The sequence below is a fragment of the Furipterus horrens genome, unplaced genomic scaffold, assembly GCF_987537825.1.
Source record: "Furipterus horrens unplaced genomic scaffold, mFurHor1.1.pri manual_scaffold_4, whole genome shotgun sequence".
In the NCBI taxonomy this organism is placed as follows: Eukaryota; Metazoa; Chordata; class Mammalia; order Chiroptera; family Furipteridae; genus Furipterus; species Furipterus horrens.
The window spans coordinates 123,973,322-124,085,526 of NW_028327174.1; the positions used below are offsets into that span (position 1 = coordinate 123,973,322).

Consider the following 112,205-nt stretch of genomic DNA (forward strand, 5'->3'; position numbering starts at 1 on the left):
TGTAACAGCTCCTTGAGAGAGATACTCTGTGGGATAATCTGATATTGAGACTTCTTAACTTGAAGAAGATATGAGGAAGGAAAGAGATTATTGATAGCTTCATATTTATATATATTTCATATTTATATATAAAATATATTATACTGAGAGATAGAATTTAAAAGGAAAGACTGACACATAGATAGTATGGCCATCTAAGCCTGAGTTCTTTCTGCTATGAAGACCTAGTAAAGACAATTATTTTGGGAAGTGGCTCTAATGAACAGGAGGTAGGTTGGCACTGGGAGATTGAACAGGGAAAGACAAGATGGAAAGACACACCTGGTCATTACTGTGGGCAACTGAGATTTCATCCTGCTGGGAAGCCTCTGAGAAACTGTAGAATGCACCTCAGGCTCTTCTGACTTAAGTATAGAGGCAGCATGTGTTTATCTACTGTCTCCTGTGCCCACTGATCAGGTCTGCCCCATGGGGTATTTTCTCCCTTATCCCCAGGTTTGCTCATATGTCAGATGACTGGTGAGTTCCTGTGGGTGAAGAGGATGCCAAGAGAGGAAAGTGAGAGATACCAGTGTTTAAAAAAATCAACTGAGTAAATTAAAGATCTAGTTGGCTTTATTCAACTATTCATGCATCGGGCATCATCACATCTAGCAGATAGAAAGGAGCCCAAAGAGCTCTACAAAATGAAAGGCTTTTATAGGCAGAAGGGCGCAAGCAAAGGAAGTTTCTAGCAAAGGTTGGATTGTTTCAGGCAAGGTCATCTACCGATGGGAGACAGAAGATTCCATCGCATTGATTACGTCGCTGGTACTGATCGGGCAATTGCAGATTAACTAGTTAAAGATTACATTCCCAAGAGAGGCTCAAACTACAGTTAGGTTAGGTATGAAGTCTTAATTTGCTGCCCCAGGGCTTAGCACGGTGACTCCATTTGGGGCCTAGAGTCTCCTTTAACCGCCCCCACTTTGATCAGACTCTCTGCCTAACTGAGAGATATGACCTAAATTTAAGGGATTAGTGCCACTCTCAGCTATGGCTCTGTAGTTCCCATAGCTTTTGTATGCTCTGTGCAGTACTCACAGGTTATGATGTTTTTTGCTGTCTCTGTGGTAGTCACAGGTTATAACTGCAGGCTCACAATTTTTTAGTTAGTCACATTCTTCATTCTTTTTCTGGTGTGCCAGTCTTAGGGAAATCATCTGCTTGGTGGTCAGCAGCTGTGAACATGCATTTAAAGCTTTTGGGAGCATACAGAACATCATGGAGACTATTATGATTATTATAAGCAAGATAATTCCCAAAGTTTGGGGTGCACTTCAGAGCCATAGTCCCCAGACCCAAACCATTCAAAATCAAATAGGTAGAAGAAATGCCCCTTTGAGGGAGTCACCCTTTTAAGCCAAGTGGCTTGCTCAGTGATTTTATATCACGGAGTTTCAACTTCCCCAGGTGTAGCAGGTGTGGTTGGCTGTAGCCCAGGCAGTTCCTTGTTCAGCTAAAAGATAACTAAAGGCTATTTTATTATCAAGAACAACTTTATCCAGAGAGGCTAAGGATATTTTTTGTTGGGCAGCTGCTCTTAGCAGTGGATTCTGCAACATGTTCAAGTGTTAAGGAGAGGTCCCTGATCATAACCTCATTTACATTTACTCCCAACCAGGGAAGTAGGGCCCTGCCAAAGGCAGCACATCCTGAATCATGAATGCCTCCTGGTAGGTCTTTTTTAACTCCATGATGTAAATTCAGGGGAATCAACCAACAAAGTACCTCAGTTCATTTGCGAACAGTTTAGGGCACAGATAAATAACCTAAGAGGCATTGTTTGGTTTTGCTCCAGCCATCTATGTACTCACAGGCCCAAGGAGAATGACAATGACCAAAACAAAGATAACCCTGCTGGGGCACAAGCCATCCCCCTTAAGGTGGCGCTGTTAATAAATTCATTAGCAGAAATTGTTGCATTTGCCCATTCAAGCCAAGGATCAGTTAAGTTTTCAACACATTTGGGAAGTAAATCTAGCCTGAAATAAAGAGCTGATCTAAATCCCTTGCAAAGATGGGTGCTGCTGGTGAAATCTTTTTGTGACTGGGGGCAGATCTGATTTAGATAATCGTGAGAACATGGGGCTGCAAATGTACTGAGACTTACATAGGTATTTATGTCTCACTGGGCAAGTACAGTTGTAATCAGAGAAAGCTGAGAATAAGGCACTGGATGTTCTGGCCATAAAGGTTGAACTTGCTAAGAGACTTGGAGATGGGGGAGGGGAGGTCATAGTGTGCGGTGACATTGGGACAGAAGAGAAATTGGCCACAGGGAGTAACCAGGTTTCTTTAGCATCATGGATAGATCAGAATCTCTAAAGACTAATCTAGTAGTCTGAAAGGTTATTCCACTTAGCAATGGCCTGGAAGATGTGGATAAGGACACTATATTTCCAAGCCAATGCCAGAGCAAAGGAAGGAAAGAGAAAAATAAAGGGTCCCATGGTTAGTTAAACTATGAATTCTTGATCCAGTATCTTGAGTTGATGTCAGCTAGTCTCTTCCTTGCCGATTTGATTCGAAGGTTTCCAGCACCTGTACAGGACCAGATGTCAGAGGCAGCATCCTTTAGCTGTGAGATGTAGATCCAAGGCTAAAAGCCTTTTAATTGTGCAGCAGTGTCAGTGGTTGGGAGCACTCAGTGAGGTTCCCTCCAGTGGGGTCCAGGGTTGTCTTCCTCTAGTGACATTTCCACAATACCCAGTCACCAGGTCCCAGACCATGACCAACAGAATCCTTTGAAAAATTTGGAAAAGCTTTTTTTAACCTGTTGATGATAAGCTTTAGTACAACACTTTAAAGACGTACTAGTATGAGATAACAAGGGATCAGCAGAAAGTGTAGACCAGTAAACACTGGTCTGCTGGTGACTATCTCACATGGAGTAACTTGGTTTCCCAGTTTACTGTGAACAGTCAGCAAGACCAGAGGCAACACCTTAGACTAAGAGAGCCCAGTCATTTCGGCAAGTTTAGAGATTTTAAGCCTGAGGATCCCATTAGTTTCCTCAACCTTGTCTAGTGATTGAGGGCGATAGGGACACTGATAATTCTAAGAAGTTTGTAATGTTTTTATTAAAGCTCCTAGGATTTTCCCAGTGAAGTGGGTGCCTCGATCTCTGGAGATTGTGGAAGGTATACCCCAAGTGGGAAGCACATTTTCCAAGTTTCTATGCCACTGTGAGGGCATCAGCCTTGCAGAAAGGGAAGGCTTCCACCCACCCAGAAAACATACATGCAGTAACAGTACACATTGATGACATATACTGAGTAGCAGTCCAGCTGCAGGTGTTCAAAGTGTCCAGAGGGAAGAGGTTTGAGACTTTCAGGACAAAAAGATTTTCCAGGATTATGGACCTAGCAAGTCAGGCATTGGTGGAAAACTGTCTTTGCAATTTTATAGAAGACTCCCCGTCAATGTTTCTTTATAATTTGAGTCATCTTAATTGCACCATCATGGGTGAAGGAATGCATAAATTAAAAAAAGGGGGTTTGCCAGGGAGTCTGAAAGATCCAAGCGGTCATCTAAATTTCCCATAGCCTGGACTGTTTATTTAATTTACAACCATATTTCCTCATCCTGATTTCCCTGATTCATGTGGCAAGGACATCATCATGGCAGAAGTCTGTGTCTATTTTTGCAGAAGCAGCATAGACTTTATTCACATGTGTCCCAACCTTTCTAGATTCTGTTGCTGCTGCTTTTGCATGAAAGTTAGCTAGGGCATTTCTCTGACACTCAGGTTCAGTCCTGTTAGCATGAGCCTCAGTTTTGGTGACAGTAATTTCAGAAGATAAGAGAATAGCTGTAAGAAGATTGTTTACTTGTTTCCCATTTTGTATTGTCCTTGTAAAATAAGAAAGCCCCTTTGTTTCCGTAACAGCCCAAAATCATGGATGACCTCAGAGGTGCATGGCACTCAGTATAAATATTAACAATGTGTCCTTTTGGTATCTGGCATGCTCTGGTGAGAGAATGGAGCTCTTTGTGTTGGGCCAATTGAGCTTGTGGGAGGTTTCCCCTTCCAAGTAACTCATATTGGGTAGAAACAGCATAACCAGCTTGAAAATCCCCTTTTTCATTTTTACAGTGTGAACCATCAATAAACAAAGTTAGATTTGGATTAGTAAAGGGGTGTATTGAAAATCAGGGCACAGTGGCACAAAATGGGACATTATTACCTCTGAATTATGGGGCTCACCTTAGTCAAGGGTAGTAACATAGCATGAGTAAAAAACATTGCAAAATGCAGATGTAGGTTAGGTGAGGACAGCAGATCTCATAGGGGGTTAGTCTGCAAGCAGAGAAATCCTGAGTCAATTCAGAGTTAAGACTTTTGACAGCCTGTGGAGTTTGTAAATAAATGTTATGACCTCAAGATAAATCCCGTGAGGCTTCTACTCACTTTGCAGCTGCAGCTGTACCCGCAGGCAGTTAGGAGGGCACCATCAACTGAATGTGGCTGTCTGCTATGACAGGCCATAGACCCATGCTCACTGCCATGTTCTCGTGTGAGCATTCCCAGAGCTTGGTCATCTCTTTCAGGCACAAATATGGTGAAAGGTTCTGAAGAGTTAGGTAACCGTAGCACAGGTGGTTCAGACAGTGCTTGTTTCAGTCTTACAAAGGCCTGCTCAGGTTTATCTTCCCAAGAAAGGGTTCAGAGACTGAAATTTTAGAAAATTCATAGAGTGGGGAAGCCAAGCTAGACCTAAAAATCCATGAAACTATTGCTTAGTTGTGGCTCTAGGGAATTCTTAGATTAGCTTCTTTTTGGAGATAGCTGAATATCGACTTTCAATGCTTAGATTACAATCAAGATAATGAGCAGTGCCTAGAGATAATTGTAATTTCTCTTTAGAGATTTTATATCCCTTTCAGGTAGGTGTTGTAGCAAAAAAATGGAATCCTTGATGGACACCTTTGGTAACTGAGCTCAGGAAGAGATTGTCTACCTACTGTAAAAGGGTCCATTTCCCAGGGAAATGGAGAAAGTTTAAATCTTGGTGGAGTACATAGGAGAAATAAGAAGGAGGCTCAGTGGACCCTTGAGGTGTGACTGTCCCAGTATATTGTTGGTTGTTCCAAGTACAGAAATAGAGTCCCCTTGGTGTGGAGCGGAGAAGGAACCATTCTGCTTGACTGCACTCTAGCCTGATGCCTGTTCCAGGTTCCCCTCTGGTTACAGGGGAACCACTGTGGGAAACACAGTGTGGGTAGGCCATGCTAGCAAATATGAGGTGCCCTGGTCCCCACTCTGGCTCCCACAGCGCCAGGTCTCCTTGGTGCAGAGTGACTGGATTGTGGACCTCATTGAATCACATGGTGTGTGAAGTCCTTACTGAGTTAGAGGCAAGTCTGAATGAGGCAATACTCGTTGCCTAGTAGAAGTCACATGTATTATTGAACAGATTATGAAATCAGTATCATTTGTGGGAGCATCCTGCCCCCAGCTACCCAAGCTGGAAAAATTAGTCATTTTTAAATTTCTCCCTTTCCTAGATAGAAGCAGTCACCAAAATCAACATTAGAAACAATTCCTCTCAGAATCTGTTTCCTTTTCATGTTCTGTCATCTCCATGGCTCAGCTCATCTGGAAGCAGCTGAGATGCGGGTGAGGACAGGCTCTGGAGAAAAACAGTCCGATGTGCATTGGGCTCTGCCATCCTGTCACACAGCTTGGACAAGCTAACCGTCTGTCCCTCAAGTCATTCTTACAAAATGGGATTCAGAATTACTCTTACTTTGCAGGCCTAGTGTGAGGATTAATAACATTACATCTATAACAAGGCAGGTGACCGAACAGTGTTGTCCCAATTGTTCTTCTAAATGTGGTGATTAGTAGAAATAAGTTTATGTAAGGATATGAACCAAAATTTTTTTTAACTTACATCTTTGTCCTTTTTTATATTTTAAAATTTCACAATGAGCATGTATTACTTGGGTAACTAAAAATCATAAGTATCTCAAGGCTCAGCTGAGGAAAGATGCATTCCAAGCTCACACGTTTGTTGCCAAGATGACGTCTCCCACACATGGGTGTTCCACCACATGGACCTCTTCATAAAGCAGCTCACAACATGGACTCTCGCTGGCTTATCAGCTAGGGCAAGTAAGAAGAGTCAGAGAGATAAGAAAGACCAAAGCCATACTCCTTTGTAACCTAATTGTGGAAGGAACATCCCATCATTTTTGTTTGTTCCATGCATGAGAAGCAAGCCCACATTCAAGGGGAGGTTACACAGGATGTGCATATAAAGGGACGGGGATCATTGAGATTCATTTTAGATGCTATCTACCACAGGTACATACTATTTATATGAAGTTTCCTTGTTTCCCTGGGGAGTGGGTTCACAGAGCCCCTCATGCTGTCATCCCACTTGGATAGTCTTTTAACATTACACTCCAGGTAAGCAGTCACAGAATTTGAAGAATAAAGTTCTGTACAGTGACTTTGAGGATCCACATCTCTGTTCTGATCTTTGAATGAGGAGGATGTGGCAGTGAAACCTAGCTGTCCTGTCCCACTTCCTCTTTCTCTTTCTCTCTCTTGTCTCTCTCTCTCTCAAAACAGTAAACATATCCTCGGGTGATGATCTTTTTAAAAAAATTATAAACAGCAGAAAAAATCCAAATTAACAAATAAATTGCTGTTATTTGCAGTACAATAGCCAGAAGTAAGCACAATCTCAAAGGCAGTTTTATTTGTCCCATCAAGAGTGATTTTTGTGATTTTTAGTAAGAGAAAAGAATCTGGGGATCTAAGGCATTTGGGTTACATTTCTTTAGCCTCCTTGGAGCTCATGGATCCCTTCTGCACCACCTCCCCGCATCAAGCACCCTCAACTAGCCTTAATTCAAAAGTCGGATTGGAACTGCCATCAACCCCACACCTCCAGAGCCTGGCTCTTGAGCGCTATAGCAGAAATTGCCAAGTTTCAACCCAGCTACAAGGGCTGCTGGACTGCTCTTAGGGTGCCCTCTGCTGGCCACATATGGAAGCAGGAGTAGACGTCTCCACACAGGTAAGAAGAAAGGGTCATTTAAGAAAAGGGGAAGGTATCTGGGTGATTGCAAAAGAAAAACATTCCAGTTAAGAACTCCCACCCCCAGGAATTCTAGCTATGAAAACAAGACTGACCATATTTAAAGTTTATAAAAACACAAATGCGATTTCCTTTACGATTCCTAAGAATAAAAATCAGAAAAAAATTTTGGAAGAAAGCAAAAGATTGTTTTGTTTTTTGTCACTGAAAAAAATAAGAAATTTATATTTACATTTTCCAAATATTAGAATTTTTGGTCTCTGGTTTTTAGAAGTGATGTTGAGGATGCAACAGACAGTGGTTACACGGTTTGGGATTCCCAAGGGACACACTCCACAAGCCTTTTAAAAAGTAAAAATACTATATGATATCACCTAATACAGGAAACTAATGAACAACACAAACAAACGAGCAAAACTGAACTAGAGACAACTGGGACAACTCTAATAGAAAAACAATAACATAAAAATAAAAAGTTAACAGAAACAATAAATAACTCCTACAACTCAACAACAACAAAACAATCCAATTCAAAATTGGGCAAAGGATTTGAACAGACATTTCTCTGAAGAAGACATATAAATGGTCAATAAGCACTTGAAAAGATGCTCAACATCACTAATTATCAGGGAAATGCACATCAAAACTACATGAGATACCACCTCACAGACATTAGGATGGCTACTACAAAAAAAAATTAACAAGTGCTAAATAGAATGTGAAGAAATCCGAACCCTTGTGTACTGTTGTACAAGGAAAGTAAAATCGTGCATCTGTGGTCCGTGTTACTGCGGCTAAGGGTGATGTAACCTAAAGAGAGAGTGGGGATTTTCTAGTGGGTGAACACATGGATGTGCTGGGAGAAAAGCGGGCCCAGAGAGCACATGGGAGCTCCAAACCATTTCCCACACACCTTGTCCTCTGCATCTCTTCTTTGGCTGTTCCTGAGTTGTATCCGTCATGATAAATTGGTAATAGAAAGCAGAACACTTCTCTGAGTTCTGTGAGCCAATCTAGCAAATTATTGCACCCAAGGGGAAACCCCTGATCCATGGCTGGTTAATCAGAGCACTGGTCACAATCTGGGACTTGGGATTGGCATCTGTATTGGAGGAAGCTTTTTTTGTGTGTGTGTGTGGTTGCCTCTCACTCGCACCCCCAACTGGGGACCCGACTTGCAACCCAGTAATGTGCCCTGACTGGGAATCAAACCAGCGACACCTAGCTCGCAGGCCGACGCTCAATCCACTGAGCCACAGCAGCCAGGCAGAGGAAGCACTCTTTGAGGGACTGAGCTCTTAACTGTGTGTGTGGGGGGGGGGGGGGGGCGGGGGGTGCTGACTGCAGGTAGTATCAGAATTAAATTGTAGGACACCCAGGTGGTTTCCAGAGAGTTAGAGAACTGCTTAATGTGAAAAAAAGACCCTGCGTATTTGCTGTCAGAAGTGCTCTCTGTGTGTAGAAGAAACAAGTTTTATTTTAATATCCAAAAAGAATTAAAAGCATGGCCTCAAAGACATATTTGTACACCCATGTTTATAGCAGCATTATTCACATAAGGGCTAGAAGTGGAAGGAACCCAAATATCCAACGACAGGATGTCCACTCAATGGGTCAACATAGTGGGGTATATCCATATGATGGCATATTGTAAGTGAAATGATAAGTGATACCACTTACCTGAGTTGCCTCAAATAGTCCAATTCATACAGACGAAAATTAGAATGGTGGTTGCCATGGGGAATGAGGAGTTACTGTTTAATGGGTACACAGTGTCAGTTTGCAAGATGAAAAAGTTCTGGAGATTGGTTGTTCAACAATGTGAATATATTTACCACCACTGAACTGTACATTCAGAAATGGTTAAGAGGATAAATTTTATGTATATTTTACAATTAAGATTTTTAAATGTTTTTTAAAAATTAAAATAACACATCAGCACAATTATTTCTTCATTTGCTGCCCTCCCCACATCTGGCTCAGCTTCTAGAAACTTAGAAAGTTAGAGCTGGAAGGGATTTAAAGATCTAGTTCAATTTTATAGGTAAAAATAATGGAGGCCATAATGCAAGGTGACCTGTGAAGGTCTTGGTGGCCTGGCAGTGAAGACAAGGCTAGAAGGCAGGGTTGTTGTCTCCCAGACTGAGATCCTCCCCTGCACCACAACCCCGTGGGGACAGCCCAGGTCTTGATGGAGAGAGGAACGGTACCTCTCAGCCACTCAGGGCTCCTTCCCACACACCACGGGTCTGGGAGGTCAGGCAGGCCTGGAGGAATATATAACTTTGGCTAAAGTCCACATGATCTGAATTTCATACCCCCTGAACAAACTTGAAGGGAGATGAGGAGAGAAATATGACCTACTTAAATGTTGACAGGGCACACCAAGTCTTGTAGTATGTCCCACTGAGTTATTTTATAATCTTTCCCAACACAAACATTAAGAGGAGTATCACTCTTGAAGGCAGAGTGAAGAAGTGACTTTCAGTTTCTCTGCCTGTCTACCATAATATTACACACAGTAGGGAGGCATGCATATAAATTATTTTTTAATTTTACTTTGGTGATTGGGAAAAAATACCAACATGTAAGATCAAATCAAAGCTAACAGATAACTCTACTGGCAATTAATTGGCTAATTCAGTAAAAATAAAAATAGATCTGTTTAAACTGAAAAATGCTCTCACTATCCCTTTGCTTTGGCTAGGACCTTCGAAATTAAGGCAAAGGTGCTGGTAAGAAAATAATCACCTTCACAGTGTCGACCTTGTACCTCCTCTTAAGCACAGGGAACAGAGGAGTGATCGACCACACAGGACCCCCTGAAACAATCCCTTTAACCAGTGGCTTATTTTGAGAAGATTCACTTTCGGATGGTAAGGCCTTGCCCGGACACATTTCTCAAGGCGATGATGGCTCATTGTGCAGGCATTGTGAGGTAGATTCTCTGCATTTTGCAGACATGTCTTTTCTTGCTTTCACCAGGTCTCAAGCATCTGGCTTCACTTTCCCACATCTGGTAACAACCCCCCTCGTAGCCGCCAGACTGGAGGTCCGTTTACAATTTTGCCCCAATGTCTAACTCTTCAAATCTGGAGGGATGTTTTCTTCATCCACAGGTTGTTTAGGTTTTAACTGGCTGCTCAGAGTTAAAAAGGAGTATCTCAAGCCCCCTGCCATGCTGAAAGAAGGGGGAAAAAAAAGTAAAAGTAAAGAAAAGCCCCAGCAGTCACTGCCACCTTCATAAACACAGTCAGCTAAACCTGAGGGAATTATCGAGTCCCCAGGTTTTCTTCATTTGTACATTACTTTATTGGAATTCCCCCTCTTTATTTTACAAATATTTTGGGGCAGAAAAAAAAGTGGATCAAACCTAATGCAGAACCTTGTTGAGAAAATAAGCTCTTGGTTATTACTGAAAAAACTATACATTATTATCCTAAAATAGCATCCCATGTCTGTGACCCCAAAAGACCTTTTACAAGTATCTCAGTCACTCTTCTCAGTCCACTTAGCATATGGTGCTTTGAGAGAGCACAAGCTTAACGAGGTCCACTTCACAAGAGGAAGACAGATAATGCAGGGAGCTTTTCTGTGAGGAGGACACATGAATTAAATTCATATCTCAGCCTCTAGAATGTTAACTACTGATGACCCCATGATCTACATGAGGGAGTATGTCATAAAAACAGATGAACTGAGTGGTTCAGATAAAAGTATCTTAGAAATTGTCATGTCAAAATACCTATTCTTTCACTTATAACATATTCATCAGACTTTTAAAAATTCATATTTTGCTAAAATGAATTCATTTAAAAATCCCACTTACCAAATATTTAACCCTACAAAATTTGACACAGAGAAAATGTAGTCTCCTCCAACTAACATCCCAATGTAGGCAATGGATACATTCTGCAGGAAAAGAGAGCAAGAATTTAGGAGAAAAATATGATGAAATCTGAAACTAAAAAATTTAATTACTCTGCACATAGTAAGTGTTCACGGAATGTTGGATGAATGAATAAAAATCCATTACAAAGGCCTTATTTAAAAAATGAAGCAAACTATGGCAGAGCAAACACAAGAAAACTTCATGCCCCCTTCCAGTTCTTGCACAGCAAAAGGATGTTAAGAGTTGGGTTTTAATCAGCTTTCCAGATCTCATCTCTCTATAATCATTGGATAGTAAATTTTAATTATATTGAACAGATTAGAGACATTTCATAAATTCCAAGGGGTAGTCTGTCCAGTGTTTTCTAGGAGGCTTCTGGGCAGCCAACAGACAAGCTTACTGTGGAAGCAGGCAGATTTCCTCACTGTAGGGGTTCGTGTGAAGAGAAAAACAAAGCAACTGTAGGTGAGAGCTCAGAGCACCCCTATCCTCTATTGGTTTGTGATTCTATTCAAATGCACGTACACATGCATGAGATAACCCACACCAATCTATGAGTTTTATTAGCCTATAATTGAGCATATATTTACAGAAACTGCTCTTCACAAGGATTCCCTTTCTTAGTTGGCAGATTCTCTCAGAAAACCAAACTGTAGATAACAAGGTATCTTGGTGAGTGCAGAAAATTGGCGATTTTTCAGTTTTATTTCACGTTCCCTTTTATCCTTTCCCTCTAATTTAATAATCATAATTAGTCTCTCCTTTTTAAATGAACTAATCCTCCTTCTGTTTTATGCAGTTAGGAGATTAGAAAACAAAAGAAAGGATCATTCAGGCACAGCTGAAAAAGTTCCAAGCCTCCATTCTTACTACCACTGATAGCAAAATAAAATCAAATTCAGCTTCTATCATATAGATTGGATTCACAGTCAAGTTCTCAATTTGATTACACATCCCAAGGCTTCACCCGGTTACCTTGATGGCTCCAACCACCGCTGTCGTCAGGGCCGAGTTGTAGTAGCTGCACAGCACCGTGGAGTACATCAACAGAAACCTGGGCGAGGGAGAAAACACCTGAGTGTGTGCCTTATGGTGCAGGGTAATGACAACAGGTTTCTTAAGGAGAGTCAGTGAGCGACCCACACACAGGTGCTTTAATACCATAAAGATTTTAGGACGCACATTGTAAAACATCTTTTTAACTCTGATCTTTTATAGGAAAATGGTCTAGTCATGGGTTTGCCAAACTTTCTACCTTGTGTCCTTTTCATTTTGTCCGTCTTTTTCCCATTAATGTTTTCTTGAAAGGAGGTAGGAGCAATGAGATTTTTAAAATGATCTGACGGCTATCTTACAATACTGTTTTTTAACCCTCTGTGCATCAGAATCACCGAGTGCACTTTTAGCACACAATGACGCCTGGATGAGGTTCTCTTTCAAGTGGTTTGAGGTGAGCCCAATGTGCAGTCTCAAAGCTCCACAGATGAACCCTCACCACAGGTGTTAGAAAGAAAACAGCCCTGGCTGGTATGGTCAGTGGATAGAGCACCAGCCTGCAAACCAAAAGGTCACTGGTTTAATACCCAGTGAGGGCATGATGCCTGGGTTGTGGGCCAGGTTCCCTGTTTGGGGTGTGTGAGGTAACCGATTTCTCACACAACAATGTTTCTCTGTCTCCCTCCCTTCCCTGCTCTCTAAAAATAAATAAATAAATTTAAAAAAAAAAAAAAAAAGGGCAAATCAGCTAAACAGTTGCTGGCTTGGACCAAGGAGATTGAAATAAATGAATTCCCCATGTCAGTGATACTCCTGTTCTCATCACCAAAGTTAATTCAACAGGCATTCGACACTGTCCAGTATTTTGACACTCACTTGTCAATAAAATGACTACAGAATTGTGACTAAGCACCAGACAAGAATATATATGTGTCCAGGAAAGAATCCACAGTCCAATTACAGGTAAAGAAATAGATTCATTTCAATTAAGCAGTGAAGAAAATCAGCTTCTACTTACATGGGTTACAAAATATCATCCACCTGAATCAGATGATTAAATGCTGAAAGATACTGCAATCAAAACTGGTTGAGAATGAAAATGGAAAAATAGAGAGGGAGCAGAAGATGTGTTGGATTTTAAAGCTAAATCCCAGTGAGAAGGCAAGGACTTGGACTCCCAATTGGCAGGCAGAGGGGACCAGACTCTAAGAAAGGACTCAGTCTGTGAACTGGTAAGGAAACCCTGCAGGAATTTAGCACTCGGTCCCCAGGCCCAAATCTCACTCATTGTTAGAAACAGAATCAGAATCATAAATCAACACAGGAACCACTTTTGGCCTAAGATGTATATTAACAGGTGAGGTGGAGAAAAAATTAGAGCTCAAGTATAATATATCTTTACCATAAAGTTGAAAAATAAACTCAATTATAATCTTAAAATTTGTAATTCTCAGAAAAATGTGTCTTTGTTATTAAGAAAACTACAATAATTTGACAACTTAGAGAAGCCAGCATCTCGGCCTTTGTGGTTTTAATTTGCAATGTGCAATTGATTTTAGACTTGCAATTTTCACTTGAAAGAAGTAAGAGTCTGAGTAAATCGGTACTGAGTACTTGAATGTTGAAAAGAAGTTGATTTACTACATTTTCAACTTTGGTTTATTAGATTTCAAAGAGTTGCTTGGGTGTGTAAAGCAACCTGGTTCATTAGCTTTGCTAGGGCCTCATTAGGGCTAGAAATTACTAGGAAAAAAAAACAGGTAAATCACATTTGTAAATGCAGTTTAAAAAGATTAAAAACCTTTAGGTCACTAAGTTGTAAATGGGACTAATTTACAGTAAATTGTTTAGGAAATTTTAATCAGTTAAACTTGAAATAACAAATCACTAATCAAATAATGAAAGTAAAATTATTATATTTATACAAGAATTACTAGCTTTATAAATAGAGCAACAGTATATATTAAAGGCTTAACGAAATCTAAAGTTTTTTTTTAATGTTTACATTCTTAATGAATTCTACATTAATTTAGAGTCCTGCAGAACTATAAATAATCCTACTCATGCATAAAATGAAAAGATTAAAAAACTCAGCCTGATGTTATTGAGTGCCTGACCTGCTGGGCCTGGGTAGTAAAAGCACAGTACCCATAGCATCCACTCTGGAGTTGCTCAGAGTCTACTAAAATCACAGAGTACAGCTCAGGGGAGGGGATCAACCCAATTTAGAGAACACAGCAAAGCTCCCAGCAGGCTTCCTCAACTGCAGTGCAGCCTTAAACCCAGGACAAATATGAAGGTCCTTTATATTTATCTTTGCTTCAACATTCCTATTCCAGGGTTCCAATCGCGCAGCATTTTGTCCATCCTACATTTTAGTGAAACCATCTTCATCTGCACTCAGAATCACAGACACCTTGGATCAAAGGTTCCAATACCCACAGGTGTGGGCAACTAGAACACTCACCAGCTGGGGCGAGCAGAAGAAGAGCACCCCTCTCTAACATCCTGGGGGAGTTTAAATTAGCAAGCAGTTCTTGGCAACAGACGGCAACTACACAGAACGGTTGTATTTCTTAGTTCAACCACTAGGTGTCCCCAAGAGGATGAATATGAAACCACTAAGATCAAAGTAGTGTATTAATTTTTTCCTAAGAAACATAATGTATTTCTATATGTAAGTACTTATGCAGTCCTTTGGCAAAGACAGAGGTTCTAAACTAAATGTAACTCTATGATCTCAATCCAAAGGAAACCACACCACTTTTAACACCAAAAAGTCAACTTTCACATTACATTAGTTTTGATTTTAGCACCTGTGGATGAATAAAATGCGAAGATATTTAAAAGCACTGCAAATGCTCAGCAGCTTTTTGCCACTCTATTTTAAAAATCATATATCATCTGCGTACATTTGAAAACTGTGTGATATACATTTATTCAGATAGCAGATGCCAGCTGCATGTTTTGGCTGATAGGGCCCCAGGCATAGAGGTGCCCATGTGGACAGGTGACCAGTCCTGGGCTGGAACCCCTGCTCAAGGATTTCTTCTTGTTTCTGTAAATGACACACCCACAAATTAAAAATTAAATAAATAAAACGACCATTTACCTAAGCCTGTCTGGCACACTTGTGCCAGTCAGAACAGAACTGAAATGACCTCATTTACAACCTGTTGCTGGTTACCATTCCATGCACAAACATATACAGAAATTCAAAACAAATGTTCAAGTAATAAACAGCCACTTTAACACTCCTTGCACTAACCAAAATAGTACTCTGGAATATTACTCTTTCCATAATTCCAGCTTTCAAAGAATTCCAAGAAATCTCATCTTGCCCATGGTAGGCACTCACTCCAACCCTAGACCTCCATCATGTGCAATGATGCTGAAGTCATGGAATAAATCCAGCCCTAGAAGCTTCCTTCTAGAGCAGTTTCAGAATTAAAACTTGACTGCTGAAGGTAAAGTATACATAACAGAAGAAATACTCTTGAATCCATTGCTATAGGAAGAACCAAATGTGCGTGGAGTCAAAAAAAAAAAAAAGGACAGTCAAACTGAACAGGTTTCCCTCAAGAAACAGAAATATTTTTAAATGTTTTTAATGTAATTTTTTCCATTTCCATTTAACCCTGTTATAGTCTCTCCCCCCTGCAATCACCCCACTGTTGACAATGTCCATGAGTCCTTTTTCCTTTTTGCTCGATCCTTCCACACCATAATGCCCCCATAACTATCATCCTGCTTTCTATCTATGAGTAAGAAACAGAAATATTGGCAATACTATTTAATAGTTACTGAGCATTTTCTATGTCTTGCATGGTTCTAAGTGCTCTTTCCTCAATCAATTCCCAGAACTCCACCTTATAAATCAGATACTTTAGCTCATCGCTCTCATTTTAAGAAAATTGAGGCTCAAAAGGTTAAAGAACTTATCCAAGGACCCAGAGCTAATAAGTAGCAAAGCCAGGACTGAAACCCAGACCTCTGATTCCAGAGCTCAGGCACTTCACTGTCGGAATGGTGTGATAATTTTAGTGGCCTCAAAAACCCACTTAAAAAACTGAGACCTACCACATTTTCATCCTAAAAGTTGGGTGAAATCTGAAATGTTAATGATTTCATCATTTTTACTGATTGATTTATAATTACTATACTTTTAGGACATTTTCATTTGCAAAGTGACCACTGATAATATATTAAGAACTTTGAATAAGAGTACCTTTTTTCTGAGAAGCACATTTTTAAATGGGAAAAAATATATATATGGAATTGTATACAGATGGGGTCAATCATGCCTTGCATAGGCAAGCCCCAGAGTGACAGCTCACTTCCAGGCACTGCTGACCACATCTCTCATGAAATGGTTAAATAGTCAAGTACAAGTATTTCATAAAGTTGATAATAACATTTAAAAAGACTGAAACTTGGCTCTGCTGTTCACAGGTGAATGGGCTGAGGCAGAGAAAGCTGCTGATCTGAATTTCTGTGATATGGGGTTGATTTTTTTTTTTTTTTAATTGGAAAGGAAAAAATAGATGGTTTGACAAAGGGTAACTAATTCACAGCTTAGTAGATTTTTTTTTTTTTTAGTTGAAATGTTCTCAATCAACAACTGGGAGAACTACAAATATCTTACTAAATTTAGGCTTCTAACAATGGCTGCCTAAGTACTTAGAGTACTTAATACTCTCCCATTGCAGAACAACCAGTAACTGGAAAGGACACATTATTTGAGAGACTGCTGGTCTTGAAAGAGGTACTAGAGGTCATTCAATATCACCCCTGTGGAAGAAGGGAACTGGGTACATAGTAGTAAGGAATTATGGCCAGGCAACAGTCAGAGCAGCAAACAGTGGGGCAGGATCAGGTTGGCTCAGGGCAGAGGCATAGCAGAACAGTCTGGAAACTGAGCTCTGGGCCAAACTCCACGTGGGAAGGATGGGTCACTGTAGTGCACTGAACCCAGTCCCTCAAAAAGGCCTGCAGTGGTTTAGGTCAGGGACAACACCTGGCTACCAGCTGGAGCAAAATCAGATTGTCCCTGTAGAAAAGTTTCTCAAATTCCCAATTTTAGACAACAGGACTGATTAATATTAAGCAACATGCTCACTATCACAAGTCACCCAACACACTAGAAAGTAAACTGTAAAGACAATCACAAACTACACAGTCAACAAATTGCATCTTTAGATTCTTAAGAACTACAGATATTGGAATCATAACTTACAGAATATAGAATAGTTATGCATATAATATTTAAAGAAATAAAAGCAATAGTCACAAAGATCACCAATGAAAGAATTTTAAGGATAAGCAGATAAGTTTGAAAAAAAGCTGTGAAATATTGACAAATAAAATATAAAATATTAAAATCAAAAATTCCATCATCAGCTTAAACATTAAATCAGACACAGCTAAACAGAGGATTACTGAACTGGAGGATATACATAAATATTATTACTGCAATTAAAACCCAGTTTGATAATTTGAGTGTTGATAAAAGAGATCATGAGTTGTCTTAATTCATTTATACATAATTAAAATTGTAGTATTCATGGTGTAAAAAATAAGTGGGAAATTCATCTTTCTTCACAGAAAAAGCCTTTTGAGAAGTGATTCCCTGAGTCATTCAAAGACCCTTCCAAATGCGATAAGACACAGGTGCTTGTGTACACATAGAGTCCAGCCCAGTAAGGATACTCCAAAGTCTTCAAACAATGACTCCCTCTGGAAAGGAAAACTGCAGTGCTACAGGCAGGGAGAAAGGGGAAGTGAATGAATGAATGAAGGAGATTGAGGGATGGAGGGGGTGGCTTGTGTTCCTTCTGCATTCCTTTACAGTTTTTGGATTATTTACTAGCTGCATTATTATTTATTCATGAAAATTTTCAAGTCTGGGAACATAAAAAAAAAAAAAGAAAGAAAAGACACAGCTGCATGGCTTCTGACAGGAAGACAGACCTAAGGAAAATTTGAAAAACAAAAGGCTAAAATTATTGCACAACACAATGGTTTCAATATCGTTCAGAAATTTCCCTGCATATAGTAGGTACAGCACTACAGAAAATGGGGACCTTGGGACATTGTGACAAAAACAAACACAGTACTGAATTTGACATGTCAGCTAACTTCATTTCAAACTAACTTTCAGAAATCAATAGGCAACATCATATTTGTAGTAGAACACGGTATGTAATATGGGTCCCAGTCCACTCTTCTGCTACAGGGGTACTTTACCTAGAGAAAACTGGAGGACAAACAAAAGAACTTTGAGATTTTTGGCCAAGATAGAGGCCTAGACAGACACGCTGTGTCTCCCTCCACAGCTAAGAAGGAATACAACTACCTCAAAACCAGAGACAACCAGAAGTTCCAGAAAACTGAGCTGCACGAAAGTCCAACAAACAAAGATATAAAGAAGAAATACTCATGCAGACAGGTAGGAGGAGACAGGTAGGGAGCCAGGGTGGAGAGAACATGGTGTGGTGGCGGCAGCAGTGGTGGCAGCGGCAGGCCGGTGGAAAGCACAGTCATACATTTTTAACAGTCTGGAGGGACACTTGGAGAGCACTCCCATCACCAGACCAGACCACACAGCTCATGGTTCCAACTCCAGGGAAAATAAAACCCCATTGCTTCTGACTGTGAAAAACAGTGGGGATTGGGGCGGGGGAAGAAACTGCCAATCTCTCAACAGAGACCACTTGTTTAAAGAGCCCCCACAGTCCTAGAACATCTGCAAACCCATCTACTCTGGGAACCACAGCCAGGGCAACAGCTAGAGAGGCAGCAGTCCCATATGGAATGAGAAAAGTGCCTGGAAAAGGGGCAAGTGCTGAGCAAGCAGCATTGTTCCCTCCCAGACTCCTCCCACACACACAGTGTGACAACGTGGTGAAACAGGTCGCCTTATACTGATGAATACCTAAGGCTCCTCCCCATAAATGTAACAGGTGCAACAGCTCTACCTAAGACACAGAGGCAAACAAACACAGGAGCCTGTCAAGATGAGGATACAGAGAAGTATGACCCAAAAGAGGGAACGGATCAAGGTTTCAGTGGGAGAACTAAGCGATAAGAAGATAGCCAACCTAACAAACGAGGAGATAGCCAACCTAACAGACACAGAGTTCAAAACACTGATGATAAAGATGCTCACAGATTTGACAGATATGCTTAAGTATGGCAAACACATAAGGGAAGAAGTGAAGGATATGCTAAATGAAACGAAGGAAAATCCACACAAAACCAATGGTGAAGGGAAGGAAACCGGGGTTCAAATCAATAATTTGAAACATAAGGAAGAAAAAAACAATCAACCAGTACAGAATGAAGAAAGGAGAATTGAAAGAAATGAGGAGAGGTTTAGGAACTCTGGGACAACTTTAAACGTGCCAACATCTGAATCATAGGGGTGCCAGGAGGAAAAGAGGAAGAGCAAGAAATTGAAAGCTTCTGTGAAAAAATAATGAAGGGAAACTTCCTAAATTTGCCAAAGGAAATAGACATACAAGTCCAAGAAGCACAGAGAGTCCCAAAGAAGCTAGACCCAAAGAAGACCACACCAAGATACATCATAATTAAAATACCAAAGATTCAAGATAAAGAGAGAATCTTAAAAGCAGCAAGAGAAAAGCAGAGAGTTACCTACAAAGGGGTGCCTATAAGACTACCAGCTGATTTCTCAAAAGAAACTTTGCAGACAAGAAGGGACTGGTGAGAAGTATTCAATGTGATGAAAAGCAAGCACCTACAACCAAGACTACTCTGTCCAGCAAAGCTATCATTTAGAATGGAAGGACAGATAAAGTGCTTCCCAGACCAGGTAAAGCTAAAGGAGTTCATCATCACCAAGCCTTTATTATTTGAAATGTTAAAGGGAATTATTAAGAAAAGGAAGATCAAAACTATGAACATTAAAATAACAACAAACTCACAACTATCAACAACAATCTAAAAAATAAAAACGAAATCCAACTAACTAAACCAGAAAAGGAACAGAATCATAGGTATGGGGATCATTTGGAGGGTTCTCAGCTGGGAGGGGGAAGGGGGAGAAATGGGGAAATGGTACAGGGATTAAGAAGCATAATTTGTTGGTACAAAATAGACAGGGGGGAGTTAAGAATAATATAGGAAAGGGTGAAGCCAAAGAACTAATATTGCACAACCCAGGACTGAACTAAGGGGGGGGGGGGATTGCTGGAGGGAAAGAGGGTATTGGGAAGAGGGAAGCAAAGGGGAAAGAAATTGGGAGTACTGTAACAACATAATCAATAAAATATACTGAAAAAAAATAATTTTGACAGAACAGACAAACTGTATATTTTGATTTGACTTGTCAAGAGACACCAGAGACCAAAGCTTGTATTTATCGATGGTTTCTTACCCCAAAAAACAGGAAAGAAGAAACTGTATGATAAATAGAATATTCTTCCATTGGCTGAATTCAGTAGCCTAGTATCAAAAAGAGAGAAAACTAATGATTAGATTAATAATATTACAGTTTAAATCTACTGGTTTTACCAAACTGTGCATTTTATTTAGTACAGGAGCCAATTTCCTAAAGAGAAAAACGTTATTTTAAAAATCCTAAGTAGGACCAGTTATGTGACTTTGGGCAAATTACTTTTCTTCCCTAAACCTGAGGTCCATTTTACAAAATGAGGATTATTTTTTTAAAACTTTATCCAAAGATCAATGTGAGGATTTAATGAAACTGTTTAGAACCTTGCAGGTGGCAGGGACAAAATGATAGCTATTATTGCTGTGGCTATAATTAAATCTTTACTATAATTATAGTCACAAAATCAGGTTAGGTTTACTTTCTATAAAAGTAACCTTAGAACAAATGTTATTATAAAATTAATAATGTTGGCATTATTCTGTTTTCAAGAATAAGCAAATGCTTAGGAAGTATCATTAACAAATACATAATTATTTGCTATTTACAAAGTAATAAAGTAATTTGGTGGAGGCGCTGACAGACAGGAAAGTTTAAGACTCAGTTTCTGCTCTTAGTTTCTAGCTGAGAAAATAAAATTAACCCTCTTGAAATGACAGGTGACAATAAAAAGCATTTTATTCTTGATTTGTCCCTTGCCTGCCTCCAAAAATGATTTTAAAGGGACACAAGATTTCCCCTGACTGGTGTGCTCTGCAGGTTGGGTGTTATCCTGCAAAACAAAAGGTCACTGGTTCAATTCCCTGTCAGAGCACAGGCCTGGTTGTGGGTTCTGTCCTTGGTCAGGGCATGTACAAGAGGCAACTGATCATCGATGTTCCTCTCCCTCTCCTTTTCCCTCTCCTCCCCTTTCTCTAAAAATAAATAAAATCTTTTTAAAAAAGACTATGCATTAATATTGCTGAATAATATGATTAAATATAAGTTCTACCCACTTCCTGTTAAGCAATACTTTGCTGGCCAAGTTTTATTAGCTTCATATGTTTAAAATTATTCAAATCCTTCTGAAGTTTATAATTCAAATTGTTTAAACCAAATAAAATGGAATTCTCTTTTCTAATTACTACAACCGTGTCATATTTTACTGACATTGTTTCATTAGTAATACTTTGCCCGCCTCTCTCATCAAAAAGATACACATTCAGTGGTGATAACTGCTGAGAATAGTTCCTGGGTACATGGCATTTGTTATACTATTCTCTCTCCTTCTGCAGAGGTTTGAAATTTTCCATCTTAAAGCATTTTTAAAAAAATCCTTACTTGTGAAAGACAAAATATAATGAGTATAATAAACCTGTCATACTGGCAAGCGCCATGCAAAAGGGGCAGAAACACCTGAGAGCTGATGCCAAGGCCAAAGGGCAAAACCAGACAAAAGCTATGCGAAACACTTTGTGTCTGAAAGTCAAACAGAAGTGGGAATAAAAGAAAACCATACACCACGAACTTAAACCAGGTAAACAGTAAATCAAAGTTATATATTCCTGATGCCACATGAACCATAGAGGGTGATGGAGTAATTTTCATAAAAACATTTGGATTCTTTGCCAACCTAAAGTTTGACAGATTTTAGCTTTATTTTGTTTCTCTAATAACGATGAGGCTATACAGGTAGTATTTTAAAAAATAAGGTAGTATGATATTTATTTTAAAACAAATTAATTCAAGATGAATAACAATAAAAGTACTTCTTCCTTTAGACTTCTTATTGCTGTAAAGATATGTTGGCATGTGAATCATTTTCATTTTGCATTTATGGATTTTTGATCAGAAAAAGTCATATTTATCCCTATTCATCAACTGTAATACACAAAGTGTACTTCGACAAATTGCCAGTTATAAATACAGTGATGGGAATGTAAAGCACAGCACAGGGAATACAGTCAATAATATTTAAAAACTACGTATGGTGTCAGGTGGATGCATACTAGACTTGTCAAGTGAGAACTTCTTAAGTTATATAAACATCTAATCACTATGTTGTACACCTGAAGCTAATACAGTATGTATGTCAACTATAAATGAAAATTTAAAAATAAATTTTTAATTAAAAAATGTACCTTGATTCAATAACTCAATCATTCAAATGACTTTAGTTCACCCACTGAATGTTTTCCAGAGGCCTAATTTGTTAACAATCACTGACTGATAATCAGAGATAGAATCAAGGTGCTATTAGAGCCACTAACTGTGTAAGTCCAAGGTCCGGGGGTGAACCCCCAGTGCAGTGACTCACACCAAGTCCTAGCACAATCTCTGACCCTCTCCTGCCAACCAGGAAAACTAACTCATCGAAGTGCTCCTTTCCCTAACAAGAGAAGTTAACATTTAGTTTAATTTATCAATCAACTTCTGGTATGATCAAACCAAACTTGGCAAGTAAAATGCAATTTTATATTGCAGACTAACACATCTATGTACAGTAGTTTGCTTCTTTATTGCATCTAGTTAACAATCTACCATGGGGACAGCCATGGTTAAAAGTGACCAATTGGAAGAAGTTTTTCCTAAATCAATTGTGGGGGATGAACAAATTTTCCTTTACCCTCAAGGTTTCTTTTGGCTGGCCTCAAAATCAAAAAGACATGGCACAGATAAGCAAGAGTAAATAACCACACTTAATACATACATACATACTATTTAGTCTAATTTGCTCAGGCACCTAAAGTTAATTTCTGGTCACCATGCCATTCTTAATATTGTTCCTATGGGGAAATATGCTTTTAGTTACAGTCAAGTGTTCAAAGAGTTTCTAGGAATTTCTAGATTTCTATTTTCAGACATAAATATATACCTGAAAAAGCTCTAAGACATCAAGATTTCAGAATAGAAAACCTCATTTCTATGATAATGAAATGAGACAAACTGTTAGGATGACTTCACTGAGGATTCATAACTTCCTTTCGATTCCCAGTCAGGGCACATATCTAGGCGGTGGGTTCAATCCATGGTCCAGGCACACAGGGGAGGCAACCAATTGGTGTGTCTCTCTTACATCGCTGTTTGTCTCTCTTGCTCTCTCCCTTCCTATCTCTCTAAAATCAATACGTATCCTCGGATAAGGATTAAAAATAAATAAAAAATTAAATTAAAAGCCCCAAGGGCATTTTAAAATCAACTGTCGGTGGCTGAAAAGTAAATACTGTGTTTTCAAATATCTTGCCCTATACAGTATTACTAGAGAGGGGTGGGTGCTAGCTCTACCGTCCAACACTGAACTACAGTGAGGCCTCAACTCGCACAAGAAAAGTCGTTTGTCGAAACTGGAGTTTCTGCGTGGTTTTCAACAGAAACACGTGGAAATGGGTGTTTACCCAGGGATGCTGCTGCTAAGCCCTTCTTCTATTGTCTGTCCCCAGCTTTTCGGAGAGGAAATGTACAAGTGAGAAAGTACAGTTCTGCGAGAAGACAATAGGCCTTGACATTCACCCCGGGAGTCCCCAGAAGCCCGCAGCCTTCAAACCCCTAAAAGGGCTACAGATGGGACTGAATCTCAGCCTGTGGGCACCACACAGCCACACTGATGGTTAAACACAGAAATGCTGTCCTGCAGGAGAAAAACGGCTGCTGCACAGGGCCTCTCTGACCCTCACCCTAGGCCAGCCGGGCTCTGGTTCTGTGGGTTGAGGCCACACCCTAGCCTTTCACTTGACCTTAAACATCTCCTTAAGACACAGGCAACATTCCTAGAAGTGGTGTGGCTGGCAACGTCCTGAAGAACCAGGAAGGGCAAGGATGGCACGCTTCCAGGTGGCTGCTGTCAGTGTCCTGGGGTACACACCTGCCCCTCCTAAGAGACTGGCCTCCACTCTCTTTAGCTGGGCCACCTGTATTTCTACTAACCCACCACTTTATTTGTGCCTCACTGGTGTGCCCACATAAGGGAGCAGGACAGATACCAGAAGAAAAATACCTTCTCAAATTTCAAACACAGATCCTGTAATATTTAGAGACAAAATGGCAAAATGTCTGGAACTTGCTTTAAAATATTTCAGTGGGAGAAGAAGTGAGAGCACAGGGTAGAGAAGAAATATCAATGGCAAAACACCAAAAAGTGTGGAAGCTGGGTGGGTACATGAGTTCATTAAATTACTCTCTACTTTGCATATGTTTTAAAATGTCCATAATAGAGGTGATAAATAAATAAATTTACTTGTTAGTGTCAAAATCCCCTTCTAAGTCAAGCACCTTTCCCAGGTTCCCCACATCACCAAAGGGCAGTGAGACTCTTAACTCAGATTTTCATGGTTGCTTTTCCAAAACGCTTCCAGTCCAGAGTTCTTGGGACCACTTTCTGCCACTTCCCAGATGTCTAAAGGTAAATACCAATGAAAGAATAGTGCCAAAGGTTTTACTGGGATATCATACATCTTGCTTTCACGGAATCCTAGTAACATTTACAATTCATACTTCAGTGAGTACTGAAGGTTAAATATTAAGACTGTGAAAGACTGCTGAGTAAGAATGCAATGACTGTCACCAGCTCACCTGTTGGAGGTCTCCCGTGGAGACACTAAGAATAAGGGTTGGGATAATCATGAAGCAAGCATTGTAAAAAAGCACTCCATATTTTCCTAGCTCCTGCAAAAACAAAGAAAACTCCACTTGAGTTGGGAAACATAAAGTATCAAATTTCCATTTATAAACTATGGATTTATGCAGTTACAAAATGCATCCTGACCAACTCTGTATTGGAATAATTTCAGCACATTTCTGATATAAAATGCTTCTTTCAGGCACACTGTAATCGTAGAAAAAACATTTGTTTAACACAAAAATAACCGATAAAATGAATGGAGATAAATGATCTCCTAAGTTCCACCCTTCTCTGACATTCTAATATTTTTTAAAGCATGCTTTAAAATCTGGAACAAAAAAAGAAAAAATTAAAAATTTTAATATGAACAGAACTCCTTAAAAACATCTGCTCTTTCTATTAATGAACAGCAGGGTTAAATCACTAGTTATCTCATTTTCCAATCTTCCATAAATTTACTTTTCATTAAAACGGCTAAACCACTTCTCCACCACTTTCCATAAAAGGTGACATATTGTGATTCTCAAAAGACAACAAACTTGTTTTTGTAAAATTGCCACCATTAAAAAACAAATGGCTGAGCAGAAAAAAAGAAACAGCTCATAGAAATAAGCCTGTCCATCAGAGCAAACCCTTAGCTCCACACAAAGGACTTGGTACAAAGAAACATATGTCTGGCTCATCCTTTGGTGCTTCCAGAACAGCTGGGGTGGGGGTGAGGGCTGAGGGCAGCATCTCAACAGAAAAGCTCATCTGCCCACCACCCCTCAGGACCATGAGAGGTGGTTACTGCTGGACAGGGCCTTATAAAGTACCCACTCTATTAATCTCATTCCACAGATGAGGAAACTGAGGTTTGAAGAAGTTCAAGTTCAAAGTCACAATGACTACCACTAGTAAGCAGCAAAACTTGAAACTGGAAGGTTTCAAGCTGGAGTTGCTCTCAGACTTCAACTTGGTCACTGATGATGATGGTAAAAAAAAAAAAACAAAAAAAAAACAACTTCTTTTAATTTGCCTTCCTAATATTCTTTTATATAATCTGATTTTGCATCAAAAACAGTGGCATCTTCTCCCATACTATAATTTTCAACTACAACTTTGCATGACAAGGAGTAACAAGAAACTCTACAGACAAGATCACTGAAAAGATATGTGACATTATATAAATTAAATTACATGCTAACTTTACAAATTCATTTCTTCATGTAATTTCAGGGTCCAGATGACAAAGCCTAAAAGACATAGAAGTGAAGATAGGGTACCTTTGGGTCCATTTTCTGTTTGGTATAAACTCCATTCGCTGCTGTGAAGATATCATTCAGGAATACAAAAATATAGCCTTCCAGGTTAAAGGCAAGGTCGGAACTGGAAGGGAGAACACAAGAGAGGAGGATTATTCAGAAACTCACATCTTGGCCTCAAAGTCTCCCTATTTCATCTTTCCCCAATCAAATTCATTTGTGACGCTAGAAACTACCTTCCTCTGGCAGTTTCCCCCTCAGTGGTGGTAAATGGCTAATTCCTCTGTTTTGCCTCCAGACAAAAACAACTCTAGGCCAACAGGTGGCTTCAACTTAATCATGAATGGCTTAAAACCAGAGGACATTAACCATCTTCTTTTTATAGCACAACCCTTTCTTTTGCTAACTGATAAATCAGCATAATAATTGGTGAGCTCTGCCTTTTTATTCAACATACCCAGTGGCAGTTGCTTATTGTAGTAAATAGGGCGATCCCCAGGGTACAGCCCTGTGGAGACAGCTGGGCATTGACTGAGGCAAGAGGGGTCATTTGAGAAACTGACACTTCCATCTGGTGCCCAAACAGCCATATCGTCTAACAGCAACCCCAATACCCTGTCCATCAAAAAGGTAAAGCAGGGATACATTCCATCTATGCAACTCCTCTAAGGCTCCCTTCTCCCCATTCTTTTGAAACACTCTTCAACTTTTACTTTAAATAAATAATACTAGGATAAAAATATTGGGGCAGAGGCATAGGGAGGAAACAGAACAGCTCAGCCATGATGTGATTCATCCATCTGCACTTGGCCTTGCAGACAGTATCAGACTCATGTCATAATTCATAAATATTGCCAAGGTGTCCCTACCCTCTTAGGTTCAATGAATAGGGGCCTGCGAATTTAACAATAGACAGGTAAACATTAAAAAAAAATTAAAAAAAAAAGGACACACATTGTAGTATTTTATGCATACAGGAGCTCACAGGACACATATTGTTGTTAAGTATTTTATGCATACAGGAGTTCACAGAGAAGTGAAACTCAAAGAAGCTGTTAGACTCCAGGGCTTATATACCACTAACAAAGAAGAAGGTTTAGGTTTTAAGGAACAAATAAATTATGGGGAAGGGACTAGGAAATATACGGGGGAAACTAATGGAAGATAAGGGTTATTTTAGTAAGATCTGTTTATGCTAACTCTCACTGTCAAGTGACAAAAATTGCTTTCCTATTTTCTGGTCTGGGAGAGGTGACACCTTCACAAAGAGAAATTTATCATCTGCTTTTAGGCAGAAAAGGCAAGGCAGAGAATTCCTACTTCTGTTGATTCTCAACTGCCTTCAGATCAAAACAATGCTTATGCCAAAGCAGTGTATTTTGGAGCAGCATGTCCTGATCCCCTTCAATTTCAAAATAAGATTATTTCTAACCAAAGAGAAGTAGAGAGGCAAAAATTGCATCAAGATCTGAACACAAATTAAACCAGACTTTGCTTGAAGCTTCCACTAGCACTATTATCTACAAATGTATTTGTGAGAATGTAAGTTAATTTTAGATCACAAAGCAGAATTCTTTGGCTCACTCACATAAATAGAGTCTCTTAAGGGTTCAAACCTCCCGCCCACTCATGTTAGGCTCAGTGACTGAAAGTTGGCCTTTCCCTTAACTGGCAAAGAACTGAATGAGCAAACAGCCAGGTTTCTAGAGGAATGAAGGGAGGTGTTGCTCACTTCCTCAGAGAGCCTGAGGGAATTTCCAGAGTTCTCAGGTCTCTCTCTGGGGATTAGAGGATGAGGCAGTTTCAAACATCATTTGTTTAGGCCAGTAGTGAAAGCACAGAAGTTTGAGAAGAATTTACGTGTTTATAAATGAGCGGATTCATGGTTCCACTTTGTGGCTGTCATTTAGGACTGTTCAGACATTCTATTTCAACTTTTTCTGGACACATGACTTGCTTTGGCAAATAAAATGTAAGAGGAATTAACACCTCACTTTTCACTTCAGGGCCAAAGCTTGCAGAGAGAGTGCACAATTCCCCACATGCCCACTTCCAGCCTGGATGAGTGAGACGCCCCCTTTGAGGCAGGGTCCCATCAACCTGGATCCCAGAGCAGCTACACTGACTGAGCAGAGCACACACACAGCTTTAACTGGTATTGGTTTGTTTGAATGGTGTGAGCAGAATACATTTGATATGTTAAACAATCAAGATGAAATGTGGGAGCTGTTTGTTACAGCAACATTAACTGGCTGATCCAACTGAGTCCATTCTAGGATTACTTGCATTTGGATGAGTTAATTTCAGTGAGAGGAGAGAAGGGTGGGGTCTCAGCTGGCCTGAAGCTAAGAACTGTACTTGTCACCCACCAGTATGTTCTCCATTCTGTGGGTGCTGAGAAAGGGGAAAGTCAAGAATTACTATTCCAAGCTGGCTCTTAAGTAATACCAGCTGCCCTTCCAGCTCATTAGAGTATCACGTATGTTAAGTATGAGCTGAATTTCTACTAACTGGTTCTGGAATGTGCTTCCTCACACACACAGCTACTGAAGTGCCACTTTTCATTAAAAACTTACAGACATGTTTATAAACCTTTTTTTTTTTTTAAGTCTTCCAACTGGCTCTAAGTCAATGGTTTTCAAATTGAGCTTGAAGAAACCGAAGAGAGAGAGGCTGCCCAGGGTAGATAACTGGGGTGCTGTGGGAAGAGGGAGCTTACAACAGAGCACCCCCCTTTTTTAGGTACTTTTCTCATCTGATTTTGTTAGAGCAAAAGTCTTCATGACTAAAGCAGGCTCTGAGTGCTACTGCTTAACGTCTGTACTGGCATATACCACAGGGATGAAACAGTGCCGACACCAGGGCCAGCTTTCAAGGGGTTGCACTAAGCCTCAGCCGGGACTGGGGAGGAGCAAGAGACACATGAAAACATAAATAATAAACTTTGGTCTCTACACTTATAATAGTAAGACTTATTATTGTCTGTCACCATTTGGTGTGCTATATTTGGGGGGAGAGGAGTAGTATATTTTATTGATTATGCTGTTACAGTTGTCCGAATTTTTTTCCCTTTGTTTCCCTCCACCCAGTACCTCCCTTCCCTCGAGCAGTCCCCTTCCCCCTTAGTTCATCTCCATGGGCTGTGCATATTAAGTTCTTTGGCTTCACCCTTTCCTATATTATTCTTAATTTCCCCTTATTTTGTACCAACCAATTATGCTTCTTAATCCTTGCACCTTTTCCCCATTTCTCCCCCTTCCCCCTCCCAGCTGATACCTCTCCAAATGCTCCTCATACCTATGATTCTGTTCCTTTTCTGGTTGTTTGCTCAGTTTGTTTTTATTTTTTCGATTCTGTTGTTGATAATTGTGTTTGTTGTCATTTTAATGTTCACAGTTTTGATCCTCTTTTTCATAAATAAGTCCCTTTAACATTTCAGATAATAATGGCTTCATGACAATGTACTCCTTTAGCTTTACCTTGTGTGGGAAGCACTTCATCTGCCCTTCCATTCTAAATGATAGTTTTGCTGGATAGAGTAGTCTTCGTTGTAGGTCCTTGCTCTTCGCTCTTCATGAGTTTGAATACTTCTTGCCAGCCCCTTCTTGCTTGCAAAGTTTCTTTTGAGAAATCAGCTGGTAGTCTTATAGGCACCACTTCATAGGTAACTCTCTCTTCTTTTCTCCTGCTGCTTTTAAGATTCTCTTTATCTTGAACCTTTGGCATTTTAATTATGATGTGTTTTGGTGTGGTCCTCTTTGGGTCTAGCTTTTTTGGGACTCTCTGTGCTTCCTAGACTTGTATGTCTATTTCCTTTGCCAATTTTGGGAAGTTTTCATCATTTTTTCACATAAGTTTTCAATTTCTTGCTCTTCCTCTTCTCCTCCTGGCACTCCTATGATTCAGATGTTGGTAGATTTAAAGATGTCCCAGAGATTCCTAAGCCTCTCCTCATTTTGTTCAATTCTTATTTCTTCATTCTGTATTCGTTGACTGTTTATTTCTTCCTTTTGTTCCAAAGCATTTATTTGAACCCTAGCTTCCTTCTTGTCACCATTGGTTTCATGTGGATTTTTCTTCATTTCACTTAGTATAGCCTTTACTTCTTCCTTTATGTGTTTGCCATACTCAATCATGTCTGTCAAGGCTCTGAGCATCATTATCACCAGTGTTTTGAACTCTGTGTCTGTTGGGTTGGCTACCTCCTCATCACTTAGTTCTCCCCTAGAACCTTGACCTGTTCCCTCTTTTGGGCCATACTTCCATGTCTCCTCAACGTGGCAGCCTCCTCTGTTTGCCTCTGTGCCTTAGGTAGAGCTGTCACACCTGTTACATTGTAAGGGGTGGAGCCTTAGGTATTCATCAGTGCAAAGCAACCCATTTCACCATGTTGTCATGCTGTATGCGGGGACGGGGTCTGAGAGGGAACAATGCCACTTGCTCAGCACTCGCCCCTTTTCCAGGCACTTCACCCACTTCCCATATGGGACTGCTGCCCCTCCAGCTGTTGCCCTGGTTGTGGTCCTCAGACTGGGTGTGTTTGAGAATGTTCTAGGACCATTGGGTCCCTCTAAACAAACAGTCTCTGCTGAGAGACTGGCAGTTACTTCTGCTGTCCCAACCCCCACTGATTTTCACAGGAGAAGCAATGAGGCTCTATTTTTCCCGGCGCTGGAACTGTGAGCTACGCAGTCAGTCTGGGACTGGGATCACTTCCCAGGTGTCCCTCCCATCTTTTATAATGTGTGACTGTACTTTCTGCCTGCCAGCCACAGCCACTGCCTAGCTGCCACTGCTGCAGCCAACACTGCCACCACCACCATACTGCATCCTCTCCACCTCAGCTCTGCCCCTCCTACCTGTCTGGGTATTTCTTCTTTAAATCTTTGTTTGTTGGACTTCCATACAGTTCAGTTTCCTGGTAGTTCTGTTTATTTTGAGGTAGAAATAATCCTTATGGCTGTGGAGGGAGGTGAAGCATACCTACCTATGCCTCCATCTTGACCAGAAGTCTTGGTGCACTATATTTTTAAGTCTATTTCTTTGAGTTATTGTCTGTCCACCAACTAGAATGGAAGCTCCATGAAGGCAAGAATTCCTATCTGTTTTGTTAACTGCTGGATTCCCCAGCACCCAGAATGATGCCTGGCATACAGTAAACAATCAATACATTTTTGTTGACCTGGCCACGCACTAGTGTAAACCCTAGTTTATTATTACCTCATTTACTTCTCATGAGGAACCTATTAGGTGTATGCTATTCTAATCCCTACTTTACAGTTGAAATAACTGGGGTACAGGGAGGCTAAATAGCTTGTCCTTGCCTATATAGATAGTAACTGAGGCAGCTAGAATAAGATCCCAGACATCTGGGCACTGTAAACCATACCCTTATTTATTTTGCAAGTAATGATCCAGAACTCTTATTTCTAAATGAGTTAAGGACACTAGTTTAATTGGAATTCCTCTAACCTTTTCTTTCTTTCCTTCATTCAGGTGGGGTTTTTTCTATTATAATCTTTACTTTATAGATGAGGAAACTGAGGCACAGGGAGGCTGAGAAAAAGCTGACAGAGGCAGGACTAAATTTTAAATCCAGGGAATAACTGCCCACATGCTGTAACCACCATGCTATAAAAGACAGGAGTCTGGGTGCCTGCTTGCAAATGCAAACTTGGAGTTCTCATTCCTGGTCTTGCATATTAGTGAGCAAGGTAGTAGTCATGCACTGGTATTGCTGGCTCATATCCCAGACATTACAAGACATTTCATGAGAGTATTCCACCTTGGAAATACTGACTTCTAAGGCATCACAGAATGAGAAAATGAATCAGCATTCAAGGTCTTAATAAATCTGCTATTCTTCTTAATCAAATGCCTAAGGAGTTTTCAGGTAAAATTTTTATATTGAAGACAAACATTCAGTAATAAAAGTAAACAGTTCACTCCTTTTTATGAAGAAATGCTGTATTAATATCTTATAATGCTCTCTTTATATATTCTCAGAAATGTTTTGGCCAACATGGAATCCAGTTTGACTTTCACAGGAACATATGGAGGTTCCTATAACATGGACAGATTTGTCTCTTGGCTGCTCAATTCAATGGCAGCCAGATGGAAAATAAAAAATGAGAATGGTGTTGGGCCTATTGTCAAAGACACAAAGAAGTTATTGAGCAGAAACTGTCCAAAGTCTTACCCAGCTGCTATGAAGGCACCGAGAATGATGGCAAAGACACTGACAACGATGTTCAGGGAATACTGTTTCCTGTAATAAATACACAGATGGGTAGGTAGAGAGACAGATCAAAGAAAGGAGGAGGAGAAGAGTAAAATAATATAGAACATATTTTTGAAACAAACTGAATATAAATATTGTTCACAGTTTTATAGCTAAAATCAAATGAATAATGCTTTACCTAGAAAAAACATTAAAAGTATCTGTAAGTAGATTAGTAAATCACACCAGATTTACTACATTACTTAAGAACCATCTTAATCTAATTATAAACGTATTTCTCTGTTCTCACTAGAGAGATGCTGAGACAAAATGCAGAACAGCTCCTGCTGGTGGGTCTAGTTGGTTTGTACTTATATCAAGCATCCAAAGATTAAGATAAAATTGGGCCATCATCCAAATTTCATTGCTAAGTAATCTTCACAGCAAAATCAGGAATTACCTTTTTGGATGTCAGTTTGAGTATTCTTATGAAAAACTTCTAACCCAATATTATAAAAATAAACTCATTCTGATATTACATCATTATCACTGCATCAGAACGAATGTCCCTGATTGTCTCCCCTCCTGATCTATACATGGACAATTTTTCCTCTGTATTCCAAAATCATCTGGCTCAGAAAACAGATTTACATCTGTTTAGGGGTTGTTGGGTTTTTAAAAAAATAAATTTCTACCACAAGCATGTATTATTTGTCTAAATGTAAAATTATGATTAAAATATCACTCATTACAGGAGACTGCTTTTAAGTTAACACACTATTTGTCCTTAAATTATTGCTACTAACAATTCAAATCAACTATTTGGAAAGAGGACTAGATGTTGAGAATTTGCTAGGTAAAAATACTGCAGGGAAGGGGAAAGAGGGCATCAGAGGAACAGAGGAAAATCAAAAATCACCCAAGTATGATGGTTTCCAGGAGTAAAGTGAGTGGAATGGTAAATTTCCTGAGCACGGTGAACATCGGCAAGCTGTCAGGAAAAGATTTAAGTAGAATAAGACTGGGTGCCAAAAAAATTTTAACATGTTTTACATTTTTAATTAAGGCACTAATTTTCCAAATTAAATATGAAGAATTAACCTAATTCTCATGTATACTACTAAAAATATCACAATAAATAATTTTAAAACTGGAGATTAAATAATTTCATGTCACTTTCACCTGTTAGCTATGTAAAACAATATAATATCCAACTACTACAAAATTGTGCTAAAATTAGTACACTGTGAGAACCAAAACACTCTTTGGCAAAACAAATTGGGACTATGTATCAAGAATCATTAAATGGGCCTAACCCTGGACCTAATTACTTCTTTTTGGGGAACTTATCCTAAGTAACAATTCAAATAAAAGAAAAAAACCATGTGCCCAAAAGTGTTCACTGCAGTAGTAGTATCTTTGGGAAAAACATCAGAAACAACAAAGTGTCAGACAACAAAGCAACGATTAAATAAATTATGATAAATACACTAAGAAAACATTATATATGATAATTTTACCACTACTAGAAAATAAGTATTAAATAAAATAAAGAAGATACAAAATTATGTAGAGTCTACAATTGCAACAAGGTACATTCTGTATATTAAAAAAAAAATAAAAGAGGAAAAGTGAATATTTAAAGTAGTGTGTTAGCAGATAGAATTACTTGTGATTTTTCTTCCAAAACTTTATGTAATGAGGTTATATTCTATGCTTTAAAAAAATACTTAAGAAACTTTCACCGACTCTTAAAACCCAGAGATTTTAGGACACAGTTCAATGAACAGCCAACAGACCGCCAGGGCTAGAAGGGCCCTCTCCACTTGCTTCCAAATGTGACCCACAGAAGGTGGTGAGCTTGGAGAAAGTCAGAGCCACAATCCAGAGGGGGAGTGGCCAGCCCCTCCTGACCCGACCTGAGGAGAGATTTCACATCAACTGCAGCACAATAACCAGAGACCAAGTGTGGGAAGGATTTTCAGGAATTTTATGTCCACACTTAAATATATTTTGATAGATTAATCCCTTGGGCAGGAAAGGGGGTAGGGTCAAAAGTTCTGAGTCTTTTGTTTCTTAATAAACAGCTTGAAGAAAAAAAGATAAGAGACTAGTTTGAACTACCTTTGTCAAAGCAATCAAATAAAAGTCTTGTTATTTTCAATTAATTTCAAAAATATTTTTAGATAATGCCTTTTAAAAGCAGGTAAGGTGTAGTTAACAATCAAAAGTTAAATGTTTTCCTCCTTATATCAAGAATAGGACGGGAGGTTCTCTCTCACCATTAAGTCTATTCACCATTTTCCTTGAGGTTCTAGACAAGGCAATTAGGCAAGAGGGAAAAAAAGGATAGTTTGGAAAGGAAGAAATAAAGTTACCTTTATTTGCAGATGATATATATAGAAAAGACTAAGGAAGTCATTTAAAAATTATTATAGCCCTGATCAGTGTGGCTCAGTAGGTTGGGCATCATCCCGCAAAGTGAAGGGTTGCTGGTTCAATTCCTGGTCAGGGCATATGCCTGGGTTTTGGGTTCAGTCCCAGTCAAAAGCATGCCAGAGGCAACCAATCGATGTTTCTCCATCACATTGATGTTTGTCTCTCACATCGATGCTTCCCTCCCTCTCTTTCTCCCTCCCTCCCCATCTCTCTAAAAAATAAATTGTATTAAAAATTTTATTAACATTTACTACAACTAATGAGAGTTAAGGCAGTATGCAGGAAACAAAATGAAAATACAAAAATAAGTTGTATTTATGTAACAGGGTGCAGAGTAGGGGTTCCCTGAAAATAGAGCATATTCCTCACAACCCTTGGTTGGAGGAAGGGGGAAGTGGATGTTACAATGTTCAAGATACTTTGCATAACAATGGCAAGTTAACAGTCATACCTTTCTTGAAGGAAGAGGACTGCTGCCCAGGGCAGAAGGTATATGGAACTTTAAGAGCATATAGTGACTCACGATATAGCCAGGGGAGGCGGATGCCCATGTCACAGGGAGCTCTTGCCCTGACTAAAGAGGGCAGCTGAAAGAAGGTAAAAGATACAGGGGAACTGGAAAAAGTAGCACATCACAGGAAGGGCCAGATATGAGGTCACATAGGAAGTTCCAGGTCAAGCATTTAAAATAAGGGCTGGCTGAGAGAGAAGGAGGTAAAAGCCACATGGGCTAAAGGTGGTAGATGGGAGTCGACTATGAGGTCTTGTGTAAGGGCATAACTACAGGGTTTGAAGTAAGAGCACACCATGAGGTTTGGAGTCAGAAGACAATGGCAGAGCTGATGGAGCTGTGCAGGGACCTGCCTAACCAAGCACAGATTCGTGGGAGATGCTTGGAGCTAAACTGTGTGCAGGGATGCTGAACTGCAGACTTCAGCTTCTCTGAAGGACAAACAGAGAAGCCACTCTCTTGGGACATGTGCCTCCCTGGACTCCACCATGATCCAGTGTAACACGGCACATGTTTTCCTGAACCACTACGTGGAGGCTGAGAACAACATACCCCAGATCCTGAAGGAGAGAGCTGCGACAAGAGGATGGAGACTCTGAAACCCACAAGGGCACTTTCCAGACAGGCTGAAGATCTGTTTGTGCAGCTGACTTAAGAAAATATAAGGATATGGGGAACTTCAGGACATGGTTTTGGCTTATAGCCTTTTGGGGAGCAAGGAAAGTGCTAGGTCCCATAGGAGAGAAGGGCTCTGAGCAGGTGTGCTCCTAGCCCCCACTCCCAAGGTTAGAACCCTGTTAATAAAAACCTGTTTCCTTCAACACTAATTGTTGGGTCATGTATCAAGCCCCGGTTTGCCCAGTTACATTTATATTCACTAGCAATGAGCAGTCTGAAACGAAATTAAGACAATTCCACTTACGATAGCATCAAAAAGAATAACATTCTTAGGAATAAGTTTAACAACAGAAATGTAAGACTCATACACTAAAAGCAACAAAATATTGTCAAAAGAGTAAAGACGAATAAATGAAAAGACATTCCTATATTTATGGATCAGAAGGTTTAATGTCATTAAAATAGAAATGCTCTCCAAAACGAACCAATAGATTCACACAATCCCTATCAAAATCTCTGCTGGCTTTTCCCCCCTAGAAATTGACAGGCTGATTCTAAAATTAATATGAAAATGCAAGGAAAATAGAAAGCCAAAACAATAATTAGAAAGAAGAACAAAGACGGTGGACCCAATTTCAAAATTTAATACAAAGCTACAATAATCAGTACTGGTTTAAGGACAGACATATTCGTATAATCATTGGAATAGGATCGATAATCAAGAAATAAATCCTAGCCCTGGCTGCTATGGCTCCGTGGATTGAGCGTCGGCCTGAGAGCCAAGTGTTGCTGGTTCAACTCCCAGTCAGGGCACATGACTAGATTGCACGTCAGGTCCCCAGTTGGGGGCACAAGTGAAAGGCAACCGCACAGTGATGTTTCTCTCCCCCTCTTTCTCCTTTCCCCTCTCTCTAAAAATAAATAAACAAACAAACAAACAAACAAAAATAAAATAAATAAATAAAAATCAAAATAAATAAATCCTTACAATAATGGTCAATTATTTTCAACAAGGGTGCCAAGACAATACAACAGGGAAAAAGCAGTCTTTTGAAAAAATGATGCTTGGACAAGTGAACATCAATTTTTCACCTAATGGGTTTAGTATCCATTGATGATTATTAGTTAGACCCATTATTTCACTACAAATTGCAAAATGGTGATTTTCTAACTATATTACCTCTTCTATATTTATTGTGTAAACTTCTTCAATAAAAACAAATTTTCACCATTTCACACAGAAAAGGCAGGATAAAAACATCATTTATAAATGTTCAGAGAAATATCAGTGTTCTGTCATTTTCATTGGTAACCAATGAGAATTGTTTTTATTTGTTTTTTTGCATCAAGAACTCATACATTTTCATTTGCTTGATACAAGTCCTTTATCAGATAAGTGTTTACAAATATTTTCTCTCAGTCTGTTGCTTGTCTTTTTGTTCTCTTAACACAGTCTTTCAGAACAGATGCTTTAAATTTTAATGAAGTTCTGCTTTCATTTTTTTTTTCACAGATTGTGCTTTTGGTGTTGTATCTAAAAACTCATTGCCAAATCCAAGGTCATCTATATTTTCTCCTAAGTTTCCTTCTAGAAGTTTTATAGTTTACTTTTTACGTTTAGGTGTGTGATCATTTTCAAGTTAATTTTTGTGAAAGGTATAAGGCCTGTGTCTAGATTCCATTTTTTGTGTTTTGTCCAATTGTTTGAGCACCATTTGTTGAAACGACTCTTTTCTGCTAGTAGGAATGTAAACTGGTATGGTACGGAGGTTCCTCAAAAAATTAAAAATAGAGCTACCATGTGACCCAACAGTCTCTCTTCAGGATATCTACTGAAAGAAATTGAAAACCCTTATTTATATATATAAAGAGTATGTATGTATATGTATATATACACATACACACTCTTATGTTTATTGCAGCATTATTTTCAATAGCCAAAACATGGATACAATCTAAATGTCCTTCTACAGATGACCGGATAAGAATATGTGGTACATATACACAATGAAATAATACCAAGCCACAAAAAAAGATAAAACACTGCCATTTGCAACAACATGGAGAAATCTTAAGTGAAATAAGTCAGATGGAAAAGTACAAGAACCATATGGCTTCACTCATATACATAATATAAAACAAAAAAGCAACAAATGAAGAAACAAAACAAAACAAACAAAAAACTCATAAAAGAAGCCCTGATCAGTGTGGCTCAGTCGGTTGGGCGTCATTCCGCAAAGTGAGAGTAGCCCCTTTGATTCTAGGTCAGGGTACATGTCTAGGTTGCGGGCCAGGTCCCCAGTTGGGGGCATGTGAGAGGCAACCATTCAATGTTTCTCTCCTCTCTTTCTTGTCCCCTTCCTCTCTCCCTAAAAATAAATAAATAAAATCTTAAAAAAAAAAAAAAAAAAAAAGCTCACAGATACAGACAGCAAAATGGTGGTTACCAGAAGGGAAGGGGGCTGAGGGGAGGACAAAGAGGGTAAAGGTTGTCACATATATAGTGAAGGAAGGAGACTAGACATCAGCTGGTAAGTGCACAATAGGGTATAGAGATGTTGTATTATAAAGTTGTACATCCTATAATATTATTAACCAATGTTACCCCAACAAATTTAAAAAATTTTAAAGCTGTTTCCACTAGGATCACTAAAAAAAGAGAAGCCCTCATATGGGAGGCAGAGACACACAATGTGAGAGGTGGCCGGCTGTCATTGTTAGCTGACGGCACCACCCAGAACTCAGGTGAACTCATAGAAAGGCCAAGAGGATACATGATAATGTCTATCACAGGAAGCCTTAAAACAAATTTGAGGTAATTAAGAAAAAAATTATTGCCCTGATCCCAGAAGAAAACAACAAACCAACGAAAATGTATAACTGAAAACAGTATTTCACATTTTTTTCATAACCACACCTGTCCTTTCCTTTCAAAACAAGAGAAAGGCAACAGGCCAAATTTCACACTTCTCCATTTTGTATGTCCTTCTCCTTCTGGTCTACCTCCTACCTGCCTCTTTTCCACTCTCACTACACAAGCAGGTTTTTCTCTATTTTTGTCACCCTTTGCACAAACTTCATTATTTATATCTCTGTCCCAACATTAGTGATTCCGATGTGTGTTCATTAGGCTACATATTTCACACCAAGTTTCCTGATCTATAGGATGGCTGGGTCTTTCCACACTTCCATTTTTATTTTTACGGTTACTTTTAACAAACAATTAAAGGATGCTGAAATAAATTTAAATGCAAATTTCAGAAGTATATAGCACACACTTGAAAATAATGTCTGTTAATTTTTTTTTCCTGTAACAAATCTGAAAGAATATTTCTGCTTTTATAAAACTGTGATGAAACCAAAAGTTACACAGAACCATACTTATATAAATGGTTCTTCCTGAATAAATAACCCCCTCTGTATCTTAATTCTGGAGATCTCTTTCTATTGTCAGACTGGAACATAACCCCCCCCCCAAAAAAAAAGAAAAAGAAAAAAATCAGTTTTAAGATTTCTAAAAGCATTAACAAATTAAACTCAAAACTCTACCTTATTTTATGAATTATTAAATATTATTATGTTTATATGTAACGCAAGCAATATCTTGAAAAATCAAACGTGGCCTTTGTACCATTAGAAGCAAACAAGTGAAGAACCCCCCATCGGCCATTATCCTGCACTCTACCTTAATTTACTTGTGCTTGATAATCCACTTATGTGGTTTCCAACGTAGAGGAGAGGCAGGGGAAACAGCTTCAATGAAAAAGAAAGAATATTTGGTTAGAATTCCAGTAACGTATTTTCCTTCATATATAAAAATGGTGACATTCACTCCCCAGCAGTAAGCAAATGCTTCTGAGTTCTTTTCTCTGTAATGAATGTGAATTCCGCAGAATCCAAAACACATTCACAAGTTTCTACACATGATCCAGATAGTTAGGTGGGCATTGATATCCATATTCATGGGGGAGCTGGACAGAAACAGAAATCTTGACCTTGCCCATATTAATAGACTATGTTCCTAAAGGAAGGCTCTGGACAAGGACCTCTCTTAGTGAGTTAAGGTTGTTTATAGTTTATGCATGAAGTTCAAAAGGCTGTAAAAAAGGTGTGCAAACTTCTGTATTCTGTGCACATCTTCTGGACAAAGGCAAAGTTGGTTCACATCTCTCACTGGAATGTCACAAGATTGGTGACCCCTTCCAAAAGACCTACACACCAGCCACATTACTTTCAAGTTACTTTGTTTTAAAAGCCAGAAATAATTATCTGCGTAAGTCAAACAATGCACATCCACACCCTGTACTTGAATTAGATTTACTGTGAGCTCTGAGTTCCTGAATTATTTTCTGATTGCCAAGAGATATATTGTTCAGAACATACTGAAGAAACAAAATGTAAGACCTAGTATTCCTTAAGTGAAAAAAAAAAAAATCCTTCCACATATGATAATTTTTAAGAACTTTTTTCACTTTTCATGTTTTTTAATTAATTTATTATTGTTCTGTTACAGTTGTCCCATTTTTCCCCCATTGCTCTCCCCTGCCCCACCCACCCCATTCCTTCTCCCACAGTCAATCCCCACCCTGTTGTTCATGACCATGGGTCATTCATTTGAGTTCCTTGACTAAACCCTTCCCTTTCTTTCCCTCCTTCTTCCCCTCCACCCTCCCCTCTGGTCACTGTCAGTCTGTTCCTTGTTTCCATGCCTAAGAACTTTTTAACTGATGTAATAGTCCATAGCAATCAAGGTGATTCTAACATTTCATTTTCCACTAAAAAGGCAGTAAGCATGTAACTCAGATAAGGCATCTTTTGAAGGGTTCTGAAATACTAAGTGTCATGTGCCTAAAAAGTTACAGAACTCTGTTATGAGGAGATATGCACAAGGAAGAAGATTTGAGAAAGAGAGGCTAATGGATCCAGGACCCTCCCATTGATTCATCAACATTCTGGTTAACAGCCTACAACTGACTCAACAATAACGCAACTGGTGATATCACAACTTTAAAGGGTCTTAGGCATTGAAAAGAATCAGCTGCCTTCATTTCCAAAATAAAACAACACTCATAGTTCTGGTGACTGGGCCAAATTATTTATACTAATCCCACTGCTGAAAACAATTAAAAATGCTAGATAAAATAACTTACAACACCTTCATAAAAGCATAAAATAACGGGAAAAATAGGAATTCTCAGGTCAAAACTTAAAGGGAGAACAGAAACCCACAGAGAAACAATAGAAGTTCACCTTCAAAATTCTGCCAACAAAACTACCTTTCAACAACAAAGGAAAAATTTAGACTCGTTCAGACAAATGAAAACTAGGGGGCTTCACCACCAGCAGTAAATTCTTAAGTAGGTGCTTCAATCAGGAGGAAAATGTGAAGTGTGAGGTAAAATAGCAAAGAAAAGCAAAGGAAGAAGTAAATACCCGGGTAAACATTGTGGAAGAAAAGGGGCCAAATACTAAACCTGACAAGCTTGGGAGGCCTGTGTGGTGGTCTTACAAACTGAGAGACTTAAAGTAACCACACAGGATGATCTGAAATTAAAAACTTTCCAACTAAAAGCAGGTCATGGTGAGAAGTCATGTCCTAGGCTGGTATTTTTTTCCTAACAAATGTCAACTTTATCTTAATTGAGCCTGTCTGTCATCTTTTGGCATCTACAATAACATACCGATACCATACCTTTGGAATGTCAAATTTCCTTTTTCCAGACCCCTCAAAGCACAGGCATTGCACCAGGGGGAGACCACCGATCCCCTCATTGTTACTGTTATGTTAATTTTTGACTGTTACTATCATGTACACACCTATGTAAAAGATGTGTCTATTATTTTACTTTTTATCCAGTCCCAGAGGTTTCCCCACTTTGCTTATTCCCACCTACCTAATCTATCACCAATGGTTTTCATGTAACCCACTTATGCCTCCTCTTTTGATAGTAATGTATAAAATAAGGTGCAAAACTGCCATTCTCCAGAGCATTACCACAAGTGGTTGAGGTTTTGCTTCCTGGCAATTGTTGTCAGTTTGGCTCAAATAAACTCACAGAAATTCTCTACAGGTTTGACTGTTTCTTATGTTGACAATATTAAGAAACACTGATAGTTTTTAAAAATAAAATGTATTGTGAAATTTAAATAAAGGTATAGTATATATTAAAGTATCCGCTGGCAAAAGCATATAAATTGTGAGGAGAGATAAATGGGTAAAAGTCCTGGCATTGTTGGGGGTGGGGGGTACAGTTATTAATCAACTTTAGAATTTGATAAGTTAGTTGTACCTCTTGTAATTTCCAGAGTAATACTAGAACTGAAACAGAAGTGGGCCACCTCATGTAATTAAACACTTTCCTTCACCAGAAAAACTTATTTCGATAACTTTTTATGAACCTAAAGATATAGCCTCAAAATAAGTAAAACAAAACAAAAAGCTGACAGAAATAAATCTATAATCAGAGATGATGGTTGTAACAATATCTCTCACTCCACATGCTCTTAAAATGTGACTTTGACTCTTCCATCCAGAGGTAGGGTCTACATCCCTTCCTCTTAAAATTGGGTGGGACTATTTTAACTAACAATGTACAAATGCAATGATTCTATGTGACCTCTAAGGCTGGGTCATAAAGAGCAATGCAGTCTGGGACTTCCTTGCTGGAATACTCTCTCACCCTTGAAGACTTTAGCCAGTGTGTAACCATTATGAATACCTGTGCCTGCCATTTTGTAAGGAGACCCAAACTAGCCTACAAGCGTGACCACATGGAGAGGCCTGAGATTGGAAAAGAAAGATATACAACCAGCCCCCAGCTGCACTAACCAACCCCCACCCTCATCACTGTTTCAGCTCTGACATAATCTGTCTGCAACTATATAGGAGCTCTAGCCAGAACTGCCCAGTTGAGACCTTCCTGAATTTTTTAACCGCAGTAACTGAGAAATAATTAAATGATTACTGGGTTGTTTTTTTCTTATTTATATATTTTTAGAAAGAGCAATAGAGGGAGAGAAATGTTGATGCAAGAGAGAAACATCAATCAGCTGCCTCCCGTTCATACCCCCAGTGACTGGGTACCGAACCCAAAACCTAGGCATGTGCCCCAACCAGGTATTAAACCAGTGATCCATAGCTTTGCAGAAGGACACCCAGCCACCTGAACCACACCAGTCAGGGAATGCTTATTGTTTTGAGTCACTAAGATAAACAGCAAGAGACTTCAAGATAAAAGGTTTCTACAAAAAACCAACAGCAACCCTGACTGGTGCGGCTCAGTTGGTTGGGTGTCGTCCCACAAACCAAAAGGTTACTGGTTCAGTTCCAGTCAGAGCACATGCCTAGGTTGCAGGCCGGGTGCCCTATTGGGCGCCTACGACTGGCAACCCATTGATGTTTCTCTCACACATCAATGGTTCCCTCCCTCTCTCTAAAAATGAATAAATAAAATCTAAAAAAACAAAACAAAACAAAAAAACCATCAAACAACATACTTTATGGTGAATTGTTAAAACTTTTCCTCTGAGATCAAAGATGCCCAGTATTACCATTTCTATCAGCCCTGCACTAGAGGTCCTATGTTATAGATAAAGCAAATAAAAGAACCAAAAGTTAGAATGTTGAAAAGAATGAAACAAAATAGTCACTTTTTGCAGATTACCTGATTGTGAATGTAGAAATTTCCAAGAGAAACTACCAATAAATTATGATTAATAGTTCATAGTTTTGCAGATACAAAAGCAATAATTTTGCAAATAACATATTTTTAAAAAATAAGTTCATAACAAAAATTTAATTTAATTTAATTTAAAAGTACCTCAGAATACATCTAACAAAAAACATTATAACTCTACAAAGAAAATAATTAAATTTTACTAAGGGCAGTTAAAAGAGGGTGTATATATATTATGTTCATATATTAAAAGATTCAACACTTTAAAAATGTCAATGCATCTCAAATTGACTTACAGCTTCTATGCAATCCCAATCAAAATCCCAAAAGTTTACTTTTCTGAAGCTTGACAAGCTGCTTCCAAAATTTATATAGAAATGTGAAAGACCAAGAACAAGGAAGGAAAGACATGTTCTACCAGATAATAAGACTTTTCCTAAAACTATAGAAATTAAGATTGTATGGTCATGATGCAGAAAACACAAATAGACAAATGAAAAAGCAGACAGAGCCCAGAAATAGACCCATGCATATGTGAATGACGGTGGCGCAATATTAAGGACAAACTTTTCAGTTGAATCTGTGACAACCAAGTGCCTATTTAGGAAAAAAATGAAATTGAACCATTACCTCACACCATTCACAAAACTTAACTCCACGCAGATTAAAAACCCAATTCTGAAAAACTATATATCTAGAAAAATATTTTTATTGCCTCACAGTAGAATTATCTAAATAAGAAAATAGAGATTAATCATAAAGGAAAAGACTGATAAAATTCAGCTATTTTAAAATTAAGATTCCTTTTCACGGAAAATAAAATATGCCACAAAGAGAAAAAATGTATTTGTAATATTGTATATAAGTAACAAAAGAACTATCATTAATATATTTTTTACAACTCCTACACAAATCAGTAAGAAAGATTTCCATCCACTAGAAAAATGGGCAAGTCTTGAACAAGTACTTCACAAAGAGGACATCCAAATGGGTATTAAAAAATGAAAAGGGGTAACTTCCGGCCAAGATGGACGTGTAGACAGACACGCTGTGTCTCCCTCCACAACTAAGAAGGAATACAATAGTCCCTCTCTGTATTATCTCGGTACACTTATCGCAGCCTCACTGTATCGCAGGATTTTTAAAAATATCATATTTAATTATTTATCGCAGATTTTTTTGCTGTATCATGGGATTTTGTGGTACTGTATATGTATTTATATGCGTAGTATTTATGATTTTAAAGATTTTTGCCTAAAAATTTTCAAAAAATATATTAAAAATATAATAAATTATTCTAACATTAAAAGAATATTAAATCGAAATAAAGTACTGCATACTGTTTACAATATGTATTTTTTGGGGGACGAACGCATACATAACGCCGAAAATGAGATGTACGCTCGAGCTCATTTGCCTGTATGAGACTGTACATGGCACACAACTGGCTGATTGGTGGAAGGCGACCAACCAGAGCATTGCCTTGTGTATCCTGGGCACTGATTGGCTCAGTAACTGTAGCATCAGTCTGCCTGCTATCCCGCACTGTGCGCATACGTTCAGCATCTCGCCGTGTCCACTTCATTCCTACCTCTGATCACTGTGTGTAGTTTTGCTCTGCAGTGTTGTTTTGTGAAATTTTCCTTAAAGACTGAATTTATTGCAATCCCTGTGATGCCACCCAAACGTTCTAAATCTTCTAAGGATTCTGGCAGTGAACCCAAACGCCAGAGGAAGATGCTTACCATAAAAGAGAAGGTGGAACTTCTCGCATGTTGAAGGAAGGGAGAAGCTATGCATCTGTTGGCTGCCATTATGGGATCAATAAGTCTACGATTCGCTATATAAAGAAGGATGAGAAGAATATCAGGTCTTTCAACAAAACAGCAAAGAGGGTGGTTACTTCCCGCAATAAGATCATTGTGAAGATGGAGTCTGCATTAGCTGTGTGGATAAATGATTGCAGAAAAAAGAATATCTCATTGAATATAAACACCATCCGGATGAGGGCCAAGCAACTGTATGACTATTTAGCAGCAAAAAGGGAGGATCACAACAGTGATGAGAATGAAGAAGAGAACAATGACAACGACACTGAAGCAGGACCTTCGAGTGCTTCTCCAACCAGACCAACCCCATTCAGTGCCAGCAAGGGATAGTTTGACAAATTTCAGAAATGCTTTGGACTCAAGAGCATTTCTCTGCAGAGAGGCTGCCTCTGTGGATAAAGCTGGAGCCAAGGAGTACATGAATAACACATTCAAAGACATCATCGAGGAAGGAGGCCATAAGCCTGAACAAGTTTTCAACATGGATGAAACGGGCTTATTCTGGAAACGGATGCCGTCTCACACTGTCATTATGAAGGAGGAAGCTAAAGCCCCTGGTTTCAAGGCCCAAAAAAGATAGGGTAACTTTAATCATGTGTGGGAATGCTGCAGGCTTTATGATAAAGCCAGGGCTTATTTATAAGCCCAAGAACCCAAGGGCCCTAAAAAACAAAAATTAGAATGTGTTGCCTGTGTACTAGATGCACAACCCTAAGGCTTGGATCATGAAACTCCTCGAGACTGATTGGTTTCATCAATGTTTTATCCCGGAGGTTAAGGTTTATTTGGCAGAGAAAGGCCTTGATTTCAAAGTGCTTCTGATAATGGGCAATGCTGGAGGCCATGCTGTTGACCTGACGTATGATGTCATCCAGATAGACTTCTTGCCGCCGGACACATCACTCATTCAGCCAATGGATCAAGGCGTTATTTATTCTTTTAAGGTGCTCTACACCTGAAACGCCCTGCAAAACCTGGTTGAAGCTATGGACTCAGATAAAGACTTCTCACAAAAGGCTTACTGGCACGAGTACACAATTACATCATATCTCCAAAATATTCAAAAGGCCTTAAAGGAGATGAAGAGTGAGACTTCCAATGCCAGCTGGAAAAAATTGTGGCCAGAAGTGGTCCATGATTACAAGGGATTCTCTCCTGATGAAATCCATCACTCTGCGGTGGATAAGGCTGTGAAGGTGGCAAAAATACTGGGAGGAGAGGGCTTCAGTGACTTGACTACTGAAGACGTAAATACCCTGATCGATGTGTACTCTCAACTGCTGATGGACGAAAACCTGGAGGAGCTGACTAAGTCAGCAAGTGAAGAAGAGGATGAGGAACAAGACGAACAATGGGTTGAAGAAGAGGAGGAGGTTGGCCTAACACTTGATCGCCTTGCAACCATGGTCAGAATGGCCAAAGAAATTCAATGAGTGGCTGAAGAACGGGATCCCCATATGGTTCGTTCATTGCAGTTTGCAAATTCAATCAACAGTGCCATGTCAGTTTACAAAAACATTCTCAGTCAGAAGAAGAAGCAGCACCAGCGCCTACGCCTTTAGAGGAAGTAGAAGTTACAGACAAGGCTGAAGATACTACTGCACCACCTGAAGAAGCGCCTGATGAAGTGGTGCCTTTAGAAGAGCTGTAATGCTTCTCTTTGCTGTGCAGTACATTCATCTCATCTGCATGACCTTCATCGTCATCAGTACTGCACAGCTAATTCATCATCTTCATCATTCAAATTGTAGTATACTTCACTGATGAGTACCCATATAAAATTTTACAGTACTGTATACGTATGTTGTTAAAGTGACATAGGTTTGAGTGTGGAATATGTTTAAGAACATAAGTCGGCGGCGGCGGCGGCGGCGGCAGCCGTCCGTCTCGAGAGACGATGGTGTAGCTTCCTAAGAGTCTATCTGCACCGCCGAGAATGGCTGTGCAGTCCCACTCGGGAGTGACATGGTATCTGTCTCCTCCCGTGTTGAAATGACATCTTGCGATGACGCTGGAGTGTCCTCTCCAGTGAAGCTGAAGCTACAGAGCCTGGGCAGGGTGATATGGAGGGTCTGCTGTTGCCCATGCAGCAGACCCCCCCTCTCTTCGCAGCTGAAGGGTCCAAGGGAAAGACGGAGTCGATACAGCTTGGGTTCAGGTGCGCCGCAGGAGTTGCCGGTGTTGACTACAACATCAAACCGCCTTAGGGACTCCGGCTCCGGATTTTCTGTCGGGGTTTACTCCCTTAGCCTTTCCCCTGAAGAGGTATGCCGCAAGGCAGCGGAGGTTTTTTGGAATCAGAGTTTTCCTTCTCTGATGTGCCCTGACTGGAAGATCGAACCAGCGACACTTAGCTCGCAGGCCAACGCTCAATCCACTGAGCTAAACCAGCCAGGGCAGAAAAGTACATACATTATTTTCAGAACTATTAGAAACAATATTGGCCTTTGAGAGGCAAGTAACAGAGAACAACACTATAAGTCAAAAAACACAGTTCTAATACTACTGATACTCTTCATAGCCTTGGAATGAGATCTGGTTCTTACCCAACTGAGAAGTGAAAAGATGTACCCATACACACACACACACACACAGATGTTGATTTAATATGGGTAGTATTACGAAAAATTAATCTTTCAACTATTCATGCAAAAAATGAAAATAAACAGTAAAAGTACACCTGTTCTGACTTAGACACATACTTAGATTAGTGCACTAATAATGATAATTTCTCCATTGCGTGGGATACACTTTTAAGTTTTGAAGATGATGTCACCAATGACTCCCAGTTGTCTCAGCTTGACTTCAGGTTTCCAAAGAAAATGAGGTGCTTAGCAAAGAAAACTTCATTATGGGAAAGTAAGATCTAGGATTTTGATGCCCTGGCCGGAGCAAAATGGAAATATTCCTGTAAGTGAAAAGCTAATATACTCTTTTGTTCATTCTGGATAGCTTGGTCATCAAAAGATATTGACTTGATTATTTTAACATGTTAATCTTTAATGGCCAAAATGAAAGTGTTAGCATGGAGGAAAAACTTAACAAAGCCATGAAGATTCGCCTCTGTATCAATCAGGGTATCAATAGCAAATAGATTAAGACTCAAGTAAGGATAATTTGAGGAAGGTTTAAGAAAGTGACAGTTTATGAAGGTTTAGGTGGGGTTTTAGGGAAGACACAAGGGATAGTGGTAATACCTTTAGTCCATAAAACGTGAGGAGCAGAAGTAGCTCCAGGGATCCAGAAAGAGAGAGTTCTCTAGAGAAGGCAACATAGAACATTAGTGTGAAAGGACACAGTCAGCCTGAATGGACCATGTCAGAGGGAGTAAGAACATAAGTAGTGTTTATAAAAGTGTGGAAAAGGTTAATAAGGGAGTGGGAAAGGTTAATAAGGGACTGGGAATGGTTTATAAGTGTGTGGGAAGGGTTTATAAAACCTTAAAATATATATAAATACTAAAATAAATGTAAGGTTCATACTTCACAAATTTTCACCTATCGTAGGGGTTCTAGAACGTAATACCCACGTTAAGTGAGGGATCACTGTACATGGAAGTTCAACAAAGATATAAAAAAGAAATACTCATCTGGACAAATAGGAGGAGCAGAGCCAGGATGGAGAGGACACGGTGTGGTGGTGGCAGGAGTGGCAGAAACAGCAGCAGGCCAGCAGAAAGTGCAGTCACGTGTTTTAAAAAGTAGGGAAGGACACCTGGGGAGCACTCCCAGCACCAGCACCAGCACCAGCAGACTGTGCAGCTCATGGTTCCAGCGCCAGAGAAAATAAAGCTTCATTGCTTTTGACTGTGCAAACCAGTGGCTGTTGAGGCAGAGGAAGAAACTGCCAATCTCTCAGCAGAGTCCGCTTGTTTAAAGGGCCCCCACGGTCCTAGAACATCCACAGATCCACCCACTCTGAAAACGATGGCCAGGGCAACAGCTAGAGAGGCCCCAGTCCCATATGGATGTGGGAAAAGTACCTGAAAAAGGGGTGAGTGCTGAGCAAACAGCGTTGTTCCCTCTCAGACCCCTCCCCTGTACGCAGCACGACACCATAGTGAAACAGGTCGCCCTGTACCTATAAATACCTAAGGCTCCGCCTCTTACAATGTAACAGGAGTGACAGCTCCACTTAAGACACAGAGACAAATAAACACAGAAGACCTCAAGATGAGGAGTATGACCCAAAAAGGGAAACGGATCAAGATTCCAGCAGGAGAACTAAGTGACAAGGAGATAGCCAACCTAACAGATGAGGAGATAGACAACTTAACAGACACAGAATTCAAAACACTGGTGATAAAGATGCTCACAGGCTTGACAGATATGCTTGAGTATGGCAAACGCATAAGATAGGAAGTGAAGGCTATGCTAAGTGAAATGAAGGAAAATCCACACAAAACGAATGGTGAAGGGAAGGAAACCGGGGTTCAAATCAGTGATTTGGAACCTAAGGAAGAAAAAAACAGTCAACCAGTGCAGAATGAGAAAGCAAGAATTGAAAAAAATGAGGAAAACTTCCCAAATTTTGCGAAGGAGATGGACATACAGGTCTGGGAAGCACAAAGGGTCCCCGGCAAGCTGGATCCAGAGGGGACAACACCAGGATACATCATGATTGAGATGCCAAAGGTGAAAGATAAAGACAAAAGTCCTGAGGGCAGCGAGAGAGAGGTGGAGAGTTGCCTACAGGGGGATGCCTAGAAGACTATCAGCTGATTCTCAGACGACACTTTGCAGGCAGGAAGGGACTGGCAAGCAGTATTCAATGTGATGAAAGGCAATCTGCAACCAGGATTACTCTATCCAGCAAGGCTATCATTTGGAATGGAAGGGCAGATGAAGTGCTTCCCACACAAGGTGGAGCTGAAAGAGTTCATCATCATCAAGCCCTTATTATATGAAATGTCAAAGGGACTTACTTAAGAAAAAGAAGATCAAAACTATGAAAACTAAAATGACAACGAGCTCACAACTATCAATAACTGAATCTAAAAAATAAACACAAAATCCAACTAAGCAAACCAGAATAGGAACAGAATCATAGGTAGGAGATGATTTGAAGATTATCAGCTGGGAGGGGGGAAGGGGAGAAATGAGGATCTGATGCAGGGATTAAGAAGCATAATCAGTTGGTACAAAATAGACAGGAGGAAGTTAAGAATGGTATAGGAGAGGGTGAAGCCAAAGAACGTATATGCACAACCCATGGACATGAACTAAGGGGGGTGGGATTGCTGGAGGGAAGGGAGGTACTGGGCAAAGGGTAGCGAAGGGGAAAAAATTGGAACTACTGTAAGAACATAATCAATAAAATATACTTTTTTTTAAAAAGCTTTAAAATATATATAAATACTAAAATAAATTTAAGGTTCCTACTTCGCAGATTTTCACCTATCTTGGGGGGGGTCTAGAACGTAATACCCATGAGGGAATACTGTACAACTACCTGAAAACTAGAAACAACCAGAAGTTCCAGAAAATCAAACTGCATGGACGTCCAACAAACAAAAATATGAAGAAAAAACACTCATCCAGACAGGTAGGAGGGGCGGAGCTGGGGTGAAGAGGACACGGTGTGGTGGTGGCAACAGCAGCAGCAGCAGCGACTGGCCAGCGGAAAGCACATTTACACGTTTTAAAAAGTCAGAAGGAACACCTGGGGAGCGTTCCCAGCTCCTCACCAGACTGCGCAGAGCTCCTGGTCCCAGCACCGGGGAAAATCAAGCCTCATTTCTTTTGACTGTGCAAACCAGTGGGGTTTGGGACAGAGGCAGAAACTGCCAGTCTCGCAGCAGAGTCCACTTGTTTAAAGGACCCCCACAGTCCTAGAACGTCCGCAGACCCATCCACTCTGGGAACGACAGCCAGGGCAACAGTTAGAGAGGCATTAGTCCCATACGGAAGTGGGTGAAGTGCCTGGAAAAGGGGCAAGTGCTGGGCAAGCAGCACTGTTCCTTCTCAGACCCCTCCCCCACACACAGTGCCACAACGTGGTCAAACAGATTGCCCTGTACTGACGAATCCCTAAGGCTCCGCCCCTTACAATGTAACAGAAGCAACAGCTCTACCTAAGACCCAGAGGCAAACACACACAGGAGACTTCCAGCCAAGATGGAGGCCTAGACTGACACGCTCCGTCTCCCTCCACAACTAAGAAGGAAAACAACTATTGCAAATCCATAAATAACCAGAAGTTCCAGAAAATAAAGAGAAGTCCAATGTATGAAGTTATATAGAAGTGGTGCTCGTCCAAACGGGTAGGAGGGGGGAAGTCAGGGTGGAGAGGTAAAGCTGTGCTGGCAGCAGCAGCAGTGGCAACAGCAGCGGCGACAGCAGCAGGTCAGCGGTAAGTACAGACACCCGTATTTAAGGGGAGGCGAGAAGCACCTGGGGAGCAGCCCCGGCTGCAGACCAGACCCGTCAGCTTGTGATTCCAACACCGGGGAAGGCAGACCCCCATTGCCTTGGACTGTGAGGCCCAGAGGGGGTGGCAATGGAGGAGGAGGTTCCTGATCTCTCAGCGGAGAGTGCATGGCAGGAATTCATCTTAGACCCACACCCCCACAGAATATGCCACAGTGTGGTGAGAGGGTCATCTGGTTGTGACAAATGCATGAGGCTCCACCCCCTATAGCGTAGGAGATGTGAAAGCCCCACCCAGGAAGCAAAGGTAAACACAAAACTGTCAGAATGGCACAGATCATGATAGAGATCCCAGTGGCACGGCTGACCGGACAGCAAATATCTAATCTAACAGCTCAGCAGATAGTAAATGTTTCTGAGGCACAGTTCAGAGCTTTGGTTATACAAATGCTTAAAAACCTAACAGCAGATCTTAAACAAGACAGGAAATGAACAAAAACACATACAAAACTAGTGGTTAGGGAAAGAGAACCTGGGTTGAAATTAACAAATCAGAACATAGGGAAGGAACAGTCAACCAGTGCAGAAAGAGGAAATGAAAAGAGAGGAAAATGAGGAGAGGCTCAGAAACGTATGGGACAGCTATAAGCAGGCCAACATCCAAATCATAGGGTTGCCATAAGGTGAAGAAGAAGAACTAGAAATTGAAAAACTATGTGAAAAAATAATGAAGCAGAACTTCCCTAACTTGGGGAAGGAAATAGACTTACAGGTCCAGGAAGCCCAGAGAGTTCCAAAAAAACTGGACCTAGGGAGAACCACACCAAGACACATTATAATGAAAATGTCAAAAATTAAGGATAAAGAGAGAATCTTAAAAGCAGCAAGAGGGAAGAGAATTATGTACAAAGGGGTCCCAATAAGACTTCAGCTGATTTCTCAAAAGAAACTCTGCAGGCAAGAAGGAACTGGCAAGAAATATTCAAAGTAATGCAAAGCAAAATCCTACAACCACAAATACTCTATCCAGCGAAGCTGTCATTCAGAATAGAAAAGCAGAGAAAGTGCTTCCAGGACAAAGTAAAACTGAAGGAGTTCATCACATCCAAACCACTGTTATATGAGATGTTAAAGGGACTTGTTTAGGAGAAAAAGGATCAAAACTATGAACATTAAAATGAAAACTGCATCACAACAACCAACAACAGAAGCTAGGGAATCGAAACAAAGGCAAATTAAGTAGGCAACGAGAGTGGGAAAAGAATTACAGGTATGAGAACATTATGGGGGGAGGTCAGTGGGGAGGGAGAAAGCGGGAAAGGGAGGGACATGGTACAGGAATTAAGCATAGTAGGAAGGAGTGGAGTAGACAGGAAAATGTTGAGAAGAACTATATGCACAACCAATGGACATGGACTAAGGTGGGGGGGACAACTGGAGGGGGTGTCACTGGGTGGAGGGGAACAAAGGGAAAAGAAATTGGGACAAATGTAACAGCATAATCAATGAAGCATATTTAAAAAAAAATGAAAAGGGGCCCTGGCTGTTGTGGCTCAGTGCGGTGGGCATTGTCCTGCACACTGAAGGGTTGGAAGTTTGAGTCCCAGTCAGGGCACTTGTCTGGGTTGCAGGCCAGGTCCCTGGTTAGCGACACATGTGAAAGGCAATTGATCACTGTTTCTCTCCCTCTCTTTCTCTCTTCCCCTCTCCCTAAAAATAAAAAAATAAAATCTTTTTTTAAAAAAATGAAGAGGGCCCTGGCCAGGTGGCTCAGTTGGTTGAAGCACCATCCCATGCACCAAAAGGCTGCAGGTTCTGTTCTCGGTCAGAGCACATACCTAGGTTGTGGATTTGATTCCTGGTCAGGATGCATACAGGTGGCAACCAATACATGTTTCTCTCTCACATCTGTTTCTTCTCTCTCCCTTCCTCTGTCTCTCAAATCAATAAAAATATCCTCAGGTGAAGATTAAAAATAAATAACTAGAGAAATAAATAAAATCAATTAATAACTAGAGAAATGCAAGTAAAAGTAAGAAGATGTTATTACACACCTACCAGATTAGCACAATTTAAAATGACTGACATATCAAGAATAGGCAAGAAAGGGGAGCAACAAGAGCAGACTTCTGTCAAAAGTGTGAACCAGTACAACCACTTTGGAGAACAATTTGACATTACCTCCTCAAGCTGAAGACATGCATATGAGTGCACTAGGAGCCAGCAAGTTCCCTTTCTCGAGGCACCTCCCAGAGAAACTCATGCACATGTACTGTTGCGGACTAAATTGCTTGCCCTCAAAATTCACATTTTAAAGCCCTAATTCCCAGGTGACTGTATCTGAAGATAGAACATTTAAGGAAGTAATTAAGGTTAAATGAGGTCATAAAAGTGGGCCCCTAATCCAACAGGACCAACTTCCTTATAAGAGGAAGAGACTGAGTGCTGGTACACAGAGTAAAGGCCATGTGAGGACACAGCAAGAAGCCCCAGACAGAACTCTCACCAGAAACCAACTCTGCTTGCACCTTGACCTTGAACTTCCTGCCTCCAGAAATATAATTAATTTCTGTTGTTTAAGCCACCGAGTCTGTGGTATTTTGTTATAGGAATGCTAGCTGAGATCCAACTATAAGTATGTTCAAAACAATACTTTTTATTTTTCTAGCTCCCAAACTAGAAACAACCAAAATTACCTTACACAGTAAAGCAAAGAAGTAAATAAAAGAATACAGCTACACACAACATAGATGAATCTTACCATCATAATATTAAGTGGAAGTAGCAAAATGCAAAAGAATACACAGAGTTTAATTCCTCTTATATAAAGTTCAAAAATAAAACTAAACTGCATAATTCAAGGAAACATACTAATTTGGAAAAATTACCAAAGAGCAAGAAAATTATTATTACAAAAGTCAGAAGGATTTGGTAAGGACTTTGTGATCCCATTTTATGACCTCAGTAATGATCACAAGGGTAATTATTTATTCAACTATATATTCACATATGATGCCTTTTTCCCTATGTATGGATCATATTCACAATTTTAAAATGTTTAAAGTGTTTCTACCTTGTGTAACCAGGAAACAGTGTATACAGGAAAAGATCAATTTGTAAATACATAATATTTTCACATCTTCCATCATAGCTATATGTACTTTTTATCACATACCTTTACAGGAATTTTCTTGTCAAAATCAGGGAAGTGAATTATTTTGTTTAGCTTGGACACATACAGTATCATTATGGTAGCTGCCATCTAAAGAAAAGGGGGGAAAGAAACTTCAGCAAAATACCTGGACTGTTTGCGGTACAAAGACATCAGAAGAAAACAGATTCATCAAAAATAAATATATACAGCCCTGGCTGGTGTGCCTCAGTAGATTGAGCATCAGCCTATGAACCGAAAGGTCACTGGTTTGATTCCCAGTCAGGGCACATGCCTGGGTTGTGAGCCAGGTCCCCAGTTGGGGGAGATGTGCAAGAGGCAACCAATCGATGTTTCCCTCACACAGTGATGTTTCTCTTTCTCCCTCACTCCCTTCTCTCTAAAATAAATAAATAAATAAATAATCTTTTAAAAATATATCATTTCTAGGTTCCAAGAAAAATTAACTATTTCTTGTAATATTAAAATTGATTTTCTTGCCACTGTATGAATTTCATTAGACTTATAGGCAAAAAAGTATAACATCAAATAGACTCACACATATATATACATTATCTCAAGGGGCTTAAGGAATGATGACAAAGGGGATAAAGTGTCCCCAAAATTGACCAGAGTGACCACAGTCAGTGAGGATCCTCAATCCTGGACCATACTAAGCATGTGGTCACCTTGCCCCATAAAATAAGTGTGGAGGTAAGAGTAGGGGGACAAACTCCCTACATAAACACACTTTTTGGTAAAGTCCAATATTTCTATAACACAGAAGACAAATTAAGAGAAAAACAAATTTTAAAGGGGATTTTATTTTCTCCAATGTCTCCAGTATTGCAAAAATGTCTCATTCAAATCCTATTATCCTGAAGCACACCTGGTATATTAGTAATACTCCAGATTGTTATTATCAAATATAAATTTTAATATTATCTTCCTATGCAAATTTTAGAACTTACTCAATTTTCTCCATATTAGGATGCAAAAATTTAAGGATTCCTTCAATATGATTACAATCCTAAACCTTGATCCTAATTAGTTTACAAGTTAATACTTACAATAGATTTATATAACTAGAACCCATGCTGAATTATAATTAGGGTTTATATTTATAACTTACTTTATAATTCTTACAGAAATATATTAACATTTATTTAAAATATTCTGTAATTCAGACTTTTAAAATTAGGTCTGCTGGCTCCTGCCAATAAATTACAAATCAAAAAGACTTTACCTTTACTGAGTACAGCCAGGGATTTTATTTGCCTCAGGGAGTACAAAGGGCACATTATCACATACTCACTGACCTTTTAAAATGCTTTTTTTCTACATATTTCCACATTGAAACATAAAGATATTTTTTGACCTTAAGGAAATATATTGTTCCTTATTATTTTCCCCCCAAACGTGGTGTTGCAAAGAGTACCATATTAGCAAAACATTTAACCAGAATAATGCTCAATCATATAAATGACAGCTTTTTTCAGATTCACAATTAGATATTTAGTTAAGATAGAATTATCATAATTTTAATTTTTTTCTCCCTATAAATTAAAGCAAACCAGGAAAAAAATCTCTGATACCTGTTACCACATGTCTACCAGAAATCACCAGCATATGACCAAAAGAATAAACAAGCCACAAATTCATATTAATAGGAAACAGCCTAACAGGTTAGCCTGAAAGCTTTTCCAAGCTCAACTTTATACTGGAGAACAAAAATCACAAATCACAGGAAACAAACATTTTCTGTTTGGCCCACAGAGAGTTTTATAAAAATTGGAATCCATTGCCAGCATTTATAAATTGGGAGATCTGATGTAAAAAATTCAAATTCCCTGCTTCTCTTTAAAAAAAACTCTGGAGTTCTGACAATAAGGGCCTAGTGGGCCCTACCTCATCTTCCCTCCCCTTTCCTTCTGTGGCACAATGGCTTCAACTGAGTGGCAAGTGCACACCTCCACAGGGCAACCGTTGCTCTTGTGCCCCACCCCAGCCCCCAACCCAGTCCTTTGTTACCCACCAGACCATGGAGGCTTTCAGTCTTCTGGCCCCTTATTTTAAAGAATTAAATTCCATTTAGGAAATTAAAATAAGTACTTGTTTTTCCTATAAATACACTGTTCCTAAATTGTAGAATGAGATAAAATGTGTGTTATTTCACATCGTCTCACCAAGAGTGCTATGACCAGATGAATAAATTTGTAAACCACAGTCTTAAACAAAAGCACTTAAAATTTCATCATATGTACTGACTAATTAAGAGACTAATTTGTTTTTTCACTCACCTGTCCAATTCCAAGAACAATGGGTGATGGAAAACTACAACAAAAAACATAGAATAATAAATAATTTTAGCAACTCCTAAAAATTTGAGAACAGTCTATAATAAAATACATACTGACACAGTTATTAAAAAGTCTTCAACTTTTTTTCCATCTTAGATGATGAAATCTTAACATCAAATTTGTTCGTTTTTCATGTTTATTTCTTTCATTTTTCAAGCTGATGGTTGCTAAACCTGGTAAACTTTATTGTACCTTGAGGTAGACTGTCATTATATTAACAACAACATGACTGTGTATATAGGAAGACAAAATAATCTGGGGATAAATTATTAGAGTTAGTAACTTCAGCAAAATACTAGATACAAAACAAACACAAAAATATCTATATACCAGAAAGACAAAGAAAAAGAAAAATTTAAAGACATTTACACTAGCACCAAAAAAAACAACTAATTGGATATTTTATGGTGGAAGGAAATAGTTTTACATTTTTTAGGTATAAAATAACATTGGGCAGTGTTTTGTTTTGTTTTTATTTGACAGGTGACAAACACCCAGGACTGGAGGCAGCATCTTCCCTTTCCCTCCGGCACTGTGGCCGCCCGTGTGAGGGGCTCCCACCCAGCTCCCCCAGGAGCCACCCCCACAGCTGGGATGACACTGTGGGAGAGGGCTAGTGTGTTTTGCACCCTAATTTGAGGATGAGAGCAGGGAGAAAAAACAATCAGCCGAAGCAAACAGTATGTAAGGTTTTGTCTGAAAGCAGGTTTGGGTGGAGGGGGCTCCCAGGCAGGGCTGACACCCCATATTGCGCTCAGCCCTCTGAAGAGACCCACGCTGGCGCTGGTGGTCAAAGGTAGCCAGACAGGCTAGACCAGCTGGAACGCGCTGAATTCAAGCTTTTATGTTCCTTTTGCCCTTTGCCCCTTCTGCACTGGCATCCAGATGTCCTTCTCCCAGAGCTTGGGGCCAATGGCTCTCTCAATTTTGCCCAGAACCTTGTTATTAGGAATGGCCTGTCCACTCTCGTAGTTCACGATGACCTGTGGTTTTTCGTTAATTTTTGTCACCAGGTCTTCTGCGTCAGTCCCTTGCTCTAACGGTCTGGTCCTGCTGGATCACCTTGCCCACCCCAAGCGTCTTCCTGTCCAGCTAGGCTGTGTTCTTGGTGACTGAATGTTGTTTATTCTGGCCCGAACCCCATTTCTTGGAATTCTCCACATCTCATGTGTGAGCTGCTAAGATGGCCTGCTTGGACTTGGCCTGCACGCCCCAAGTCCCTTCTTGGGCAACACTGCCCTGGTATCCCAATTGCTTTCGGCCACCCATTGCAGGGCGGGCAGGTCTGGCAGTCAATTCTGAGGCTCCACGGCAGCTGCTCAGGTCCTGTTACCTTGTCACTCTGGAGTGTTCATTTTTAAAAAAACTAAAGCGTCCTTCTTATCTTTTAGAAATACATATTGAAATGCCTATAATGATATATTTTAAATTTGCTTCAAAATAATTTGGGGAAAATGGTGGGATTAAGTAAAGCAGGGATATAAATGTGACAAAGTTGTTGAAACTGGGTGATGGCTACATGGTGATTCATTATATTGTTTGTTTCATTTTGTTTTTAATAATATACCCAGGTAAAAATCTAATAAAAGATTTCCAAGAAACACATCTACAAAGAAAACTATATGTCAATATTTTAAACATCAAGGAAACCCTAAATAAAGTTTATGGATTGAAAACCCATTATTATAGCAAGGTCCACTATACTCAATCTGAGCTATAAAATCAATGCAGTCTCTGTAAAAACATCAGCAGGTATTTTGTGGAAACTGACAAGCAGATCCTAAAACTGAACAGAAAGGCAAAGAGCAAAAATTACCCAAGATAATCTTGAAGAACAACGAAGCCAGAGAAATTACTGGATGTCAGCATCCACTGTAAATTTACAATAAATGAGACAGTGTGGTATTTGGACAATGACAGTCGTATAGTGCAATGCAAGAGACCAGAGATGGAAACAGATACAGATATAATATGAATACCTGATCTGCGACAAAATTGGCAGTGCAGAGTAATGGGAAAAAGAAATGTCATTTCCACAAATGGCACTGGGTAATCTGGGTACAGAATCCTGACCCGTAACTCATATCATACTTAAGAAGGTGGCTCACAGCTTCACTGGGCCAACTCATTGTAAACCTTCCACTGGTTCCCAGTCATTCTCTCAGGCTACTAAAAAAGGTGGAAACTGAAAACAAAAAACAAAAGAAAAAAACACCGTAGCCCTTGATCTGCCTGTCAATATGGAGACACACCTATTTCAGACAGGTAAGAAGAGAATGAAAAATCAGCCTATCTTATCAGAGAAAACAGAATAAATATCTGGACAGTACCACTGTGAAAACAAAATTAACTCTAGTGGATGGATCCTGGGTTGTGCCACCCAGAATAACCTCTTCTGGCCTGAAGTACTCATTCCCCGGTTACCCAAGAGCATCCTCAGCTAAGAAAGCTGCCTTGCCAATAGCAACCTGCACTCCAACCACTGGTCTGTGCAGGAGTAGAAAGGCTAGGGCCTCTCACCCCAACTCATGACAACTCCGTCAAGAGGCTCTGGGATCAGGCTTTGTTGTGAGCACAGCGCAGCCCAATCTCACCCTCTGCCTAACCCTGCTTCCCACCCTGCCACCATGGGAGTGTATCCCAAGAGTGCTCCTCAAATACTTCCCCCAAACCTCAGAGTTTGCTTCCAGGAGAATACAACCTGGGACAAACAAAATAATAAGAACAATATAAATAAACAGTAAAACAACAAAAGGCTTACAGAGGTAGACAAAGAGCCTAATCTAGAAAAATATATAATACATGGAGAGAAGGAACCCTTCATAATTGCTGCTGGTTACAGAACACCTTAAGAAGAAGATGAAGTCAATAAAACAAGAGCTCAAAACTGAGAGGATAAAACAGCCAAATGAGATGAAGAGGGCATGTACAGATCTATGGAAACAAACTGAGGGCCAAAACAACATACCTGCCAAATGAATAACTTAGAAACAACACAAAACTAAATGGCCACTGCTGAAAATTGAATTACCAAACCTGGAGGTAATCAGGGTAAATGCAGAAGAAAAAGATAAATAGAAACGGAAGACAGACAAACAACCCATAAAGGGCTAATTGTTGAGTCTGGTGTGAAGAATTCAATAAAAAGGAAATGACTTAAAAGACAATACATTTCCGTGACATGAAGAAAATAAACTGAATCTTCAAATCTAAAAGCACACTTATTACAGAAAAATCTGTTAAAGAATGCTCAACACAATTAATACAGCAGTCATGAACTCTTCATAAAAAAAAAAACCACCAGACAATTGAATCTACCAATTAGGAGTCAAATCAAAATAATAAACTCTGGAATGGAGACAGCTGTGGGATTATAATTACAGAACAGGATACTACATTATAAAAGAAGTTATGGAGGGGAGAGAGGAGAAAGTATTCAAAAGTCCTCATCTTTTATAGCAGAGAAGTCATGTACACTATCAAAAATTGAAATGTTTATAAAATAAACACAATGACTTCAACTTAATGTTTTTCATGACCTCTTAATATTAAAGAGATCTTTTAAGAAATATTTACTCTTGTAGTGAAGAAATATACATTTGAAAGTCAACAATTCTTTTTGTTGAACTTTTTCCTCCACTGAAATCAGAAGTTATTTCATACATACATATTGCTTGCAATCTCCACCTTAATTAAGTCTTCAAATGCAGGCAGCATGATTAATGATGAGACAGCCTCTGATAAGATGTAATATGAAGTTCACAGGGTCAGCAATGAAGTAGTGTTGCCAAAAAAATATTTAATCTGAATGTAATCAAGCCTTTAGATCTATTCAATAACTTTCAGTTAGGAAATAGAGGAAAATAAGTCAGTGAGACTTAAGAAAGTAAATCAGATAGTCCACAGTTGGCCAGGACTTTTCAACAAGTCAGTATCATGGTGAAGGGGTAGAATGAAGCACTTTTCTAGATAAAAATAAACTATAAAGATATAACTATGCATTGCATGACGCTTGATTGGATCTTGCTTCAAATATATAAAACAGCTATAAAAACATCTTGAGAACAATGGGAATAATTAGAGATTTGGTATTAGATTATTTTAGGAAATTACTGTTAAGTTTTAACAGAAAAAAAATGATACTATGTAGGAAAATATCCATATTTCAGGAGAGGCATATCAGAGTGAAGTACCATGATGTTTGCAACTTACTTTCAATGGTTCTGGGGTGGAGGGGGCAAGCAGCAAAATGTTAATCATTGCATCTCAGTGGTTTGTATATGGGTGTCCATTGTGCTTTGCTTTCCATTTTTCTGTATGCTTGGAACTTTTAAAATTTCCCCTAATAGTTTTACTTTTGTTTGAAGTCTTTACAATGATCACAACAGAATGACTTTTCTTTTCAAGAAATACAAATTTCAAGATATTGATTCTAGGTTGTGGGAATATGAATAATAATTATTATTATTTGCACATTTCTGTACTTAAATAACCCCCAGTTTTTTTAGGAGTGAATGCAAGGAAGTGAAGACAGTATGTGTACACAACTCTTTGAGAAGTCTGACTGAAAGAACTAGAAATGAATGTCCACATGGAATCAAGGAAAGGTTTTGTTTGATGATGCGGAGGTTGCTGATGCAAAAAGAGGAGGATTGTGGAAGGAGCCGGGAGGAGTGGAAGCCTAGAAGTAGGGAGGGGGCCATTCCACAAGAATAGCAAAATGCTCCTTCCGTGTTAACAGGAAGGACAGGGAGGGGCCTCATTTGATGGTTTCTATTTTCTTGTATTTTCTCAATTAAGTATCACAGAAGGAGGCTGGAGGATGGGGGTGTGGGAGTTTTCACATCAAAGGGCAAAGCCTGAAAGAGTCATTTCTGGGACAAGGAGAGCTCTATGAAGTTTGTGTTCAACAATTTAGTCAAACCAGCCAGCCCAGAACGGTTTTTCTGTGAGGAGTCAAAGCTGCTCAAGCACTGAAGGAAGGAGGCAGATGAAAGAAGGAGGCTGTGCTGGAGGAGTGACAGCCAAGGTGGGAGCCAGAAGGGAGCACACAGTTCCCAGAGCTGCTCTCTGCTGGACCTCTGAACCCAGAGGGAAGGGCTGCCCGGAGCCCAAGGTGCAGGCCATCCCTGTGAAGGCTGGGGCATGCAGACCCTGGGAGCAACGACAGCAAGTAGGATGGGACCAGCTGCCATGGTTCAGTGCGTGTATACTGATGCCCTGAAGGCTGACACCAGTCCCAGTTGAGAAAAGCAGGCCTCTTCACTAATTGAGTCACAGGAGCCCAGGAGCCATCAAAGAGAACTCAAAATGCATGCAGTGTAGCCGGAGTTTGCACGGAGCATGTGCAGTGAGAACCACCAGATACCACCTGCAACCCTGGCACCTGGCCACACCCAGGGTGAGATCAGAATCCAGCTCTGTCTCAGTGCCAAAGGGAACAGCATCTTCTGGAGAGGCACATTTCCATCAAAGTTTTGAAAAAATTAAGAATTGGCTTCTTTTTTTTAAATATAGACTTCCAGATTCTGATTCAATAGCTTTTACAAAAACCTCTCCAAGTGATTCACATTACCAGGCATTGTTTGGAAACCACTGTTTAGTGGTCTCAAAGCCCTGAGATGCTGAAAGAAGTAGACACACAGCAAATACTTGTGAATTGAATACAAATAAGTTCTATATATTTTTAAACATCATTTGTAAATTCTTGCACGTGTAAAGAATAGCATTAAAATGGTAACACTCCTGACCACCTACACAACCACCGTGAATCTGAATACCTTGCTTTTCCCTCTCACCTTAGCACAGTCTGACAGTTCAAGTACTTCAGCGACCTGTCTGTCCAACCAGGAAAATAGAGCATTATGTTGAACTGAAACCAAATAAAATAACTAACACAGGTAATGAAGACTACCCATCAGTCTTGTACCTCAACCACAAATAATCTGCTTAAAATCGAAGAGAAAAAACATCCACTAAGTTACATTCCAATGGCCATGTGAATGGGATGATTATTAAGGTCGTCCTTCCTTCCAACCTACAACACATTACCCTCAAACAGGTAATTCTCAGATCAGATTTATATGGTTTATTGTTGTAACCAAATCACACCAACCCTCCTCCGCTAAAAACTGCTCCCAAGCATTTTGAGAAGAGAAAATAAGCAATGTTATTTGAACAGGGTTCTCCAATTATATAACATATTACATTACAGAAATGCGAACCATTTATTTATAAGAGTTAAAAGGGTTTTGTCTTGCTAGGACAAACACTTGATTGTCTCCTTTAATCATGGACCTCAAAATTTTAAAGATGGAAAAGGCTAGAGCATGGGATGTCTCATATAATATTCTTCCTGGTTGGACACTACCCTTCATCTTCAAAGCACTTAACCAGAGTTTAACTGTTCTTTGCTTCTAACAAGAAGACACATGTTTTGGAGGCACTAACTACCATGGCCAGAGAGCACACCTGCTCACTCGAGTTCAATAAGTGGGGACTGAGATTCAACTGTCATCTGACATAACTCTCAACCACTCCCAAACAAGCCTGTTAATAACACTATCTTCTCTTTTATCATAGGCATCCAAATTTTGTTTTTCATTCATTAGTTTCCATTGTATGTGTTAAATGATCCAGGTTTAGGCATATGGTCATTCTAATTTCTTTAAATCAGGGTTTGAGTTTCCTATGGATACCAGCAATCAAGCTGCAACACACTGGTAGAGACCTTGTAACAATATCGACTGCTATAGAAACACCAAAAAATATCCCAAATCTATTGCTTCCCTCTATATCCACTGCTAACCCCACCCCAACCCCAGCCATCTCTTAGAATTACCTAGAATACTGCAATTGCTTCCTAGCTCTTCTCCCTGCCTCCAATCATCACTTCTCCACTCACCCACCAGCCAAAGAAATCTTTTTAATCACATAAATTATGCCATGTCATTCCCACTGTAAAACCTTCCAAGGGACTTCCTATTGCATTTAGGATTACCTGGCTGGTGTGGCTCAGTGGACTGAGCGGCAGCCCGTGAACCAAAGGGTCACAGGTTTGAATTTCGGTCAGGGCGCATGCCTGGGTTGCAGGCCAGGTCCCCATTTGGGAGTGTGTGAGAGGCAACCACACATTGATGTTTCCCTCTCTCTTTCTCTCTCCCTTCCCCTCTCTCTAAAAATAAAATCATAAATAAAATGGTTTGTTTGGTTTGATGGTCTCCTTGCTTCTACCCTGGTCCCCCAATATCTGCTCTCAACATACTCTTCCATGCCTGGACTGTTCTTCCCCCATCTCCCTCCCCTCATTTACATCTGGGCTCAAATGTCACCTCCTCAGTGAGGCTTCACTGACCATACTGAGATGGAATTCTTCCCCAAGTCCACACTCCCTACCTCACTCCCTTACCTAATTTTTTTTTCTCTTGACTGCACAGCTACATTTGCCATAATATAAATTCTAGCAGTTTCTTTCTAAAATTCACTAGAAAGCTCCATGTAAGCTCCAGAAGGATAGATGTATGCCCATGACACTTGGGATTTTGATGTTTTATTCATTTCTGTATCCCAACTGCCTAGGAGAGTGCCTGGCACATAACACGTGCTTAAGAAATATTACTGAATGAAGGATCTTATCTTGTCTTCCCTGCCGACCTTCCTGCCATCTTTCCTACCTTCTCCCATTGGCTCACTCAGTTCCAGCCACAGTGCCTTCTCTCCGTTCCCCCAGCCGGCCAGCCTCATGCCTTCTTCACCTTCCCTTCTGTCTGGAATGCTGTGGCACCAACCACTCCATCGCAGGTACTCTCATTGCATTCCTCAAATCACCTCGCTTATTCACGAACCCACTTTTTATTTTCTGTCCCCACCACTGACATGGGATCTCCAGGGCGGGGGCTTTGTGTTGTTCACAGCTGCTTCCCTGGTGCCTGCGATGGGCTTGACACACAGTAAGTGCTGCTCGGTAGGTAGGTCGCAGGAGTAACCAGCCAAGCTCATGTGGGTGTCCGCTTTCTCAAGTATCAAATAAGAAGGCTGAATGAAGATACTCTGACATCTCTTTGTGCTCTTTATAAAACGCTGATTTTACAGTCTTGTTAGCAAGCATAGTTTACAAAGAGCCCTCACTTATGACAACTCCTGCAAAGCTCTGGGAGGCAATTAACAGTGTTGTAATCATCCAGCGTTTACATCTAAGAAAACTGCTGATTATGGGACTGGCCCAAGAGGCACAGCTATTCAATGGTGAAGCTGGGTCTAAATTCACAGCTCTTTCAATGCTGCTACTGTGATAATAGAATTAAACAAAAATTTTAAGTCCTTACAAATAGGTTCAAGGAACCACAAATTTGCTGGTTTACTGTACACTCATCCAAAAAACCTACATCATGGGAACTTCCCATTGTTTTCCCCAGTTTTCTGTGAACGTGCTGGTGATTTAAGAATGAATGATTACACAATACAAATAAACTTATCCCCCAGGACTGATCTGATTACTGAACATCTAGCTTCGTATAAAGGAATGTTTACTTGTTTCAGCTCATGTGTGCATTCGAAAGCACTGAGTGTCCTGCGGAAGTAGTGGTGAGGCGTGCCAGCGGTCACAGAGTAGAATGACTTTGTTAGGTTGTGGCTGGGTGTCTACAACGAAGCAAAGGTGCCTGCCCTGTGAAAACGTGGTTGAGGTGCCGAGCACTTAGCCACCCACCTTGGCACTAGGACTCCAAGCTCTGCGTTCCGCCCACCTGCTGACGCGACCTTAGTGCTCTGAGGGCAGGGGCAGGGCCGTGGCTCCTCGCCCCTCCCCCACCACGCGGGGACCTCGCGAGTCCGGCCAGCCTCTGCTGGCGGGCGCCCGGCCGGGTGCGGGAGAGGTGCCGGGTCTGGTCGCCACCGAGCGCCCTCCGCGGACCGGACCCAGACCTCTGGCGCTAGCCTCACCTGTAGGTTGTCAGCAGCACCTTGTTGACCAGCACGATGAAGAAGGAGCAGGTCCCGTAGAAGACCGCGGACAGCAGCTGGACTGCCCCGGAGGGCGGCCGGGCGGAGGCGGGGTCTGCATCCGCGCCATCGGCCTGGCGAGTCATGGCCAGTGCCCACCACCGGTCTCCAGCCTCGGCCCCGCTCCTCGCCGCCCCGCCCCAGTTCCGCCTCCGCCCCTGTCGCCCGATAGGCGCAGCCCAAACAGGAAGGCCTCAGCTCGAGCCCTGCCTGCCCGCGAGGCGCGGCCGGCGCCCCAAAGCGGGAGTTTGTCCTCAGAAATACCGTGCGTGTAAGCATCCCCCGGTCTAAAGGGAGATCAGAAATGGGTTGGGAAGAGTTAAAAAGCCCTACCTCCTTCCAGACTGCTCTCTTGGGGAGAAACGCTTCAGCTAAGCTTTCGGGTCGATTTTGCCTTTTTTCTACAATACTTTCTTAATGTATAATTTATATACAATGAAATGCAGATTTTAGAGTACACAGTGTAATAGTTTTGACAAATGCATACACCCATACAACCACCCAAGTCAAAACAGAACATTTTCATCACCCCCCAAAGTGCCCTTTTTGCCCCACTTATCAAGAGTTATTCTATTACCATAGGTTAATTTGCCTTTTCCAGAAATTCATATGAGTGTGTTCTAAGGTTTTGTTTTCTTTTTCTTTTTGTTTTTTTTAAAGATAGGAAAAGAGAAATGGATAGAAACATGGATGTGAGAAAGAAATATCGATCCATTCATTGTCTCACATGAGTCCCAACTGGGAGGAACCAGCGACCTTTCACTCTGCAGGTCAACACCACCCAGCCAACTAAGCCACACCAGTCAGGACTAAGGCTTTTTCCATTCCCTGTGTATTTTTGCCACTTGCCCACATTTTGTTTTGTTTTTTTCACTGTTGAGTAGTACCACAATTCGTTTATCCATTCACCAGTAAATGGGCATGTTGGTTGTTTCCAGTTGAGGGCTAGTATAAAAAATGCTTCCATAAACATTTGTACGCATGTTTTCATTTGTTCTTAAAGTACCTAGGAGTGGAGTGGCTGGATAAGGTAGGTGCAAAATCTCAAGGCTTTCCTCACCTCTGGGTGCTTTCTGACAGGCTCTTTGCTTGCCTGAGGGCCTGCTTCCTAACCAGCAGGATAGCAACTAAGCACCAGTGTCTGTTGTTGACATTAACTGAAGGAGATCCTCCCAAAACTGCCTACTCTGACCACAATCCATCTGCTCTAGCAATTTTTCAAGTGTCCTGTATTTTCATTCTAAATAATTAACTTTAAAAATCTGAAATCTTAGCTTTGAGCTAATTATATCCATGCCGTATGATTGTGTTTTTTTTTTGTTTTTTTATTGTAGGCACTGAACAACCAAGAACATTTTCAACACTGATAAGAACTAAAGCATAACTTTTGACAAATAACTAGCACTAAAAAACACAGAAAGGAAGAGTCCACATCGCCCAAAACAAGAAAGCACATAAGACTATTTTAAAATAGAAAAGGAATTCATAGGCAAGTTAAATTAAAAAAAACCTGAACTTGAAATCATTCTAATTTACTCAAAAAGACCAATTAAGTTTCCAGTGAATCTCCAAATAAGTTTTGATTGCCAAACAGTAAAACCACTTTGAATGTCATCCTTATTCATTCTGCATTTAATTCACATCTATGTCCATATTCCAAGACCTTAAGTCACTGTTAAATCTCATCCTGTTAAAATCACAATTCACAATTAAAGAGTTGCTTATAAAATTCTCTTACAAAGCCCCAGGCTGAACCTTGTCATTTCAAGTACAAGACTAGAGATATACTAAAAATAACTAATGAAAAATTATGTAGACGGCCAAGATGGAGGTATAGGTAGACATGCTTCGCCACCTTACACAACCATTAAGTAGGCTTACATCTACCTCAAAACAAAAAAACCACCACAAATGCCAGAAAATCGAACTGCATGGATGTCCAACAAAGATTTAAAGAATACTCATCCAGATGGGTAGGAGGGGTAGAGCCGGGGAACCAGGATGAAGAGGATATGGTGTGGTGGTGGCAGTAGCAAGGCAGTGGCTGTGGCCAGCAGGCAGAATGTAGCAATCACACATTATAAATGCCAGGTCACCTGGGGAGTGATCCCAGCCCCTGGCCAGACTGCGCAGCTCATGGTTCCAGCGCAGGGAAAATAAAGTCTCATTGCCTCTGGCTATGAAAACCAGTGTAGGTTGAGGCAGCAGAAAAAAGTGTCAGTCTCTCCAGAGTCTGTTTAGAGGGCCTCCATGGTCCTAGAATGTATGCAAACCCACCCACTCTGGGAACCATCACCAGGGCAACAGCTAGAGGGGCAGCTAGAGGCGAACCACTCCCACACAGGAAGTGGGTGCCAATCAAGTGGCATTGTTCCCTCGGACCTCTTACCCATATACAGTGCCACAAGGTAGTGAAACCAGTCACCCAGCACTGACGAACACCAAAGGCTCCGTCCCTTACAACTTAACAGTTGCGGCATCTCTACCTAAGACACAGGCAAACATTGGGACGCTGTCAAGTTGAGGAGACAGAGAAGTATGGACCAAAAGAGTGAGCAGACCAAGGCTCCAGAGGGAGAATTAAGCAAGGAGATAGCCAACCTAACAAACCCAGAGTTCAAAACACTGGTGATAACAATGCTCAGAGAAATGACTGTGTATGGCAAACCCATAAGGGAAGAAGTCAAGGCTACACTAAGTGAAATGAAGAAAAATCCACATAAAACCAATAGTGAAGGGAAGGAAGCCAGGGTTCAAGTCAATGTATTGGAACATAAGGAAAAAATAAACAGTCAACCAGTACAGAATGAAAAAACAATTGAAAAAATAAAACAAGATGCTTAGGAAACTGAGACAATTTTAATTGTACTGACATCCGAATCATAGGAGTGCCAGAAGAAAAGGAAGTGCAATAAATTGAACTTAGTTGAAAAAAATAATAAAGAAAAACTTCCCTAATTTGATGAAGGAAATAGACATACAAGTCCAGAAAGCAGAGTCCCAAGCAAGTTAGGCCCAAAGAGGACCACACCAAGACATATCATCATTAAAATGCCAAAGGTTCAAGATAAAGAATCTTAAAAGCACCAAGAGTAGTCTGGCTGCTGTGGCTCAGTGGATTGAGAGTCGGCCTGGGAGCCAAGTGTCGCTGGTTCGATTCCCAGTCAGGGCACATGAATAGGTTGCACGTCAGGTCCCCAGTTGGGGGCACAAGTGAGAGGCAACCACACAGTGATGTTTCTCTCCCTTTCTTTCTCCTTTCCCCTCTCTCTAAAAATAAATAAATAAACAAACAAACATAAATAAGTAAATTATTTTTTAAAAAAAAAGAAGCACCAAGAGTAGAATTACCTACAAAGGAGTTCCCATAAGACCATCAGCTGACTTCTCAAAAGAAACTTTGCAGGCAAGAATGGACTGGCAAGAAGTAGTCAAAGTGATGAAAAGCAAGGACCTACAACCAAGCAAAGCTATCATTTAGAATGGAAGGGCAGAAAAAGTGCTCCCCAGACAAGGTAATGCTAAAGGAGTTCATCATCACCAAGCCTTTATTATATGAACTGTTAAAGAGACTTATTTAAGAGAAAGATCAAAACCATGAACATTAAAATGACAACAAACTCACAACTATCAACAAAAGAACCTAAAAAAACAAACAACTAGAACAGGAATAGATATGGAGATCATATGGAGGGTTATCAGCAGGGAGAGGGAAGTGGGAGAATAGGGGAAAAGGTGCAGGGATCAAGAAGCATAACTGGTAGGTACAAAATAAACAGGGGGACAATAAGAATAGTAAAGTAAATGGAGAAGCCAAAGAACTTTTTGCATGACTGATGGACCTGAATTAAGGGGCGGGGGGATTACTGGAGGGGAGGTACCAGGCAGAGGGTAACAAAGGGGGAGAAAATTGGGACAACTGTAATAGCATAATCAATAAAATATACTTTAAAAAATTACACATTTGCTGGACTCAGAAAAGTAAACAAGCTCTGAGTGGATTTTTGGGTAGGTGACCCGATTCCATATATCCTAAATATAAGTTAAATCCCATTCCTGATTACCCTAATGTAAGATCTGCATTAGATCTGCAATACTCATCTACACCAGTGTATTTTTAACACTGTAAATAATGAACGAGATGAGAAAGTTAAATGAATACCTATAATCTAAAAGGCCATTATTTTAAAGTAAAACAAAGCAATTCATACTATGGTTCCAACTATGCTTAAGATGACTGTGCCCTAGCCTGGTGGGTCACTTGGTTGGATCATGGTCCCCTACACCAAAAAGGTTGCGATTCCTGAGTTTGAGCACATATGGAAAGCAACTGATCGATGTTTCTCTCACTCCCTCTCTAAAAACAATAAACAAATCCTCAGGTGAGGATTAAAATAAAAAATATAAAATATATATGTATATAAAAAACAGGAATGAAATGTAAACTATTGAAATACTAATGATGAATGTAGGGCTACAGGTGACATTTCTTTCTAAATCTTTTTAATTTTTATACCATGGTTGTTATGTTTTTGATAGGAAAACAAATGATAAAGGGTTCAATAAGGTACATGTACTTTAAGCTGTAAATTAAAATAAAATTTTATTCAAAGAATCTTTTAAAATTACAGCATGTTTATTCTTATGCTGTTAACTCTGCCAAACTACAACTTTGCCATATGAAGCATAAAACACTTCAAAAATCTGACTGTAAACCACATTTTAAAAACAAAAGCAGTCTTAACACACCTCAAATTTTAAATGCCAATGTATTTTGTCAAAGTACATAGCTTATATCAAAAAGAACATTTTAAATATTTCTACAGTAAAGTTGTAATTTCTTAAATTTTCAATTATACAAGTAAAAAATGTCTGTGAATATAACTATTATAGTTAACAAAAGCTGACCAGAGAAAAACCATACTTTTGAAGGCCTTAGATTTTACTATTTTTGAATATATTTTTTAAATTCTTACTGCCTTTCCTTCTTTATGTAATTTCATCAAATTATTAATTTCCCAAGACTAGTAAGTGTTGTTTATAGTTCATTAAAGTCATATTTGAGGAAAAATCTAGAGAAAATGTTGAAACCTAAACCAAGAAAATTCAATGCTATAGTCTCTCTTACTGTGCTTATAAGTGCTCCAAGTTAAAATTCTATGTATCAGATTACAAATTCTTAGACCATTACAAATATTAATTTTCTTATTACAGAAACATCTTTCAAGACTTGTAATTCACTGTACTGAGGATTACATTTATAAAGTATGTCCTCATCATGTACATTATTTATTACCATCATCTTTCAAACTTTCGCTCCTTTTCAAGACATTTACATCTCTCCCCTTCCCCGCTGCTACATATGTGAAACTGGCTGCAACACATTGGGATTCGGGAAGAAGCCTACATTTTAGAGTGTTTAAACTATATATGTAGGCTACTTCTTCAATTCAAAGAAGAAATAAAAAGACACTGAAGAGTTCATGTTGTCCTCTATTATTCTGAGGTTTACGCCAATTAAGCAATCCATAAATTTTACCAAGTTATGCATGTTAGTTACCACTTAAACAAAAGCTAAAATAATGGAGGTTTATGCCTACATAAAGGAGGTGAACTGCTCAGCTCTTGATTTTTATGTTCACACTTCAGTACATAAAGTGGTATTTAAAAACTTCATCTATTTGGAAAAATGGTTTAAAACCACCACACAAGTTAATACATGTGCAGTTAAAACTATTCCAGAAACTTATTTATTTGAGTAGCTAATATTTTCTGCAGTGTTTAACTGATAGCTAAATTTAGTGAGCATAAAACAGCTTGGCATGTTACTCTGAAAAGCAAGGTAGCTTTATGCACTGACAATATAAATAGGAGGCTTTCATTTGCTAATAATTCTAAACAAGCAATACAATTAAAATTTAGTGTTTGCTAACAAAAGATCTAAAACAGTTCACTACAAAACCCCGCAGATGTCCATTTTATTAATAAAAATCCAAGTGCCAAATCTCATTACAGGGCCCATATTTAAAAAAAAAAAAAAACAATTACCAAGTTTACCTAGACTTTGCAAGATTAATCACTCAATTTCAGCAAATGAGAAATATGAAATGTGCAAAAGTTCCCAAGTTAACAAGAAAGGGATGACAAGTGCTTTTCAAACCTAAACATCATAGTAAGTTGTAAAGCCTCATAAAGATAGAATAAGACTAATTTTACTCCAATTTTTAAAATTCTGAACTATTACGCATCATACCAAGATCCTCAGATATTTATTTTTCTTCCAAAGTCTGTAACTTAGGACACCTTCGAAAATAGTCAGTTTTCCACTTCTCTAGTATTGTTAGTCACACTATTTTGCAATTTAAAAATATACATCTTACACACACCTTACATTTTCTTGCTTACATCAGTGTTTACAGTATTGTTAAACATACTAATATACATTGTTAAAAATGATCTTATAAATAATCTATCTTAACCTTCTTTGGCTACACGTTCCATTCTGTTTTTTCATAAAAGTGTCTTATTCAAAAAGTGCTTCCTGTGAGAACTGCTTCCAATGAATGCATTAAACTTGCAAAATCTAGCTTCCCACAATACGTAGTTTCCTACCCTGTACTAGAGGTCCCATATTTACAAAATATTTTAAACTTTACAACAATCCATTACCATATTTTAAAAAGTGCAATTCTCTCTCACCCCATATTCTGGGGCAATGACATTCTTCATCAATTTCTACAGAATAGCAGCCTATGATAAGCAAATAAGGTGCTTAGCTTATGCCCAGGGATCTATGTTTAAAGTACGCTGGGCAGTACTTTTTGTACAGTGGAAGAGTCAGTGTGCAGGCTACTGGCGCAGTGGCGCCCCCGTCAGGTTGGCGAGCTCTATGAGAGCGAGGGCTCCATGCAGGCGCTCCCGCTGTTCCTGCAACCGGCGCTGGGCACCATTCTTCTCATCGTCCTCCTCATCAGACTGAAGGTATTCCAGAGGGTCCTGCTGCTCCTGATCGGCCTTCTGAGCGAGCTTTCCTTTCAAGGTGGGGGTGCGCTGCTCTCTTGTTTCCCAATACCTACGGGAAATTCATTTGCATTAGTTAAATGGTATACGTGACATTTTCAAATGTTTACTTTACCACGGTATTAAATGTGTTTTGGTTTAAAAAGTTATAAAAGTGATTTCACATATATCACATATCTTTCTCAATACAGAGGAAACAATTTAAGTTCAAGATGTTGAGGAGCATTCTCAGATTTCCAAAATCAAAAACTGACAATGCTGGGTCATACTCAACCCTCTAATCACGTGTTTTTGCCATTAAACTATAGATGCTTTAAAGATCATATGTAAAATGTATAGAAGTACAGAAATAGTAAAACAAATAACCATTAGGAACCTATTTATCCTACCCACAGAGTTAACTACGAGAAACTTTAAACCCACAAAATATGAATTACAGGTTAATCTGTAACACATAGAGCTTATTAAAAAATTTTACTTTCGGCCAAGATGGAGGTCTAGACAGACACGCTGGGTCTCCCTCCACAACTAAGAAGAAAAACAACTACCTCAAAACTAGAGACAACCAGAAGTCCCAAAAATCAAGCTGCATGGAAGTCGAACAAACAAAGATATAAAGAAGAAATATTCATCCAGACAGGTAGGAGGGGCGGAGCTGAGTGGAGAGAACGCGGTGGTGTGAGTTTGTTGTCATTTTAATGTTCATAGTTTTGATCCTCTTTTTCTTAAATGTGTCCCTTTAACATTTTATTTAATAAGGGCTTGGTGATGATGAACTCTTTTAGCTTTACCTTGTCTGGGAAGCACTTCATCTGCCCTTCCATTCTAAATGATAGCTTTGCTGGATAGAGTAGTCTTGGTTGTAGGTCCTTGCTTTTCATCACATTGACTACTTCTTGCCAGTCCCTTCTTGCCTGCAAAGTTTCTTTTGAGAAGTCAGCTGATAGTCTTACAGGCACCCCTTTGTAGGTAACTCTCTTCTCTTGCTACTTTTAAGATTCTCTCTTTATCTTTAACCTCTGGCATTTTCATGATGATGTCTTAGTGTGATACTCCTTGGGTCTAGCTTGTTTGGGACTCTCTGGTGCTTCCTGGACTTGTATGTCTATTTCCTTCCCCAAATTAGGGAAGTTTCCCTTCATTATTTTTTCACATAAGCTTTCAATTTCTTGTTCTTCCTCTTCTCCTTCTGGCACCCCTGTGATTTGGATGTTGGCACGTTTATAGTTGTCCCAGAAGTTCCTAAGCCTCTCATTTTTTTCAATTCTCATTTCTTCATTCTGTATTGGTTGACTGTTTTTTCCTTTATGTTCCAAATCACTGATTTGAACCCCAGTTTCTTTCCCTTCACCATTGATTTCATGTGGATTTTCATTCATTTCACTTAGCATAGCTTTCACTTTTTCCCATCTGAGTTTGCCATCCTCAAGCATACGTGTCCAGTCTGTGAGCATCTTTATCACCAGTGTTTTGAACTCTGTATCTGTTAGCTTGGCTATCTCCTCAATGCTTAGTTCTGCCACTGGAACATTGATCTGTTTCCTCTTTCGGGCCATACTTCTCTGCCTCAACTTGACATCCTCCTGTGTTTGGCTCTGTGTCTTAGGTAGAGCTGTTGTACCTGTTACTTTGTAAGGGGCAGAGCCTTAGGTGTTTGTCAGTACAGTTGGAGCTGTTCCACCACATTGTAGTGCTGTATGTGGGGGAGGGGTTCTAAGAGGGAACAATGCTGCTTGCTCTGCACTTGCCCCTTTTCCAGGCACTTCTCCCACTTCTCATAAAGGACTGGTGCCTCTAGTTGTTGCCCTGGTTTTGGTTCCCAGAGTGGGTGGGTCTGCAGACCTTCTAGGACCATGGGGGGCCCCTAAACAAACAGACTCTGCTGAGAGACCAGCAGTTTCTTCCTCCACCCCAACCCCCACTGGTTTTCACAGTCGGAAGCAATGAGGCTTTATTTTCCCTGGTGCTAGAACTGTGAGATGCATGGTCTGGTCTGGTCTGGTGCTAGGAGCACCACTTCCCAGGTATCCCTCCCGGCTTTTATAATGTGTTACTGCACTTTTGGCCAGCTGTCCATAGCCTCGCCACCTCTGCCACGTTCATCCTCTCCACCTGGCTCCACCCCTCCTACCACAGGATGAGTATTTCTTCTTTGTATCTTTGTTGAACTTCCAATGCAGCTTGATTATCTGGAACTTCTGGTTTTCTCCAGTTTTGTGATAGCTGTATTCTTTCTTAGTTATGGAGAGAGATGCAGCGTGTCTACCTGCACCTCCATCTTGGCCAGAACATGTTCACTATCTTGATGGCGGTGATGATTTCACAGATATATATGCATACGTCCAAATGTATCCGACTGTATACTTTAAATATGTACAATTTATTCATATGTAAATTATATCTCAGTAGAGCTGTTTTTAAAATAAGATATAAAAAAGTACAACTACTAGATGTCAGGAAATCCAGACTACTCAGACTGGAAAAGTTTTGGGAATACTTGGATGTATAAAAAAGAAATGCAAGCAGTTCATGATGACTTGAAGGACAGTTACAAAATGAGACTGGCAAAAGGTAAGTTTAGCTAGGTCCACTGGGCCCAGGTAACAAAGAGCTTTGAATACCATAATAAAGGGTTTAGGCTTCATACTGAAGTTCACATTAGCATTTTAGAAAGATTTCTCTGGTGGCAGCATGGAGACTGGATTGAGAAGGATGAGGGACTGAATCTGAGAGTTAAGGAGGCAGGCTCCATCAGTTAGTCACTGGGTAGATGGGAAAGGATAAAGACAAGGATGACCAAGAAGTTTCTGGCTTGGACAAAGTTAGAGATAACGTGGCAGTGGAGGCCAGCCAGGAGGAAGAAGGAGGCAGGAAGTGATACACTAAGCAAGACAGATATAATCCCTGCCCTTATGGAGCGTACAGTCCAGCAGAGAAGACAGACACTAAATGAATAAATAACTATATATGGTGAAGGTTTTGAAAAAGAAAATATAGTGTTATAAAAGCATTTATTAAGTGAGTTTAAGCTTGTTTTGGGAGTTGGTGAGCAGGTTAGGGAAGAACTCCCTGAAGTGATGTTTAACCTGAGTATAAAATGAAGAAGGAGCCAAGTAGCTAAATGAAGAGGGAAGCGAACATATTCTGCAGAGGCAGCAGTGCACACAAAGGACAAGAAACCATAGAGAGAGTGGTGCTAAGGAACCATGAGCCCAGATGGCTGGAGACAGTTTCACTGCCAGAGGGAAGAAGAGCTCCACCAGCACACTCAGGGGTTCCAGACTTTATCTCAAGTGCAGAGGAAGCTGATAAAGCTCGGGAGTGGCACAGTCAGCAGCTGGTGATTTGTATAAGAGATGACTCTTTAAATCAAAATATCTTTAGAAAAGTTTTTTAATACTGCTTATCCCCCACACACCTTGTTGCCATTAAAAAAAAATTAAACTGGGTGCTCTTTGGAACTGCAGAAGAACGTCTCTCTAGATATAGCTATATCTACATATATCTGTGTCTATAGAGATGTGGTTTTATGAAGAGATATATATATATCTAGATAGATATCCCTGTAATAATCACATGTCTAATTCTAATATAAGAAAATGAAGAGGGGTTGCACTAACAACAAATTAAATATGTATAAAACATTCTTTTAAAATAGCAAAAACTTTTGCTTTTAAAATAAATTATGGTCTGGGCACTCAAGACTAATATCATATAGTAGTTTTCTATCACACAGATCCTAATAACACTTCTAACAATTCTGTGGTTTAAGAAAATAAAGCAGCATTTCAAGTTATTTTATAAAATGTGTATAAAAGCTACTTATTTTAAAAGGCAGAACTGTAAAGTCCCCAGCATCAGCCCATGCACTGGGTGGGTATTCTGCAGTGGACTCTAGGGAGAGCCTTACTTTGCCAACCACTGGGCAGCAGCTTGGTTGTCCACAGTATGGTGCTTACTGAGAGCATCAGTGGGCTCCTCCCGCTTCAGCCGGGCATAAGGGTGCTTCGGACAATGGCGGTTTGCATGGGTGAATCTGCTAAGGCAGCCTTCAAAACAGAGGAAAACACTCATCAGAATCTGGACATCCAGTAGAAATGGAAAATGTTCAGTTTCGCTGATAACCAAGAAAAATAAATTAAGATGATGAGATTTAGCATTCTATAAATTGGAGGAGGGAAAAAAAACCCTAAGTACAGTATTTTATCAATGTTAGTAAGGGGCAGAGGACAATGGCTCTTTCACCTCTTGGTCATCACATTATAAAGGCATTCAGCCCTACTGAAAAGTGACTCATTGGCATGAGTCATAAAAATGTTCAAACCCTCTGACCCTGGAATTCTATTCTTGAATCTATCAGAAGACAACATCCCAAAAGATAAATAAAATTTCAAATAGGAAAACATGACCCTCAACTTTGTTGGTAACAAATTTTTTAAACAAATTAAATATTCAATATCCAACAATGAGGCAATCATTGTGTATAGCTGACCCCTGAACAACATAGGGGTCAGGGGCAAAAATCCAGATATAACTAGCATATGCGTAAACAAATTTACTAGATGAAAAAGCCTATAGACATTTGTAACCACTGACAGTAATCAATAAAACCATAAAGCTACAGAACAAATGGTATTTAATTTCAATTATAACTGCATAAAAATATGCACACAAAAAATCCTAAGAAACTATGATAAAAGACTAAGAAAATCACTTAAGAAAAAACGAAATTACTAATCGTGGCAGTGTTAAGATGGTAAAATTTCCCCCTTCACTGAAAGTATAGACAATAATATTCTTTCTTCGGTTTAACAGTTAAAAGTTTAAAACCAGACTAAAAGCTTATTCTAAAGGCTGTAGATTTTTCTACTGCCTACAACTGGATATAGCATTTTAAATTACCTTTTAAAATTTTCACCTAAAAAGAACACTTTATTTTAAAAAATCAATTTGTTCCCAGAAATTGAGCATGGTGTTTTCTAAAATCTTTTTTTTTTTTTACGATTTTATTTATTTATTTTTAGAGAGAGGAGAAGGGAGAAAAAGAGAAACACAGATGTGTGAGAGAAACATCAGTAGTTGCCCCTCACATGCCCCCAACTGAGGGCCTGACCCGCAATCCAGGCATGAGCCCAGACCAGGAATCAAACAAATAACCTTTTGGTTTGTGGAATGATGCCCAACCCACTGAGCCACACCAGTCAGGGCTGTTTTGTAAAATCTTGATCAAAAAAATCCTCCCAAAAAATTCAAGCAAAAGATATTTTAACTACTAACTCATAACTAGTTATTACATAAACTTAACTCCTAACATCATACCATTTTCTGAACAAACAAAAGGTTTCTCTCCGGTGTGAAGACGCTGATGCGTTTTGAGCTGTCCGCTTTGAACAAAGGCTTTTCCACAGTCTGGGTAGTCACACAGGTAAGGTCTCTCACCTAAGTAGAAAAATGTTATATGTTATTTCTGAGACAATAAGGTGAGAAGAAGGGTCAGTTGGAGAATATCAACCTTTATATTGATCATGACTCCAAACAGCAACAAAACAGATCAGCCTCTACAAAGCCACAAGTGAAAATGCAAAAGAGACAGCACTCTCACAATACCAAGTAGCTATCCACTTGGAAGCACAATGTTTTCTTTAGCCTTGAATTTTTAGGTACCCAGGTTCAAATCCTTGAAGTTATCATCTTCAGTTTATCCCACATTTTTTCTCCCCATAATCCAAATCACAACCTCTTGCCAATTTTTTAAAATTTCTCCCATTCCTACTTCCCGCTGCAACTTCCCCTGGTTCACTGGCAGCTCCTCCACTTAGAAGCCCTGGTTGCCCACTAGTCAGTCCACCTGCACAACACTTCCAAAGCAGCTGGCACAGAACTCTTGCTTTCATCATAGCAACTACCCCCTTAAATCATCTAAACCCCACTACACTCCTCAGAAAAATAAAAATTATCTGCTGACTTCTAAATGGTCCCCTAAAGTTTGTAATGTAGCTACAGGGTTAGGGGGCAGGGTTTATCTTTACTTCATTCCTGAGATTCATTATAACCAAGAGGCAGTTCTTTATCTTGTTCTACTCCTTGCAAACACTACACCTTCTCTGCCGATTCAAATCTTCTCAATCCTGTAGGCTCTCATGAAACTCCTTCTACCTTCAAATAATGGAGCTCTGTATCCCCTCACTAACTCAATATCCTATGTTGTTTATGTATCATGGTACTCTCCTTACACAAAGATGCAGAATACCTTTATTCCATTTCAATTCCTATACCCAATACAGTACTAGGCTGGAGAAAGTGTTCAAAAATGTTACTGAATCATAATTACTTCTTGAAAAAATATTCTTTGATTAACAATTATACTCTGGTTCTTCCAATAATGACTCAAAGAACACTAACTAGTCCTCCCTAAATTTCTCATTATTTAGAAATGTACTAAATAGTTGTGATAGTTGGACAAATTCATAAAACCCAGGAGATGGGGAATTATTTAAAATAGTAAGAGAACAGCTTTATACAAAGCACATACTATTAGAACCTAGCTATGGCATGGGGATCTTGGGCTCAGTTTACTGACATGCAGTGTAGTAGGCAGATGCCTGTAAGCATCACGTCAGGTGACACACAGGTGGGTGACCACAACTGGGACTCAGGGATCTTTTCATTATGCCACACGGTCTTGAAGCTTATCTACACTGGCAACACGTACTCTACAGCCTGTGAACCAGTTATTTGGGAATATTTCAGACTAATTAAATTTTTTTTAAATACAAAACTTCTCAAAATCAGATATTCACTAAATTATTTTTACTAAATTATATCTAAAGTCAAAACTTCTTGGCCACCACAGTTTATAATTTAAAATTTAAACTTCATGCTTTTTCAGGGACTCAGATAAGAAAACTATATTCTAGCACAACATTAAAATATATATTTTGAAAAACTAAAAGGAGAGTGATAAAATAACAAAGAAAAAGAACTCATGCACAAGAACAACAGTGTAGTGATTGTGGTGGGGAGGAAGGGGAGTGGGTGGAGGTGGAAGAGGGGTAGAAGGAACTGGTAATGGAAAAAATATTATAAAAAATGAACTTTTAAAAAAACTAAAAGGAAAAAAGAAACTGGTAATCACTGTAAAAACAATAGAAAAAATAGGGAACTAGAGTTAAAAACCCAAGTTCTAAACCAGTAGTGCCCAACAGAAATAAAGTATAAACCACTTCTAATAGCCACAGATAAAAAGAAAAATGGGTGAAATTAATTTGTTGTAAAGATTTTTATTTACTTTTAGAGAGAGGTGGGAAGGAAGGGAGAAAGAGAGGGAGAGAAACATCGATCTGTTGCCTCTCGCGCAACCCCAACTGGGGACCTGGCATGCAAGCCAGGCATGTGCCCTGACTGGGAATCAAACCTGTGACCTTTCCGTTCACAGGACAGAGCTCAAACACTGAGCCATACCAGCCAGGGCTGGCTGAAATTAATTTTGATAATATATTTTATTTAAGCCAATATATCTAAAATATTATCATTTCAATATGTAATCAATATCAAAAATTATTAAGGATATCATCCATTTTTTTTATACTAAGTGTATTTTACATACATTGCCCATCTCATTTTAGACTAGGCACATTTCAAGTGTTCAAGAGCCAGATGTGCTATTATAATGGCCAGCATAGCTCTAGACTTCAGGATATGAGTGCCTGTAAGGCAGTTGCATTTGGTTTTAGGTAACTCGGTTTCCTCATCTGTAAATTATTAGATACCATGATTAGAACCATAAGCCTCCTCCTGAGGCCAGCTTTCTCTGTGGAAAGAACAAGGAGTCTCTCTATATTACTTGTTCACTTTCTATATATTTTAAATGCAAGTATAATTTCTCTACACAAATAAATGAGTATGTCAGTTTTGAAAATAGCTACCTACAATACATTTAATTCTGAAAAATTATACTTCACCTTAGGTTTAATGGCTAGGTCAAACACTCATGCAGATTGACGGCTCTAGAAATTTTACTAAAAACTTGACAATTACTATTTTAGTGTATGGTCTGCAAATCAGTTTAAATTATGCAGACAAGTTAAGGGTATATTAAGTAAAAATCAGATAGGTAGAAAGATCAAACTCAATTCAGCAATAAGGTTCCTATGATTATTGGATTAATTACCCTATAACTTTAGAAGTCATGTGATTCAGAAAGCCGTATCTCCCCACCAAAAAAGAAAGCGATTTACTTGTCATTGTAACAGTGGAAGTCTTCCTTCCTCTGTTGCCCTTGGGCTAATAGTCCCTGCTACAGATATGATAATTAACTACACAATTCTACTTGAGGCTTAAGTTCTTCCAAGAGCAGCCCCTTGCCATGGAGTGTGCTTCCCCTAATCCTCAAGGGTGGGAAATGTGCACAAAGTAATGCCTGTTTTTCAAAGATTCACAGAAGTCTCTAAAACTGGACTCAAATCAGCAGGGGTAAGGGCGGGGGTGGGGATCAACGGACCAAACAGGAACAAAGGGATTGAGAAATTTCACTCTTCTTTGGATCCATTTCAAGGCCTACCTGTCTAGTCTATACCCACCCCTTGCCTCACCCCTCCTCCCTTCCAATTCCAGACTCTTGGGGGGAAGTCAGGGGTGGGGGTGGAGGAGGAGGGGGATCACCAATAAAGGAAAAGGACTCATGGGCAGGGAGAACAGTGTGGTGATTGGGGGGAGGGGTGCAGAAGGAGGTGGAAGAGGGTATAAGGAGGATAATGGTAATGAAAAAAATACAATTAAAAAAAAAACATGTATTTTAGAACTACTTCTCTCATCTTCTCAAGCTAGATCTTCTTGATCAATAAACCTTTCTTCACTTCAAAACTCTGATCTATTGAAGTAACGGGCACAGGAATCTTGGTCCTGTAACATACGCAGTGCCTATTTTTAAAAACTACCATAAGAATATATAAGGCAACTAAAATATTAATTTATAAGCCCAAACATCAAATCAGCTTTCAGTTAGGTATTTCTAAAATGTGCTCAACTTACCAGTATGAGTTCTTTTGTGAGCCTGGAGTGATTTCTCCCGTGGAAACACCCTATTACAGATGTTACAACGAATTCTGCTGGACGAATGCTCTCCTTCATTTATTAAATCCCGGACAGTATCTGCTCTGGGTCTACCACGTCGAATTCCATCCTGTTAACAATTTATATAAACATTAATATATTTCTTGGCCTCCACTCATTAAAGCAAAATATCATAATCAATAATTTTTAAAATCTTTCTTGAGTGACATTGTTACAGAGTGGGGATCTCCAAAATTCCCCAGAGCCTGCAGGTTGGGGGATGGGGAAAGTAAACAGCTTTCAGGATGCCTTCACATGCCCGTGGCTAGTGGCTAAGTGTCTTTGTTACACAAATGGCTTTGGTTCCTCCAAGGCCCCAAGAAGATGTGAGGGGTTTTGGACCATGGAATGGTACACAAAGAGCACACAGAGCCTATAACAAGGTTCTATGAATGGTCAGAACTGGTTACCATGCCCACTGAGTTACAAGACGCAGTCAGGGAATTAAAAATAAGCGGCAGACATTTTTTAGCAGGGTTCTCCATGAGGTTTTGAGAAGAGGTTCTCCATGGGGTTTTAAGAAGGAGGCTCTCTATGCAGTTTCGAGAAGAGGAGAGGAAAGGAGATCCACACGGTTTGCAAGGAAGGAGGAGAACACCATGCGGCTTTGAAAGGAAGGGGAAAACTCCATGCAGTTTACAAGGAGGCTGGGAAGTCCAGGCAGTTCTGCATTAGAAGCTGGCAGGCAACACAACACAGGCAAAACCTCCCCAATCAGGATTGAATGATTGGCAGCTACCGGTAAAGCTTAACTGTGTCTAAGAAGTAAAAAGACTATTTCTAGCTTTTCTAAAACTAGCCTGGTTTGGTAGGGGGAGGCAGAACTATGTGTTCATGGGTGTTTTAAAAGAAAATAAGACTTAATGGCAAAAATACGCAAATAATCTAAATCTATATAGCCATTAAATAAACAATTCTTTTTCTTTTCACTAAACTCTGGTATTGAGAGTTACGCTTCTGGCGGCGGGCAATCAGGCCCGTAATAACTGAATAGCCCATGGGTTCTGTTTCAATTGGAGCAGCCCATGGGTTCCGTTACAACATCACCAAAAAATGGCAGAGTAGTAGTTTCAAGGACCCGTCCCTCCACAGATCACTAAAAACTTCAGCTGTCACGATCATCTTCGTCACAACTCCAGAAAATAAGAGATTTATAGCAACTCAGAACAATGAGTTAAGAAAAAGGCAACTGAAAAAGTAGGGAGGCTTTGCAGCAGTTTTTACTTGCCCTTGCCCCTCTCCCTCCTACAAGGTGGTCTTGAAGACAGCAGCTTTCATTCTCAGTGTGGGAACCTACTCCCTGGTTCCAGAGAGCAGAGTCTGATTTGAAAGAATTGTGTCTGATTTGACCTGAGGGGGGGGGAGGGCTCCCTGAAGGGCTGAGGCAAGGTACTTGTCTTTGTTTTGTCTAACTTAGAACTCCCAGGGTGGAAATGTCACTACATAGAGCTCAGTTAAAAACCTTTGTGAGGCAAATGACAACTTGCTGCCACCTGGGGCAAAAGAATTCAACTGAGCCAAAGAAATATACCAAGAACCTGGGAGGAAAAACTGGGAGAGTTTCTTTGGGAAATTACGGCACTGAAAAGTGCCCATGAATCCTAAAGATAGGAATTTAGAAAGCTACATACTTGCCCAGGACAGGAAGCATGCTCAGAAAAGACCTGAAAAGTCACTAAACTTTCACCTTTGGCCGATTGTAGACTCTGCACAAGCAGGAAATTAAGGCTAAGGAAGAGTTGTAAACAGCAGTAAAAAAGAGCTACAGCACAGAGCCATTTTGCAAAAATTGGAAGTTTTTTTCCCTTTCTTTTTTTGGCTCCAGGCATTCAAGATCTCTCTCAAAATATGAGCTGACCTCAAGCTAAAAAACAGACTTTAGACAACAAAATAGTTTACAAAAATAGTCTCGAAAAGTTGCCAATCAACTAGAATCCACAGCACACAATAAAATCAAATTCTGAGGAGGGAGAAGATTATGATTTCGAGAGTTACCACATTATAATATTCAAAACATCCAGATTTCAAGAAAATACTACAAAGCACGCAAAGAAACAAAAGTATGCCGAGGTTGATCTGCCCCACATTGGGCGCCTAATGAGGCTGAGCTGCCTCCAACGCCACAGGCTCAGTTAGAAATTACTCTGCCCAGCAGGTTTCACAACCACGGTGACCAAACTTATCCAGGACACTGTATTTAGTCTGCGGGGGGGTGGGGGGTGTGTGTGGGGGTGTGTGGCTGTTCCCTCTACTGGAGAAGGCACAAGACCTCCATCCCTCATGTTTTTTATTGAGAAGGGTACGCATTGGAGATACAAGGTCAAAATTCATAAATCATCAATAGCTTTTAGGCGCCTGGATTACAGCTGACAAGTATCAATATAGAGGGCACAGGGACCAGTCTGTGTCAGGGTCTACTCAACATCTTGACGCCACACTGGCATTAGGTGCAAGGTTTCATATATTCATTGCTCGAGATTGTTTATATAGTTAACTAAAAGATAAGAAAACCAGAGTAAACTCCAAAGCACAATAAGCATTCTTTAAATCCAATTTCCATGGAAACCCTCTGAATGGCCTTCAGTCCTGTCTCCTGCACAGCCTTCCAGTGTTCTGGTGAGACTTAAAAAACTTCCCGAGGATGGGGAAGCCTGGCTCACGGCTGGGTCTACAATTCCTGAAACCACAAGGCGCAGTTCCCCACATGGTCCATATATACTTTTGATAGAAAAAGACAATGAAGTTAGTAGACAAAGACTGTAAAAGGACAAAGAAATCAGGAGAACACTATTTCAACAAATAGAGAACATCAATAAGGAAACTGAAATTATTTTTTTTTTAAATTTGGAGCTAAAATGAAAATTTTCTCTGCAGAGTTTTAATGGCAGATCTGAAAGGGGAGGAAGAAAGAATCAGCTAATTTCAACTTAAATTATCAAGTTGAGAAGATAATTAACATAGCCTAAGACACCTGGAAAATCATGTGTTAATTTAGTCTGCAGGCTGCTATAACAGAATACCATGGACTGGTAAACTTACAAACAACAGAAATTTATTTCTCATAGTTCTGGAGCCTGGGAAACCCAATATCAAGGTGCCAGCATGATCATATAAGAGCCCTCTTCCTGGTTCATAGCCAGCACCTTCTTACTGTGTCCTCACATGATACAAGTAGAAAGGGATCTGTCCAGAACCTCTTTGCTGAGGGCTCCCACGTCCTAAGCACCCTCCCAAAGCACCTCCTTACATCATCATCTTTGCAGGTCAGGATCTGAACTCACAAATTTTGGAGGAGGGGATAAAAACATTGAGACCAAGAATACCAACATACACATAATTGGAGACCCAGAGGCAAGAGAGAAGGGGACAGAGAGAATATTTGAAGATATAATGGCTGCAACCTTCCCAAATTTGATAAGAGAAAACTCTATAAACATCCAAGAAACTCCATGAACTTTAAGAATAATAAACAGAGATACACTAAGACATATTAAATCAAACTATCAAAAGACAAAGACAGAGTATCTTGAAAGTAGCATGAGAGAAGCAATTCATCACATACAAGGAGCCCACAGATAAGTTCATTAATAGCTGATTTCCCAGGAGAAACCATAGAAAGCAGTGGGATGACGTTTAAAGTGCTGAAAGAAAAATCAAAAGTCAACCCAATCTTACATACAACAAAACTATCTTTCAAAAATAAAGAAATTAGCCCTGGCTAGTGTGGCTCAGTTGGTTGGAGTTTTGAACTGTAACCAAAGAATTACAGATTTAATTCCCAATCAGGGCATATGATCCTGGGGCCGGCAACCAACTTATGTTTTTCTCTCTGCTTTTCTCTCTCCTTTCCTCTCTCTAAAAGCAATGAAAAAATACACTTTAAAAAACAATTTTTTTTAAGAAATTAAGCATTCCTACACAAATGCTAAAAGTGTTCATTGCTAGGAGACCTTCCCTACAATAATCTAAAGGTAGTTCTTCAGGCATAAATGAAAGGACAGGAGACAATGACTCAAAGCTAGATGAAGAAATAAAAAAGACCAGTAAAAGTAACTACATTATATCAGAATTATTGTATTTATACCTCCTCTTTTCTTTCCCACAGAATTTAAAATTCAAATGCCAGATGTATTAAAAATTATAAATCAATATTAATGAGAACACAATATAAGATGTAATTTGTGACAACAATAAACGGGAGGAGGTACAAAGCTGTATAGGAACAGTTTTTTTTTAATACTATAGAAGCTACGATTGTATTAATGAAAATGGTACCTACAAAAAAAAAAAGACATCACTTAAACAAAAAGAAGTTAGTAATGGAGGAATTGAGAAACAAAATAGGTATATGACATATAGAAAACAAAAATCAAAATGGCATAAGTAAATTCTTCCATATCAGTAATAACTTTGAATATAAATAGATTAGCCCTGGCATGTGTGGCTCAGTGAACTGAACACTGGCCTGCCATCAAAAGGTCATATTCCTGGTCGGGGCACATGCCTCAATTGCAGGCAAGGTCCCCAGCTGGGGATGAGCGAGAGGCAACCAACCGATTGCTGTTTCTCTCCCTCTCTTTCTCCCTCCCTTCCCGTTTCTCTAAAAATAAATAAACAAAACCTTTAAACAGATTAAACTCAATTGCAGGCAAGGTCCCCAGTTGAGGATGAGCAAGAGGCAACCAACCGATTGCTGTTTCTCTCCCTTTCTCCCTCCCTTCCCCTTTCTCTAAAAATAAATAAACAAAACCTTTAAACAGATTAAACTCTCCAATTCAGAGGCAGACATTAGCATAATGGATAAAGTAAAAGAATGGAAAAAGATAATTATAAATACACACATACCTAACAACAGAGTCCCCAAACTATATGAAGAAAAAGTAGCAGAATTGAAGGGATGAAGACAGTTCAAAAATAGCTGGAGACTTTCACTTGCAATTAATGGATAGGACAACTAGATAGGTCAACAAAGATATGGAACACTTGAGTAACACTATAAACCAACTTAACCTAACAGTCATATACAGAACATTCCACACAGAAACAGCAAAATACACATTTTTCTCTAGTACACATGGAACATTTCCCAGGATAGACCATATGTCAGGCCACAAAGCAAATATCAATAAATTTTATAAAATTAAAATAATCCAAAGTATCTTCCGTGACACATATGGAATTAAACTATAAATGTATGACAGAAGGAAAAACTGGAAAATTCACTAATATACGGATATTAGACAACACATTCTTAAACAGCGAATGGATCAACGAAATCACAAGGGAAATAAGAAAATACTTTGACATGGATGAAAACAAAACACGACATATGAAAACGTGTGGTATATAGTTCTTGGATTGGAAGGCTTAATATAAGACAGCAATTGCTATCTAAAGTGATCTATGGATTAAATGCAAGCCCTATCAAAATTCCAAAGGCCTTTTTTGCAGAAATAGAAAAAAGCAATCCTCAGCTCATACAAAAATGCAAGAGACTCCAACATCCAAAACAAGAAGACACACTTCCCTATTACAAAACCTACCACAACGCAACAGCAATCAAGATAGTATGGTGCTGGCATAATGAAAGACATAGACCAATAAAATAGAATTGAAAGTCAAGAAAAAATCCATATCTATGGCCAATTAATTTTCAACAATGATGTCAAGAACACTCAATGGGGAAAGAATAATCTCTTCAACAAATGGTTCTGAAATAACTAATTTCTACAAGTAAAAGAATGAAGTTAGACCCTTACCCCACACAATATATAAAAACTTAACTCGAAATATATCATGTATCAAAATGTCAGAGCAAAAAACTATAAAACTCTTAAAACAAAACAGGAATAAATCTTCATGACTTTATGGTTGGCAATGAATTCTCAGATATGGCACCAAAACCATAGATGACAAAAGAATAGATAATTGAGGATAGTTGCACTATTATCATAATATATCTACTAAGGGTCTAGCATCCAGTACATATAAAGAACTTTTACAACTCAACAACAAAGACAACCCAATTAAAATATGAGTAAAGGACTTGAATACACATTTCTCCATAGTAGCTATACAATACAAATGGCCAACAAACCCATCAAAAGATGCTCATCATTAGTCATTAGGGAAATACAAATCAAAACTATAATGAGGTCAATTATACCACAATAAATGTCAAAGAAAAGGAAGTAATTTAAAAAACCACAGTGAGATTCTACTTCATCCCAACTAAGTTATATTTAAGAAAAAAAGAAACAAAATTAAAGTGGGTTTTTTTGTTTTGTTTTGTTTTTGTAAGGATATAAAGAAAACAGAAGCTTCATACATTGCTGATGGGAGTGTAAAGGGTTCAATCACTGTGGGAAACTTTTAACACTGTGGTACAATGTACATATACATATACAATGGAATGTTATTAAGCCATAGAAATGATACATGCTACAAAGTGGATGAACCTCAAAAACAGTATACTAAGTGAAAGAAGTCATATACTAAGGGCTATATATTATATCATTTCATGTAATGAAATATCCAGAATAGGCAGGTCCATAGAGACAGAAAACATATTAGTTTTTTTCCAGAGACTAACTGTAGCAAGGAATAGGGAGTGACTACTTAATTGATATAGGGCTTCCTAGGGTAATGAAAATGTTTTGGAACTTGATATATAGATGGTGGTTGCATAGCACTGTGAATTACTAAATGTCACTTAATTACAATTTAAAATGGTTATTTTGTTACATGAATTTCAGCTAAATTAAAAAAATAAAGGAAGTCTGAATAACTATGGGCTTTAGTTAGTAATAACGTATCAATTCAGTTCATTAATTTAAACAAATGTACCATACGAATGTAAGATGTTAGCAATAGAGGAAACTGGGTATATGGTTTATGGGAACTCTCTGTACTATCTTAATATTTCTATACATCTAAAACTTACCTAAAATAAAAATTTACTTGAAAAGCTCAATCTCAGCATAGATAAGTTAACCTTACAGAATAAATCATATTTAAAAAGTTTTTAATTTATTGATTCTAGAGAGAGAGGAAGAGAAACATTGATTCATTGTTCCACTTATTTATGCATTCACTGACTGATTCTTGTTTGTGCCTTGACCAGGGATCAAACCTGCAACCTTGGCATGTTGGGGTGATGTTCTAACCGACTGAGCAACCCCGCCAGAGCCAAAAACTTTCTTAGATATTAAAATCTATTTCCACAACAGCCAAGAGGTGGAAGCAATCTAAATGCCCACTGTCAGATGAATGGGTAAAGAAAATATGTTACATACGATACAATGGAATATTCAGCCTTAAAAAAGAAGGCAATCCTGCCATATGTTACAACATGGTTGAACCTTGACAACATTATGCTCAGGGAAATGAGCCAGTCACAAAAAGACAACTACTACATGATTCCACTTAACTGAAGTAGCTAAAGGAGTCAAACTCTTAGAAACAGAAGATAGAAGGGTGGTTGCCAGGAGTTGTGGGCAGAGAGAAAAAGAGTTCAGTGAGTATAGTTTTAGTTTTGCAAGATAAAAAAGTTCAAGAGATCTATTGCACAACAATGTGTATATATACATAGTTAACACTGAAAAATGGTTAAGATGGTAAATTTTATGTTGGGTTTTTTTGGCCACAATTGACCAAAAAGGAATGTGCAAAGGTACTGTGAAAGGTTATATTATTGTAAAAATATTCACTGCCCCTCTCTCAGTGTGAGCACCCATAGGCCACATAACTTGCTTTGACCCCTAAAATATGAGTGGAAATTTCATGCATGATTTCTGAGCAAAAGCTTCTAAAGACCACCACATGGTTCTCGAGTTTCCATTTACAATGAAGCTTAGAATTGGCAAGGTCCAAATTGAACTCAACTTATTTATGTTTAAGGCCAAATTAGCAAATCAATTTGGCAATTATTGCTGGTTATCAAACACTTTCAGCTTCACCTCCTTTACTCCTTGGCTTTAATCCTCACTAGCTTCATTTAGCTCTATAGTCTTTCTTGATAAAATTGTTCACCCAGCATCAGCAAAGAGGGATCTGACCATGAGTAAAATTAAGAGCATCCACTGCCATCATATATTGAGCCACAATAACTGTACAGATTGTTGCTGGTTATGGTCATATCACAAATAATTTTTTTAAATATTTTTTTAAATGCTAAACAAATATAGCACCTATGATCCATAAAAATAGGCGATTCTGTTAAGAAATGGAACATGAAATCAGGTTAATTAAAAACCTTGGTGATAAAACTCCTCTGCCACACAAGAATCCTTTTCCTAATATTAATATTTTTATATACATAAAAACATATTATTGACTATTACAATTTTATTTTATTTTATTTTTTTAAGAACTAAAAATAAAATGTGTTTCTTGAGGGCAAGAGGATGCAAACAATATAAAAATCAAAAGTTTACCTGGCTTTTTATCTTTAATTTAATCTTTATTGTATTTTTTCCATTACCTTTTAGTCCCCTCATACCTCCCCACTTATAAGGCTTTAATTAAGTTTTCTTTCTCTTGTCAAATGGGGGTGGAATTTTATTTGTACATTTTCTAAGGGTCCCAATTTGCTCATGAAATCCTTACACAGGGGGAAGCTGTAGGGCAGAGATTCCTTAAGCAGCGCATTGGAAGAACTCTTATCAGGGCAAAGAACTGCTCAGTGCTGCCTTCTTCTTCCCCTTCTGCTTCATGTGTACCACAAAACAGTCATCGCACACGATGGTGAGCCCAGCAATTAGTGAAAAGCAACTCTGCCATCTCAGCACTGGTCCAGGTCCTTCATTAACTTGTTCAGGGCCACAGGGTAATTTTGATTTTCCAAAAATCCAGGGAATTTTTTTTTCAGGAGTACTCTCAGGTCTTCCTTTGTTAACACGTTGCGTACCAGGGAATTTAAATGCCTTTTAGAAATGACAAGAATTCTCACTACCCGTATGCAATGTATTAAGTAGCCATTATCTCCAGCAAGTTTGTAGAACGTGAATATCATGGTTTCCATGGCATGTTCCATTTGAGATGCCATCTTGGTGAGGTCTTGGCCAGAGGCACAGCAGGATCACTAGGCTAGCTGAGATATGCAGCTATTACAATTTTAAATAATGATTACTTAATTAACATCAAAATTTTAATATTACTTATTAATAGTCTATGTTTTTGGTAAAAAAATAAAATAAACAGGCATTTGGCTGCTTCCCAGCAATTCTAAGATCTTGCTTCAGCTACAACCCATGCATTTATATTTACCAGATGAGAAATGGAAAGCTAAACAAAACAACATCCGAGCCATATACAAGTAAGGCTTCACTAAGTGCATTCTATGAACTAAGAAAATTAGGCAAGGTAAGAAAGCAAGCACTTAATGCCCTAAATCAATGAATAAAGAGCACCTTTTAACTATACATATAAAACATAAGCAGTGCTGCTTAAAAAAGGATTATTTTCATTTTGGCCATAGCAGTAAGAAGCTACATTTTGATGATAATAAAGTCTCATCAGCAACCAAGTATACCTACAGCCTAAGAGAAAAATCTTGCTAAGACTGCTTGATTTGCCAGAAAAATTTAACAAATTCTAAGACACCACATCAGTATTATGTGGCAACTGCTGCAAAATAAGCTACTAGAAAGAAGCTAAATGATTAAACTACTAAAACTGCATATTTCAGTAAATTTCTTTTTTTTAATAAAATTTCTTTTTTTTAATAAAATTTCAATACCTTCAGAAGGTAGCTTACTGACTTTGAAAGTGTTTTCTAAACTAATTCATCATAAATGTTTTGAGTTCTCAATGTCAATAACTAACTTTAAAATTATTTTTTGCCCTGATTGGGTGTCTCAGTGCGCTGGGCATCATCCTACCAACTGAAAGGTTGCCAGTTTGATTCCAGGTCAGGGCACATGCCTCGATTGCGGGCCAGGTCCCTGGTTGAGGGAGTACAAGAGGCAACCAATCAATGTTTCTCTCACACATCGATGTTTCTCTCCCTCTCTTAAAATAAATAAAAATAAATAAAATCTTTCTAAAAATTATCATTTTTAAATCCTCACCAAAGGACATTTTTCTCATTGCTTTTGGGGGGGAGGTGGAGAGAGAAACATTGCTGTGAGAAGCATCAATTGATGGCCTCCCCTTTGCGCACAACCGGGCGTCAGATCCGCAACCCATGTATTTCGTGCCCTTACTGGGAATCAAACCTGCAGCCTTTTGGTGTATGGGATGACGCCAACTGAGCCACACTGGCCAGGGCTAAAATTCTTAAATAAAATTCAGGATATTTCTCACCCTGGCCGCATGGCTCAGATGGTTGGAGCATCATCCAGAACACCAAAAGGTTGAAAGTTCAATTCCCATTTAGGGCAGGTACCAGCTTCCTTCCTCCCACTCTCCTGCCCTCTCTCTCTAAAATCAGGGAAGACATCCTCAGGTGAGGATTTTTTTTTTTTTAATTGGAGTTATTTCTCAAACCACTTGGTATAATGTACACATTTACCTAGGCTTTAGAAAAGGTTATATTCAAACTTGGTATTCATGTGATTGCTAAAAAAACTAAAAGTCCTTGACACATTTTTATACAAAGTAAAATTCAAAAAATCAAACACAACCTAGAAGGAAAAGAAAAATGGGACTCAAAAATAGGCATATGTACATTGACAAGAAATTGAGAAAATGTAATTTATCATATTTCTGTTTTTGAAGTCAGATTTAAATCTAAATTTCCTATGGCTCCCATAGCTTCATCCTAACTCTTCCCCACCTTGGCCTATCTGCAAAACTTTCCAAATCTTAATTTGAATTACTGTCTGTACCCTCATAAAGCATCTCCAATGAGGCATAGATAGGTATAAATAGTATGTGGTAAGTCTACTTGCATTAGGTTTATTTTAAAAATATAATAAACCCCTAAAGGCAATTCACACATGATATACACAGGAGGAACCCCTTGTAGAGATTAAGAGCAAGGACTATGGAAGGTTCCAATCAGTTCTGCCACTTACCATGATGGTAACTAAACTTAATCTTGGGGACTCTTTTCTCTAATTCCTCCTTCATCAGGTAAACAAGGTAAATTAGGAAAAGAATTCAAAACACTCTAAGAGCCTAGCATTCACTGTGCCAGGCAATAAATGGTGGCTACTATATTAACATGTTATGTTTAATATGGTAGTAATTACTCTGTACTAATCAGCTCTTTGTAAGGCTGTGCGCAGTCTAGATGATTGAAGTGTTTACATGATAGAAAGGCAACCGAGGATAGGCAGCTGGCAGGTCCTGAAGGGTGAATGTTATCTGAAGCTCAGCAGAGAAACCAAACCACACAGGTCCCACAGTAGAGAAGTAACCTCTTGGGCACAAGGGCGCAAGATGGGAAGGCCTGAAATACCTTATGGCAGAGGAAAATCAGACCTGCTCCCTTACCTCTCAAAATCCCACAGGAAAAGATCTAACGTTAATATGTAATTATACCCGCAAAAGTGCTAAGCAATCTTGCAACGAGGAATCAAAATAAGTGGGTAGGTGATGCATGTTCTCCCCAAAGGCAAGGGAGGCAGAGTTGGAGAGGAACAAACAACAGAGCAAGCAGAAGCTACTACCCAGTGTGCAGGACCCCAACACCTCCCTTGGGAGCAGCAGCAACAAACAGACAGCAAATTAACACAAACGCTGTTCTCAAACCCATAGCTGTTGTTGCCTCTAACCTACACACTGAGAAGGGGATAGCGGGGCATATGTTACTGGCATCAGCTTTATTACAGACTTGTCTTCCGTCTTCCCAAAAAGTGAGCAGATTCGGTCAGCATGATTCACCCATGATGCACACGGAGAAAAAGAAATACAAGCACTTTCAGGAAGCAAACAAAGGGAACTGGGACTCCCTGCTTTTAGTCTAAAGGGTAATAACCACAAATCAAACTATGTAACTTCTTTCCAGACTCCCCACCACCACCTCCTCACAACCCTGCAAGATTGTCAAGCTAAATTAGTGAATTTTGGGAGCTGTATTTGGATTGCTTCATTGATAAAAGGACAAGTTAAAATCAGTTCCTCTGACAATTTATCAGTTACAATATGAAAAACTGTGAGGAGGAAAAAAGTGAAATACAAAACAACCTTTTTCACTTTCCCATGTTCTTCATAACTTCTGGTATATTTTATCTCTGAAAAGAGGTGGACAAAGTGGAAATAAAACTCAAACCTATGCATTGTGCAATCAACTTTTATAAAATGTTTGTATGAAAATAAGTCTGTCAGGCCAAAAAGAACAGATTTCATTCTTCTATGATATTAATCTTCTTGGGTAATCCCAAGTTACATTGTTATAATTAATAATAAATCCAAAATCTTCCACAAGTATTTGTGCATGTATGGCTTTGCTGCTCAACTATATAATCTAATCTATGTGTTTATCCAAAAAAAGTTATGAACACAGAAGAATATCTAGGACACCTATCCATCTTACTAAGGGCCACCTAGAGATCAGCACTATAATGAACATTTCTATTAATCGACCTTTCAAATTTTTACTGAAGTGCAGATTCAAGAGTTGAAGAGTGTCAAAGCATAGAGTTTCATTAACTTGATAGTTCTTTAATAACAATGACATTAGCAATATAAAGTGTATCGATTTCCTCTGGACTCAACAGTTTCAACATTTTGCTACTGCATGTAAAATGATCAAACTTATTTCAATTTACACATGCAGTAATTGCTAATACAGATGCACTTATCCACTAGGTGATTAACTTGTTCTATCTTTGGCAAACTGCTTATTTTATGTAGCCAGTTAACAAACAGAACCTGAATAGTAACCATATAATAGCACCATTCATTCATTACATAACTATTTACTGAGCCCCTTTATTCAATATTTACAGTGTGTAAGGTATTAAAATCGAAATGTCTAGCAAAGAGACATAATCCTACCTTCCCGAAGTTCACAGTCTATAAAAGTAAGTATGTCTGCGGAGAGGCACACCGAACACATGCTTCAGGACTAGGAGCCACAGAAGCCCAACCGAAGTCCCAACTCTCCCATTACCTAGGTGCGTGACCTTGGAAAGGTCCCTTCACCAATCTCTATCTAAGCCTCAACTGCCTAATCCGTAAAATTGTTGGTTTTAACCAGGTAGTCACATCCTTCCCAGCTCTAAACTGTCTGCGAGTACGATCAAGTCGAGGTTAGCGACAACAGCGTCCCATGCCACGGTGGTCTTTCAGCACCTAGCAAAGTAGTACGTCGGATGGGTGAAAGGCAGGAAAGGCCCAACTTCCACTGCCGAAGATTCCCCGACGTCCCTTCTCTCTCTTAAGCTGTCTCTGCAAAGCAACTTTAGCGCGGCCAGATATCTATAGAGACGGAGCACAAACTGCACAGCTCCGTCCTCGAACCCAGAGTAAACAGCTCAAGGAAGCGGCCATTTCCCTCGAGGACCCCACGGTCAGCCCAGCGCTTTGCAGGGAGTGGGGACCCACCTCCTCTGTGACCCCAGGCTGAGCTTCCTGCCACTGCACCTGCTAGCAGGCCGCCTCCGGTCCGCCCGGTCGCCCCTAGCCTGCATCACGTGACCACTGCCGCGTCCACCCCGCTGCAGGGGCCCGTTTTTTGGCGCGCGGCAGTGACGTCACTGTCCTGTCACCCGCCCCTGCCCGGCAGCGGCGCCAGCTACTCCGAGTTTTAAACTCGGTTCGGCCCCGCCCCGCGCACAGCGTCCGTCAGCGGGCGCTGCAGGCTCCTCGGCTGTGCCGTTAACCGCCCGCCTGCCCCGCGCCCCGCCCAGCTCACCTTGAGGTGGCCACTGTCTGTGCTGCTCCCTTCCTCCTCGTCCTCACCCCCAGAGGCAGCAGGAGGGGGCGCGCCCCGGCCCCGAAGCCCCGGGTGCTGAGTGGCGGTGGTGGGCACGTTGGCCGAAGCGACGGCCCCCGCGGCACCGGGGCTGAGCGTCACATTATGCGCGTTCTCGCCCCACCGCCACGGGTACACCATAAAGTCGCTGAAGCCAGGACTAGTGGGAATAAGCGGCGGGGGCGGCTCCGGCTCCCCTCCGCCGCCGCACGTGGCCTTGATTGGGGTAGTTCTGATGACCGACACCAGCACCCGCTTCGGGGAATCGTGGCAGAAGATGACCGGCTGAGGCTGCGGCGGGTTGTCCGCCATCGGTGCTTCTACGCCCCTAATCATCGTCCCGCCCCGGTCTGCAGCTCCGGCGACCGCTGGCCACACTCCCTGAGCCCAAATCGGGCCCTTTGCTCGGCTCGCCCGCGCTGCTTGGCGTCGCTGGCTCTCAGTCCCGCCGGCTCATGGCAAGCAGACGCTTCCCGGAATCCTCCTGTACTGCGGCCAGAGAAGGAGCGGAGCAGCTGGGCGGGAACCGGGTGGTCGGTGCTGGACCTCAGCCCTGGGTCCCGCTCGTCCCGCTCTTTGTACTCCCCAACGGAGGGTGCAGCGAAGGGAAGCAGCGGGCGGCCTGGCTTGAGGTGACAGGAAAGCAGAACTCAAGACGCTGAACCCCCGAAAATAACAACCTGCCGCTGTGGTCCCCACTCCGACTTTTCCCGCGTTACATTTCGCGCCTGGGCGGAACCGATTGCCGCGAGGCCCTTGCCCGCTGGCCGCAGTGGCGAGTGACAGACCGCGCGAACCAATGGCCGGGCCTGCACAGTTTTCTTAGCAGGGCGAGGCGGCGCCGGGGCTGCGCGCGGGTTCTTTCTGGCAAGCCATTGGCTGCCACTCTCGTATTTTTTTTTCTGCCTTAAGAGCCAACTGCGTTCGAAACACTGCGGGGGCGCGCGACAACGACACTTGCCCAGGCACCCGTGGGGAGCCCCGCCCCCTCTATCCCTAGGCGCTGGGTTGCAGGGGCGGTGGCGCGAGGAAATGGGGGTGAACAGGGGCGGGCGGTAAGAGAGTTGCTGATTGGACAAGAATCAGCGAGAGGGTGAAACCGGGGCGGTAGTGGGCGGGTGACGACGGTGCGCTCCAACCCGCCTCAGCCGCCTGTGGCTGTTGGGATACGGTTCCCGCGCGCCGGAGTTTAAAGGGCTGCTGGCTACCAGCCTGGCGCTTGGCTCCCGCCACCGCTCTGCGGTACGAAGCCGTCCCACTGCACAGGTTTTCAGTAGACCCCTAGAGCTGTCCAGTTTCTTAATCGGTTTCCCTCTGCCCTGCTGTCGAACTTGCTGTAAACTGACCCTGTCCGCGCTCCCCAACTTCCCAGGCTTAGGTGGTCAACAGGGTGCACCGTCGCCACCCCGGGCCTTGGTGATCCATATTTGTAAAGTGGGGTAGTTAAGGAAGTAGTCTCCGAGGTCCACGTATGTTGTTCACAGAGCGGAGGGAACACGAACTTAAGCATGTGTCCTTTCATACCCCGGACCGATGCCCCGAAGTCGCCCCGAGGATCCCCGCCCCGCCAGCAGTTCGCGGCAGGCCCGGGGCCTATCCTTTAATTCCTGCGTTTGGACTCGCGTGAAGCTCCAGGCTCCCCAAAGGGTTCTCGTTGTTCCAGACTCCTCTGCCCTCTCGCCTCGGGACCCCACCCCGAAGCCGAGGGATGCTGGAGAATTTGGGAGATTCTAACAGTAAGCTACCAAGAGCCACCGTGGGGGTCTGAAGCACCACACAGCAAATGAGGGCAAAATGGAATGTCCAGCCTCATGTTTACTAGAATGGCAAAGAAGTGACTTTTGTTCTTGGCATAGCCTGACTCATGGTAGGACTTCAAAAAATATTTGTTGAATGAATAAAATGAATGTATGAGTGAATATCCAGCAGTTAGGGGTTAGAATCAGTAATTAAAACGCCAATTTGTTCTAGCTCTCACTCTCCCGCGCCCCCGCTGCCCAACACACAGCTATACCTAAATTAAGTTAGCCACAATTGTTTAAAAACATTCTACTGGTATGAACAACTTCTAAGATACATTTTTAAGTGACAAAAAGGAAAACGTAAAATAGTAAGATTTTAGTCATGTTTTTTAAAAAGGTGGGGAAAGACTATATTTTTGCTCTTAGAAGTACAGACTATCTCAAGCAGGATTTCCAAGAAAATGATGCCTCTGTTGACTCAGAGAAGGAAAATTATGTGGCTGGAAAACAAGTGGAAAGATTTCAGAAGATACAACATATAACTCTTTGTATCTTTTGAACTTTGAACCAAGCGACAGTATCTTTTCAATAAATAAAATAGTATATAGCTAACATTTCCTGGAGGCCTATTATAATAATATCTACAAATATATGTATACAATAAAATGAATGGATGCCTCACATTCTACGATCAACAATTCTGTGAGGCAAATATTATTCCCATTCTACAGGTGAGAAAACTTGAAGCTTATCCAAAATCACATAACTCAATAAATAAATCCTTTGGAAGGATGCCTTGGAACACTGCCCATGGATTATACCTCAAATCTGCTGAACAAAAGAAGAGGCTAAAAAATGGATCCCACCCCCATACTTCTGAGTCACATTTCTCATATTCAAAAACTTTCAGGTGTTAGGGCTTGAATCCAATTTGGTACTTTAATAAATAGTTAATGTGGAAAGCTAAATTTAGTAAACATTTTGTTCTTACAATTTAATACCAAGTGATTGCGCCATTTGCTCTGAATCAGCTGGAAGGAAAATGTAATCCATCTATTTTATAGAGTAAAAAAAAAAAAAAATGTGTGCTCAAATTATGGGTTGAGCAAGATTTAACAGATTAAACACCAACTGATAGTTAATTGTTTAACATTCATAACATGTCCCAGAGTGCAAGATGAACCATTCAGAACCAGGACACTGACTTTCTGTTTCTAAAAATTAATCTTCACCAACAGTAACCTGGCAACTCCTCGTGCTCTCTGCCAACAAGAGAATAAAAGACATACCAGGAACATATGAAGTGGGCAAAGGGTGATCCCAGGAGCAAAGTCTTACAAGATCTACTTGTTTGCCTCAATTTGAATGCAACTAGAAAGCTGCCTAAAGTGAATGGATCATCATATTCCTGCTGTCTTTGTTCTGCCCCAGACGTGGTCAACAGCCTCACGGTGTATACTAACTCTGAAGAATACTAAAAACCAATCTCAGAACACGTACTATATTATTACTGTAGTCTTTCCTATTGTTAAAAATGTAGGCCTCTTCTGAGAAAGCTACATACCTCAAACCCTCTTTTTTAAATGTACTTTAAAGTTTCAAGATAAAATCTGAAAAACAAAGCAAAAATTTTTTTTCACTTTGGAAATGCAATATTAATAAAAGCATTTGAAGTTGCTTGGTTGCTACAAAATCTTTTATCCTAGTTAGCATAGGAGACAGCATAGCATAAGTTCTTTTTGATATTTTGTCTCCACAAAGTGCAGATAAAACAACTTTGCAAATAGATGTAGATGAAATAGGATAAAAATGTCTAATCAGTTGTTTTGAGATTAACAGGAAGATATTTTACCACAAAAATTCCCCAAAATTATTTTCTCAATGTTCTGTTTGGCAAGAGACTCAAACCTGAGTTCCAAAATATCCTCTAAGAAAGACAGAAATCTAAGGGGAAATGGTTTCCCATATTATTTCAATGGGATTTTTAAGCACTGACAACAGAAAAATACTTGCACAGACCAGGTACATTTTTCACCCAAAGGAGCCTTCTCCAAAAATACTTTCCAAGAACCTTGCCCATGAGAGTTTCATCAATTCAAGAGAATAAAGAAACAATTTTTAGCACCAGTTTGCCATATCTGCTGTCACGAATGCCCAAATATCTCTTAATGAGCAACGGTGGTATTGCTACTTTCTTAGATCTAGCTCTTGCTTTCAAACAGGAGATCTCACTTGGGTTACAAGTGAAAGTATGCCTGTCAGACCAGGTTAGAGAACAAAAACAGTTACTAAAAGGAAACAGGAGTGTCCAATAAATCCTAAATCAGGATTAGAACCGGAAACTGATCATCAGAATGCTCTGGGGACACATGATTTCTGACCTCAGTTCCTCTCTCTATAAAAAGTGCTTCATCTCACCAATCCTCAACTGTTTTATCTGATTCTTACCCAATTCTAATCAAGTCTGCATTGGAAGTCCTTCTTACACCTAACTTCAAATTCTTAATAAGTTTTGACCTGACCTTCCTCTCTCTGAGAGACTGCCAAACCCATGAGAAGGTGTAGTTCTCTCTTACCAATGTAAGCAATAAACACAGCTTTGTCTTAGCAACAGATTGTGTTAGTGATATTTGGAAGTCATACATACCTTGACAAGGCTAACAAAATACCACTATAAGTTGTTTTTAGTAAACAGGGCAAGTAGAAATCAAGTAGACTGAGAGTATTTAATAATACTAGGTCTGTCCAGAAGGTATCCAGCCATGTAATATGAAAAATAGAGACATTTATTGAAGAAGAAACATTGTACATAGAACAGTGATGCCTCAGTCCCCTTCCAAGTAGGCATGTTGGGGCCTCAAACATTTCTCTCAATCACCATCAGTTGCCCCATCGTATTTTCTTGAATTTCATTGACAATCTGAAATCTCTTCCCTTTCAAAGGTGATTTAGTTTGGGAAAAGCGAGGAGTCTCAGGGTGCCAAATCTAGGCCGTAGAGGGGCTGACTCACCCGGGTGATTTGATGTTTTGCCAAAACACTCTGCACTAGATGTGATGCATGAGCAGGCATGTTGTCGTGATGAAGCTGCCAATCACCTGTTGCCCATAGCTGCTTCCTTCTGAATCGTTCAAATAGTTTCTGAGGAAGAATGTTCAAGCGTAATGCAAAATATGATGCAGATTCATTGTTCTATTCACTCAGTCATTTTGAATGGGACAAGTACACAGTACATATACTCACTCAATGGCATCTACCAACCCCACTGACTAGAACAGTGAAGTAGTTATTGTTTACACATCCGCATTCCAGTTCACTCTCTTTGGCTGCCTGGCTACGTCAAAACTGCACAAACCATTCTCATATTAACAGTGACTGGACTTTTTCTGGACAGACTTTGTATATGTGCTCATAACTAGAAGAAATTACTACAACCTCCCATTCTTTATAGACAGAATATGACCTTGGCCAGGAATTTAATTGAGAACTGAACATTATTTGCAGATGAAGGCACTGTGAGGACTCCACGATGCTATAAAAACTTTGTTGTATAAAATTGCTCTTTTTACAAACCTATAGAGGCAGTAAATTAATTGATGGTTGCCTTGAGCTAGAAGTGGAAACAGGACTGACTGTGATGGGCAGAGGGGTATTCTAGGGGTGGAAAAAAGCTCTAAAATTGGATTGTAGGGATGGGTGCACAACTTTGTAAATTTATTAAACTGAATTGTGCACTTATAACAAGATAAGTTTGCTCTGGCCAGTGTACCTCGGTTGGTTCTAGTATCCTCATAAACTAAAAGGTTAAAGGTTAGATTCCTGGTCAGGTCCACATGCCTAGGTTGTGCGTTTGATCTAGTCAACTTATCAATGTTTTTCTCTCCCTCTCTCTCTCCCTCCCATCCCCCCAAAATCAATAACCATGTCCTCAGGTGAGGATAAAAAATAATAACAAAAAATAAATAAACCAAGGTAAATTTGTGATATGTAAATTATACTTCAATAAAAGTCTTTTTAAAACCACAATTTCCCTTTCAGTTGAAAAAATACTTATTTAATACCATCATATTATCAAAGAAAGTCTCAAAGGAACGCGCATCCTAAGTGCTGCCTGGCCTTCAGTCAGAGAGGAAATTAAAGAAAACAGTTAATTCTAGAACATTCCAGTTGAAGTGCCAAATTGATGACTTAACTGAAAATACCATAATAGAAATCAATTTTTTAATAAATTAATTTTTAAAAATTGTAGCCACTTTTGCAACCTATTGTGAAATAGCTGCTAATACAGAAGATATTATCCTCAATGTATGAACAATATGTTGTTAAAGTTCCTCTGGAATAAACTGTGTCATGATGATTTTTTTCTTGCCTTGGAAAACAGCTAAAGCTGATGAGATCTTTGAAGCCATCTCACATGGATTCCGACTGCCATGGAGTTCCGGGGTCCTTTTATCTCCAGACATCACCACCTGGTTTCCTGAGTTTGTCTGTACCAATCTCTTATTTTCTTTGCCTTGTGTTCATTGTACGTCTCTATTCCATTTTCTCTGGGACTTTGAGTCTTTGTTCTTTATATGTTCACTTCCCCTTCCAACCTCCTTCATTCACTTCTTCAGATTTGTTTCTGGTCTCATAACTCCCAAGAGACTTTTATCTTCAAAAGTCAGTGATGTCCCAATAGCACAATCCAATGGTTTCCTTTCAATTCAGTTCCTATACCCATCCCCACACATACCCTTTGTTTTTTGTTTAGTTGTGTTTTCCAGACCTTTTAAAGTGCACTTATATACTCGTGCATATAAAAATACATGGTATATTTTGTGACTTTTCTTAAGAACATAGGGATTAAACTTTTGCTTTTGCTCTGACTTGCTTTTTCACTTAGAAAAAACATGTCCTGGAGATCGCTCTATGTCACATACTGAGCCAAATTTGCCTCATTATTTATATTCATTGCCTAGTATTCCACAGTTTATTTGACAATATTATTCCATATTGTTCTTCTATTAATGGACATTTAGAATGTCAATTTTTTCTAATATTTTAAACATTAATGCAATGAACATTCTTAGTTATGCCAGCTTAGATGCATGTGAAAAATGTTGCTAGGTTGGAAAATTATTATATTGAAAACTAGAAATCTTTAACTGATATTACCAAATAGCCTTTCTAAAATGCTGTGGTTTTATATGTATATTCCTGCCAATAGTATGAAAGAGTTTCAGTTTCTTCACATTCACTTTAATCCTGAGCATTATAAATACTTCTATTGTTGCAAAAATAATTGGCAAAAGTCATTATTTAAATTTTCATTTCCTTGATTATGTTATATTTGAGCACCCTTTTTTATATGTTTGCTGGCTATTCTTTTTTTTCTTCAGAAAATTTCCTGTTCATACATTGGTGTATTTATCCACCGAGTTGTCTTTTTTCAATGATTGTGTAAGTATTTGTATATTCTACATATTTATCTAATGTCAATTATATATGATGTAAATATTTTATCTGTTACTTTCTTTTTAAAATAAAGTTTACTCCTTTTAACAGTTTTATTTATTTTTAGAGAGAGTGGAAGGGAGGGAGAATGAGAGGGAGAGAAACACAAATGTTCGAGAGAAATATCGATTGGTAGCCTCTTGCACACCCAGGTATGTAACCTGACTGGGAATGGAACCAACAAACTTTCCTTTCATAGATCGGTACTCAGTCCACTGAGCCACACCAGCCAGGGCTTATCTGTTACTTTCTTTACATTATTTATAGTATCTTTTATTGTTCAGATATTTTTAGTTTTCATACAGTAAATCTGATGATCTTTTCCTTGATAACTTCTGAGTTCTCTGATTTGTTAAAGGCCTTTCCAACCCCAATTATTAAAATAATATTTTGTTCTGTTACTTTCATAGTTGATTTTGGTATTAGCTTATTAACTCATCTTAAATTTGTTATCATGAATATGATATAAAGTACAAATCTAGCTTATTTTGAAAATCCCAGTGGATAACTGTAGCAGGGATAGTTAGACGCTCATCAAAACATTACTTCTGGCCTTGGCTTCTGTGGCTCAGTGGATTGAGCATCGGCCTGCGAGCCAAGTGTCGCTGGTTCGATTCCCAGTCAGGGCACATGACTAGGTTGCACATCAGGTCCCCGGTTGGGGGCGCGAGTGAGAGGCAACCACGCAGTGATATTTCTCTCCCTCTCTCCTTTCCCTTCTCTAAAAATAAATAAATAAACAAACCAACAAATAAATTATTGAAAAAAAAAAACACATTACTTCTGAGAGATCCAAGATGGCGGAGGAGTAAGTGGAAGCTACACTAACCTCCTCCCAGGACCAGTCTGGATTTACAACTTAATTTTGGAGAAATCATCTGGAGTAACCAACCGAACACTAGCTGGAAAGAAGTCTTATAACCACGAAGAGACAGAAAAGGCCGCTACATCACAACTTGACTGGTAGGGAGTGCGGAGACACGGAAGGGCTGGCTGGGCTCACACAGGTGGCTGCTGAAGGAACTGAGAAACAGCTCAGCAGCCGGGGATTCCCCCTGAGAAGGGCAGGGTCTAAACCCCCAGCTGGGCTTCCCAGCCTACAGCAACAGAGTGAAAAGTAAAATAGTATCAGCTGTGAAAAGCAAAAAGCCACAGTGTTTCTTGCTAGCCAGAGAGAAACAGTGGGAGAAAAAGAACTGTTAAGTGGATCACATACGAAAATATTTTGGCCACCACTTACCCTGGGCTCAAGCAGAGGGAAGGCAGAGAGGACTGGAGACACTTGGGGAGAGTTTGGCATGGTGGCTTTGAGGGGAGAACTGGAGGAGCAGCCGACTGGGTCCCAGTGCTGACTCATCCCCAGTACTGCGGGTAGACCATTCCCCTCCAAGTGGCGTCAGCCTGAGGGGAAGCAAAAGCCCTGCCTACAGGAATTAAGCTGCCACCCCCACGGTCCTTAAGCCTGACAGCTAATCACAGATTGAATAGATTAACAATTAAAGAAGACAGACAAAGGCAGTAGATCCCTGGAAGTCTCCAACAGGCTGCTTAGGGCCAGACTGGTACATGATCTGACGCCACCAGAGGCAGATCCAGGAAGTGCAGATCATTCTAAGAAGCACCAACAAACAATAGGAGTCACAAAAATGGGGAGACAGAGAAACAACCTCCCATCAAAAGGAAAGGTAGAATCCCCAGAAAGAGTGCTAAATGAAATAGAGGGGAGCAAACTATCAGATATGGAATTCAAAACATGGATTATGGAGAAGCTCAATGAGCTCAGCGGAAACTTCAAAGAACTCCAGGGAAACTACAAGGAACTCCAGAAAAACTACAAGGAACTTACTGAGAATTACACCAGCATGAAAAAGGACATAGAAGCTATCAATAAGAGCCAGGAAGAAATGAAGAATACAATCTCTGAATTGAAGAACACAGTAGAAGGAATTAAAAGCAGGCTAGAGGAAGCAGAAGATCGGATCAGCGAGCTGGAGGACAACGTACACAAAAACTCCCAGACAATGCAACGAAATGAAAAAAGACTGAACAAGACTGAAGAGGTTCTAAGACAGCTGCAGGACAACATGAAACATAATAATATCTGTATCATAGGAATTCCAGAAGGCGAAGAAGAAGAGCAAGGGATAGAAAACCTCTTTGAAAAACTAATGACAGAAAACTTCCCTGACATGAAGAGAGAAAGAGTCACCCAAGTCCAGGAAGCACAGAGGGTCCCAATGAAGATGAACCCCAACAGGCCCACCTCAAGACACATCATAATTAAAATGGCAACATTCAAAGACAAAGAGAGGATCCTAAAAGCAGCAAGAGAGAAACAACTAATAACATACAAGGGAGCTCCAATAAGGCTATCATCAGATTTCTCAGCAGAAACACTACAAGCCAGAAGGGAATGGCAGAAAATATTCCAAGCAATGAAAAACAAAGGCCTACAACCTAGAATACTCTACCCAGCAAAGCTCTCATTCAAAATGGAGGGTGAAATAAGGAGTTTCCAAGACAAAAGAAGGCTAAAAGAATACATCTCCACCAAACCAGCAATGCAAGAGATGCTAAAGGGTCTGCTCTAAGAAGATAAAGAAACAGAGAAGAACACGAGTACAAAGGGGAAAAATGACAATGAATAAGTACTTATTGGTAATAACCTTAAATGTAAATGGATTAAATGCTCCAATTAAAAGACATAGGGTAGCTGAATGGATTAGAAAGAATGACCCACATATATGCTGTCTACAAGAGACCCACCTTAGAACAAAAGATCTACACAGACTGAAAGTAAAGGGATGGAAAAAAGTATTTCAAGCAAATGGACATGAAAAAAAAAAGCTGGGGTAGCAATACTTATATCAGACAAAACATTTCACATCAAAGGCCATAAAAAGAGACAAAGAAGGGGATTTCATAATACTTAAGGGAAAAATCCATCAAGAAGATATAACCCTTATAAATATATATGCCCCCAACTTAGGAGCACCCAAATATGTAAGGAAAATTTTGAAAGACTCCAAGAAAGATATAGAAAGCAACAAACTCATAGTAGGGGACTTTAACACCCCATTGTCAGCAATGGACAGATCTTCGAAGCAAAGAAACACCAAAGATATTGAGGCACTGAACAACACTCTAGATCAAATGCACTTAGTCGATATATATAGAAGTTTTCATCCCAAAGAAGTAAAATATACATACTTCTCAAGTGCACATGGAACATTTTCAAAGATAGACCACATGGTAGGACACAAAACAAACCTTAACAAGTTCAAGAAAATTGAAATTATATCAAGCATCTTCTCAGATCACAATGGCTTAAAATTGGAAATCAACCTCAAGGAAAACACTCAAAAACATTCAAACTCATGGAGAATAAATAACATGCTATTAAATAATGAATGGGTTAACAATGACATCAAGGAAGAAATCAAAAAGTTTCTGGAAACTAATGATAATGAACACATAACAACCCAAAACCTATGGGATACAGCGAAAGCAGTCCTAAGAGGAAATGCCCTTTGTGTAGCAGAAGCTACATTTCTTTCTCAATATATTTATCTACATTTTCTTATGTTTTTCTCTATGCTAGGGAAATATCCAGGCTATGAGGTATCTTTGTGTTACTCCCCTCATAGCCTAATGACTTCCAAACCCAAACTCACTGACTTAAAACAACAATCATGCTATTATCTTATGATTCTGTGGGTTGACTGAACCCAATTGGCAATTCCTCTGTTCATCTGGCTTGTTGCTTCTCAGTTGTAGTCACATGGCAGGTGCGTTAAAGTCATCTGGAAACTTGCCAGTGGTGCAGGAATAACTGAGTCTTTCTTCTTCCCCATCACTTCGGAGGGCTTCCGCCCTCTATGTGGCCTTTCCACATAGCTGCATGGGCTTTCACACCGTATGACAGTTCGTTCCAAGGAGAGCTCCAAGAAAAAGGAAATGGAAGCGGCCATTCTTCTTAAAGGTGAGGCCCAGAATCAACGGAGCATCATTTCCACTTCATTCTTTTTTTTTTTTTTTTTTAAGTATATTTTATTGATTATATTGTTACAATAGTTCCAATTTTTTTTTTCCCCTTTGCTCCCCTCCGCCCAGCATCCCCTTCCCCAACAATCCCCTCTCCAAGTCCATGCCCATGGGTCGTACATACAAGCTCTCCCGCCTCACCCTTTCATATATTCTTCTTCTTCTTTTTTTAAAATTAATTAATTAATTAGTTAAATATTTTAACAATAAAAAATAACAATTCCTCCCTCTCAGACTTAAGACCCTTTACAATCTTATAAAGGACAATGGATGAAGGTCTCGAGCTCCTCTAGCTGCTTCAAGCTGGACATGGTCGTCGTCCTACCTACCCGTGGGTCAAGAAATCCCTAATAAGAGTGGGGATGTGGAGGGGAGGGTGGCCTTCCCACAAGGGGAAGGATCGTGCAGACTCCAGGTTGGTTGGCTGTCTCTGGACAACGGCATGCTTGGTTTGACAGGCTGGCATCCTTGTTGTATTCTGGGGGCAACAGGGTTAAAGGACATCATTTAATCCGTAACCACTAGATGACAAAAGACAGGTATTAATTTTTCAATGTCCCACATTAGGGAAAAGAAGGGCTTCTTTGGAGGAAGGTGTGCCAGGTACATCTCACCTGTCCAAAACCCTTTTGCCCATTATACTTATTTTGGACTGAGGGAAATATTTTAGGTTTCCCCCATCTCAGGCCTCTGGGCTTTTTCTGTCCAAGCCATTAGGATAGAAAAGAGAAACCAGTTTTAAAGTGAAGCCCACAGACCACCCCGTTCTTCACCAACCCAGCCACTTAGTTCAGCCAAACCATTGAGTCTCAGGAGGCAGCAATGCAGACAGGATTAAGTGAGGCCTATGCATACAGATAATCACTCAGGTAATGAGATTGTAGGCTTATGCCCTTTGAAAACAGAAAACACATGTTAATTTATGTAACATAACCCACATACAAGTCTCTAAATCTGTAGGACTGTCTTATCGGAAGGAAAATCCTTGTCCTTCTAATATTCACTGAACTTGCATTTCTATTCTTTATATTTTTATTCCCCCCCCACTAAAAAATTTTCTGTTTGTTTGTTTTTCCACTACAGTTGTCTCACTTTTTTTCCCCCTCTTGCTTCCCTGCACCCTGCCCCCCCCCACAGTCAGTCCCCACCCAGTTGTCCATGTCCATGGGTCATTCATACATGTTCTTTGACTAGACCCTTCCCCTTCTTACCCCTTCTCTCCCTCCCATCTCCCCCTTTGTTACTGTTAGTTTATTCCTTGTTTACATACCTCTGGTTCAATTTTGCTCATTTGTTTGTGTTGTTCATTAGTTTCCTGTAACAGGTGACAGCATAAGGTAATTTTCTTTTGTTGCCTGGCTTATTTCGCTAAGCATAATTCTCTCTAGTTCCAATCATGTTGTTGCAAATGGTAGAAGTTCCTTCTTTCTTTCAGTACTTATTCATTGTCATTTTCCCCCTTTGTACTCGTGTTCCTCTCTGTCTCTCTGTTTCTTCATCTTCTTAAAGCAGACCCTTTAGCATCTCTTGCAATGCTGGTTTGGTGGAGATGTATTCTTTTAGCCTTCTTTTGTCTTGGAAACTCCTTATTTCACCTTCCATTTTGAATGAAAGCCTTGCTGGGTAGAGTATTCTTGGTTGTAGGCCTTTGTTTTTCATTGCTTGGAATATTTTTTGCCATTCCCTTCTGGCTTGTAGTGTTTCTGCTGAGAAATCTGATGATAGCCTTATTGGAGCTCCCTTGTATGTTATTAGTTGTTTCTCTCTTGCTGCTTTTAGGATTCTCTCTTTGTCTTTGAATGTTGGCATTTTAATTATGATGTGTCTTGAAGTGGGCCTGTTGGGGTTCATCTTCATTGGGACCCTCTGTGCTTCCTGGACTTGCATGACTCTTTCTCTCGTCATGTTAGGAAAGTTTTCTGTCATTAGTTTTTCAAAGAGGTTTTCTATCCCTTGCTCTTCTTCTTCTCCTTCTGGAATTCCTATGATACGGATATTATTACGTTTCATGTTGTCCTGCAGCTGTCTTAGAACCTCTTCAGTCTTGTTCAGTCTTTTTTCATTTTGTTGCATTGTCTGGGAGTTTTTGTGTAGGTTGTCCTCCAGCTCGCTGATCCGATCTTCTGCTTCCTCTAGCCTGCTTTTAATTCCTTCTACTGTGTTCTTCAATTCAGAGATCGTATTTTTCATTTCCTCCTGACTCTTATTGATAGCTTCTATGTCCTTTTTCATGCTCACGTAATTTTCTGTGAGTTCCTTGTAGTTTTTCTGGAGTTCTTTGAAGTTTCCGCTGAGCTCATTCAGCTTCTCCATAATCCATGTTTTGAATTCCATATCTGATAGTTCGCTCCCCTCTATTTCATTTAGCACTCTTTCTGGGGATTCTACCTTTCCTTTTGATGGGAGGTTGTTTCTCTGTCTCCCCATTTTTTTGACTCCTATTGTTTGTTGGTGCTTCTTGGAATCTCCACTTCATTCTTTAGTTAACAGAGTCACAGCCATTCCAGATTCAATAAGGGAGGGGACTGTGCAATAACATGACTATCAAAAAATGAAGTTCATTGAGAGCCATCTTCTCATCTATTCAGGGTGTAATGAATGCACCAGTCTGGAGGGGATGTTGACAGTGCAGGAGGCTGTGCTTGGGATGGGGCAGAGAGCAATAGGGGAAACCTCTGTATCTTCTGCTTAATTTTGCTGTGAAGCTAAAATTGCTCTAAAAAATAAAGTCTATTAAATATTTTTAAAATACAAAAAATGCCAAATTGTTCATAATAATTTTATGGAGGAGGAAGGGATCAAGGGACAAATTATAGTATTTTTCCTACCACATATTTTGGTGATGTTTGGGCTTTTTTACTTTTCATGTCTGTAAACTTTTAATCATAAAAAATATAATGTATGTGAGAAAACTAAGTAAAGGACGCCCCACTCCTTTGGGATGAATAATAAAAGATAAAGGTGGCAGAGTCAACACCTGACAGTTCTATCTCATGACAGGCCTGACACACTGCTGACACTCAGGAAAAGTTGGCAAAAATCTTCACTGCTTGTTAATAGTATCAGCCTGCACAATATCTCTAAGAAGTGCTGTACAAGGGAAGGGCCCATCCTCTTCAAAGCAACTGCCGTCCCTTGCCCAGCAACTCCTGGCCGGCACTAAGACCCTCAAAGACCTCTTAGGGTTTTTGGAAAGGTGTTCAGATATCTACAGGAAGAATCCCCAGAGAGGGCCAGCCACCGAGGCCAGAAGAAACAGGGCAGGGACTTCTGTAGGGGTTTTGAAAGACTGTGTGGTATGATTAGGCTTTTTGAGCCGGTACTGAAGATAGCAGCCTACTGGGTCTGTTCCCCTTTGACTAATTATATTTTTTCTATAACAGGAAAGCAGCTTGTACTTGGTTTTGGGGCCTGGTTTTAAATTCCAGCTTTACTATTTTTTACCTCTGTGACTTGAAACAAATGCTTTGGTCTGTTTCACTATAATTTTCTCAGGGTAAAACAGTGATAACAACACCTATCTTTCAGGCTCTTTCTGATGATTCCCTGGCATAATGTGGGTGCTCAGCTGATTAATGAATTGAGGCATGTCTGTTAAAAAAAAAAAAAAAAAAAAAAAAAAAAAAAAAAAAAGAACACTAACAGGGTGAATTTCAGAGATTTCTAGGCAGGAACTGGGGGAAGGGGGATGTAGGACTGACAAGCCTTTCATGTAGTAGACTGGACCCTCGAGGGCTTTTAGTTCTGTTTACAAGCATCTATAAATGTGGAGTCTAATGTAACAAATTAAAAAATAGTCCCAAGGAAAATAAACTAATTTCCCTTAGGGGAGAAAATGGACTGCTCAGGTGCCAAGTAATGAAGGAATGGAAGGAGCTCTTTTCCTGGAGGTGTGCAGAGGTCTGCTGCACCCGGACAGGCCTGAATGGCTCCGAGCTTGGGCTTTGATAACCATTCAGAGGTGGAAGATGAGGCCTGATGTATGAAGACTTCATTAACAGACATTCTCCCTGGCAGCTCCAGTGATTCTTAGAAAAGCAGCTGCGGCCAGCTCTAGAGGGAGTCCTTGGGCACCTCTGAGTGACTCAGGCACCTGCACATTTCCATGGCATTTCCCAAGCCAACCATGGCTTTGATTGACTAATCAAAAATTGGAATGTAAGTCTCATGTCCATCTCCTCAATTTAAAACTCTCTTCTAATAATCACTCAAGTGTGACTATATATCTAGAGTCACACATGCCAGCATTGTTGAAAATGGTAAAATATGGGAAACACCAAAATATGCATCAGCAGAAAAGTGGTAAAGTATTCTATACTGTGCCAGTTATTCACTTATTGTCTCACATTTCCAAATTCACCCTTACTTGCTGGCTCTGCAAAAATGAACCTGGGCCCTTTATTTTCTTTTGCCAGCAGATGTTAAGCTCTGGCAGTGGTGGGTGCTGGAAGGACATTGGAAGAGAAAGAGCTTTTCTCTTTCTAGTTTTGGGGTGGATTGTAATCGGGCTACTGCATGGCA

General features: G+C 39.8%; 2 protein-coding genes and 1 pseudogene across 5 annotated transcripts; all 3 read right to left on the reverse strand.

The window, feature by feature from the left end:
• Positions 1-9,324: 9,324 nt before the first annotated feature.
• SLC35D2 (solute carrier family 35 member D2) lies at positions 9,325-66,551 on the reverse strand. 4 transcript variants are annotated; one of them, XM_090274038.1, is made up of 12 exons: positions 66,349-66,551; positions 57,349-57,382; positions 55,073-55,159; positions 39,710-39,777; positions 33,376-33,447; positions 32,436-32,504; positions 26,258-26,360; positions 24,944-25,036; positions 20,381-20,448; positions 11,962-12,040; positions 10,924-11,006; positions 9,325-10,275 (listed from the first exon to the last, which is right to left on the reverse strand). In XM_090274038.1, the coding sequence occupies exons 1-12, from the start codon at positions 66,492-66,494 to the stop codon at positions 10,173-10,175; spliced, it is 1,005 nt and encodes a 334-aa protein (XP_090130164.1). In that variant the 5' UTR covers positions 66,495-66,551; the 3' UTR covers positions 9,325-10,172. The 4 variants fall into 4 exon arrangements, with proteins under 4 accessions (XP_090130164.1, XP_090130161.1, XP_090130163.1 ...); XM_090274036.1 differs by lacking the exon at positions 9,325-10,275 and adding an exon at positions 10,298-10,686; XM_090274035.1 differs by lacking the exon at positions 33,376-33,447.
• On the reverse strand, positions 58,251-65,151 carry LOC150012799 (endothelial differentiation-related factor 1 pseudogene; annotated as a pseudogene).
• A 5,259-nt stretch (positions 66,552-71,810) lies between the features above and the next one.
• Positions 71,811-97,201, reverse strand: ZNF367 (zinc finger protein 367). Its single transcript, XM_090275770.1, has 5 exons — positions 96,344-97,201; positions 82,459-82,609; positions 78,748-78,867; positions 77,339-77,477; positions 71,811-73,480 (listed from the first exon to the last, which is right to left on the reverse strand). The coding sequence occupies exons 1-5, from the start codon at positions 96,737-96,739 to the stop codon at positions 73,258-73,260; spliced, it is 1,029 nt and encodes a 342-aa protein (XP_090131896.1). The 5' UTR covers positions 96,740-97,201; the 3' UTR covers positions 71,811-73,257.
• Between the last annotated feature and the right edge of the window lie 15,004 nt (positions 97,202-112,205).

Coding starts and splice junctions, on each gene's coding strand:
- ZNF367 (XM_090275770.1), bottom strand. CDS start 96,739: ATGATTAGGGGCGTAGAAGCACCGATGGCGGACAACCCGCCGCAGCCT. Junction 78,868..82,458: donor TCACAAAAGAACTCATACTG/GTAAGTTGAGCA, acceptor TTTTCTACTTAG/GTGAGAGACCTTACCTGTGT. Junction 73,481..77,338: donor GCTGCCCAGTGGTTGGCAAA/GTAAGGCTCTCC, acceptor AATTTCCCGTAG/GTATTGGGAAACAAGAGAGC.
- SLC35D2 (XM_090274038.1), bottom strand. CDS start 66,494: ATGACTCGCCAGGCCGATGGCGCGGATGCAGACCCCGCCTCCGCCCGG. Junction 12,041..20,380: donor CTTCTTTCCTGTTTTTTGGG/GTAAGAAACCAT, acceptor TCCCTCGCCCAG/GTTTCTGTTGATGTACTCCA. Junction 10,276..10,923: donor TTTGTAGGGTTAAATATTTG/GTAAGTGGGATT, acceptor CCCTTCTTTCAG/CATGGCAGGGGGCTTGAGAT.